The sequence below is a fragment of the Wyeomyia smithii genome, chromosome 1 (genome assembly GCF_029784165.1).
Source record: "Wyeomyia smithii strain HCP4-BCI-WySm-NY-G18 chromosome 1, ASM2978416v1, whole genome shotgun sequence".
In the NCBI taxonomy this organism is placed as follows: Eukaryota; Metazoa; Arthropoda; class Insecta; order Diptera; family Culicidae; genus Wyeomyia; species Wyeomyia smithii.
Window position 1 is genome coordinate 145,798,362 of NC_073694.1, and position 144,179 is coordinate 145,942,540.

At 40.0% G+C, this 144,179-nt stretch overlaps 1 protein-coding gene across 2 annotated transcripts; it reads right to left on the minus strand.

The window, feature by feature from the left end:
• Positions 1-12,057: 12,057 nt before the first annotated feature.
• On the minus strand, positions 12,058-79,872 carry LOC129719746 (protein obstructor-E). 2 transcript variants are annotated; one of them, XM_055671150.1, is made up of 5 exons: positions 79,431-79,872; positions 43,036-43,245; positions 32,935-33,123; positions 32,652-32,862; positions 12,058-12,192 (listed from the first exon to the last, which is right to left on the minus strand). In XM_055671150.1, the coding sequence occupies exons 1-5, from the start codon at positions 79,471-79,473 to the stop codon at positions 12,138-12,140; spliced, it is 708 nt and encodes a 235-aa protein (XP_055527125.1). In that variant the 5' UTR covers positions 79,474-79,872; the 3' UTR covers positions 12,058-12,137. The 2 variants fall into 2 exon arrangements, with proteins under 2 accessions (XP_055527125.1, XP_055527121.1); XM_055671146.1 differs by lacking the exon at positions 12,058-12,192 and adding an exon at positions 31,636-32,429.
• Positions 79,873-144,179: the final 64,307 nt, after the last annotated feature.

Genomic DNA, 144,179 nt, shown 5'->3' on the forward strand with positions numbered 1-144,179 from the left:
ATTTTAAAATGACCGGTTAGCGTGATTCAGTTGCGCTTTCCCTGGTTGAACCAGTAGTAAGGCGTAGTGGCAATTGATGTCGCGTGGAACGAAATAATAACACGTTTCAGGTACTAATTGCTTACCCGCTTGATACAAGCACATAATTATTGCTAGACATGAACTTGATTGCGATAAGCCCATGACTAGACGCTTCAAGAAACATCCACACTGGAAGGTTCGATCGCGCGAAGACAACTCATGGCGTGAAGCGCACGGGTGAGCATCAAAAATGAAACTTAGCATGAGAGGACATTCAGCAGTCCTCGCCAGATAGGTAGGAATACTGTTTGTATCACAACAAACAATTTCGTTGGACAAGGTTAGTGACAAAATGAGGTATGACTATAGTTTTTTTCGTGAGTTTCTGGTTTTGGTGGAAAATACGCTGAATCTAAATCAAAAATTTGCTACTTGAATGAAATTTCACAAACGAATTTGGCATAGTAAATTGAGAATTTTCCACTAGTGAAGAAAGTTTTTAGATACGAATGTTTTGGCTTCATTACTTTCATAGCATTGCATCTATGAACCTTTAGTTGTGAAAAAAAAGTTTGAGCTTCGCATCATAAGTTGAATTACTTAGAAAACATTTTGAACATTACGTTAATTTTGTAAAAATCAAATGTAAAAATTTAAAGTTATAATCTGAATTTTGTTAACCGTAGACCTTCGTTTGAGGTCGTTTTCAACCCAATTATTCCATGGGATTGATATTTCCAAAATTTATTAAAATATTTGGCTTAAATTTCTTTACTTTATTGCTTAAACGTTGTGGCATCGAAAAAATCACAGGAGGGTTGTGTGCAAAGCCACGACCGCAAGGTTGAAGTAGAATACTTTTAGACAGCTCTACTTACGGCTGTACATTAACCTACGGCCGGGCGAATCGGTTCGCGCCGCTTTTCGCGTTTAGCCTGGCAGAGGCCTAATGCGCACGGCCAACACAATAGAAAGGTGTTTTCACATTGAAAATTAGACACGGATTTACTGGAGTAAGTGTTAGCAAATGCATCTACCGCTAATACCGCCGCTATCGTACGAAAGCGCGTCATTTCATGTGGGGAATAATATCAACAACGAAAAATGACGCGCATCTAAGCACACCCGAAATGTTTCGCCGTGCCGCTTCCATTTACTTCCTTATAACATCGGCCTCAGAGAAGTACCGGCTGCACCTACCGCTGAGGCTGTTACAATACTGCTACTGGTACCCAAAGCTATTAACTTTTCAAATTAAGTGTTTTATTTGTCCTCAAAAGAACAATTGCTCAATTCCATATCGGATATAATGCAATCGCATCTCTGTAATTTAACCGACAGTTATATTCTTCTGAGCAAAATGATCCAACTTTTCCATTAGAGGAAGTGCCGGCTGATGTACGACAAAAATCTGACCCGATCGCTCGCGTTGGCGTTCAGCCTTGCACCACAGGGCAAGTGATTTGTTTAATTTGAAGGCAGCCACAGGCGCAACCCGCTGCTATCCTCTGTTACTGGTGAGTGCTGATATCTGCTGCTACTGCTGTCAACGTTGTGGGCGGTCCATCCAGCTCACGTTCCGACTAATGAATGTAGCTAGTTTTCCCAGAAACACTCTTTTATAGCCGAAGGGTGCTACGAAATAGGCCACGCCTTTATGTTCAGTTTTACCATTTTCTAATATTCTTTAGACGAATTATTCCACAATTCGCATTTGATTTTCGTATCCAGCTAGTAAACACCGATAGTGCTCTCACACACGCAACGATTTTACCCCTAACCGTATTGCGGTTTGTAACATCAAGCGATTTCGTTTGCTCGCTGTTGCGTGTTGCATCATGTTGCAACTTGGCAGCTGGAAGACGACGAAATTATGTTCATGCTGATTGATTGAGTCGACTTCATATTAGCTCTGCATAGTCAAACTAACTACTTCGGTTATGCTGATCGCAGCCTTTGCGCTGCCCCTACAGTGTGGGGTTTACTAAATAAAGTGAAAATTAGACAACTACAACAGAATTTGATTGCATCCCGCACAGAATGTCTGCTTGTGTTGATGCCAGAAAATTATTAACCCTCAATTATTTGTTTATTTGCCTTGAAAAAGGCATTTTGCGGTTCAAAATCGGTTGCTGATCACAACCTTTGAGCTGCCCTAACAGTGGGGGAATTAAGATACACGGGCAACATGCACTGTGGAAGCTTGTTCACATTCAGTAAATTAGACGGGTGCGACAGATTTAAATTGCTAGGATGCAACACAGAATGCTTGCTTGCGTTGTCAAAAATTATTAACTTTCAATGACTTGTTTATTTGACTTGAAAAAGGCATTTTGATGTTCAAAATTGGATTTCCTGATGGCAATCTTCATGCTACCCCAACACGGGGGGAAAGGGCAGTCTGGCGACACACGCTGAGAAGAACCGCGTTGCTCCCGAGACGTGCACACTTAAAATTTTTTGCCGGGTCTCGGTAATTTATTGCCGAGAACGGCACCACTGAGTGCTCGGTTAAGAAAAAAATGACAGCTGTCACATTTTTTCGTAAATCTCGGTTCAGCCTAACTGAAATCACGGAATTCGGATATTTTGTGCCGAAATTTCAGTTTGGTGAACCGAGATTTACGAAAAAATGTGACAGCTGTCATTATTTTTTAAACCGAGCACTCAGTGGTGCCGTTCTCGGCAATAAATTACCGAGACCCGGCAAAAAATTTTAAGTGTGTGGTGACCAACCACAGGGCTAGTGCTGCTGCTAAGGAAGGACGACTGCTGTTGTAGCTGTCTAGAATTATTATGAGCGGCTTCAGCTGAAACAGGCTCTTATATAGGCCAAATAGCATGTTTTCATTTGCAAGGTATATGATTCTGTCGACCGTGCTTGGGATCATATGGGGGGGATGGGGGGGGGGGGGGGGATCATATAACAATCATATAACGACCAATCAGAGGTCGAATTTTTCGTTTTGACAAGGCTTGACTATTTTCAATAGTACAATAGTGTGAATAATAAAACTACAATTATCTTCTTTTGGGAAGAATCTTAGAAGATTTTCCAATCTATTGCTGCAAGAACGAAGGGAATCCATCGAATACTAACCGATTTATTGGCATTTGAAATTGGACATATTTTTCACTTTTTTCGGTTTTAGATTTTCATTTCACATCCCTATGTAGCCGAACTTCCTGAGAGAAGTATTCTACTTCAAAAACTACCTTCAGATGTTTGCCGCCAGATTGCAGTAATATATATGCGATATATGATGTTGGGACCATAGTTTATTGCAATTTGTGTAGAATTATTTCTTAAACTATTTCGAAAAAAGATTTTTTTTCTTATTTCGTTGAAAAATCGAGTCGGCTGGAAAAAATGTCAAATGGAAAAATAAGTCGTTCATCAGTAAATATGTCCCCGAAGTTACAATAGAATATGAAGAATCTGTGAAGTTCCACAATGTGTTTCCCATATTGCATCAATTTCTCCATACTATAACGTCAAAAACGATCTGCCAATATAAGATTACTCGTTATAAATTTTGTGGAACTAGCTTCTATGATCAAGTCTGATTAATATTATGTAATTCTACTCACTTTTATGGTGACAGATCGTTCAGATCCTATGCCGAATCCAGAATACGTCCCCACAAAATTTCGGTCTTGGACTGCTCCTCTCCAATCTCCCCATTTATTGGATTTATACCCGCTGCTCAGGCGTCCTCGTCGACAGCACACATCCAGCGCGTGAGAGGTCTGCCTCGAAGTCGTCGTCTTCTATCGGGTTCTCTGCCTAATATTATTTTGACAATATCAGCGTTTGTATTTATACTTCATACAGCTGTGATTCATGCGCCTGCGCCACATCCCATGTTATAGTTCGCCACCGAGGTTCTACGCACGAAGATCCCAAACGCTCATTGACTGGCGTCCTTCCACGACCACAATTCATGTCCGTAGAGCGTCACCGGGGGATCAGAGTACTATAGACCGCAAATTTCGTACGGATCTGTAGGCTACGGGACCTAAGCTGGTTACGCAATCCATAATAAGCCCTATTCGCTGCCGCAATCCGTCTCTTCATCTCGCGAATCACCTCGTTGTCACATATCACGAGAATACCAAGATAAATAAATTCGTCGACCATTTCAAAAGTATCCCCATCCATCTCCACCGCAGCACCAACACCCGCAGAACTACCACTCTCTCTGCCAGCCACCAAGTACTTCGTTTTGGCAGTGTTTATGGTGAGTCGAATTCTCACAGCTTTCCTTTTGAGGTAAAGGCTTCTTCAACTGCTCTATGGGTGGTATCTGTGCCTGTGGTGAAGGTTATCACGACATAAAGCACGTTGTTTGGTCATGCCCTGTACACCGTGACGCCAGGATTAAATTAATAGCTTCACTCCGGGCCGAGGGTAGAGGATCAGCTGTTCCTGTTCGTGATGTCTTGGCTAGTCGTGACCTACCCTAAATGTTCCTTATACACATTTTCCTGAAATCCATCCATGCAGTCTAGTCCCATTACTTTTCACCCACATTCAACAAAACGGCGAGTACACGTCGTAGACCTTGATTATGGAATCAGTAACTGAGCCCCACACGAATCCGCCAGGACCTGAAAACCCGAGGCCGTCCGTGATATCTTGGCTCAGCGGCACACACCATATGGCCACTTGAACTACAGCGAACAACAAAAACGAACCACTGATTAAAAGACCATGCTAGTTTCAACTTTAGATTTAATTTTAGCTAACACCAATTATATCAATGTCGTACGCGATGCCTAGAAGCATGTAGAATTCCGTGATGATGGTGCCGCTTCTCTGTACACCTGCCCTTCATATTGCACCTTCTAAAGCTATGTTGAATAGCAAGTTCGAGAGCCCACAGCTTGCTTCAGACCATTAACCGTCACAAACGTGTCCAAAAACTCGCCCAGTTCAATTAGTTTAAAAGAAAAACTATATTCAATGCTTTATTTGCCACAGCTCGTTGCGTTTCACTGTATCGTACACCGCCCTAAAGTCAATAAACAGATGATGTGTCTACAAGTTGTGTTCTCGAAACTTGTGGAGGATCTGTCTCAAGGTAAACATCTGATCCGTTGTAGATCGTTCCAGTCGAAAACCGCATTGGTATTCTCCAGTAAAGGCTTCCTGCAGCTGAATTCAGGAGGGTTATGCCTCGATAATTACTACAGTCGAATCTATGTACCTTCTTGTAGATAGTGACATTCCAACGCCTGGCCACCTGCGTTTTATTGGTAATCAGGTTCCCCTCCCTGTCATTACACATGGCAGGTACTGGCATGGTCCGGTTCCTGATTCCGTTAATTGTTCTATAGAAGCTACTCGTGTCGCACCTGATGAAGCAATTCTCCTCCTCCGCGAGGACGCAATCGTAGTGATCACGTTTTTTACGGCGGTGAAGCCTATTTTCGGCGAACCATGTCTCCCGGTATTTCTCCCGCATCTGACGCATCACACGATTAGCTACTACTAACGTGTTGGCGTAGGTTTGGTTCTTCTCTTTGGTCACCTTTGGACACTCAGCATCGAACCACCCACTACGCGTAAATTCCATTGTCATACCTATCACCTTTCGCGCTACTTCGCTGGCCGCATCATAGATGTACTTCTACTGCTCGTACAGCTCCACTTCAGCTGGTTCACCGATCCGTCTATCAACTTTCCGAGTATACTCTGCAGCAACTCCTTCCGCTGTTAACCTCTGCATGTCCAGACGTGTCTGCCTCGCCGATATCAATATAAACCGGGTGCCTTCCACGAGGTAGTGACCGGAGTCGATGTTTGGCCCTCGAAAGGACCACCAATCTATGACGTCTGAAAAGAGCCAGCCGTCGATCAGGGTCATCTTCAGGTGTGCTTCCGAATGTTCAGACATGCAAAATGGGTATTACAGATGGCCATTCTCCTAGCCGCGGCGTAGTTCACTAACCTCAAACCGTTGTCGTTGGTGGTAGAGGAAGGCTTTCACTATCAATAAAAAAAAGCTTTGATGCTACATTCCGATTTGGAACTTGACCTTCTGTTTACTATACACAGACTTCGCAGCCAACCGTTTAATGTACAGGACAATTGCGGGGCTAGCGCTACGATCCTACTGACACTAACAGTCTCTCCCGAGTCAAGACTCGAAACTACGACGACTGGCTTGTAAGGCTGGCATCGTACCTCGAGACCAGCTGTGGAGGCACTTTCACTATCAATAACAGGACGAAATAACTCCTCTCGACCGACTTGTGCGTTCGTATCTCCGATGACGATCTTTATGTCGTGTTGTGGGCTCTCCCTGGTCAAGATGCCCGCGTTGGCCGGTCCAAGCAGAGGCCTAGACTGTCCAAGACTGGTCTTATTGCCGAAGGCTGGGAAACCGCCAGGGGACCCATCGGCATATAGGCCTATCTGCCTGCTGGACACCGCGGGCAAGGTGCTTGAGAGAATAATCTTCAACAGACTGGTGAGGTACACGGAGGGTGTACACGGTCTGGCAAGTAACCAGTTCGGCTTCCGGAAGGGCAGGTCCACGCTGGATGCAATCTGGTCCGTCATCATGACGGCGGAGGTAGCAATCCAGCGCAAGAGAAGGGAAATACGCTTCTGCGCAATCGTCACGCTCGACGTGAAGAATGCGTTCCATAGTGCCAGTTGGGACTCCATAGCGCTCGCGCTCAGGAGCATCCATGTACCGGTGTCGCTGTACAAGATTCTTGAAAATTATTTCCAGAATGGAGTACTTGTTTACGACACGGAGGAGGGTCAGAATTGCGTCCCAATTACCGCAGGAGTTCCGCAAGGTTCTATCCTGTGCCCGGTGTTGTGGAATGTCATGTATGACGGATTGATGAATCTCAAGTTCCCTGTAGGGGTTGTGATCGACGTCTTTGCAGACGACATAACTCTGGAGGTTTACGGTGAGTCTATCGAGGAGGTCGAGTTGACGGCCGCGCACTGTATACGCAAGGTCGAGGACTGGATGCGCTCCAGGAAATTGGAGCTCGCGCATCATAAGACGGAGGTCACGGTTGTGAACAACCGTAAATCGGAGCAACAGGCGGTGCTCAGAGTCGGAGACTGCACCATCACCCCAAAGCGATCCCTGAAGCTCTTGAGGGTTATGGTGAACGACAAGCTCACGTTCGGGAGTCACGTCGACTATGCCTGTAAGAGGGCCTCATCGGCTATTGCAGCACTATCTCGTATGATGTCCAATAGCTCAGCGGTTTATGGCAGCAAACGAAGACTTCTTTCCAGCGTGGTTTCGTCCATACTTAGGTATGGTGGGCCAGTGTGGTCCAGAGCGCTAGATACTAACAGTTACCGTGGTGAACTGGAAAGTACCTACAGGCTCATAGGTCATACGATGCAATCTGTGTCTTGTCCGGCATACGAGGTACCAGAAGGTCATTCTCGATGCTCCACTGGCAGCGGGAATGGTCCAACTCCACAAAGGGCAGATGGACGCACCGACTCATACCGGAGACATCCGGCTGGGTAGGGAGACAACATGGTGAAGTGAACTTCCACCTGACACAAATCCTGTCAGGCCAAGGTTGTTTCAGGCAATATCTGCACAGGTCCATCTGCATCTGCACGCGGGGGTCCCTCATGTGTCCCGAGTGCGTGGAGGAGGAGGAGACTGCTGAGCATGTCTTCTTCGTATGCCCCCGTTTCGTAAGAGCGAGGAGCGACATGATGGCTGTGAGCGGGCCTGGCACTACTCCGGACAATCTAGTCCGGAGGATGTGCGACGAACCGGACATCTGGAACGTGGTCTGTGCGGCCGCCTCTCAGATTGTCCTGGAGCTGCAACGTGTGTGGCGGGTCAACCACCAACACGCCAGTGGTAGCTAATTACCAGTCTCCAGGTAGTTAGCTAGGAGGTTATGAGAGTAAAGAGGGTGCATCACGCACAAAAGCCACTCCCCGACGTAATACTTAACCGTCGTTCCGGGAAGACCAGGGCTGGAGACTGGAGGGGTTTTAGCGAGTCGGAACAGGGATCAGTAGGTGCCTGGGCGAGTGTAACTACCCCAGCATCTCTCCCCTAGTCTTATCCCCACACCCTGAGTTCTCTTCTCAGGTGTCTCTTTGCAGATTGTAGGAGCCGTCAGCTCCGGATCAGTCGCTGTTTGAGCCGCCCTTAATCTGAAGAACAGACGCTCAGGCAAGCTTTCCCATTCTCTGTCAGCATGCGACAAAGTTCCCACCGGTTCACCGATCTTTCCTCGTATCCAAGTCGGTACCACGTGGAGGTAGGGGCATTATGCTATGGACCACACTGTGGTCTATTTTATACCAACTAATATGGGTGTACTGCTGGTACGTACTGCCCAGCCGTTCATAAACCAATTACAGCATTGTTTCTTTTTACACGGTTTCATTTTACACGTTTTATACATCGTTTTTTTTTTTTCGAATAACGTAAAGATACTGTACTGCAATGAATCTCGGTACACGTCACTCGTCGGTGGTAGAAAAGTATGCACGCCGTCAGACTCATTCACCGGATCTGCATTGACAAGTCACGTCTCGATCCACCGGGTTCGTCTACCCGTATGCTCTGTGTAATGAATTGCTCAAATTGCAAGCAGTCGAGTCACACAGCACTATAGGATTTCAGGTGAACAAAAAGGGAACAGTAACTGTCAACGATCTTTATTTCTCTATTTTTATTTAAAAGCAGATACATGACCTGAGTAAAGTTTGAAATTTCAGGACTTTAGCAGATACTATGCCTGTAATATTGAGATATTAAAATGAAAATCGGCATAAAATGCGTTTATTTTTTCGGGGAAAAGAAAAATCTAAAAAAAAATTAACATGATTGTCAAGTGGGTTTATGGGTGGAAAAATAAGACAAAGCATAAAAATAGAATTGAGAAAAAAATCATTATTTTAAAATTTGTTGGTCGACACCTTTTCACTCCCAGGAGCTCACAGACTGGGTTCTTGTTTTTTCCCAAGTTTCAGGTGTTTACTCATAATAGAATATAGCTGCGATCACCCGCGACCAAACGTTTAAAACCGTTTTGAAAGTTTCTGGTTTTCATTGGAAATAAACAAAATCTATTTTTTTATCATGATAACAGAACCACAGACAAACAGACGTACCACTTCATACAAAATTCTAAGGAAATTGTGGTTTCGACTAACTTGTGCGACACCTACTGGACATATTCCGCAAAAGATAAATAAAAGAAAAGCTTTTCTGCTGGCTTTGGCAGCACGGTGCTCGAATACTGTCAACTGAGTTCAAAAGAGAAGGCACATCAACGCCACCACTGCTGCGGCGGGATTATTCCGCATAACTGAAACTCATTTGAAATGACCGTTATTTTGATCCACGGAAATAAATCTCGTGGTACGTCTGTTGGTCTGTGACAGAACTATTGAGGAAATTATATTTATAAAAACGTTATTGACTAACCTTTCTGAAAATTGTGTGGTTATGTGGCTTTATAGGTTGACATATAAAAATCAAGCATAAGAAAAAAACAGAAAAGGAGAAAATGGTATCATTTTTAACTTTGTTGGATGGCAACCCATGGCTGGGGTCCAGTTTTTATTAGGTTTAGGTTCTGAAGAGTTTAACTGTGATCACCTGCTACAACCTGCGACTCTAATAGGTAATTAAAAAAGTACAATCACAAATGATCTTGAGGGAGACCCTACTCTGGAGAGTTGAAAAACAATAATTTTTCGGAAGCTTTGGGTAAGGCTAAGCGTTTGGATGTTTTGTGTATTGATTGAGATATACTTGAAGACACATTGAAAAAATTGCACGTCCTGGGTTCAAATATAGTGAGTATTGCACTGTTAGCAGCGTTTTTCTCGAAACAGGGGTTTTTTCAAGGTCTCAGCATCTACTGGATCGATTTGACTGAATTGTTTCTCCGATTGAACATTATAATTTCGAAGTGGACACCTTAAGCATTCCAGTGTCGAGTATTAGACCGGTACTAATATGTTTGTAATATGTTATTCCAACAGTGACACCGTGAGTATATTATATAACTAATTTGGTTTATAATATATTTTACTTGAAGAGCTTGTCATCGATTTGACGACTACAGTTGTAAATTATTGTTGTGCTGTTCAAAACCTTTGACTGAGTAGTGAATAAAGTTACTTAAACAGTCAATAAAATTACATAAAATTAAAATTTAATGCCACCGGGATCATGAGACGTTCTTTATTTTCTGTCAATTTTAACAAATAATGAATTTCAAGTGTTAGGTCAATGCGTGTTTTTGTTCAAAAATTATCTATCGAAAGATTTTTTTGTTTATGGTTCATTCACTGTCAAAGCACTGCAAAATCATTTTAAAATATTTGCTACACCAATATGTCTTGATGAAGTTTATGGATTTCTTTTCTAAGGCACCCAACTATCATAGGTTTTCAATATGGTTGTACTCATTCTCATGAATTTTCAAGTTTCCCACCTGCTAACGGCTTGTTAACCATAAACTACATAGTTTTAAGGTTATTCTTATTACTATTTTTCACCACCATGGTACGGAGAACTTTGAAATTCCCAACGTCTTAAGGAAAAATGCCACATTCAATGATTATGTAAAAAAAATCAGTATATATTAGAGGCACAGAGAACAGACATTCATGTTCATATAAAGAAATTTGAAAATCGTGTGTAAAAATTTGAATCCAAATACATTATTACACTAACGACATCTGCCTTGTGGTGCCCCAGTTGCACTGCATAAATATCGCTGTATCGATATTTTAGCGATATCTGTGCTTGGTTTTTAAGCGACACGAGCGCCACATAGCGGGAGCATTACCACTTACTGTTAAATGACGGTTGCAAGTTTTTACACATCCTTTGAAAATAAGATGAACGTCTGTTCTCTGTGTTGGAGGTATCAAATAACAATAAATATATAGAAGATTTGTATTGCAATGGTTGCATTCCGCCATTAACAATGAAAAAATTCTGTCAGAACTAACATTATTATCAATTCGTTTCAATGGTTGTTATCATGAAATTCAGCAATTATAACTTCAATGTCCTCGACGTCTACATATACTAAATTGATTTTGCTCCTGCTAAATTATGACCCAACTCTCTCATTGAAAGCCTCTGAAACTTTCATATATCGCTCTCACCTTTTCTCCACCGTACGTACGGCTATCTTTCACGCTTTGGACAAAGACGAATAAAATGTTTTTCGTGCCAAGAAACATAATGAGAAGGAAGTATTTGAAGCTCATGAAAGGTCAAGCCCTGTTAATCTAACACAACCATGAAACACTAAGTGATTCTCTGGAAGCAAAATCTGTGTAGCCAGTGATGTCAGAATACTGATCAGATGCTGAGCGTGAATCGAAAACACAAATGCGCCATTCGTTATGCAACATGGTGCAACTCGCAAATGAAACAAGAGGAACAGTCAGCAACACTAGTCGTGTAACATATTCAACAATGTTTCACTGCTCTTCATCAAAGTGCCAATAAAAATCGGCTTCTTAATTAGGAAAATAGGGCTCAACAGGGTCGACTTCTCGAAAAGAGTACTCATAAAAAATGGCGGCTAAACCATACCTCAGGAACACGTGCCTCAAAGGGATGAAAGTTTTAACCGAGGAAAAATATGCACTATGCATGAAATTGTCGATAACGAATGTTTTGGGGCCAAATGTAGAGATCTGATGTTACAAATTCGTGAAACGTCGAGATTGCTTTGAAAAGAGATCAACTTTCTGGGACAGCTCTCTGGGATTTTTTCTTATTTTGAAATAGCACCAGATGTCGACGTTCTATGCATTGCTAAGACATTTGGCAATAAAAACAAATTTTTGATATCGACACTCTCCGAAGTTCGATTGAGCAGAAATGTTGTATAAGAAATTTTCTCGAGAAGACAAAACCTTTAAGCCCTACCGCTAAACGAAAGTCGAAGATCAATTCTTTCTTTGCATCCCTACTCTCTACGGGTTTACTCGTATCATTGTGTTATGAATATACAGTTTTTCTATCAGAAGTCCAAACACATAAATAATTTTTAGTCTTTATTTTTTGTGTAAAAACCTAAGAAAATAACTTAAAATAATATTAACTAATGTCTAATGACTTGAACTAAAATCCCTTTTTCTGAAGCGCTTTGATATCCTGATCACCGTAGTAGTCCTCGCTGCAAAGAAAGTAAAAGAAGAATAAAAATTAATCAATAAATAAAACTTGTTTGCACTGTTATTTGAAGTGATATTTTTCTTTCGACTGTACTCTTTAATTTCCCTAATGATTATCCGCAGCATCTAGAGTTGTGCAATCAATACTGTTAAAAGAACGAAGCTTGCACATAACTCCGGAAATGGCTAACTAACAAGCAGTAATATCTTTAAGCTATTAACGATAACAAATTGGCTATGCTGGAATTGCTATTTTGTTACACATAATTCGAGTGGGTCGGTAAATGGTATACCTTTTCGTTAGCGTTTGAACAATTACAATAAATAATTCATATGCAGAACGGTAATTTAATAATTGGTCTATACAATCAGGTTACCTTCCGCTTCTAGGTAATAAACTGGTTTATTAAACCCTTCGGTATCGTATTAATGTACCCTGTTCCCTTTTCATGTGAACCTCTCACCACTTTTGGCAGGTCTGCGAACAATGCAATTCAGTGATGGTTTTAATACAACTAATCAATGGGCAGTTGTAGTCATCACAGGCAGCCCACCCTGTCCACCCGCCCAGCCTGGCCGTTGTTGTTTGGAAACTCTGCATGGAAAGATGTATATTCCAGCGGAGTACTGCAAACACGTTTGTGCGCTAATCGAATTTCGGCACGTTTCTCAAACAACACCGAGCAGTCGTAAATTAATTAATTAGATTACCAACAGACTGAATGCATCAAAAATCAAATCATCACATCAGAGGGGTCATAGATCGGTGGCGTGGGTTTTCGAGTTTGAGTGAGTCGACTGTGCGTCATTTCCGTATTCACAGCTGTCGAAATTCAGTCACCATGTTGGTTAGAAGTATATTCGTATTGGTTAAGACAACGCTGATGTAATAAAAACTGCTAAGTTAAAAGGGAATACGCTTCCATTGATGCTATTTGTGTGCTTACTTAAAATAAAATCACATGCACCCCTTTTCCGTCAAACAAATTTAATTTTAACACCTATATCTGGTTCTGAATTTTTAATGAAGGGTAAGAAGCGGTAGCGCTTATGAAAATCTGTATCACATGAAAGATCAGCTAGTCCTCTCTTATGCATCTGTTTTCAAGTTATTTGAAATTTGAGTTGAAAAAAAATTACAAACGCTAAACTATATATTACACCGAAACGAGTTAAATTTGTTCCTTCAATTTGTATATTTGTTTAAACTTGACATTACTCCATAACGATAGGAGTAATGTAAGACAAATTTTTGCTTTAAAGCAAAGTGTTACATGTTTTTTTAAATTTTATTTATTTTGAGAATAACGCAGTGCAACAATGTTTTTTGCCTTGGCATATATATATATATATATATATATATATATATATATATATATATATATATATATATATATATATATATATATATATATATATATATATATATATATATATATATATATATATATATATATATATATATATATATATATATATATATATATATATATATATATATATATATATATATATATATATATATATATATATGAGCTTTCGATATATTTTGATGCAACATCAATTTTCCCCGAGTTTAGACCAATTTCAACTCAAGGGACATATATAGACATAGAATTAACGTATTTTAAATATGTTGAATTCATTTTAAAAAACCTAAATTAATCCACCTAGCGGTCAGACCCAGCCTTTCTCATTCAATTTTTTATTTGTAAAAATAGATTTACATGAACGCTTCAATCCAATAAATGTATATTCACTCTTTAGGTTCTAAAATATTGATGTTGTAATCTTTACATATAAAGATGCAGTCAAGTCTGTCTGTCTGTCTGATCCATATAGGCCCGAAAACTACCGAACCGATCGACGTGAAAATTTTTATGTAGGGTTTTTGGTGCCGATAAAGGTTCCTATGATAGTTTGAGACCCCTCCCTCTTCTGGAAGGGAGGGGTCCCATACAAATGAAACATAAATTTCTGCACAACTCAAGAACAAACCAAGCAAATAAAACCGAATTTGGCATGTGGATGTTTTAAGGGGTAACTAATATGTCCATAATAGTTGGATGAAACACAAATTTGTGCACATCTCGAGAACTCATCATCCAAATGGAACAAAGTTTGGCAGGTAAATGTTTTTAGTGGTAACAAATATGTACATAATGGTTTGAAACCCGACTCCCTCTTCTATAAGGGAGGGATCCCATGAAAACGAAACACAAATTTCGCGCAGCTCAAGAACCAAACAAGAAAATACAACCAAATTTGGTATGTGAATGTTTTTAAAGGTAACAAATATGTCCATAATGGTTTGACGCCCCTCCCTCATCTGGAAGTACATGTTTCTTCACAAATGTTTGCACATCTGGCGAACTAATCAACTAATAGGAACCATATTGGCAGGTGAATGTTTTTAGTGGTAACATATATGTTCCATAATCGACCTCAGACAACATTTTGGATTGTAAGATGGCAACTTCCGGTTTCTGGAAAACAGCCGAAAATGGCCGATTTCCCCTCAATATAATAATATCCGGATCTAGAATAATACACAGGAGCTAAAATCGACCACAGATAGCATTTTAAAATTTTAAGATGGCGACTTCCGGTTTCTGAAAACAGCAGAAAATGACCAAATACCACCCAATATGAGTTTTTCTTTAGCCAGTATGCCGTTCAAAATCCAGAAATATTCTCCAAATGCCATTATGAAATCCAAAATGGCGACTTCCGGTGTCGGAGTAACAGCGGCAAATGACCGAATACCACCCAATATGGGTATTTCCGGAACCGTAATGATGCACTGGAGCCACAAATCGACTTCAGACAACATTTTGAATTGTAAGATGGCAATTTCCGGTTTCTGGAAAACAGCCTGAAATGGACGATTCCCATTAAATATTAGTATTTCTGGAACCAGAAAGATGCACAGAAGCTAAAAATTGATCACAGACACAATCTTGGATTTTAAGATGGTGACTTCCGGTGTCTGGCAAACAGCCGGAAATGACCAAATACCATTCAATATGAATGTTTTCGGAACCAGAATTACGCCCAGATGACAGAAATTGATTTCACAGGCAATTTTAAAGTCCAAAATGACGACTTTCGGCTTCTGAAAAACAGTCCAAAGTGACCAAATATCACACAATATGAGTTTTACTTTAACCAGTATCCTAAATACAATTTTGAAATCCAAGATGGCGACTACCGGTTTGTGAAAAACAGCCTAAACTAAACAAATACTATCCAATATGAGTATCTCTGGAACCAGAATGATGCAATGAGCTAACAATTGACCTCAGACACCATTTTAAATTGCTAAATGGCAACTTATAGGCAACAGTCGGAAATGATCGAATAATACTCAATATGGATATTTCCGTAAACGTGATGATGCATAGAAACCAAACATTGACCCTGGACACTATTTTGAATTTGAAGACGACCACTTTTAGTTTCTGGAAATCAACCAAAAATACCTCCCAATATGGGTATTTCCGGTGTCAGATTAATGCCAGAAAGTCTGCTGATAATGACAGAATACCACCCAATATGTATATACTCAGAATTAAGGCGATGTACAGAAGCCAAAAGACGAGGATGTTGTCATTTCGATAAAACCAATCATTTCAAACGATTTGTTATTTGACTTTGATCATATCCTATGGCCGATTCGTCGTGCATTTGCAGACTTCAAACAAACCGCAAGGAATCAATGAACTTGGAACGTTCAAATAGTACGACACCACATTTAAATTATGTTGAGGTCACATATATCGATCAAAGCAGGTATAGTTTTAAATAGTCATGGGCGCAACTACGGGGGGGCTAGGGGGGTCTTCAGCCCCCTCTAGAAAGTGTTTAGCCCCCCCTAGAATTTTCCAGAGAATGATTGTATTCAATATTAATACATTCCATACTACTTATCAGAGCATCAAAATCAACACAAATTGAGATGTCGTCATTCATTAGCTAAGAACTAGTTCTGCACCCAGGATCGTTTCTCAAGCCTAGCTCTCTTACTCATCTTACCAGTCAGATAAGAGCTGTAGTAACTCGTGCTGTATCAAGAAGTTGTCGCCATTTTACTCGGTTTTGGGCTGTGTTTCCTGCGCCCCTTACTCTTTGGTGCCGGTAGGGTTTGCTGAAGAGAAGTGATTTCACAGGGTTGTCGTTCGGCATCCTTACATCGTGACCGGCCCACCGCAACCTATTGTCTTTCGCCAGGTGCGCAATTGGGTTCTCTCCAAGCAGCGCTTGTAGCTAATGGTTCATGCGCTGTCGCCGTTATCCGTCGTCCGTTTGTACTCCACCGTAGATAGTCCACAGCACCTTCCGTTCGAAAACACCAAGAAGACTTCCGTAGAGGACTATCGGTTATATCAGGGTTTTGTAGTTTTTTGTATTGAAGTAGTCATGTCCGATCAGCACTGTGATTGGTGCGTACGTATGTAATGTCTGTGAAGAACGGGCCGTCGATGAGAACGTGGTCAATTGTTTTACTGCACGTTGGTCGAGGAAAGAAAGGGACTTTGGACTGCCAGCCCGTGGGAAGCTGCGAAGTTGGTGCATAGCTGGCCGTTGTCGTTCGTCATGGTGGACAGGCTGTGCGGGCCGATCACCGGCTTATATAAGTCTTTCCTTCCGTTCATGTCCCCAATGACGATCTTGATGTCTCTTCGCGAGCAGCTATCGTAAAGTTTCTCCAGCTGTGCGTAGAACGTTTCTTTTTCTGCATCAGGTCTTCCTTCGTGAGGGCAGTGCACATTGCGAACAGTGTAGTTGAAGGACCAGCCTTTTACTCTCAACAAACACAACCTGTCGCTGATTGCCTGCCACTTCATCACACGACTCTGCATCCTGCACAGCACTATAAAACCGCTACCAAGCTAATTGGTTGTGCCACCGCTTTGGTGGTACTGTGCCTTGCGGTCACAAATCCACCGTACCTTCTCTCTTTTCAGGCAAAGCTCCTGGAGTGCAACGATGTCGAAGTGGCGGGATTCTAGCTGATCCAGTGGAATCCAGTCGACATCCGGGGCGTTGAGCGATCTACTGTTACATGTACCGAGCTTCTAATCGTCGTCCTTATCTCGTCGGCTGGGTCATTGCCTATTGTTCCGGTTCGTTTCGAATTCTTGATTCTTCGTAGTATGTTTATTTTAGTATGCTGCCTTACTAGGGCTGCGATGCCTAGTCTCGCGACGGGGCTGCCGCCATAGGTGTAGCTGGCGAGACACCGCATTTCATAGTTCAGCCGTTCGGTCCGGATCAGTCGCTGTTTGAGCCGCCCCTAGCCTGTGGGGTTCAGACAAGCTGCTCTCTAAGGAGAACAACTACCCCTTTCCTGTCAGCATACGACCAAGTTCCCACCGGTTCACCGGTTTTCCCTTGGTTGCTCGTATCAGTATTGTATCAGTCGGTAACACGTGGAGGTAGGAATAGGGCATTATGCCTTGAACTACACTGGGGTCTATTTTATTCAGCTAGTAGGGGTGTGCTGTTAAAAAGCACTGCCCAGCCATTTATCAAACCTGGCTCTCCTCAATATATAATCAGTGTTGCTGAAAGAGGTTGGCGTTGACGCTGTGTTCAAGATATTCAGTACATCTTCGGAGATTCTATCCCGCAGTGATTTTTCCTGCTGTTACGACACAATTTTAAGTGTTATTAAATAAGCATATTAACTCCTTTTTCCGTCTTTTTTAAATAACATACATGAAAACTAGCCCCCCCTAGAAATTTTCTTTAGTTGCGCCCATGTAAATAGTCTTTGAATTTCTCTTCTTTCCATAACTTTTGAGCCACATATCAAATTGTTATGAAGTATGTTATTTGTAAGTTTAAAAGATGACACGTTCGTATGACACTAGTTTTGTTCAAATAAGTCATGTAATCTTTGAGATAATAGACTTTCGTTGTTTTATTAACAATTTAATACATAACGGTTGCTTAAGTTCGATTATAATCAAATGAAATGGGAACGTGTAGGGCAGCCAAACTTTTAAACCACGATTCAATCATAATTCATCAGTTAACCCTTAACTAGCCCGCTCATCTGATAATAATAATCAAATCGGTTGTGTAGTTTCTGAGATAATGAAGTTTCGTGATTTTCACAAGTCAGCACATTACAAATGAAGTTACAGTTAGATTACAGTAAAATTCAATAGGGTCTTCTGAGGTAGATAGACCATTCATTTGACACTAATTTTGTGGAAATCGGGTCAGCCATCTCTGAGAAAAGTGAGTGAGTCCAAGTAGTCTTCGGAATATAATCCTTTGCATAGCTGGATTTCACATTTTTAAACATAACATGAAAAGTAATAGTCCGACTGCAAAACAAATCAATAGGGTCTTATGGGGCAATTAGACCTTCCATTTGACACTGATTTTATGAAAATCGGTACAGCCATCTCTGAGAAACATGAGTGAGATTAAACAGTCTTCAGAACACGTTTCTTTTCATAACTTTTGAACCACAAGTTCAATCTTTATGAAATTCAAAACTTAAGGGTTTTATAGGTAGCCCGTTCTTTTGAGACCAATTCAAATCGGTTGTGTAGTGTCTGAGATATTGATGTTTCATGATTTTCACATTTTCAAACATAACCTCTAAACTAAAAATCCGATTACAATGAAGTTCAATACGGTCTTATGGGGCAACAAGACCTTTCATTTGCAATTAATTTCATGAAAATCGGTCCAGCCATCTCTGAGAAAAGTGAGTGAGAGTAAAAATCTGCACATACACACACACATACAGAAAATGCTCAGGTCGTCGAGCTGAGTCGAGTGATATATGCCATTCGGCCCTTTGGAGCACTTTTATACTTTCGATTTTGCAAGTGATTGCTATACCTTTCTAGGAGAAAGGCAAAAAGTAAGTCACACTCAACGATACAATAACAACAAATCAACATGATCCTCCCCCTTTTGCGGTAACGGGTCGCATTCTTGGACAGGATCGATAAAAAAAGAGATTTTGAAGTAGAATACTTCTCTCAGGAAGTTCGGCTACATAGGGATGTGAAATGAAAATCTAAAACCGAAAAAAGTGAAAAATATGTCCAATTTCAAATGCTAATAAATCGGTTAGTATTCGATGGATTTCCTTCGTGCTTGCAGCAATAGATTGGAAAATCTTCTAAGATTCTTCCCAAAAGAAGATAATTGTAATTATATTATTCACACTATTGTACTATTGAAAATAGTCAAGCCTTGTCAAAACGAAAAATTCGGCCTCTGATTGGTCGTTATATGATTGCTTCCCAAGCACGGTCGACAGAATCATATACCTTGCAATTCAAAACATGCTATTTGGCCTATATAAGAGCCTGTTTCAGCCGAAGCCGCTCATTATAGTTCTAGACAGCGACAACAGCAGTCGTCCTCCCTTAGCAACAGCACCAACAGTGCAGTGGATACCAGCGATGGCGGAAAGCGGCCACAGCTGTGGCGTAGCAATGAATAGCGCACTAGTTGCACCGGATTCCAGCAACGATAGCAGCTGGGCCAGCTGATGCAGGGACAGTGGATACCAATGGCAGCGTATAGCGGCCATAACTTGGCATGGCTATGGATAGCGAACTAGTTGCAGCGGATCTCAGCATCGATAGCGGCTGTTATCACTGACAGTGTGTTCTAATAAGAAGCGTTGCTTCAATATAAAGAGGCTGTCAGTGGTCAATGCAATTATAGCACTGCAAAGTTAGCTCTCGCGCTATGAAAATAATAAAATTTGTCACAACGTGGGGTACATAGCGGCTAGAAATAAAGAGACGGTCTCTTTCCCATCGAAACGCGAAACGGTTCGGAGCTTCAATAAACGTTGATCTCCTCAGTAGTTAGTTTAATTCAAATCTTGTGTGGTGCTTAACGAGAGCAAAGCCGAAAACCCCGATTCTGCTTTGAACAGATACTAAAATGAACAACAAATTGTCCTTTTCAGAATGAAATGAAAACTTGAGTTAAAATTTTCTAATGAGTTAATTCACATTTTGTAATTTATAAACATTATAATTTTACTTTAACGTACTGAATTATCTTTTCGTTCAGTCATGAACACGACAGCCGAAACTTTCATTATCTGCATAAAAATCAATTTTTCGCATAATCAAAATTTAAAAACAAGCCCCAATAACAAGCAACTTCCTATATTATTGAAAATGGCCAATCCTTGTTGAAGCGCGAAATTCGATTGATCTGGTTGGTCGTTAACATTATTGCTTCCCAAGCACAGTCGACAGAAACATAGACCAATTTAAAATGTGCTCTTTGTCAGTATAAGGGAAAGGATGTGAAATATCGGCTGATATGGCTATCGATAGTTTTCGATGATTTCTTACTAATATCGATAACAATCGATAAGTTTAGCATCTCTCCCTTAGCATCTCTTCTCCCTTAGCAGCAGCACTAGCAGTGCAGTGGATACCAGCGATGGCGGAAAATGGCCACAGCTGTGGCGTAGCAATGCATAGCACACTAGTTGCAGCGGATCTCAGCAACGATAGCGGCTGATGCAGTGAGGCACTTTAGTGAAATGCAGTCTCTGTGCGATAGTGGTCACTAGTGAATGCATTCAATGAAAAGTTGACTTATTTTGACAACACGTGAGCCGTCTAGTTTTGAGTGTTAAATCAGCATTTCACTGTTTACTTCATCACAACGAATACTTTGTTCGCACTGTCAGTGATAACGCAAAGGTGTAATCGGCATCTTATCCGATACTAAATTGAACAACAAATTGTCCTCTCCAGGATGAAATTAAAACCTGATGAATAAATTTCATCTCAAAATTAAAAAATTGTCAAGCCCCAACCATAACAAGTAACTTACTATATTATTGAAAATAGTCAATCCTTGTTGAAGCGCAAAATTCGATTGATCTGATTAGTCAACGTTTATTGACTGACTAGAAAAAATGACTGACAGCCGGGTTATCTTTCTTGAAAAAGTATTCTACCTCATCCTTGCGGTCGTGGCTTTGCACACAACCCTCCTGTTTTTTATTCTTTGATTTTCAGGTTTTCAATCCAAATGTGACATTCTTAATCCCGCCAGAAAAAAAACCGTAGGTCACGCCAGTGTTATTCGAATATTATCAAACTAATTTCTAATGAACTAGATTAGCGAGGTTATGTCTTTTTTCCGTATGCAGACAACTGCCTGTACTTCCTGAACCGTCCAAGAAATACTTGATTCACATGTCGGTAATACGTGAAAGGTACAAGAGAATTTTTTGAAAGTGAAATATATCTAGAAAACCTGAATGGATCCACCTAGCGGTGAGACCCACCTTTCTCATTCGAACTTATTATTTGTTAAAATAGATTTGCACGAAAACTAAATAAATTTTTGTTAGCCAACAGCACAACTATTCCGAACATTTAAAACTTAACATTCACACACATTTGAGCATACAATAACACATACACATGCAAATAACATGAAAAAGATATGTTTCAAATACATCACGCTAAAAATCCAGATGACTACTTCTGGTTGCCGGAAAACATCCTAAAATAGCCAATTGTTGCCTAATTATGCGGCAACTAGTACTTTCATTTGTGACAAATTTTGTGAAAATCAGGCCAACCATTTCTGAAAAAAAAATGAAGTAGGGGAACTGTTCCATTATTCTTCTCATTAAGCCGATATTCACGAAAAATGCACGGATTAAACACCAAATTTTCACGAAACCATTGAACAAATAAACTTAATATGCTTACGTGCTCTTATAGAATCGTTCAGCATTGTATATTTAGTAAAATTAGCTAGATATATCCTGAGTTTTGTAAAACGAACTATTTTTTTTACAACGCTTCCATCTCAAAACTTGAATCACTGCTCAATTATTCATCTCACGCCGCCCCCATATTAACACACTGTTAATCATGAATGAATCACATTATCATGAATGAACGTAGCCGTAGCCCATCGTAGTAAGTTACCTAGATATCCGCTGCAGTTGTCTACATGCAAAATTGATAACCTAGGTAACCACTACAGTGCTGTAGATTTATGTCAATTATGTCGGAATAATTCAACATTTTCAGTATGATTTTTTCGTATTAACTGAAACTGATTTAGCAACTTTTGATTTTCTTCGACGCAGTGAAAACAGATGAAAATACATACAGTTGAAATTTAGGAATTATATAAATTCATCTCATATATTTCTGCTAATTCAAGCTTATTTCAGGAAATTTGAGGTGAACATTTCAAAGATTAAAGTATCCATAGCGTAGTAAGTGGTTTTGTTTAGTAATCACTGGTGGGATCCGCTAACCGAATTCAAATCGTTATTTCAAAGGAAGTGACTTACATTGACATCAATACCAAAAATCGACGTAAAATAACACTTTCTTATAGTTTCCTAACAATGCTGCATTAAATTTGTGCATTTATGGCTAAAATATGCGCTTTTCTTCTAACCCTTTTCAAATGAGCCTTAAATCATTCTGACAACGAGATTCGCCCACCTCTATTTCGCCTTAAAGCATTCTGACAACAAGATACGCCCATTTTTCTTTCGCCTTGTTTTTATTTTTTCTTCAGTTGCGCCCCTTTAAATGCGCCTTTATTTTGAAAACAAAAGTTGATCCGCCCTTTACTGTCGCCTGTTTACGAAATATTTCGCAAATAAGCCCGTTGTTTCAAAACAATGTAAAGGGCCTAGTTCCAAAGTATCTTTTGTTTTGGGTAAACTGTTTTGTCACCCTTTACTAAAAACTTAATTTAAATAATTTAATCGATTTATACAAAAGAAAGGATTCTTGCCATGAATTGTGTGAGTCTTTTCGGAACCAGTGGTGTAATAAAACGATTTGTTTACATTTTGTTAGTTGCGCCCTAAAGGCTAATCACTCTGGAAATAGTCATATCGCTATATTTATTGCTCGTGTTTTGTAAGATTTGGACCACTTTGATCTGTTTTGGTTAAACAAACGAAAACAATTACTTACAAGAATAAAAAAAGTTATTTAGCTTGCATTGAAAATAGATACTCTTAGGAATGTATTCATAAAAATTCAATCTAGACCTTGTGCTTGTTCTTCAAAATGCTCCTGTGGCTTGTACGATAACTGGAACCCCATTCTAGAGTAAAAAAACTGACAAAAGTAACTTTCGCACTAAAGTATGTTCATCTTTCGAAGCAATTTACGTACGCCATCAGCAATTCACAGTTTTTCTAAATATTTCTATTGTCGCTTCTCTACAAAATTTAGCGAATTGGCGATTAGCGTTTCGAAGGCCAAAATTTTAGCGACGCTAACAGTTTCGCTAACCAGCTCAAAAATTAGCAGTATCGCTAAATCGCTAACTGAATTTTAGCGTAGCTAATTAGCGAATTAGCGGAAAGGTGCTCACCACTGGTAGTAATTAAAATAAGAAGTGGTCCGCTAGTGATGAAAAAAACTTTGGTTGGCTGCTGAACGAGTTCCGTTGTAGCCGTATAGAGCAATGCGCGGATTTTTGTTTTCTGAGGTGGGTGATTGAATTAAATGAGTTTTCGAGTGCTGATGCCCGACTGTAATATCAAATATAGTGCTTTTAAGTAAATTTTTGAGGATTTTACTTTATGAGGAATCTAAAAGGAAATAAGAAAAATCCATTCCATGGATTAGCAGATTAGTTTAAGAAGAAAAAATGCGTTTTTTTCCGTTTCCAATTGTGTTTTCATGTTGTATGAGATGAATATATGGGCTGAGATGAATAATGAAGCAGTTCCCCTATGTTTCTTTTCAAAACGTGATTTTACTTTTTATGCATAACGGACAAAAGGAGCGTCTATGGGAAACCCTCTTTCACCTTCGTTTAAGGGAACATACTTCAGAACTCTGGTAAGCTAAGAGAAACTCGGAACATATTTTTCAGGAACATCACTCTATTAGCGAATATCTTTATTCCATAAGACATAAACTACCAGGTTACAGAATGAGAATGAGAAAGTGAGAGAGAACGAGAGTGAGAGGAAGTGTAAGAGAATGTGAGAGATATTAAAAAAAGGGAGAGAGGATAAGAGAAAGTAAGAGAGAGTCAGAAAAAGTGTGAGAGAGTAAAAGAAAGGGAGAAAAAGAATGATAGAGAGAGTGGGAGAGAGAGTAAAAGAGAGTGAGTGACAAAGAGAGAGAGAGAGAGAGAGAGAGAGAGAGAGAGAGTGACGGAGAGATCGTTACAGAGAGAGATAGAGTGGCAGAGTGAGGGGGACAGAGAGAGTGGCAGAGAGAACGTTACAGAGAGAGAGTGACAGAGGGAGAGAGAGATACATAGACATGGAGAGTAGGAGAGAGGGGGCAGATTCGGACACTTTTTCTATCTTGATTTTTAATATTTTTGTGTTAACTTTTAAAAATTCTGAATTCATCCTGGCTGTTACTTGAACATCGGAGTATCATATAAGCGTGCTAGTTGTGTGCGTTGATGCGATGTCGATTGATTTATTTGAATTTTTCAAAATTGCTTTTTTGTCCGAATGTGCCCCGTGTGTGGGGTAGTTTAGGACAGTCCTGGGGCACATTCAGAGAGTGTTGAAAAACTTTTCTAGATTAATGTTTTTAAAAACTTAGCAAACTGGCTATGAGAAGGGAAGGATACAAGAACTATGCCATTTTCTCGGCAATGTTTGATTGGGTCAAAGTGTAATGGCATTCGTGATTGTCAAACAACAGCAAATTGGTCCACTGACGCTGCTTTCTGGAACCTTATTCAAGTGTTCCAGAACTTTGAGAAACAATTTTTCAATCGCCTTGGTATACGGTACGTCAATCCATAATTCATGTGAAAATTTTCGATCAAATATTTCTCTAGAAATGTTTCTTCCACGTTCGTAAATACTTGTTGATCTGAGTTTTTAGACGAGAAGCTCTCTGATTTTTCCATTTTTAGTTTCTTTGATTTTTCAGACGACAGACCAAGATACTTTTTTTAATTCCGCAGGTATCAAAAGCGTGTCTCGAAGACATTGTTCCGTTAGAAACTCTACACAGCTCATCTTCGTTGATGCTTGCTCTATCGGTTTTCCTTCCCTAGTAACAATATTGGTTTTATAAAAGTTTTATAGCATTTAATGCAGCCAAAACAGCGCTATAAAACTTTGATAAAACCAGTTTTGATACTTGGGTTCTGTAGTTCCGAACCATTTTTAGGACTGAGAATCAGTCTAAATCGATTTTTGGAACTAAACAACAAACAAATACAAATTTGGTTAGTGTCCGAATATGCCCCATGAACGAGGTCCGAATGTGCCCCACCACCATTCGAAGACAAATCTTAATTTTATCTAATAAATAAGATAAAGGGGAACTGCTCCATTATTCATCTCATTAAGCCGATATTCACGAAGAATGCACGGATTAAACACCAAATTTTCCCGAAATCATTGAACAAATTAACTAAATATGCTTACGTACTCTTATGGAATTGTTTAGCATTGTATATTTAGTAAGATTAGCTAGATTTATCCTAAATTTTGTAAAACAAAACCATTTCTCACAACGGTTCCATATCCATCTCAAAACTTGAATCACTGCTCAATTATTCATCTCACGACGCCCCCATATTCATCACACTGTTAATCATAATTGAATCACATTATCATGAATGAACGTAACCGCAGCCCGTCGTAGTAGGTTACCTAGATATCCGCTGTAGTTGTTTACGTGCAAAATTGGTAACCTAGGTAACCACTACAGTGATGATTTTTTCGTGTTAACAGGAACTGATTTGGCAACTCTTGATTTTCTTCAATGCAGTGAAAACAGATGAAAATACATACAGTTGAAATTTAGGAATTGTAGAAATTCATCTCATATATTTCTGCTAATTCAAGCTTGTTTTAAGAAATGCAAGGTGATCATTTCATAGATTGAAGTTTTCTTAGTTTAGTGAGTGATTTTGTTTAGTGATTGAAATAAAAAGTGGTCCGCTAGTGATGAAAAAAACTTTGGTTGGCTGCTGAACGAGTCCCGTTGTAGCCGTATAGAGCAATGCGCGGATTTTGTTTTCTGAGGTAGTTGATTGAATTAAATTTGTTTTCGAGTGCAGATGCCCGACTATAATATCAAATTAAGTGCTTTTAAGTGAGTTTTTGGGGATTATACTTTACTTGAATTTCTAAATCTCTCACTCAGAAATTCTCCTTCCAACTTCAAGCTCAAACAGTTGAAAACATGCATGAAAAATGGCACTGTGTTGTTTTCGTGAGTAATAAACAACCAAGAGCTGTCAAACTTTATGGTAGCTGTTGGTGGAAGAGCTGCCAACTTACTTATATTTTTTGTTTGGTTGAAAATTGCACCATTTGGGTTGTTTAAGCTCTGTCCGAAACTGCCCCCCTTTCCCCTACCATAGTGACAGAAAGAGAGAGAGTAACAGTGTGAATGAGTGTGAGAGAAAGATAGAAAACGAGAGAAAGAGATCAAGAGAGGAAGAGAGAATAAGACACATGGAGAGAGAGAGAGAGAGAAAGCGAGAAAGGAATAGAATGTGTGAGAGGGAGAGATAACAAGAGTGATATAGGAAAAAAACAGAGAGAGGAAGAAAGAAAATGATAAGGTATCATGAAAACAGACAAAAAGTTAAAAAGAATGTAACAGAATGTAGACAAAGAATAAGTGAGTGAGGTAAATATAAAGTGAGAGGTAAGGATAGTATGAAATAGATAAAGAGAGGTACAATATGAAAGAAGAAAACAGTGCACAATGGTACAGAAACCGAATTTGGGAAGCAATTTGGATGTTGAGCTCGATGGAAATATTTCAGAGAAAAACTATATTCTAGAAAGTTTTGAATATAATACAGCGCTTATTAAAAAACATCAAAAATTAGCGTGACCCAAATTTCTGATGAAATCAAGTATCTAATTTATTTGAACTAATTTTTATTTTTAACAGCGGCTTTTACCCGTTAACACTCAAGTTCATTAAGGCATACAATGTGTGCAGCAGGGGAAGCGAAAAATAAGCGAACTGAAAATATGATACAGATTTGGAAAAATATACCGCATCCAGACGGGACTTGAACCCGCAATCTCCCTGTCTCCGGCATGGTGTTTAGACCAATTAAACTGCTGGAACGGTGGTGCTTTGCAAGCGTCATTTATACGGCTGAAAGGAATGTCAGCAATGTGTGTAGTTAGGGATGAGCAATAGAATAAGTCGGCAGTGGAATGTGATACGCATATAGATTGTGGAACGGTACCACCGTCCCAATAGTTTAATTGGTCTAAACACCATTCCGAAGACAGGTAGATTGCGGGTTCAAGTCCCGTCTGGATGCGGTATATTTTTCCAAATCTGTATCATATTTTTAGTTCGCTTATTTTTCGCTTCCCCTGCTGTACACATTGTCTGCCTTAATGAAATCAAGTATCTAACCTTTTTATCTTTGTAGATAGAAGTAAAAGTTGTCCTACAAAATTGAAGCTCTGTTAGTTTTAAGCAACTTTATTCTCTTTGGATGGTTGATTTTTCTCGGTGAGAGAGAAAGAGAATAAAATTATACAGTGACAAAAACCCAAATATTTAAGCAACTTTGTATGATTTTTTTTCTCTATCTAAAAGCAGTCAGTTTTTTACGCGGTGGATAGATACCTCGTAAAATACCACGTAAAAAAACCGCGGTAATTCGAAAATCCGCATAAAAACGCGGTAATTTAAAAATCCTCATAAAAAATTGCGCTAATTGAAAAATCCGCGTGGAAAAACTGCGGTAATTCAAAAATCTACGTGAAGTAAACCACCAAGAAAGACTTTAGAAAAAAACCCGAGATGCTCTGCGACCAGTATTCAAAATTGTTCTCTTTGTCGGTCATTTCGGATCTTTCGAAAGGGCGGAGGATTTTTTTTTGACTAAGTCTTTTACTAAATAAAAAATTACACGTCGTTGGTTCCCGACCCGCGTTCATTCGAGAACCCCCTGAAAGTTTGTTTGAATTAGCACGGAATCGCGTTAAAAAACCGCGTAATTCAAAAATTATCGTAAAGTACCGCGTTAATTCAAAAATCCACGTCAAAAAACTCGTAGAAAGCGTGGCTGTAACTAATTTTGATTAAAAAAAATAACACTTTTTGCGCTCTAACTTTCTTATTTTTATTTTCACATCAACACTGTTTTTGAACGAGTTTTGAAATTTTTTAAGAAAAACAAATTGCAATTCTAACCTCGTGAATATTTCAATTCCACTCAAAGTTATCAATGATTTTTATAGGAAAATGTCTATTCCATTTGTTTGTAATTTTTTTTTTGGGCAAGCATAAACTGTTGGTTTCAATTTGAATGGCATATTAAACTCTATATATATATATATATATATATATATATATATATATATATATATATATATATATATATATATATATATATATATATATATATATATATATATATATATATATATATATATATATATATATATATATATATATATATATATATATATATATATATATATATATATAATTTAGTAATTTTCATTCAAAAACATGAAAAAAATCACAATAATTTTATATTTTATGCATTTAAAAGCGCACAGATTTGTTTTCTTGGTATATTTTCTTGCAACTATAAATAATTAGGTATCTTTAATTTGATCCAGAAAGATTAAAAATATTATTAGTTATGAATTTTTGAAAGTTCAATTCATTGTTTTTCATGGTCACCCTATCTCGAAACTGGATACTCATGGATCTTTCGTCTCTAGGACGACCAGCTCTGAAATAGGATGACCATAAATAAGAGTTTAATTTGATGTATTTTTCTTTCATTCATCGCTTCATCATATGTAACAACCTTGAAGAAGGAAGTTTTTTTTTCTAAAATATTATTATAGAGCTCTAGACCCAAACCCTAGAGTTAGACAGAAATAAAAAGACAATGCAAGAAATAAAAAGAGAGACATAGAATGAGCAAAAGAGAGAAAAAGAACGACAGAGAAAACACAGAGGAAAGAGAGAAAGAGTGAGAAAGGCAGGGCCGGATTAAGATGCTGGGGGCCCGGGGCAGATTTGTTTGTGAGGCCCTCTTTTCTTAAAACATTTAGAGGTATCGTTCTGGAATGTGACGAGCAAAAAAAAAGGTCGACCTAGGACTTGGGGGACTCCTTCAATCAGGAGGCCCGGGGCATTTGCCCCCTTTGCCCCTCCTCAAATCCGAGCCTAGACAAAGGTTTTGCTTCCCGGTTGGGAGGTTTCAGCTGAATCTTCCATTTCAAAAATATTGTCTGATCAATGTCTAATCAAATTTCATTTAGCTTCGGCAGCTTCGAATCATCTTTATAATCTTTGCTTGTTTTTGCTATAATTGTATGCATAAACTACAGATAGGTAATTTTAGATTTAAAGTTCCATATTTCGTTACTTACTTTAACATCCGATAGTTTCAATATATTTTTTTACCTGGTTCCCTGAACCACGAGGCATAAATACTGTTTCAATAAATTATTGAACGACACAAGCTGTTCTGGTTGACGCCCGTAAAACTTAAAACTTCATTTAAATTCAACCTATGAGCCTCCGCGGATATTTACCATATCCAAGTCCGTTTGTATTGATTGATACTATTACTCTAGAGAATTCGACTCTAGAGATCTCGTGTCTGAAAATTTGAAATATGAAACTTTCGAAGAATACCTAATTTGTTCATGAACCACCAACAGACAACGGGTTTTACTAACATATCTTAAGATTTAAACTCCAGGAAGGTTATGATTATCTATGAACCTCGAAATATTATTTTCGTTTCTAGAAAGTACAGTTCTAGGAGTTCATGGACAGGAGTGCCCGGGAGTCTGTATTGAGCAGAATAACTTACAACAATTCTCTGGTATAACTTGCAGTTGTTTCCTTTTATACGCGTCAATGAGCCTCAATACAATAATCAAACCATAGATTAACAGACACAACACTTCGAACAAATTTTCAATAAAATGGTCGTTTGGATGATACCAGTACTTTAGAAGAGTTACACTAGCACCACAGACTAACAGACGTAACACTGGAACCTAGCTCCATCGCCACAAAAAACGTTCATTTCAAATTTTCATTCGAATAACAGTCATCACGCGAAAATGTCGTCTGGGGCGCTGTCATGCAATCTCATACATATTTTGTAGTTCCTCATATGACACATACAATAACGCTGGCGCTGATGTCGAAATACATGACGCAGCGCGAACACGACAGCAGATGGTGCTAGTGTTACTAACGTAAAGTACTGGAATCATGCAAACTACGATTTTATTGAAAATTTGTTCGACGTGTTATGTCTCTTAGTCTGTTCTAGCACCCTCTGCCGCCGTGTTCGTGCTGCGTTATGTTTTTTGACATCAGCGCTAGCGTACGTACATGTGTCACATTGGGAACCACAAAATATGTATGAGATTTCATGACAGCGCCCCAGAATTCGTTGTCGCTCTATGACCGTTATTAGTTTAGAAATTCGCAATGATTGTTTTTTTTTTGAGGCGATGGAGCAAGGTTCCAGTGTTGCGTCTGTTAGTCTGTGATTGAACTATACCCACCGTCAAAAACATGTACACAGGACATGTTGGCAGATCTCACGATCTTTTTGTAAGAGAAACAGAACATTCTCAGAAATTTCTTATAAACTTCATACTCTGAGATAACCTTACTAATTGATCGATACCTCGTGAAAAATTGACGAAAACTGTAGATGAAATAAATTTCACATCTTGTGTAACATGCGTTATTCTGATAACAAATAGGTACTTATTGTACCCTTAAATATGAGTTAAATAATACAATTCTGTGCTACAATCCTTCAAATGTGATTGTGGGTAAACGAGTGCGAGAGGTTGTGCGTGAGCATTTCGTCTTAGGACATGTGCACAAAACCAACGGCCTACATCACTGTGATCAATTGCATGTCATGTAATCAATTGCACAGCACTATTTTATTTTTATACAAACGTCGTACTCCTCAACAATGAAGTAATACCGCTTACGTCTTTGTCGAAGGGCAAAGTTCACGGACCTAAGATCAACAGTTGGTACCAACCGACATAAACGTCAGCATAATTTATCATAACCCCTCCCCATCAGCATTTACCAACCACACAAATATTATTGTTAACCTATAGAAATGCATTCTCGCGCATGCAGACATGACACATAAGCACCTAAGCGAACTGCAGCCCGGCTGCTTATCAGTACGAGAGATGTTAGAGTACAAAATAATGCAAAATTAAACATAGCTTCCACTCGATTAGCATCGGGTTAAAACAAAAGTACAATGGCAGGTCTCGTTCCAAGAGTGGCCACAAGGTAGACTGTCAATCGTAGACAGAAACGACTAAACGAAGTGAGAGGGGGGACAGAGAGAGAGCGCGATAAATAGAAAGAGGGCAGTTGGACAGTGGTGATGGGCTTGTGACATAATGGAAGTACTTGTTTAGACTATGCATGAACGGACACCAGTAGTACGTGATTTTTTTCTAGTTTTTTTATTTTTCAATTGTTTTTTTTTCTCTTAGGTTTCCCTCGGTATAAGGCTTTGAATTTTCCAATTTTTACATACAAATGAAATCTCTTTTCTACAGAAAAGTTTTTATCTTGATCTGCTTCAGGGAATGCGCCCCCAGTCGGGGTAATCGTACAATAGAGTTGTCAGTGTGGCAGAATGCGGTACAAAGTGTTTCTCTAGACTATCTCAAGAATACCGTTTCAAAGGGTTGGTGCATTTACGTCATCTTAACTAAGAGGAACGAAAATAAATAATTAAAAACTGTGTTCACTGATCTAGCAAAGCTTCAATTTCCTAGGGGGTTTAAAATCGACGAACTGTAGTAAAATGGCTGCTTAGATATTTCGAAGTTTTCTTAGAAATTTTTAGCAAATTTGAGTATTCCTCGCTGACTATCACTTATCTAAATTCTTTACTTTAATAACAGTCTCTTATCCTCCGGCGGTCAGGATGTTCATCGGAGGATCTTCCAGAATGAAAACGCTACTTCTTAGAAACTAGCTCCGCTGCAGTCCCTAGCGTCTTGGTGTCTAGGTCTCAAGGTCTTCCAGAAGTACATTCGCGATTATTTTTTTTTTTATAGTTTGGATTCTGGTTTGTTTTCTGTGTTACTAGCTAGATTTAGTTCTCCTTTGCGGCTGGACGATTTGATTTAACGTTAGCTTTCGCACCAGAGTTTGTCTGGACTAGACCGGCGAGGAGTTCACTCTTACGGATGCTTTTCAAGTCCAAATCACCGTAGTAGTCTTCACTGTAGGGGGTGTAAATGAGAGATGTGAAGTTAAATGCGATGTTGTGAGGTGAAAGTCGACGGTTAAAAATGTGTTTTGCATTAGCGACAACTTCATTGAGTTGAGAGAAGGTGGAAAACATAAACTGGTGTGTGTTAGAGAATTTTGGAAAAAATAACTAGTGTCCAACTAGTGAGTGCGTGTCGGTTAGAATGCACAGGAAATAATCAATTGTTTCTTACCATCCGGGAACGTCTTCTGGGTCTTCGCAGTTTCCGGTACCCTCAGCATCTCCGATTTTGAACACTGTTCCGATCGGGCAGCCGTATTCACGGGCCACTCCTTCCAGACAGATGTAGTATTTTCGGCAATCCTCTGGGTGTGCGTGTCGCGAAAACGATCCTGCGTTGGAGATTTCGCCGGCAGCCGGACAATTGAATCCGTTAGCCACCTCTGGAAACGAATTGAAAAGTACCGATCAATAAGATGGTGTCGAAGACAACCTAAAGGGCATTCTGTACATACCTTCGTTTCTGCACTCAGGTACCTGATCGGCCCACATACAGACACGAGCTTCCCGGTCGTACGCCAAACCAGGAGCGCACTGGTAGCGGGAGGCTTCACCATTCCAGCAGTTCCAGAACACGGCACAATTGCCTGGATCAGCGAAGATACCGTACAAGCGCTCGCAATGGGGAGTTGAGACTGGTGGTTCTAAAAGAGGTTTTAATATGTTAATATACAAATATACAACAGAAAACCGTAGACTTGAAAACAACCACAAACTATGTTCACATTTTAATTTGTTAAGATCAGACAGAAAATTATTTGATTCAAATTCAAATAGAAATATTTCTTTAGACTAGCTAGTAACATTGCATTAAAAACCCTCCCACCACTGTTTCACGTGAACGTAGAATTAATCATCGCTCGGGATAACCGAAATAAAAAATGCCGATTAACACCGCAAGCCACATCAGAAAGCCGGGTGTGCCACGGGACAAAACCAGTTGTAATCCCCATCGCAAATCAGTTGCTAGTTGGCTCATACCCTGGCAGCACCAGCGCTATTGTGGGATTGTTGTAAAGTTCATAATATCATCCGGATGCAAAAATTAGGTTTTCCTTTAGGATCACTGTAGAGTGGGTCTGAAGTGCGCACGGTAAAGCTCGAATAGGACCATGTATCTATGTAGGTGTGTGTGTTTGGCTGAGTGGCGGTATAAATACTTGCAATATTCATTACCGCACTATAAACTGACGCTTGCAGGTGAGAAGAGTCGTCTGTGCTGAACTGACAGCGAAATGAGTACGGCAGTATAATAGTCCTGTGCCTAGCGTGTATGCTCAAAGGCTCCATTGGGGCGAGGAAAGTATTGCGGAACGGCTACACCTAGCACAAAGGGACGAATTTGATATAATTTATGAAATTTAATTTATTGCATCCATCTCTTCGAATGAATGAGCTTGGCATGCAGATTAGCAGCAGAATTTGCTCATATGTCTATGGTTGGTGAATTGTACGTATATTCGTATTAAAGCACACCAGATGTCGCTGACGGTCTCGCTTAGTTACTGAGCTGTATCGTTTTTTTTTTTTTCAGTGTTATTCAGTACTGGTACTAATTTTTGCGTAATACTTTCAACAGTCGAAAATGAGCGAAATAATCCCGCTAAACCAGCCGAATCAAGAGCAACCTGTGTGGCTCGTGTGCAGCTTTGTATAGTTCTTCGGATTGCGGTTAATTTCCTGACTGTTTAAAATTTTGTATGCAATTGCTGATAGCCACACCGGTTCAACAATGACGCAGTAGCAATGTGTGACTGTTGTCATTGAAGTGAACTGATTTGCACTGTGGTTTATACCGAGTTTTCGTTGTTTAGTCGAAATACAGGCCGAAAAACCTTTTAGGTGGCATTGAGGTACGATGCAGGTCTAACAAGCTAAACGTGTTGTGTTCGAGTTCTGGTTGGAAGAAACTGTTAGAGTCAGTAGGACTGGCTTAGCAGTTATCTTGTGAACTGCCAAACAGAAGAAATGTAGGTAGGCATCACCTTGGCATTGCTGGCTTCACTTCACCAATCGAATCCAAGCAGCCGCATAAAGCCTGTTAAACTGTTTCGGTGCACTCTTGTTGAACTAATTCGCAATGACTTTGTTCTGCTAAACTGATTGCCGAAAAGTCAGCACGGTATAATTAGCTCAATTTCCACACCACTGCTCAAATCCAAATACGACTATAATAAATGAATATGCCTGGTTGCTGAAGTAGAGTACGATTTTCGCAATATGAACCGGTCATAGCTTGTATTGGGTGAACCCTAGGTCGAAAAATACACTCTCAGACTCTAAGTTTCTTTAAAAGTTAGCTAACTTTAGTTGATGGCATATAACACATTCTATTATTAATATTAAATAGTGAACTGTTAGGTTACGAAATCTTTCTAAATGAGACCAACAGCGTTTACAATAGTTTGGACGTATCCTAGAAACAGACTTCTGTTAGCCGCAAATGAAATAGATAGTAAGAGCAAAAGAAACGCAAAGATACACGCAAAATCATTACTTGTTACCTCAAAAGAAATAACAAAAAGTTCTCCGTTTTGTAACAAATTTGTTATTTAAGAAGGGATAATATCCATATCCATACTTTTAATGCATCCGATGGATCTGATGTACGCGTATTAGTTTGTTCGTCGTACGCATACGGAGTAGAGGAAAAAAAAATAGTAAAAGGACCTACTTGGTACATTTTTTCTTCTTAAAACAGTGAACATGAATTCAAAGCCTTCATGTGCGTCTTAAAAGCACATCACGATTTTTAAACTACAACGCGAATATTTGTTTCTTGTTAGCGGAAGCAGCCATGTTGAAAACACAGACACATCGCTTTATGGTAAAGAAACGGATTCGAAGATCCGCAAATACAATAATTATTATTCCTTCTCTGGATTAGATCAAAGATGACTAGTACAAGATACCTGACTCTTGCAGTTTCCGGCGGACATTAATGTCGCTGCGCGTGAACGAAAGTCAAATGAATTTGTATACTGGTAATATGATGATTTATTCACTTCTGTTCGAGTGTCTTGATAGAATATTTTCACTACACATTACACTTTTCATCCACTTTCACTATTTAATTCTATCACTTTTAAAGTGATAGAATATAAAAGTGATAGAATTGAATAGTGAAAGTGAATAAAAAGTGTAATGTGTAATATGATGATGACGGCAAGGTGGTGAAAGGAGACGTAATTGCTTTAAAATATCCCTGTATGATCCTGCCATCTAATTTTCAATATCCTTGCATGGGGCGGCCATCTAATTTTAAATATCCTTATACGGTGCTGTCTTCTAGTTATCATTTTCAGCTACTGGATGATGCACGATAAATCGATTTTCTTAAGATTTAATAACCACAGTTTTATGCGCATTTGAGTCATCAGATGGCAGCATTAACCATTGTAAAGGTGTAATGGACTAAATGTATGAACAAACTGGAAGTCAGTTATTTTGTTCTAATCAACATTGATTGAATTCTTTTTAGACTTCATCATGTTAACCGCGAAAAATTATTAATAGAATAAAAAATAATTGATAATACAAAACTCGTGCAATAAAACATCAAAATCTTCTCCAATTCTTCCTGCCACAGAGAGTTTAAATAAAAGGTAGGATAAAAAGTGAAAGTGAGAAACAGAGTGAGAGAAATAAAAAAAAGAATAAAAAATAAAAAAAAAAGAAGAGAGAAACACAAGTCAGATTAAATCAGTAGATCAGAGAGCGAAAGAGTAAGAGTGAAATAAGTAGAACGGAAAAATAGGTTTAGGGAGAAAATGACACAGAAGCAGAAAGAAAAAACCTAAATTAATCCACCTAGCGGTCAGACCGAGCCTTTCTCATTCAAACTTTTATTTGTTTCAATAAATTTAGATGAACGCTTCAATCCAATAAATGTATATTCACTCTTAAGGTTCCAAAATATTGATGTTGTAATCTATACATATAAAAATGCAGTCCGGTCTGTCTGTCTGTCTGTCTGATCCATATAGGCTCGGAAACTACCGAACCGATCGACGTGAAAATTTGTATGTAGGGGTTTTTGGTGCCGATAAAAGTTCCTATGATAGTTTGAAACCCCTGCTTCTTCTGGAAGGGAGGGGTCCCATACAAATGAAACATAAATTTCTGCCCAACTCAAGAACAAACCAAGCAATTGAAACCGAATTTGGCATGTGGATGTTTTAAGGGGTTTCAAAAATGTCCATAATGGTTCGACACCCCTTCCTTTTCTAGAAGGGAGGGGTTCCATACAAATGAAACACAAATTTCTGCACATCTCGAGAGCTAACCAACTAAATGGAACCAAATTTGGCAGGAGAATGTTTTTAGTGGAAACAAATTTGTTCTATAATCGACCTCAGGCCTAAAATAAACAATATCAGTATCTCTGGAACCAGAATGATGCATGTAACTAACAATTGACCTCAGGCACCATTTTGAATTGCTAAATGGCAACTTCTAGGAAACAGTCGAAAATGACCGAATAATACTCAATATTGATATTTCCGTAATCGAAATAATGCATAGAAACCAAACATTGACCCTGGACACCATTTTGAATATAAAGACGACCACTTTTAGTTTCTGGAAAACAACCAAAATAACTAAATACCTCCCAATATGGATATTTCCGGTGTTAGATTAATGCCAGAAAATCTGCTGGAAATGACCGAATACCACCCAATATGAATATATTCAGAATCGAAGATGTTGTTATTTCGATAAAACCAATCATTTCAAACGATTTGTTATTTGACTTTGATCATATCTTATGGCCGATTCGTCGTGCATTTGCAGATTTTTAATACATCGCAAGCAATCAATGAATTTGAATCGTTCAAATAGTACGATACCATATTTTAATTATGTAGAGGCCACATATATCGATCAAAGCAGGTGTATTTATAAATAGTCTTTGAATTTCTTTTCTTTCCATAACTTTTGAGCCACATATTAAATTGTTATGAAGTTTGTTATTTGTAAGTTTGAGAGATGACTCGTTCGTATGACACGAGTTATGTTCAAATGAGTCATGTAATCTTTGAGATAATAGACTTTCGTTGTTTTATTAACAATATAATACATAACTGTTGCTTAAGTTCGATTATAATCAAATAAAATGGGAACGTATAGGGCAGCCAAAATTTGCAACCACGTGTTCAATCATAATTCATCAGTAAACCCTTAACTGGCCCGCTCATCTGACAATAATATTGATCATATCGATTTTCTAGTTTCTGAGATAATGAAGTTTTGTGATTTTCACATTTCGGTACATTACAGACGAAGTTACAGTCCGATTACAGTAAAATTCAATAGGGTGTTATGAGGCTGCTAGATTTTTTATTTGACACTAATTTTGTGGAAATCGGGTCAGCCATCTCTGAGAAAAGTGAGTGAGTCCAAAGAGTCTTCGGAATATGTTCCTTTTCATAGCTGGATTTCACATTTTTGAACATAACAGGAAAAGTAATAGTGCGATTGCAAAACAAATCAATAGGGTCTTATAGGGCAACTAGACCTTCCATTTGACACTGATTTTATGAAAAGCGGTACAGCCATCTCTGAGAAACATGAGTGAGAATAAACAGTCTTCAGAACACGTTTCTTTTCATAACTTTTGAACCCTAAGTTCAATCTTTATAAAATTCAAAAGTTAAGGGTTTTTCGCGAAACCCGTTTATTTGAAATCAATTTTGTTCAAATCGGTTGTGTGGTTTGTGAGATAATGATATTTTATGATTTTCACATTTTTAAACATAACCTCTAAAATAAGAGTCCGATTACAATGAAATTTAATAGGGTCTTAAGGGACAACAAGACCTTTCATTTGCAATTAACTTCATGAAAATCGGTCCAGCCATCTCTAAGAAAAGTGAGTGAGAATAAAAATCTGCACATACACACACATACACACTCACATACAGAAAATGCTCAGCTCGTGCTATACCTTTCTAGGAGAAAGGCAAAAAGAAGGGGACAAACACGGAGAGTAAAAAGAGAGAGAAAATGTATGTGAGAATGAGGAAGAAAATGTATGTGGAAGAGAAAGTATGTGTGAAAGACAAAGAGAGAGAAAAAGAGAGAAAAATAGAATGATTAAAAAGCGAGAGCTAGAGAAAAAGAAAAGGGAAGACGAAAAGAAAAGAAAAGAAAAGAGAGAGAAGAAGAGGGAAAAGGATAAGAACAGGAGGAGAAAAAGAAATATAAGGAGAAAGAGAAAGAGAATAAAAAGGGAGAGAAAGAGATATATAAAGAGAAAGAAAAAAAGAAAGAGAACGAGAAAGGTGAAGAGAGTGAAAAAGAGAAACTCAGAGAGAAAGAGAAAAAGAAAAAGGAACAAAAAATATGATGAATGGGAAGAGGAAGCAAAGGATCAAAAGGAAATTGAAGAGGAAAAGGAAGATTGAGATGAAGGGAAAGAGGAAAAGGAAGATGAAAAGGAGAATGAAGATAAAGAAAAAGGGAAAGGAGGAGAAAGAGACATAAAGGGAGAAAATTAAAGAGAAACAGAAGGAGAAAGAGAAGGAGAAAGAAAAGGAGAAAGAGACATATAGCAAGAAAGTGAAGGAGAAAACGAAGTAGAAATAGAAAAAGAAAGAGATAAAAAAGAGGAAAGAAATAGAAACAGAAAGAAAAATTGAGAGAAAAAAAAAGCGAAAGAGAGAGAGAAACAGAACGGGAAAAAGAAAGAGAAAAATGAAGAGAAAGAAATAAAGGAAGAGGTAGAAAAACAGAACGCGAAAGAAAAAGAGACAGAAAAAGAAAAAGTAACAAAATGAAAGAGGAAAAATGAGATGAAGAGAAAAATGAAGATGAAAGAAAAGAAGAAAATGCAAAATAAGGAGGAAAAGGAAAATAAAGAGGAAAACAGAAAAGAAAAAAATAAGAGTACAGAAAGATTAAGAGAAAGAGAAAAACGAAAAGGAAGATGTAGATGAAGATGAAGAGGAAGAGAAAGATGAGGAGAAAGAAGAAAAGAAGAAAAAGAGAAAGGAAAAGAGCAAGAATAAGAAAAAGAAAAAGAAACAAAATTAGAAAGAAGAAAAATAAGATGAAAAAGGAAAAGAAAAATGGAGATGAAAAGAAAAATGAAGAGGAAAAGAAAGATTAAGATAAAGAGGAAAAGGAAAAGGAAAAGGAAGATTACAAGAGGGTGAAACTGAAGAGAAAGAGAAAGAGAAGGAAAAAAAGAAATATAGGGAGACGGTGAAGGAGAAATAGAAGTAGAAAGAGAAATATACGAAGAAAGTGGAGGAGAAAGAGAAGTTGAAATAAAAAAGGAAAATAGAATAAAGAGGAAGCGAAAGAAAAACAGAAGGAAAAAGAGAAAGAGAAAAGTAAAGCGCAAAAGGAAGAAGGAGAACGAGAAAGAAAACGAGAAAGAGAAAGAATAAAAGGGAGAGGAAGAGAAAGAAAAGGAGAAAGAGAAAGAGAAAAAGAAAAAGGAATAAAATGAGAGAGAAAAACAAAAGGAAGAGGAAAAGGAAGATAGAGATGAAAAGGAAAATGAAGAGGAAATAGAAAATGGAGAGCAAAGGAAAATGAAGAGGTAAGGAAAATGAAGAGGAAAAAGAAAAGGAAAATAAGAAGTAAAAGAAAGATTAAGATGAAGAGGAAAATAAAAAGGAAGATGACGATGAAGGTGAACAGGAAGAGAAAGATAAGAAGGAAGAGGAAAGAAAAAAAAAGAGAAAAGAGGAAGAGGAAGAAGAAAAGGAAGAGATAAAGAAAAAGAGAGATAAAGGAAGATTAAGAGGAAAAGAAAGGTGAAGAGGAAAAGTGAAAGAAAGATTAAGAGAAAGAGGAAGAGAAAAAGGAAAAGTAAAATGAAATAAGAAGAGCATGAGAAAGAGGAAGAGGAAGATGAAGAGTAAGGGAAAGAGAAAAAGGAAAAGGTAGAAGAAGATTAAGAGAAAGAGGAAAATCAAGAAGAAAAAGAAGAAGAAGAGGAAGAGGAATAGAAAGAAGAAGAGGAAGAAGATGTAGTAGAGAAAAAAAACAAAAAAGAAGAGAAAAACTGAAGTAGAGTGAGAAAGTCACAGAGACAAAAGTTGCAAAAGAAGAGAAATACAATAGAAGAAGAGAAAGAAAGAAAAAGTTTACTAACGGGAAAAGAAAGGTTTTTTAAGGGCTTCTCCTTCATATTCGGAGTGGTTAATTTGCATTTTGAAAGCAATTGATCACTGTCCAAGTACAAACGGAACTCTAAACAGACTCAACGGCCCATCGGAAACACAAAGACCGTAACATCAAAGTCGTGGCGGTGTATAAGCTCTGTAATGCAGAACAAAGTACCATGGAGAAGCGACTTTCAACGATCACTTTTCACCAAAGCTGTGGCACAAGAAATGACTGGAAAATAGGTTTGTAAAACGAACTATTCTCAACTAACGCATAGGGAAACTGGAGTGAAAATTCCCACGTCAAAAAGAATCTAGTATTTTATAATTATCAACGCAGAATTCAAATCAATAGATAACATCAGATCTAAACGTTTCCTGTATTTCTAAGACATTCGGCATAAAAAAATGTTTCGATATAGACAATTTCATGATCAACCTGTGCAATATTTTTATCGGTCAAAAAGTTGAATTTTTGACCACCTTGAGGCACGGATCGAATTCTAATACGTTTTCTTACTGAAAAACGAGTCCAGTATTTATCATTAGATCACAAATCAATCCAATTTTGACTTATCTCATTCCCGTGAAATCATTTCACTTTTCAAATGATCGTGAAATAATTCCATGCGAAACGTCGCTTATTCCGTTTTCACTTTAGTGATATGACACTCATAATAACCCAGATTTCACGGCAGATGTCACTTTGCGACGTTTTTCTCACTTACGTGAGTCCCGTAATAGGACTTTATTCACATCACATCATTTTTGTCAAAAGGTACAGTTTGGTGCAGATTTTGTAAAGGGTCCATTAATTAAACTGCTATTATTTCTTCGGTGGTCCCCGTGGCTCTGTGGTTAGCGATGTCGGTCGGCTAGCTCTCCCACACGGTTGTGATATCGGGTTCGATTCCCGATCGAGTCGAGGATCTTTTCGAGCTGGAAATTTTCTCGACTCAGCACTGGGGCACGGTGTATCGTTGTACTTATCCTACACATGCAAAATGTGCCAAAAACAATATCGATAACGAATTCTCTCAACTAATCTAGTTGATCGAGACCGCTTTTAGCCCCCAGGCTAAGCGTGCGATATTGTTTTTTTAGTATTTTCTCGGTGCACTTAAAACCACTTGAGGTGCATCACTTGGAAAACAAATCGAAACCAAACATTTCTGTAAAGCTCAATGCGAAAGGTCAATCCGTGTTTTGATGCAAACGTTGCTGTTGTCCCGCTTCCTTTCTCGAAACACTTGAAAACAAATTCCAAATTCAATAAAAATATGTATTACCATCATCAACCGAACGAATAATTTACAACTTTTGCAACTTTCTCAAGGTTAACAAAAATGGACCTTTTATGCAACACTAATTTTACAAGTACCGATTTTGGTACAGATTTTCAGAAGAGAAAGTACAGATGAAAAAGATTTTTGCCCTTCCAGTACAGATGAATATGTTGCAACACTGAGTCCAAGTTGTTTCAAATATCAAAGGAACAGTTTAGAAAGCCTAGTTTCTTTTTTCCGTCAACCAATAAGTGCTTTAGTATAGGACATTATGTTCAAAAACGATAACAAAAACTATGTTCAACTGAAATTATTAAAGATAGGAAGCTTCAATGGTCAGCTTCTGATTTTAACCAATTAGGGTATTTCCAACAATTTGCCGGCAGGACGTTGAGAGGAAAAATAACTCATTATTGGGTTGACACAAAAAACCCGGGTTGATATTTTTCAGTGCTTTTGCATGAAAGTGAAAAATAGCCGCCCTAAACGTTGGTGTTATCAATTAATCGTTCACGGTTACGCTATGAAGGTTGATGAAAATCCAATCAAATAATTTCTACCATTTTTTTGGTAAAGCGAAAATACAATTAATTATCAAGCTTTGTCAAATGAAACGACGAAATGTCTGATTTCTTTCGGAATAGTATTGTTAATTTCCATCACTAGTGACGTAATGCCACTGTACAAAATTGCAGTTCACACAGCAGAACTCAGTGCAATAAATTTTCAGAAAATTTGAACGGTGAAAATCAAATGAACACGTTTTCACTGCTGCTGACGGATGACTTATGCGACTTCACGTTCGTTTTTAACGAATAATGAATAAACGAAGATGGAAAGAACGAGCATTGCATGAAAGTGAAATTTTCCTTGTCATGATAACACCAACATTTAATGCGGCTGTGTTTCACGCGTGAAATATTTCATCAAAGTATGATAGCTTGTTACACAAATGAAAATCTACTGAATCTCAAAGCGTTCTGCAGTTATTGGACGCGAAAACTTTCCAAACAAAACAGAGTATTTGAACATGAACATTTTCTTCTCAATTTCTCAAAAAGTGAGTCGTCCTGATCTGTGGCTGAAGCCAAACCGAGCGCAAGATATTTGTTTCAAGGATTACGAATGTGATCTATGTATGTTAAATTACCTAGCTGTGTGCGGTCACCACAGTCCACGTTATGCAAATAATCACAGTTCTCTGCCAGGTATTTGGAATCTGTTGCATCGAAGCCCAAACCATTTCCGCAGGTTTTCAGCTCGGCCACGTTATCGTCACATTTCCAGTATTTGTCGCAGGATGTGTGATGTGGGTAGAAGCCGATATCGTCCGGGCATTTGAAGCTTTCCTGGGCCAGCGCTAAACGAAAAAAAAGCAAAAAGTACGCAAAATATTAGGTCCAATATCGAAATCGGGTCGCAAAAAAACAATGTGCTGAAAAATGAAACCCACGAGAGGATATAAAACTTTTGATTGTCAGCTTTTATCTCAACAATTTTATCGGGTTTTCATTCCCTTCGTCATCACGCAACTTTTGCCGTTGGTGCGAAATGCCCTCCCGGATTAGATGGACTTTCGCGAAGATTCACCTCCCGCGGGATAACGGAGGAGGCATCACCGAAGAAACCACTGACGTGCCACTGTGGTGTGCATGAAAACCATCCGGTGAAGCTTTCATAATTTTCTGATGAAGCTGTTGATCGACGATAAGGAAGTGGTAAACGAAGCGTGGAATTATTGCTCAAGTGTGCCTGATAACGTCCGCAACAGCCCATTCCCACCGCGACAAAGGATTTTACGCTCCGCAGTTCCACCCCATGGCAAACTTGGTAGCTTGGTTAAGCCCGCGTTAAATTGAACACAATGCCCGTGAAATGTCAGCTAGGGCACGGCGCGGATGGCGGAAATGATTGATTCCCGTCGGGGTTATTTGGTGAACTCTCTTGTTATCTCTGCTCTGCCAAGAGGACGGAGACGGATGGCGTGGTAGCAACTGTAATTTGCGAAAGTCTAAAATTAATCTTTTGTTTTATGTTTCAACTCTTTGGCCTCATTGTGCCAAATTATGGTGAAGATAACTGGTAATTAGCAACGAAGGTGTAGTTTTCAAATCACGGTAATCGAAGCTAACAAACCGGAGCTGGTGCGAGACTGGTAAAACTTCGGCATTTCGGCTCAAATCGAGGCGACGTTTCAATCTACTGTGTCATATGCTTTTGCAGATAATGACTCACCGCCTGTTGCCACCAGCCATGAAGTAATTGTTTCTTCTAGGTGTGTTGGAAACTTGCCCGTTCTTCGTTTCGGAACAGAACTCTGAAAATTTCATCAAGCCCCGGTATGGCAGCTGCAATGCCGCCACGCCTTATGCAGTGTGCAAGCCCAGTTTTTTTTTCTCGCGAGAGGAAGCGGGGAGGCGTTTGAGGAGTTGGAGCTCCGGGAAAAACAGGCTAAAAGGCAGGTTTCTCGTGCTGCCAACGCGAGCAACGTGAAGGAAAGCTAATAATAAAATCAAATTTATAATGCACCAAATCCCTTCCAGACATAACACACCCGGTGAGAAGTCTGTTCCTCTGACTGCTGAGGTGAAAAGGGTGGAGCGGAACGGTGGTGGTAACGGGAACGATAAATTGAACTCCTCTAGTTGATACCGTCCCGTACAGTGTTGCGGCGTTCAAAAGAGTAGCTTTTCCCAGATAGTTTGTTCACTGGAAGTAGGGTGAACAACAATTGAAGTGATCCGAATCACTTAATAGAAGGAAGAAACCGCAAACACTGGGTGGTACTGCCAGTGGTTCCGAAATATTCGACTGGCATAAAGGCTAAGAATTTAGTGCGACATCTGATTGAAACTGTACCGTTTAGTTTTGAATTAATTTGCAAATAAGCACGATTATCCCACCCTATCATCCTAAAGCCTACTGCAAGTGCTGGCAAAAACTATCGAATGCCGAACCTGCTTTGTGTAAAAAGTGACTTCGATCATGCTCTAGTTTTCAACAGTATTGTGGAGTGTATCGAAAAGTTGATTCCAAACAGGAGGGAAACGTTCGCTCCAAACCTATCTACAACGTCCTGCTGCTGTTGCAAAAGGAACCCCCAGACGATTTCAACCACCCGAGTATCAGAGGGCCACCGCGTGGTACGGTTAATGTTTGCCATTCCCTCAGTGAACGTAAAGTATCCGTAACCTTAGAGCACGATTCATTCCACGACACATATACAGACCGGGTATGGCTGTGTAGTTGCAGCCCATAGACGAGAGACAGAATCACTGAAAGTTGATATAATATAGCATTCACCTTTTGGCAACGCTGGTTCACAAAAGAAAAGCAGCTTTTGTGTGCCACTTTGTAGGTAGGCGAAAGTGGATAGGATAGCTGCTTTGAATTTGATGGTTGGGGTTAAGATAATGCACGATATTACAAATAAGCAGTAGCAGAGATAATCTCCGGTATGGTACAAAGGAAACTTCCTGCTTGCCGAGTCATTCCAGGGAAGGGTTCGTTTGTTCTGACATTCTCCTGACCTTTTATACGTGAGACGGGAGAAGCAGCGAGCTGAAATTTTCACGAATAAATACTATTATCTTCAAAGCGTTAATCTTCCAACGATTATGATCATTCGATGCCTAACGAGGCTAACCAGTGGGTGGTAGAGAACAGCAGAAAATAGTGTGGCCTCGAAAATTTTTCATCTCCGCTCTCGTCGCACAGCGACTATTTAGCTGTTTAAAAACGATCAAATGGAAAACAATGAAATTTTACACCCTGCTCTAATTTCCCTACGGGTGTGCACTTAAGTTTTATCTGTGTTCACGGTTGAACCCCCTCTCGCTCGTATGACATCGGCCATCGATGATCGAATGAAATGTCAATCAGCAAGAGCAGAAAAAAAAACACGGAAACTCGCAACCGGTCGCTGTCTGTCATCGATTGTATTTGCTCTACAAGAGCGGGTGAGGGACGATTTATTTCAGTCCGGTGGTGGTATTAGCAGGATATCGATTATGAGAGGAAAATCAACAGTTGGTAAACATGAAGCCGAACGGTAATTGGTTGACTGATTTCCAATAAATTGACGTGTTAATGGTAATTAGCAGCGGAAGCTCGGTGTAATCCCGAAGCTTATTTCAGTAATTAATTGGCAACTTTCTTCGAGCTGGCGGGGGTCAAACAAAAATCAACCAGCTGCAGTTGCCGATTGTGAACGTGGCTGAATGTGAACGGCGTTCGTTTGTTAATCTTCTCGGTGTTGCTCGGAAATCCGAAAGAAAACACATCTCAGGATTTTTTCATTAGAATGAGCAAAGGTCGTTTCCGCTCTCGTCAATAGTCAGCTGGTTTCCGTTGCCACCGAACTTCGATGGCTCGGAACCGATTCAAGGTGCCCACATCGCACCTGATGCCGGTAGCCCTTTATTGGCGCATCTCATTTTACTATTTACGGGGGTTCCGTGGAAGAGGCTCACAATTTGCATTACAAAACCAACTTTACTTTTGCGGAAACCTGACGATGTTCCACAATCCGCGCACCCATCCGAATACATCAATGAACCTCAAACAATGGGAGCGTTGAGGCATGTAATCAAAATGGTGAGCATAGGAATGTGTGCTCCCGCTGCCATCGTCCGTTCGTTCGTTGCTGCACTAGTGCTGCAGCACACAACGGTGAGACGAAGGACATAGTGAGGAAATTGTGGATGCTGGTGACGATGTGGAACGACCTATAATGTAAAATTCGTTTCCTTCTCGAGAAGAGAGCAAAAGCTTCATAATAGTGTGCATATATTTGCCCCCCACCCAACAACGCCGCTGCCAACGTCGCGTCATCACCAACGCTGCCGTCGTCCGGGAAACAGGCACTCTCGCACTGGATAGCTGCTGTATGTATAGCGCTTCAGTAGCGGCAAGAAAGGAGCGGAAATTCGCCTCTAAATTGCATCCGTGGAGACGCATGGTGTGAAGTGCTCGAGAACGATCTTGTGTAGAAAACTTGCCAGTTTTTGCAGCAGAAAGCACATACACTCATCGTCTCTGCCCGGAGCCGGGCCCTGCCGGTTCCAATGTTTGTACTCCGACAACAGCAACAATCTTGTCTAAGACTATAAACACGAAAGCCAATCTGCTGCATGTCTAATTGTCGCGCACCACTTGCACTCCACCTTTGTTGACGCCCAATCGACGCCTACATCCTGTTCACAGTGTTTCACCGCTTACAAGTGCAGCAGCAGTTAGCACGCAGGGAACGGTACGGACGAATCATGGCTCAAACTAAATTTTAAGGCACGCTTGATAACACTCAGAGTGTTTTTATTGGTTTTGGAAACATTCGCAGCACACAACATGGTTAATTTCTCTTATCAGAAACAAATGTGCATCATATTTTTCCGTGCAAACGCCAATTGCTAGTACCTACTAGGTACGATGCATCTTGTTTAAGGTTGGGTTGGTTCACAAAATTCCTACAACCAAACGGATGCAGTCTCAGCTCATTAAGCAGCCTGCGGAATGATCGGCATTAGATGAGCAAGCTCGAATTTGCTTATTATTTTCCTGACACTCAAGCATCACTGAAGAGGACTTCATTTATTTTTTATATTATTGTTCTCACAGTAGAAAACGTCACCTCGAAAATCACCACCCCACTTTTTATTCTCCTGAAATATTCAATTAGTTTTATCAATCGAAGAACATCTCCTTTCCGCAATCATTAATGAAATGATTTCAAAACGATACATTTTCAATGCTAACAACATTTTATATAAACAAACAAAAAAAAAACGAAAACGATGCCGATAGTTTATGGATTTTTAATGAGCTTCCCCAGCCCCGAGTATGCATGCAGGAATGCAACAGCCGTTGGGGCGCGGACGGCCGTCAGTAGTTATCAGATAATTATGAAATGCACTCCACCCTGGCGCCTATTTCGCCGCGTCGCCCGCTGCCCACACCTTTAGACTCGGTTTTTTTTTGCACCGCAACGCGACTGGCAAAAAGTGCAAAATTCTTTCGTTTATTAGAGCAAATCGATTGACGCTTGTTTTTGTGCCGCAATTTGCTGTTTGTTAACACATGTTATTGATTGTTTGCCGGACTTTGCTGGCCGATTGCGGGGCGCCCGTGGAGGCAAAAAAATAACTGGTACGAAATTGTTCAATTTAGCCGCCTGAAAGAGGGGCGGAAATTGCAAACATACCAGCGCCCCAGTGTGTAGGCGGTCGCCGATGGATGGATTTTGGTCGATTTATTAAAATTGAAAAAGAGAAAAGGTTCTTGTGCAACAGCAACAGCAGCATCATCATCATCATCGCCATCAACACCAACAATAACAATAGTGAAAATAGTTCGTTCAAACGATTGCTTAACGACTCACTGCAGCAGTGGTGGTGGGGGTTAAAATTCCCGGTTGCTTGAAAACGTTGTGTTTCGCATTCTAGTATTCACGGTTTTTTTATTGGTCTTTTCTGTTTGAAATATCAATTATAGCTCTTTGTTGTCAGCAATTTGCTTGAAATTGATCAATTTCGCCACGCCATAAATTCGATGTTTTATGTCTTTTTTGACAAATAATTGGAACGAGTGATAGATAGCGGATATTTACTGCTGTTGGCCTAGTTGGCTGTCACTGTAACCGTTTTTGCTCATTTCTGGGTTATTGACTGTGGACTCACACTACCCGCCACGAGTTTGGAATTGCTTCTTTCAGTTTTTGCAGCTCTATTTATCTCGTGCTTCCGACAAGCAAAGTTTTGGTCATCAAAGTTGTTTGGCGGACAGTATAGTTAAACCGCAACGCGACGCTACAGAAAGCGTCATAATTTTTTCAACAAAAATGCAAAGTTGTTGGGCCCAGAAAACGACTAACAATCGAAACTGGACTTTTATGCAAGACGATGCCCCGGCTCACCAAAGAAGACCGTTCAAGACTGATGCATGTCCAACTTTTCCTCTGTCATCACCATGGATTAGTGGCCTTCAAACTCGCCAGATCTCAACGTGATGGGCTTCTCGATTTGGGGGATGTTAGAAGCAAAGGCCGGCTCACGAAAACACACGAGTTTGGTCGAGTTGAAGAAGTCTTTGCTCAATTTGCTGGAAGGAAATTCCTCAAATTGACATTCGGTCTGCCATCGAGTCTCATCCTAAGCGTCTCCGAGCTGTCGTCAGGACTAACGGAAGACACATTGAATGAATTCTGTTTTTTTTTTCTTTTTCAAAATTGTCTTTACTCAATAAACTATTTTTATTCCAAAAGTTTTCTCTTACTTGCCAAAAACATAGTCTTCTATTTCTTGCTGCAACAATCATGGCGCACCCTGTAGAGTGCATGTAGTTTTGAGTGCTTAATTTTAAACGTAAATCAGACCATATAGAAAGTTACTCAAAATCGGTTTTTCGACTACATATAACTTCTTCTGTGATTTCCGAAACTATAAATTTAACTCAAGTCTTGAGAAAAGTTTAGCTGAATTAAATCAAATATTGTCGTGTCCTGCGTAGACATAGGACATCCCAATATTCAGCAATTGTTTTTCTTTCGAATTTTCCACAACTTTCTAAAGGATGCAATCTGGTATATTGAAAATTAGAAAACTTAGTATTATTATTATAACTGTTAGGCGGATTGATCGAGAAACCGAGAGCCGCCTTGTTCTATGGAACAATTTTACTGAAACCATTGAGTACATGAAATCAATTTTTCACAGTCAAATCTAAAACGATCATGATTTTTCGAGTTTAGACCACTGTGCACTGTGGGATTTTCAAATAAATCTTTCCACCAACTGTAAATATCTTGAAATATAATACTTGGAATGTGTAGAAAATATTTTGGAAGTTATGACATGAAACAGTGGTTGAAAAACGTGCCTTACAAGAAATATTTCGTCGTTTTTATACCACTTTTTTGTACTTTACGACCCTCACAAGGGCATTACTCAAAAATGTACCGTACGACGATTCTCAAATTTTGACCAGAGATTCAGGACGTAATAATGAATCGAATGGTGTACTCAGATTTTTTGGTATATTTTAATTTATTATAACCCCCGGCACCGGCACCGTGTGCCGTCTCCAGTGAAGTTATTCAAAAGATTCAAGGGTAATATTTGGTGAAAATTTTGAATTGGAATCAGTCCGCAACGCAGTGCTAGTGTGCATGTAGTTTTGAGCATTTTGAACTTAATTTGTTGCCATCTTCAGCAAAGTTTTTCCGGAGGTTAATGACTTTTAGTTGGTGAAATTTTGATTCGAAATGTGGCGCTTGTGAATACAGTTTTGAGTATTTAGAACGTAATATATATTTCGTGAATCCAAACAGTTAAAAAGTAACGAATCCCGGCTAAAGTTGTTCAGGAGATACGGTCTTCAAGAAACTTATTCAGAAGATCATGGGCTTTTGTTTTTGTATTTTTTGTATTCATTCGAAAGAAGACCTTCCAATTAAGCAAATTCAACATCTAGTATGGGACTGTATTAATGTTTTGGTGGATTTGAATTGACTCATAGATTTTGTAGCCATGTGGATAGCAGTAATAGCCATCGTTCAAAAGTACCCAAGAATTTTCAATATTCTATAGTTGGCATTACCACCGTTGGGTTTATAGAAAGCAAGAATAGCGGGATTTGTTAACTGCCGTAATCTCGCAGACTGATGTAAGCGCCATTTTTTTTAAATATGGGGTTTTTATGCCAATTTGTTCATTATTCGAAGACCCATCTTTTGGTAGCTTTCTTTTAGTTGTAACTTATTCGCGGGTTGCATAAAATCAAGAAAACGAAATGACGTATGCACCATTTCAATACAAAAGTGACAAGTAACCCGCTTGTTTTAAGCCGTATTGAAAAACTGATCAAATGGATGTACGTCATAATATTATATCACGGCAGAATTGCATGCCCACGGCCCTTCTGAACAACTTTGCTGAAGACCGCAATTTTCTGGGAGGTTGGAATCGTGAGATAAGTTGAGGTTAGTTGAGGACGTTAAAAGAATGGTGCAACATAGTGATGGAATTTCGTATTCAACTGTCCACCATTCAAAAGTCATTGTCTTTCTGAACAAGTTTGCTGAAGACCATAACTTTGTAGGTCATCGGAAACACGCGACATCACCCAGCTTATATTAAGACTTTTATGTTAAGCAGTGAAGAAAAATTGTACGAAAAGACGAGGTCACCCAAAATAGAATGACTACTGAAGGTTCATTAAGCAGACAATGTGTGCAGTAGAGAAAGCGAAAAATAAGCAAACTGGAAATATGATTCAGATTTGGAAAAATATACCGCATCCCGACGAGATTCCTAGTTCGCTTATTTTTCGCTTTCTCTATTGCACACATTGTCTGCTTAAAACGGGTAAAAGCCGTTGTTAAAAATAGAAATTTAGTTAAAAAAAAGACTACTGATGGAATGCACTTTGGATGTTATACTAATCGAAAAGCACCTCGAAAATAAACTGTTGATCATCCTCGTCAGCAGTGACATTTTGGCGTAGTTGTACGCTCAAATAAAACAGGTAATGGGTGTACAGAATCAAATTGCATTATTTTCAAACGGCTGTAACTTTTTATCCATTGGGTATTTTCTATAGAAAATTTGAGTGAAATTTGTTCAGTGTGTATTGTTGACACTGTGTAAGTTGCTCCCAGCTGCTAGTGCAATCGTTGCGAAAATGGAGTCGGGAAAACAGAAGAGGCGTTAAGGAACTTTGCGCACATACCACATACCTTGCGCACTAAATCCAAATCTTTCTCATCATGCAGGGAGCTCAAATCGGTATAACGAGCATTTGACCATCGGACGGAAAGAAAAAAGTAGCCAAAATAAATCTCCGTACAGTGTAATGGATCACAAGCTTTTAAAAGGAATCCGAACAGTTCAGCTAGAGACGTGGCTAAAAAACTGCATTTGAGTAAAACTTTCGTTCAAGACGCGAAAAAACGTGAAGGATTACACACGTACAAAGTTAAGAAGGCGCCGAATCGCAATGAACGTCAGAATACGGTGGCGAAAACACATGCACGGAAGCTCTACATCCAGATGTTGACGAAACCACATTGCCTCGTTATGTATGACGAGACATATGTGAAGCGGACCTTCGGTAGCTTCCGGAGCTCCAGTACTTCATCTCTCATCATAAATTCGAAGCTCCTGAGGACGTTAGAAAGCAGAAGATGGCAAAGTTTGCCAAAAAATACATGGTTTGGCAAGCAATTTGCTCAACCGGGACGGTCAATGGGCAGGTATACTTCAAGGAATGCCTCCAAAAGCGTTTACTTCCACTTCTAAGGTCACACAAAGGTCCTGTAACTTTCTGGCCGGATTTAGCCCCGTGTGAAATGTTCTGGAGTGGTATGAGACTAAAGAAGTCAATTCCATACCCAAGCATCTCAATCCCCCGAACGCACCTGAACTACGGCCAATTGAGAAGTACTTGTCCATCAAGAAGCAAGCATTTTGAAAACATCCTAAGGAAGTAAAATCGGAGGAGGATATGAAGAGAAAATGGATTTTCACACAAAAAACCATGGGTCCAAACGTTGCACAACACCTTATGAGCAGTGTTAAGAAGAAAGTTCGTGCATTTGGGGGATGAAATTGAATAAAACGAACAGTGAAAAAACTAAATAACATGTTTGATTTTACTACTTGGAAGTTAGAAAGCGATTGGTGGGATGAGTGAAGTTTACCAAATTTTTTTTTGTGATGCAATTTGATTCCGTACGCCCTTTATCTAGCGCGGCGTAGGCGATGCGCGTTACCTATTTGCGCTGCTTTAGTGATATTTTTTGTAACTACAAGCCTCTCTTCTCAGAGCGAAAGAGTAAATCTTTAATTGATTTTTGTATAGGTTCAAAAACGAATCGTTCATAGGGTAGGGAACATATTCTAAGCAGCTTTAGGAACCGCCTGTGTATTGAGACGAAATACTCGAAATGTGTTGAGTGAAACTCAAACAGTAGTATATCAATCTGTTCTCTATCGTTTTCTCTGTCAGAACTTGTTTTCAGATTGTAAAACTAAGTTAGCAAACTTTAACAAACATCAATCAAAGTTAACAATCGAGGGACACTATTCCAATCACACCGAACCTTTTTTAAGCAGTTTCCATCTGTTTTGCAGGCGTTTTTTTTTCAGCATCCGAAGTGGCTCCTGAATGGCTGCAATATAGGTCGATTTGTTTCAATTGCAACTGTTCACAGATTTCTTTGTGATTAACGGTATTTCTTTCATTCGTAAGGCAGCTATACAATCAAAGCATTCGTTCCCATCATTGAAATTGTCGATATTGATCAAAATGCAGGAGTTTGAGGCCTATTTTCTTCGACTGATTAAAATAGGCGCTACTGCTTAAGCCGTTCCCTACCCTATATGCTCTGTAATGAAGGAATGCTGATATTATTCACATTATCCACTATTAAAAATAACGAATATCTAAAAACTTACTGTTTTTCTGATTGAAACCCAATCGTAGAAGAAGCTCTGATCGAATAAAGCAAATATTTTCTGAATTCCGTGACAATTAATAAAGATATGAACACTTGAAATCGAACCAATTTTCCGCTGATTGCATTTTTGGATTTTTATTATTGTAAGATGAAGTTCTACGCCAAAAATATCCATTGCAAGGAACCCCGAACGACTCAAAAGTAAGCGATTGGAAACTTAGAGCATGGGACGTCACAAATTCTTTGAGAAGACACAGGTTGCCTGACTTAGTCGAGGACTGCAGAGCAACTAGGAATCTAAATCCCTGCGATTCGGGCTTGCTGACTAAATTCTGGAGATCTTTCAGATTCAAGTTCCACATTCATGGTAACAATATAAATTTATGCCAATGACAACGGTTGTTTCGAGAGGCTACGCGCAAGCGCCGATACAAACCCATTAGCCATGGCTGTTGGTGCCTGTGGAGCGATCACCAGCGATACTGGAGCGTATCATTCAGTGAATCTTTCCGCGCCACATGTCTAGTCCGATAGTCGAGTCTCACGTCCGGCATTCTAGTATCTTAGACAAAAACAGGGATGGTCGGCCAAACTGCCGGACACCCAATTTGTGACCGACGGTAGTCGTGCCTAAGTTGTGGAGGAGCAAGGGTCACAAATGAGGTACTCATCGTGATCGCCAACTCCTCAAAATTAAGCAAAGTATCGAGTGGTTTAAATGACAGCAACAGAAACTGAACTGGAACAGAAACTGGTCCTATTACCGAAAATGCTAAACCGCCAAGAAGACCATCGGAATATGAACCTATCTGCCTGCGGGACACTGTCGGTAAGGTGCTTGAGAGGATTATCCTTAACTGATTGGTGAAGTACTCCGAGAGTGTGAATAACCTGGCAAGTAAGCAGTTTAGCTTCCGGAAAGGTATTCGATATTGTGCAATCATCACACTTCGAATGCAGAATGCGTTCAATATCGCCAGCTGGGACTCTATTGCACTCGCTCTTAGACGCATCCACGTACCGGTGTAGTTGTACAAGTTTTTGGAAAATTGCTCCCAGAATCGAGTAGTAGTTTACAACGCGGAGAAGGGTCAGAAGTGCATCTCAATCACCACAAGAGTACCACAAGGTTCCACACTAGGCCTGGTGTTGTGGAATGTCATGGTTGACGGAATGTTGGAGCCAAAGCTCCCAGCAGGTGTTGTGATCATCGGCTTCACGGACATCATAACGCTAGAGGTTTACGGTGAGTCGATCGGAGAGCTTAAGTTGACGGCCGCGCACTGCATACACAAGGTCAAGGACTGAATGCACTCCAGGAAGCTAGAATTAGCGCAGTGCAGGACGGAGGTCGCAGTTGTGTACAACCATAAATCAGAACACCAGGCGATAGACAGAGTCGGATACTGCGCAATTACCTCAAAGTGATCTTCGAAGCTCTTGAGGGTTATGGTTGACAATGAGCTCACATTTAGGAGTCATGTCAACTGTATCTGTAATAGGGTCTCAAAGGCTGTTGCAGCACTGACTCGAGTGATGCCGAATAGCTCAGCGGTGTACGGCAGTAAGCGTAAACTTCTTGTCTTCTTGTGATCCATAGCGCTAGGTACTGACAGTTATCGTGGTAAACTACAAAGCACCTACAGACACATGTACTGAGAGTTGCGAGTACGATACGCACTCTGCGTCTTGTCTGGCATGATGCCTATCAGAATCGCCATTAAGGAGAATGTAGAGTCTTTCGACCTTTGCACTTCGTAAGACGTTGCGATCCAATCGAATGCGTCGCCGTACGAAACTGAAGCTGTACAAAACACTAGAAGCCCTCTATGGGCTAGAGATGACAACACTGTTCTCAGAGGACCTCAGCGCCCTTGGAGTTTTCGAACGGAAGGTGCTGCGAACCATCAACGGTGTCGTACAGACTGAAGACGGGGAATGGCGTAGACGCATGAGCCATGAGCTGCACGCGCTGCTAGGAGTGACCCCCATTGCACATCTGGTTGAAGTTAACAGATTGCGATGGGCCGGACACGTCACAAGGATTCCGGACGACAACCAGGTTAAAGCGATTCTTTTCAGTAACACCTCCGGCATCAGAAAAGGGGAGCACAGCGTGAACGATGGCTTGAACATATTGAAAGTGACCTACGAGTGAAAAGACGCCTGGGAGCATGGCGCCATACAGCCCAGAACCGAGTGGAATGGAGACGCCTTCTTGATACAGCACGAGCCACCTCGAGTCCAGCCTGCTAGGTAAGGTAAGGTAAGAGGCTTCGAACAACGTGGCACAACGGGCATACAAGGTACCAAAAGATCATCCTCGATGACCACATAGCAGCGGGAATGGTACAATTACGCGTAGAGTGGATGGACGCACTCTACGCGGAATTGGACCATTCCCGCATTTCGGTGGTATCCGGAAGGAGTCTGGAGGCGCTGTGGGGAAGTAAACTTTCATCTGACACAGATGAAAAGCGGTTTGTGTTGCCGCCTCTCAGCTTGTTCAGTTGTCAAAGTGTAGTGGATCAACCACCAACACGCCAGTGGTAGCTAACTACCAGTCTCCAGGTAGTTAGCTAAGTGTCGGAGACTCGAGGGGTTTTAAGTGAACTAAAAAAGTGCTTTGAAAAACTGCAACACCACTCCAGATACCTTCAACCTAACTTCCTGAGTTGCTTTTCTCTGGTGTATGGAGCGAATTTCTCCGCCACCTTGAAGTTTTGAGAAGAGTATGAGAAGCTTCTCATAGAGTAGACGAAAGGTTACGAAGTCCGCTTTGAGGAGCTTCGAATACTTCCTCCTTCCAAAAATAGATAGAAATTGAGCAGAGGAATATTTAGTTGTGACTTCGCAGAAGGAACAAAACTCAGAGCAGTAAACCGAAACCAATAGCAGAATGAATTCCAGAAGTTCAACCTAAAAAGCTTTCGTCTTTGTTTTAAATGTCCCGTATGATTCAGTCATGCAAAATAAGGTATGGTAGATATTGCTCACGAAAGCTTTTCCGATGAAGCCGGTTGTTCTAATTCGAATGACACGGTCAGGGGTTTAAAACATGCAAACAAACAAGTGACTGTCACCAGTCAGTGTTGTGTCGTTGAAGTATGGAAACGGGCTTTCAAACTTATGATTACCGATTATTTTTAAAGGTGCAGTAGAATAAGTTAACGTAGTTCTGCAGTTGACATTGATATCATCGTTCTACGGAAGTGATTCTAAGGTCTCCTAACGAAAGAAGCGACGAGGTTAGATCTCATTTTCAACCTAGTTTTGTTTATAAAGCAAGATAGCAGTTAAAGGTGCCATCAATAAATATACTTTACTTGATCTGTATCATCAAATCTCTGGATTCAAATAATTCAGACGAAAATAAAAACGAAGCTTCTTTTGAGCTAACAAGCAGAATCTTAGGAATTGCGCAGAATCGATATTTTATCAAATAGAAGACTTGTTCTGCCTTTGAAGCAACACTAAAGCGCCTAACATGGCAAAATCATCCGCTGAAACTTTTCTTTCAAGCGCGCAGGTATTGCGCTATCTATTTGGCTCAAGCAGGAACAATTTTGCTGCCAGAAAACCGGACAAATAATGAACTGTTTATTTTCAATCGAATAAAAGTACACTTTTTCTAGTCACTCCCCTGTAACGAGAGAAAATAAGATGTACATAATCAAACAGGAAAACCAGTATACGTTCGCTGCTGAGTTGCCTTTACATACCGATCACGAAAAGAGGATACACACAAAACCAACTTTGATCTACCTGTAGCTATGCATGTAACTTTTTTTATGAGAACGTTTCCCATACAAACGAAATTGAATAAATAATGTTGCTCAATGAGAAACATGAATAAACTTCTGGAACCTTCTAGTCCATTTTCATGAAGACAAAACTGTCAGCGTGTAGCAGCAAAACAATATTTTAACCACCCGCTTTTCCCCGCCTTTTAGCGCCTCATTCATATTCGATTTGATGAAAAGAAAATCATAATCTCCGAAGGTCGAATCCCGCCACACATTGTCGCCAAGTGCCTAGCAGCGTGTACTAACGGCACTCCTTACGCCTACCTCCAACCAACGAAGTTAGCGGATAACTGCGCTGTTCGCTGTGGCAGGTAGAGGCGTGAATATTATGCAAGGCCTTTATAGTACAGCCCCGTTAAATCGGTTCCAACTCGACGTTTACCGCTGAAATCCCATTTGTGCAGATGTTCGGCAATGCATTCCCTGGTGCGAATTAAGAAACCAACGGATGGAAACAAATCGGATCCACTGAGTGACTTTGTTCCGTACGCATAATAACCCGCCCAGCGACGAAAATTCCACGGATTATGTCAGTTTATTATTAACTTTATTATGCGATGACATCCAACAAGCCGGCATCACCGCCGCACAGGTATGGTGAGAAAACGGCATGGATTATGTAATACGAGCGAGCAGAGACCACCTCACATCTAGCGAGGGACGATCAACATTCTTGCCTGCAATACCTGCGACGTCGTCGTGCCGTCGGGATTGACGCTGGTTTCTTTTGGTGCCGTTGCGATGCTGTGTTCCGTTGCACAATCTTCCTTGCCGAGGCCTAGATTGAAGCAAGTTTGTTTTCTTTTTTTCGCGTTCGCTTTCGCCGTGAATGTCTTTACGGAATAAAGTGTCACTCCGAGAGCAGGAATGTGGATCTGATTTCGGCTCTCCGACTCCCGGCTTGCGTCACACTGATGGGGAGCACCAAGGGGCGAATTTCACTTTCATTTGAAGGCTGTTTTTTTTTTTTGTTTTCAATCTTTCTTTTTGGGGTAATTATTTCGGATGATCAAGCAAACTACTCCGAGTAGGGTAATCCAGTTGGGCGGGTGCACAACATGTAAACAGCCGAGCGAACACACGCATCGGGTGGCTCCCAACGGTGAGTAGTGACCAAACAAGTTTCTGTCCATATCGTCATGGTCAATCGCCAGCGGTCGGTTAGTAGGCCAAATGCGTGCATTGGCCCGCGCGCGTTGATAAATAAATGACGGACCGCAAAATAGCGGCAGTCTGTGCGTCTGCGGCCCGGCTTTGTCTAACACGCCCATTTGGATAGAAAGACTTCAACCACGTTTGACAGATATTTGTGTTACTTTCAGTCGCCATCTGTTTACCGGTGACTCAATCGTTCGTGGCTGCAGCGCTAATATGGTAGCGAAGTTGCCCAACGATGTTAATTAGTGTAAGTAGCTGGTTGAGTACACCGCCCGCTGCCTGCCGGTGCAGAATGCACTTATGTTGGGTAACACGGTCGGCGGCGGTGTGCAACGAAACGGCACCGGAGTGCAGTGCTCAATCATTATGCTGACGGTGAACCACAACGGCGTAAAATTTGGTCCCGGCAATGCGATCCACCTGCCATCGAGTGATTGTTTGTTCCGATGAAAGCCAGCCTTCGGAACACCACAGCAATAATATTGGAGCGCTTTCCGGCAGATTATTCGATTGATATTTTGTGGGCTGCCACATATGCATACTTAGATGATGATTATAGAACTATAACGTTTTTTTTTTTCGTTCTGTGTTTAATTTCAATCGGTGGAGAGTAAAACCAAATAAGATTGGAATAGAAGTTGCCAGTAAACAAAACAGGATTAGGCATGTTTCTTACGAAATTTCTCAGCTTGAACTCGAAAAAAGTATTGTTAAAATTGAGCTTTTTATTTGCAAAAAAAACCTTAAAATTGGAGCAATTTCAGTTAAAGATATTTTTGTGAATTATACAAATTTTGTACTGAAGAATTTACGTACTTTCGAGTTTGCTAGAGGCACCAAAATTCACAGGAGTAGTTAAATAGCAGTTTGTTGAGTTCTAGGACAATTTTTTTTTGATTTGTCGACCAGTGATATAAACCGGCGTTGGTATTGTCAGGATGATTTGTACTGATATTAGTAATGTTTTTCAAAAGGCTGCTACCGTTGAAGCAGTGTTGGGGATAGGCAAGCCGCACTTATGAGCCGATTCACGAAAATAAGCGATAATTTTTTGAGGCCCCCTAAACTGATTGTTCATCCGAAGCCGAAGCTTACTGAAACATCACGATTTTTGTTTATATGACATTTATTCCTATTTCAATCATTTTCTATGCATGCATTGTACAATGTTGCGCTATAAATATAACACATTCATTATGCGCAATGAGGGGACGCTTTGATTCTTTAAAACTTAAAATTTTGCGTATAAATAAAATCTCAATTTTAGGGAAAAAGTGTAAAGAATACACACAAAAGTCAAAGCCCTATTCAACCAATATATCGTCTCAAACAAAATTCGTGGGAATGGTTTCAGCTCTTTCAGAAAAGATTCAGATTTGTCGTTCTCGTTAACTTACAAACAGAAAGGCTCTGGCAGCACGGCTATCGTCAGCACGTGTGAATTCTCTGCTTAGTAAAAATTTACATTTCAAATATTTTTTCCATCAGTTTTTTGCTGAAACTAGAGTGTTTGGTGTGAGTGGTTACTGCAGGTTGCAGAGGCTCTCAAATATTCAATGGATTCAGTAAGATAAGTACAAATTATTGTTTCGATTTTGTTATGTGTTAATGTTCGAGCTCATACCCAATACAAAATTTTCGACGCCCCATTTTACGCCGCACAGAAGAATAACTCGAGTGAAAACCTGGCCAAAATTATTTTCGCTGCTAATTAGTAATACTTTGGGTAATATTTAAGTGAGAAGCGAACATAAATTTAATTTCATTCAATCATGAAACTCTGTTTGGAGCATGAAGCAGGGACCCATTAGGTATTTTATTTTTTTTCTATTTCCCATGTAACGCAGCATTTAACGCATTTAGCATTTAACGTCAAAATTTGCTAAAAACAACATTTTCCAAACAGGTCGCAAATGTCAATCCGAATGAAATTACCGGATGAAATATCAACAGGGATGTGTGATGATATGGACTTCCATTCCCCCGAAGATTATATGATCGGATTCCGCGGAATGTGATAAATTTTTCAATATTAGAAACGCTCGAAAATACATAAAAATCGCTAATTTTGAGAAGTTCTCTAGAGTAGTTATAAGTTTCAATTTCGGAATTCCTATCAACCGGTTTACTAGAATTGAACATAAAAAACTCATTTGCTGCAAAATATTGATCAATTGTCATTTTTTTAATGCCTGGCACAAGTTGTTAGTTTAAATGACTCGATTCCCAGAAAAAAGCTTGAAAACTTGTCAATATTTACAGCACTCTCAACATATGTATATACCGTTAAAGTTAATCGAGTGATGGCATTTCGTAAAGCATTTATTCAAGCTGCAGAAAAAAAATATAGCGGCACCAAAAAGCTTGAAAAAACTTTTTTCTTATTTTGGCCAGCTTTTTGTTCTAGGTACTCCTCTATGCACCGCACTGAAAGTGCAGATAAATTTCTCGTGGGAGAATTGCAAAGTCGGTCTTTTTTCTCGATGTTTTTTTCGATCTTCATTATGCATTAGGCGGCATTTATTAATGACGTAACGCTCATGGGGAGTATTCTTGAGCGTTACGATTTGTTTTTGGAGGGGGGAGGTAAGATCAGCGTTACGTAACAACAAATCTCTGAACAGACTCTCCAAAGCGAGCATTTTTATCAAACAAATTTTGCTGCGGCGTTACGTAATTTTTGGGGGGGTAGGTGTTGGCTATACGTTTCGTTACATATGGAGGCTGGGGGGTCTAAAAATTTAGTTTTTTGCGTTACGTAATTTATGAATGTCGCTTTATGCGTTTCCTTATGGAGATAAGTGTCATTTTCCGTACATACACTGGCAAACGTGTTCAACTATTTTACGAACTGGCTGGGTTCCTACACGGTATTTGCTGTTCCATGTTTTCTGTTAAAATTTTATTCGTGAATTGTCATCTCGGTGCTTCGATTTTTTTATTTTTTGTGTGAACGTGTGGATTTGTTTGGACGTTTTTTTGCGGTGAATGGTTGTAGAAAAGAGCGAACTTTTTTCAAATCATGCTTTCAACCGCAGGAAGGAGCGCAACTATCGATATGGCTTGAATTAGTCTCAAAAAAGTACATCTTGTTTTTTTGGAAACACTATATAACGGAAACTTTCCGTAGGTTTTTCAAAGCCGTTTTTATAAGTTTTTCGCGTTTTTTATGCCAAGAACTTGAAAATTTCTGCAATGAAATTTCGTGCGTTTTCCGCGTTAAAAATTTGAATATTTCAGCTATGGAAGGCAGCCAACCGAGATCTCCTTAACATACCCTAACACTTCTTATTGTATTTTAAAATTCATTTTTATTAATATCACGTAATATGTCATGGTCATATCTACATTGTTACATTAATCCAATTAAATCATGATCATACCAATTATCAAAGTGAATCCTGATCAAAAACCCACCTCACCAACAAAAACTCCCTTCCGTGGTCTTTGTAAGGATGCAGAGGAATACTCGGTCTCTAACAAAATAAAAACTATATTCTAACATTCCTTCCTTATTGTAGGTTTCGCGCGGCACTAGCGCAACTCGAAATTCATAGTTCCAAGAGATACGGGATTGAAAAATTATTGTTCAAAATTACGTTTATCATATCCACAAATACTATGAACAAGTTAAAATCTCTTTATTACCATCTTAGGGGCATGTTTTTGATTTAAATTTCGAAGACATATCAGCTCCTAACTTAGGTTTTTTTGTGAATTTTTTAATAAATCTTTGTGAATAAAACTTAACCGTATTTGACATTCTTAGGCATAGTTTGACAACAAAATTTCAAAATGGACAAATTTTAGGTAGTGCCGGTGTTGCACAAAACAACCGGCGATATCCTCACCTGACTTTAAGAATGTAACCGGCACTATTATTGGGCCATAAAAAATAGGGTCATTGAATTATCATTCCCAGTCGTTTTTTCAGTTGATTCATTGTGCATCTTGAAGGGCTTGGCCCATCATGGAGTAGCAACTATTGATCTGTAGAATCAGAACTAAGCTAGGCTAAGCTAATATTTCTCGTTAACTTACAAACAATCTGTCTATAATGAGGATATTATATTTACTGTGCAAAACCTTTCAAACTTTGCCATTGTTACTGCTATTTTGATATTTTCGTCAAGTCTAAAGTTAGTTCGAGGAATGGACAAACATTTTACCTCACTAATGTTCTACTTCAGTTGTTTAAACTTGATCAGCTTCACTGAATAATGGAAAACAGGGTTCAAAAGTGCTACAACAGTAGGCGGATGCATGAAATTCTCCCCATGTCATTCGTAGTAAATAATGATTGAAATGGGACCCAAAATACTGCCTTGCGGTACATCAAGTGCATTGGCATCGAAATTTGATTTCTTTAAACGAATCCACCAGTGATTATTTAGGTAATGGTGTAAACGCACATATTTTTACATGAATTTTTCTTCCAATGCACAGTGGTTAGGTGTCAATAACAATAAATCTCATTTTAATTGTTTTTAGAACCACCCGAATGAAATTCGAGTTTGAGACACCTAATGGACATTAAAATAATTTACATCTGGTTTGTAATGAGCTGTGAGTCATTTTAGAAGCCCGTTTTGAAATAATCAATATTACACCTTCGGTTGTTCAGAAGTCCCAGAAGGCCGATTTTCGATCAAAAAAAAAATTTTTTTTTTTCGAAATCTCGACTACTTTGTGATAAGTTCGTATTTCTAAACGTAAACAAAACGAGTGAGAGTTATATCCCTTGTACTTCACAAGCACAAATCATCTCTCACTCGTTTTGTTTACGTTTAGGCATACGACCTTATCACAAAGTAGTCGACCTTATCACAAAGTACTCCAGAAATAACACAAGATCTTGACGTTTTATGCATTTCTGAGACATTCGGCATCGAAAAAAAATTTAGATTTTCTCAATTTCCTGTACAGCCCCCTTGGTAGTTTTTCGAAGGTCGAAAAATCACAACTTTGTGCGTTTTGAGGCACCCCTAAATCATGTCCAATTGAGCTGAAATTTTGCACAGATCTGTTTTTTGGCCCAATGATCAAAATGTACATGATCGGTTTTAGAAATTTTACATGACCCTTTTCGCTGCCACCCTAACAATGACCATTAAGACAAAAATTGGAACTTAAGTCCATAGCACCGTTCACCTTCTTCCTAGCTTAATAGTGTCTTCGGAACAATCGTTTATACACGCAAAACTTTTCCTTATTACTTTAAAAGCAATAGCGCAAAATTACCTTTAAGGTAACAAATCCATTACTTAAAAAGCAATAAAATTCTTCCCCAGTTAAATAACAACACATACTGTCATATATTTAGCACGTGTTATGAGAGTACGACTATCTAATAATGGTCGTTTCAACCACATGCAACGTTTTTTCTGTCGAAAAATGCTCCCTTTCCACCTCAAGTCAAAAAAAATCACACACCGTCGCATTAGTTGCACATGTTACAAGTTTTTTCAATCTCCAATTCATCCGGTGGGCGTGTATTAGTTCACTCGTTGTATGCATACGGAGTAGCGAAAAAATATGACAAGAGCTGCCAAGCAACATTTTCCCCGTCATAGAGTATGCAAACGTTGATGATTTCAAAGACTTGAAATGCGCCTTAAAATGACATCACGATCTGTAAACTGCGTTAGAGAAAAATAAAAACATTCGCTTTCTTGCAAGCTATTTACAGCACATAATCATTGATTCATGGAAACTCATTTGGACCTGTTTGAATATACAAAACTCGTGCCCTTCCAGAACAATATTCGCAACTTCGGCAACTCTGGTCAGACAGTATTACATATTTCCATTTCAAGTAAACACTGGGGGACGAAACGAAAGAGTTTCTAATTGGACATTTGAGGTTGACGGTTGAGATTCTGATTATGTGTGGATGAAGGGAGACAAAAATGAACCAGATCGTTGCATCAATACAAATGCAGCGAGTGAAGTCTTGCCAACACATGCATTGCGGTGCTTGGCTGTATGTTCTCCTGCAGAAACACATACAAGCGTGTGGCCGTCATAATTTTTATTACTTTTTGTTTGTTACTCTTTGTGTATAATGCGCAGTCATAAGACACAAAAAGTAACGAAAAATTGCCCAAAAGTAATAAAATATTCCCCGTTTTGCGCTATTGCTTCTAAAGTAATAAGAAAAAGTTTTGCGTGTACTTGTGCCAAAGACCATATATTTTCAGAACTTTTCCGTGCTATGCTGTATCATATTTTAGCTTATAGGTAAGAAGGGGCAAGTGGAATCATGATGTTAATACTTTTCCTTGAAGTTAAGCTGAAGTAATAAACTCAGTAGGTTCTATTTGTCCCAATCCACCCATATCAGAGTACGGCGAGCAAATGTTACAGTTGGTTTTCATATATTGAATATATAAACTTGTATTGAAAGATAGAAGAATAGTTTATTCGGCACAATTTTATAACGTGCGAAAATTTGAAACCTAGCTGAAAAAACAAATTTTCTATCGTCATTGAGTACAGAGCTACAGAATAGGATAGTTTTTTGTTTGGTCAGCAAAGTTTCATGATTTTGCACGTTCTAAAACCTACTGTCACATATGCTCGCCGTACTCTAATATGGGTGAATTGAGACAGATAGAACCTACAAAAGTTTATAGTACTTCAGCTTAACTTAAAAAAAAAGTATTGACATCATGATTCCACTTGCCCCGTTTCACCTATAAGCTAAAATATTATATAACTTTGTGAGGAAAAGTCCTGGAGATATAAGGTCTTTGGCAAAAATGTGTGTTTTGTGTGCCCTAACAATGCTTTTGAACAACACCTTCGTGTAAAATGCAATTAATAAAAGTTAAGTACAAAATCCTAATTTTGAGTAAGTTCCATATAATATACTTTTTAACTTTGTACCCAATGAAAATAGGATTTTTACGACTTTCCTTAATAAACCACAAAAAAGTTAGTTCTTATATTTTTAGTATAGTAAACTTTTCATGCGATTATGCGGGTCATTCATACAAACAATTATTCCGAAGACACTATTGAGTTAGTTTGAAGGTGAAAAGCGCTATGAAATTAAGTTCCTCTTTTTGCCTTATTGTACCACTTTGCAACGGTCACGTAACACTCTTCACCAAAATTTAGGATAAACATTCTGAAACCGTTGATTGAGTGGTAAAAGAACTCATTTGTTTGTGTCTGTTGAACGCAAGTACCGCAAAACAGGAAGCCTCACAGAGCTCAGATACTCAGAGCTATTCGATTACACAAATTGTTCTGTAAAACTTTTCGAATGTTCGGATGAGACGGATGAGATGATTTTTAATACACATCATATCAACAGTTACATTTTATATTCATGTGGAAGGTTAAAGTCAAGGTTTAATAACAGAAAACAGTTGTTCGACAAGACGAATCGTATCCCCAACTGAGCACATACGAAGCTAGCCAGCACAGAAAATGCACACACCCATTTATTCGCACCATTCAACAACATCCGGAAGGGCGTCCGCTCTGCCAGGCTAGGTGCAAGGTAATATCCTAATTAGGAATAAATTTCCATCTCGCAAAGCACCTCTGCAGCTCGCGAATGTCTGCGTTGAATGGCGTAGCATTCTGGCTGCATAATGCTGCCATCTGGTGAAATGATGAAAATGTAGCACAGTTCAGTGCTTCCACTCATCGCCGCTCTGAAACAGTCCAGAGCCATAGCAGCAGAGTCTGTCAGATGTGCCGTTTCCCCCCCGGCTAGGGGCACCGGCAGCAGGATGCTGGATCCTGTAGTTGAAGCAATAAATAAGTATGTACCCAACCGTTGACTCCTTGGACTCACATAAACCATGCAGTTCTTCCCGGGTGAGAACAGCAACTTTAACCCGTAACATATTTTATTCTGCGCGACACTACTGCTTACGTGCGAAAGAAAATGTCTCAATGCTACTTGTGTTTCTTCCCATTTAATATGAATGCACATTTCCACATTAGTTTGCATGACAATAAAAAGATACATGATACGGAAAGTCACAACCGGATTCTCTGGAACATTTCAGATTGCAGTTGAGTTAAATTTTACTGATTATAACTGTTTCGCAAACAGTTAAAGACTAAACTTGATGGTTGCTCTATTTAATTACGCATTACAAATGTAGTTAATAGCAAACCTCTAGGAAGTCTTGAATGTGCCAATTTGCTAAGGATGACGTATCGAAGTAACGGCACTGAGATCAAATGGTCCTGAACAACAAGATTGTAAAGTAAACCGAACCAGCTCCGATAGGTAATGAGCAACTGTGTACGGGACTGCGTGTTTTAATTTCATCGTTGATCTTGCCACGAACTTGGCCTGTCAGTCGTCGACACGGCGCATGTGTTCGAGAGTGTTCGACGCCATGTCTCATTAGCCTTCAACTTGAAGCCCGCTGGAGGCACTTCAACTCGTCTCTTTGACACTTTCCAGCGTACGCAGTACTGCTGTTGTTGCTGCTGCTTGCCAATCAGGTTCGTTTCAAAGGCGTATTTTGAAAGTAGATCAACCTGGCTATCTAGCGAAGGCGATCTAGTAATGCGCAGCCGAATAAAACGAATTGATCATTTTCATTCCCCTTCGCAGATCGCAGCAGATCGCGTAACCGTTTTGTTGGGTGACATGATCGGTGTGGCATTATGTCATTTTGGTATTCATCTAGAAGCTGCTTTTTCCAGAAAAAGTATACATTGAAACAGCAAAAGCCTAAACCAAATGAATCCCCTTCGATCATGCAAGAAGCGGGCTCGTTGCGTCATCAAAACGCCATAACGACAGCAAGTCTCCTTGCCATATTCCACGCTCGGCCTGCGTGTCACACTATTCGGACAAATATGCATGCAGCCGCGGAGTTCGTTTTTTTTTCGCAATCCACCAGCGTGGAACGAGAGCAGAAACCCTCCCTTCACGATCGCGAACTTTGTGTTCATGTTGAATGCGCCGAGTTGCGCACGATGATGATGACGGTGTTGTTCGGTAATGAAAAACTACCACACAACACGACCGGTGAGGGTGCTGGCGGCGGCGAGACCACAGGAAGCGCCATCGTTTGTGGTTTCCAGGTGCTTTCTGTAATAGAAAATTTAATATGCCAATAATAACTAACGAGTAACGGGGCTTTCACTTTCCAGGCCCTGCTGGCAACTACTTGGAAATCACGAATCCACTGCGGGTTCGGCTATGATCGGCCCGTAATGGCGACGATATGTCTATTGACCGGTAGGCCTTCTGGCCAATCTTGTGGCGAACATCGTTCCGTTCTCTGCGATTCTATCTGATGTATTACGCTATCCGACCCAGTGGCATTATCATTCGTCGCGTGCACTTTGTCCCTTTGAAAGGCCAACAATGCCTCTATAAACCTGACATTTGACAGAATCACCAGAGTCCTAGGATCAACGGCATCTCTCTCCACTGCAATTGAGAAGATGGTGCATAAATTATATAAATTAAGTTGCATTCAATTCAATTCAAGTGTTCTCCCGGCCGCACAGCCTCCTTCACATAAGCAACTCTCTCACTCTGTCTCTTCTTCTCCGCTAATGGAGACAGCGAAACAGCAATTCCAGAGGCAGTTGCATTAGATTAAAAGCTTTCACCTCCTCGCAGCCGGGGTGGAGATTTATTTATGAACTTTCCTCCGACGCATAGCTCACTGCAAACGGTAAACACGGTGATTCAGTGATTTTCCACGCACCTTGCCCGTCTCCTCTGCAGTGTAGAATGCACTCGGGAAGAATCAGTGCGGTACAGCCTGTGTTTATTTATGTGTTAATTAAATTCTATTATCCATTAATACACACACGAGGCTCGCCAATACTGCCAAGCAGGCAGCAGTAATTACAGGCATTCTCTCCCGTTGTGCCGCAATCCAAATCAAGTGGTCAGGTACAAACCCTGCTGCACGCGTAGAAACAGACACCTTTCGTAGCCGGTATCGAGTACCAGGTTTGCATCCTGAGGCCGCTTGCCGCTTTTATATCTCCCATAAATATGCTGACTGGCCGTTCGGAATGATACCGAGCAGCCGGTTAGTGTTAGCAACTTAAAAGTAGGTTTTCTCTACCACAATAATTTTGTACAAAGTGAAAAATACTGTCAGAAACAACTGTAGACTAGTTGTGCAGTTTTGCATGGAACTCGAACTTCTTCACTGCACGACTAAAGGTAGGTAAAATACCAATCTAATCTATTAGTAATAGCGTATACGGAGGAAATTCCACCATGCCTCGATGGATTTCCGACACAATTGGAACTATTGCGGATGCAACATTTCACTATGCAACTGTGCAGCAGAATCCATCAATCTCATCGACTCGGCTTTGCATTTACTTTCGCTGTGTACAACATTCTCAACAGCAAAGACAACCCAGCCCAGCCTTCGCACTCAGTCAGAACACACAGAAGGGTTCCTTTCACTATGGTAACCCCACGGTAGCGAGCGTCGTTTGTTAGTGAAAGGCGGAATTAATCATTCACAGATTCTGCCACTTCTTACATGTCTCTGCTGATGCACATCCCGCCCGATTTCCGCCATTCGCAGCGTCATACTCTGAGTATTGATTTTTGATATTGTCTGATAAATAGTTCTTGCCCGTGCGTACCTAAACCAACTGATGGATCAATTCGCTGGGGACATATTTAATTACAATAATCGAGCATTTGACGGATTTGTGTAATTTGCACCCGCCGGCGGGCTGCGGCATGAACCCTTCCCGGCGGTCATCTACATAAATGATGAGATAGTATTAATTAGCAGCACCTAGAATCTTCTTGGAAGTGCGGCTCGGTGTGCCGCTAGCTCTCCGCCGAGTTGAGATTGATACGGCTGATTAATTTAATTACCCCAAAACTAATTCGTCCATCAAGGATTTACTAGGAAACCAGGACAATCGGTCGCTGATAGGCGACCGGTATGGTACTAAGATATCGTTAATTAATCATTTTATCGCGATTATCAGGCACCTCTGCGTTCCAGCGCGAAGCTCGCCGACCACACTTGAGCTCTCCCAGAAGGGTTGAAGGGCATAGCGGCTGGCAAAGAAGGTGTTGATAGATGGCTGCAGCCAATGAACCGACGATATGATGTCAGGGTGCTTCCCAGTAACTAACGTTACGCAGTCTGTTTTGTTGCGCGTGTAGATGGGGGCTGCCGCGGCAACTGCATGGACCTGCATAGTGAGCCAATTGAGGATTAGGGTCAACCGTAAAGTTTATATGTGTGTGTCGGTGGAGGAGGTAAACCGAGGTGATGTATTGGCTTGCTGCAGTGATGTACGTTGGGAGCTTTCGGATTGTTAACGTTGACGGGGTGTAACATTGGGCGCGAGCGTAAAGTTTTTCTTTAATTGTATGCAAATTCGTTTATCAGCAATTTTCATTGCAACTATTTGCGACTACACAAGGAATAACTCGGGGGCGCGCTGGTGGGATGGAATAAATCTGATGGCAGACAATAAAAATGGGCAACTGCAAGGTTTAGACAGATTGCTGACTGTAATCGATGTGTAATTTACTAAGGCTTGTGCAACTAATGACAAACTGTCTATCAGAATCGTACTATCCTACTCTGCCTAGCCTGTCAGATATTGAAATGTTCTATGATGCAGACGTTTTGTTAACATATCTAAGATTCACAATAAAATTTCGGAGCATATATCTCGATGATCTACTAACTCAACATCGTAACATATTTCGATTGTATTTCGGCCTTTTGTGGTTTGAATTGATTTGAATGATCATAATCAAAAATGTCGGCAGCTGCTCGAAAAAAAAACGGAAAAAATCCTTGAAATTCGAATTCGTGATTCGAGAAATTGTGTTCACGCAAGTAAAAGTCTGCAAAAATCTGCCCACATATGAGAAAGTCTGCACAAACATAAGGAGACTCTGAATAAAATCTGCAGAAACTATGAAAAAACTGCTAATATCTGTGAAACAAAGTCTCTTTATATTTGCGCATACGTCCACAAAACGTGTGCACATTTTTACAGACTTTTACCTACGCGAGCGCATTTTTTTTTCGAATCACCGATAGATTTTTTCAAGTTTCAAGCAGCTTTTTTCGGGTTTTCGAATAGTTACAAACACTTTTCAAACACATATGTTATCCCTGATAATAACGCAGCTAACCTTCGCTTTCAATTGAAAAACATTTGTCTCATTTTCATGCACTTTGTGAGTCACATGAAAACTGCTCGAATACTTTTGTTTTGTTTTGTGCGGATATTGAAGGAGAGAAAAGGGTTGCAATACATCATTAAACGATGACGTCACAAAAATAAGGAGAAAAGAGAGATTTGACAGTTTAGGAAGGCTTGTTTACATATACTTAAAAAAATTTCGGATAGAATTTTGCATTTTTTAGTATATTGTATTTTACTGTCCGGTCAACGGAGTGTTTTCCGATCTATTTCAATTTTGTATTCATATTAATTGTTTTTACTCCCAGTATCAAAAGCTCACCAAACAATAAACCGAAATAAGTTTACACGCAATTTTTTCCTTACTACTTTAAAAGTAATAACGCAAAATGGCCCATTGGGTAACAAATCCGTTACTCGAAAAGTAATAAAGTTCTTCTCCAGTCAAGTAACAACACATACTGTCACATATTTGAACATGTTAAGGGGGTACGAGTATCGTTTCCACCACATGCAAAATTTTCACTTGCCGAAAAATGCACGCTTTCCATCTGCAGTTAAAAAACAACACACACTGTCGCATATGTTGCACATGTTACTTGTTTCTTCTATCTCCAATTCATCCGGTGTGTGTATTAGTTTGTTCATTGTACGCATACGGAATAAAAAAAAATGATAATAGCTACCAGCTATCATCTTTTTTACTCCGTCATACAGTTTGCAAACGTTGATGATTTCAAAAACTTCATATGCGCCTTGGAATCACATCACAATCTGTAAACTGCATTAGAGAAAAACACATTTGCTTTCTTGCAAGCGGATGCAAAAAACGTAGAAAAACACACACTCATCACTTCACGAAACTCATTTGGACATTTTTGAAGAAACAAAACTCGTGCCCATCTAGAACAACATTCGTAACACTGGCAACTCTGGTTACACAATTTTTATTTCAAGTAAACACTGGGAAACACAACAGAGGTGTTTCTAATCAGACATTTGAGGACACAAAAATGAACATAATCGTTGCATAAATACATATGCAACGAGTGAAGTCTCGATTACACATGTATCTCGGTTCTTGGTCGTATGTTCTCCTGCAGAAACACATACAAGCAAGTATCCGTGTGTGAATAAAGGACACAACAATGAACATAATCGTTGCATAAATACATATGCAACGAGTGAAGTCTCGATTACACATGCATCTCGGTTCTTGGTTGTATGTTCTCCTGCAGAAACACATACAAGCAAGTAGCCGTCATATATTTTGTTACCTTTTGGCTATAACTTTTTGTGTTTAATGGGCAGTCATAAGACACAAAAAATAATAAAATGTTGTTCAAAAGCAACAAAATCTTCCTGTTTGTGTTGGGTGTAATACCTTAGATACAAACCTCGCTGAACTGTCAAAAAATGAGGTTATACGTTGTGTGCTTGTGTGCAATGATCTATTGAAAGCGGAGATTAACAGCGAGTGTCAATTGTAAATGACTTTTGGCGCTGACGGAGACAGAAAGCTTTCCTATAAAACTTCACGCATTTAGAAGGAAGAGAAAGTTAGGAAAATAAATATTCTTTATTAACAGTTCAGAATTTTTGTTAATGATAGGATAGAAACATCGTAAATTAGTCCCAAGTACCCAAGTGAAAACTTCAGATCCATATGGCAAAACATGGACCCATGGTCATATCTTTGATAAATACGGCATTAGTTGATATGCTTTTCACCACCGCCAAGTTATTCCAAAAACAGTTACTTTATCCGCACATTATCAGATAGCATGTGCCTTTTCTGCAATTTGCAAATTGTTGACCTAATTGCGGTTAATATCAATTAAATAATTCACAAGGAAATTTCAGTTCGCTGACTGATTTTACCTCGCGATTTTTGTTTCAACAGGTTTTTGGGTAAGAGCTTTGCAAACGATTCTGTCAAAGTAATTTTGATCCCATCTACGGTTTGATCGTTGACGTTTTTGGTGCCGTAAGTAAAAAATTTTCAGTTAAGTACTGAATTATACTTAACCATCAGAAACAAACGTTGAAAGTTCCCTTTGAAAAATATTAAATTGCAATAGTTACTGCCATAGGTGGAACTTTGTCTTTTCAAATCAATTTTAATTTGATTTTTTTGTAAGATTTTTACCACTACGACCATTATTGTGACCTTTCGATTATTATTTTGATCTTTTGTGTTTTAGTTTCAATAGTTTTATTATCACTTATTTCAATTTCGCAGGCTTCTTGCTCAGGTAGAATATCAAATAAATTTCCACTGCAAACACACAAGACAGAAAGAGCTATTTTCACAGTTCCTTCTCTAGGTTTCTTATTTCGCCTTGACATTCTATGCAATACGAATAAAATTGAAAAATAATCTCAAATTTTGAATAGGTAATCTTGAGAAATATAAATGCAAACGAATCTTTAGCATTCGCAGTTTGTGGTTTATGACAGAGCGTCTTCACAAGCAACCGAAAACACGCCCGAACTGTCAGACAGCTTAAGCCGTACTTATTTTCATGATGCATGTTTCCAATCATCTGATCCGGCCATCCAGAATTAAGAAATTCGGCTCACTAAGCCTTAATTTCAATCTTCCGCGGATGTAATCCTTGTGTGTTTCTTCAAGTTGATTATTACAGGATGTTAGGGAGCTTCGATGAGAAAATTCTCCTACGTATATGGCCGAAATTCAACTACTGCAGAGTTATTCCCTTTTTCTAGTTATAGGTAATGTTTGCCTTTTACGAGGTCTACACAAGAAGTGTGATAGCTAGCTCAGTTTTGGTGGTTTCGTTGTAAATCTGTCTAAAAAACGTCGAATTAGAGAGCCCTTAGTTTTTTGAGAGCTAGACTTTTCTCTCTGAAATATGTGATAAACATAAAATCCAAGTTTATCACACATTTCAGAGAGAAAATTGCAGTTTAGTTCCTAAAAACATTTGATTTAACATTTGTTCCTCTCTAAGTGCTTCTTATTCTCTCTAGTCCGACGTTTTTAACATACTATTTAGTATGAAATGTTTTCAGCTTTCCAACGAAACCAACAGCTATCATCACTTCTTGTGCTAGACCTCGTTATAGGCAAACATAACCTAAAACTGGAAAAGGGGAATAGCTCTGCAGTAGTTAAATTTTAACAATACGTGTAGAAGGATTTTTTCATCGAATAGGGTCACCCCCTGAAGGATTTTAAATGAGCCCTCTAACACCCTGTATAACGAGTTCAATATTTGCCTTTTTTTATTTTGAGTTAACAGAACAATATTTGATAGATAAAATTATTGTTATTTAGTTTTCAAACAAATGATAATTGGTAACACAAATCATCTGACACAAAGTTCGACTACCGCTCAGCCATCAGAGGATATTTGTTAGATCGCAGATGAAAGAGCACCAAAAGAAGCAGAGTTTTCTTTATATCTACTCGCATTTTTCATTCAATACAGTTAGCAAAAGTATAAATTTTGTATGAGTATCGGTGATGAAACTCGAAACTGAAATCACTGAATCTGTCTCATACTCGAACGCCGTAATATCCTGCAGTAACTTCTTATACAAAACACACTAGTTTCAACAACAAACATTCAACATAAAAACATTCTAAATGCAGCCCTGAATTGAGTAGACGCACAACCATCAGTTTTGAGTGTCCTAAAATCAGGACGAGCTCAAAAGTATTATCGGTTAGAGTTTTGTAATATTCAGAGCGTGAATGTTGTGTACCTTCGAAGGTTCAATAAATACGAATGCCCAAACTTTCGTCTGTACCAACAAGATCAGTTTATGGTTACAATCAAGTGGACACACAGCACGGGAGAAAGAAACTTTCTCCAGGAATGCTTCAGCGTAGCTTCGTGGAAAGCGTCAAAGCATCCTACGCTAAGCATGCTACGTAGGCGAACTTCAATCGAGCAGCTGGCAGGTATAATTATGGCCACTTTCGACCTACCGGAAGTCCACCGTAGCTCGCGCCGGGGAGTAATTGGAAATAAAACGATGATGTTTATTGCCTCGATGGTAATGGTGGTTGTTCGCTCGCTTGTTTGATGTGTGTGGATTCGGTCAACGGAGTGAGTAATTGGTTTTCGCCGTTATTTGGATGCTAACCGGAGCCAATTACGGCTTCGGACAGCACAATTATACTGCCAATTGATACGCCGTTGGTCCTGGACCCAGCCAACCTAGCGACTGCGAAAATTTTAAAGCTCCCCACGCTCGATGACAGATATCTATTTTAGATTCGCTACAATTTGCATACCTATCTAGGTAAAATCTAGCGAACCCGTGGACCGGTAACCGGAAGCGCTGGAAGTGGCAAGAAGCCGCTATTCAATTGCTCGAATATCCGGTTCAGCTTCAGCCGAAAAAGCGGCTGCTGTTGCCGCTGCTTCAGCTCAATTGCGCTTTGAAATCACCACAAATCGACAAGTGCAATCGAAATTTTCCAACGACCGACGAACCCCGGTAACGGGCCAGTCGCAGCACTAACAGCTGCACACTAATTTAATCATGCTTCCGTTCACTTTTTGGGGTGCACGCGAAAACAACAAACATCGACAAAACACTTCGACACTGGAGTGAAACTCGAGCCTCCTCGAGTGAAGTTAGCAGTAATTGAATGAAACACTGCTTGCAAGAATAATGACGATGGGAAAATGAAACTCGCCTTTCGCAGCATCCGATACATTCCGGAGGAACATTCACGTTCACGGTTGTTTTCTTAAACTTGTATTTTCTGCTAATAGCGAAAACGTTTGCAAGATGCTCCGCGTTCAATCGGGCTTACTCTGCTTGATTGGTGAAATTCCGATGTCAAACCTTAGCGAAACAAGACTCTCCGGCGTGTAGACAGAGGGAAAAACATACCACACACATAACAGTAAATCTCACGTTTTAGAGCTACAGCGAAAAAAAAGACCGATAGTTAATTGGCGGAAAATTGCACCGATTTTCATTTAAGTGATTATCTGCTGCAGCAGCTTTCTTCGAATCGCTAAGCTGGAGCTGAGCTGAACGAACGTTTTGGAGCCGATACCGACAACTTTGGCAGCGGCCTTCGTGGGATGCTCGAGCCGGTCTCCGAACGAAACAACAACTATAACTACATCTTGATGAAATAATCTCCGATCGAGTGGAGTCTGCTGGCGGCCGACCGGGGTGAAATCCACCAGGCAGGGGAAGCAAAGTCTCGAGTGACCTAAGCGATTCTCTGCTCTAAAGCCAACAGAGTGGCAGAATAAGGACAGAAGGCGTAAGTGATACAGTAATGAAAAAGCACTTTATCGTTTGTTGTCTGCCTTGACAGCAGGAAACGGAGAGAGAAAAAGGTTTCGTTTCCGGAGGTGGTGCGCGTTGGACACAGAGAAAAATGTGCTTCCATAATTGTCACGGTATCGCGATGAAGTGGTAAGCTTGAGCAAAGTTATGAATTGCATAAGGCCATTATCCGGCAAGCTCTAAACGCTAGAGTTGGAGTGGAAATTTACGTCCACAGGTGTAGCATGATATGATAACCAAACATTAGCGGGCGAATGAAACGGACTCGAACGAAATTGAACTATTCGTTTTACAATATCAGGAATCTTTTTTTGTGTGTCCATCCGAAGGTACAAGTAAACGATAAGATTCCATGAGCGGTTAGTTTTTGCGGGCCCCGGTATTTCCACTCATGTTTGATGAACAAAGCCTTATTAAGACGAGTAACTCGGCAGTGTCGACAAAGTTGCACCGCCTAAACAGGTGCAGTAGGGGTAGCGGGTGGTGGTGCACTTTGCTGGATTATCGGTGCTCTATTACGTCAGGTTTCGTCCGGTGGATCGAAACGAGAACAGATTGTCGGCTTTCCTGCTGGTTGCTGTGCATACCACAAAACGAGATAGAGCGTTGTACCTTAAGACCTAGGGCCAAGATTTCAATCAAGCAAATCAACTAATTCGATCACGCAACGGTTGATGAGGAATAAGCATGCCAGCCAGCCGCAACTGGTCACGGCGATTGTCAACGAACTGCACGGATTCATGGACCGCCGACACGGGCGTAACCGCAAAATGGGAATGGATTTGGTGGCCGTATAATGCACTATGAATAATCCAAAACGTGCAAGGAATGCCAACTATGGTTCATTTATTCGCTGCTGCAGCTTCATGCGTAGCCTAATAACAAAAAAAAATCGAGTGAACGAGTGCCAGGTGAGTGAGAGCGGGAATTTACTTGATAGGCTCCTACTCTGTGATACCACTTGAACCGGTATCTGGTGACAGTACGGGCGCATACTAATTTAGCTGTTACTCAACAAATTATTGCTGACCAGCTTTCCTGGACGATTGACACATACATGCGAAATCACAAATTAAATCTGACCGATTTTTTCCGAAGTTGTCCAAACAGCCCCGAGCACGTTCGATAGTAATCTGTTTATCGAAACAAAGCGCCAAATATAAAAGCAACCAAAAAAAAAACCGGTTGGTTGAAAATATGTCACAGCGTTACTGTTATGTAATCTTCTTGCTTGCCTTGCGGGGTTTTTAAGTAATAACTTGTTTTTCGTTATCCACCCAAGGTCATCCCGATTCGAAAAGCTCTCTTTCCACTATTCATGCCCGCAGCTTTCATTGCAGAGTTGTGCTGCCAATTTCGGGCCGCTTCAAATTCCGCTACACGGTACCAAGCCGGACAGGTGGCCTGCGGCGAGGAAGATTATAGCCTGTGGACAACGACGTCGAAGCGGTCGCACCAATTCCAGTTCAGCACTGTCACAGGGTGTGACGAACGAACATTAAAAAACCGGATGGCCTTGAGCAATCGCGAGTTTTGATTTGGAATGTAACAATCAAAAACCATCGGATACAGACTGCCTAGTGTGGGGACTCGTACACGAGGGTGCATGCTAATGGTGTCGAGAATCTGGGCACAAAAGTTCATCTGCTAACCGAAGGTTATCGCTTCTTTAGGGGCCATCCACATACCACGTGGACAGCTTGGGGGGGGGGGGTTGGCTAATGTCCACGGTCCATACAATTTTTTCATAATTTATATGGGCAGTTGTCCACGGATGGGGAGGGGGGGGGGGGTCAAAATCGTTAAAAATCTGTCCACGTGGTATGTGGATGGCCCCTTATGCATATCTGTTAGCATATATCTCATCGCGTCAGCTATGACAAATTGGGCATAATGATTCTCGTGAACCATCTAGAAATTTTTTGACCATTCGTGTGCTGATGCCGGAACATTGGCATTAATATTTTTAACGGTTGTATACATTATTCATGTCGATTTGGTTAGTGATGAGCAGAAACATCATAATTAAAACTGATATTATAATAATAAGGTCTATATCGATCTAATAATGTTGGGATGTTGATAGCTAAATGAATTAATTAGTTTTGCAATAACTAGTGGGCAAATTTTTATTTTTTTAGTAAACACAGCATGAACAACATCCGTGTAAAAAAAATTTTACTAAACACAGAAAGACTACGCAATAGTGAGCTGTTTCTGGCATTTCTGGATCGTAAAAAATGTTCGTTTAATTATATCGTTTTGGTTTTCCAAAAGCCATTTCAATTACCTTTCGATAGTGAAATCATTCATAAAATTTGGATACTGCACTCAAATTGAATGTTTGCCTCAGGAAAGTAAGCTATGAAACAAACGTAAATTTATAACCGCCTTCAAGTACACTAAACCTATGTTACACAGTAGTTATAGTATTGTTCAATGTTCTTGTAGCTGGGAGAGAAAAATCCGACCAAATTTTGCTACTACCGCCCAAATAAATCATCAAGGTTATAGTAAGGTAATAATACCAGAACTTCTCTTCCAGTACAGTGTATAGTGAACGATGTTTGAATGATAAAACTAAAACTAATTCAGAATAGTCGAACGGTTCTGGAAATATAACCTGGTGCTGGTGACTGTTTTAATTGACGCCCAATTGAAGTCAATCTTGATATATCATTGATGACCGATTATCCACGTTGTGCTATAAATGAAACTCATTTATAGCAAAAAGTATATAAGAGACAAAAAGATTGAACATTGAACCTCCACCAAAATATAATTACCAAATAAAAGTTGAATTTAAATTAAATTAATAATTTTTTTTAGATTGATGTCTTTTACAAATCAAAAAGGTGTATAAAACATTTCCTTCCAAAGATTACAAAATGCATACTAGTGACTGCCTGTAGTACTTCACTTCCCATAGCTGTCAGTATGAAAGTGGAAAAGATCAACACACTGCTTCACTGTGATGTTTGGAAAAGCAAACACGGAACATTTCTGTATGAAATAAAAAAAATAAAACTCCACAACTACTCGGGCCTCACGTAACAAAGCATTGACAAACGGCGACTTGACTTGCAACGGGCCAAACTGCACCACAAGCGACGAAATCTCTTCGCACACCGTCCCCCGCACACTTCCCAGCGACTGCGGCGTTTGCCTTAATTGGGTCCATTCCACATTATCTCGTAAAAATAATCAATATCAGCTCAACCGCGAAATGCGGACTACTGATTCCTAGCAGAGTCATGCAACGACGGCACAGATCGCAATCAATGGTAATCATACTTCGCACCGTTCCTTCCTTGGAAACAATTGTGCTCCACTACTGGCGGAATCGAACATGTTCCTTTCACTCGTCACCCAGTTAACGTTCGTTTTATTACGTCTTGCAAATATCACTTAGTCCTATACAGATCGCCGACAAATAGCTGAGTAAAGGTGACTTTAAAACATGACCAAAGCTGTGGTTTTCCTCGTCCTTTCTCACTCTAGCAACAGCAACAACAGCAGCATTGGTATGCAAAATGCTCTATCGAATCCTTACGACTTATAGAGGATAAGGCTTCGCTACATTGCACTACAATCCCACACTTTTGATAGCAGCAGAAAAAAAACATCCTCGCGTGAGTTCACCTTTCAGCACATTTCAAACAGTTTTTAATCATTCATTAAAAAAATTATGCTACATACCGGCTCCAAACAAAGCGAACACGAAAACTATACTATACTTCATCTTCACACAATTTCTCTTCGCTTCCGCTATCAAACCACAACGTCCTTTTTGCAGTGATTGTTAAACAGTTCGAAACAACACACTAATCGGTGTTCACCAGACAACACTCTGCGCACTTGCTAATTAATAACAGGCAACGGATAGATATCCTTTGCACACTCAACTTCTAAGGATACTTCACCGAAATGTGCACGCCACGAAACCTCTAAGAAAACTGTATTAAAAGGTAAGTTTACAATCGGTTTTATACCCCAGTAGGTGGAAAAAGCATTTTTTTTTTTCGTTTACCACCACACTAACACCAGCGCGAGATAGTGAAAAGGTGGCCGCGCGAGAATCGCCGCGACACTTCGCCAGCGATCGGCAAAAACATCCCGTCCAAGTTGCGTTTGCGTCTCTTTCGTTTGCGCATTCGGTTCAGGTTCAGGTCTATGCTTTATACATTTACCCTGAGCGAGCTGTGCTGTTTTGGCTCTACTCCCAAACTCTACCGATCGATGCTCCGGCGCTCACTTCTCGGCGCGATCGTTCAATCTCAGGGTGAGTCTCTGTAGCTAGCTCGCTTGCTCTCTTGACTGGCGTGGCCGCCACCATTAGCACTGAGCCCCGCGGGCAGCGGAATACCGAGCGGGAGGAGACGTTAGTAATGTTAATCCGACCGCCTAGTCATAGAGGCGAGCGGCTTTGACAGCGAACAGTTTTATGCTACAAGAAAGAAGGCTCGATCTGAAAGCAATTCTAGCGGCATTCAAGGTGCTGAATATTTTGGTACTAGGAATAAATTACCCAAAATGAGAACCAGTAATTTGCAATTCCAAAATAACAGGCTGATATTGAAATCAATAGGTCAGCATGCACACGTTCAAGGATTGTTTTACAAGAGCGGTCCTATTTTCTATGCGTGTATTGACGATAGTTTGATTTTATTGTCTCTAACACCAATAGAGCTGCAAACAAATTCGTACGGTTTTGTCAACAGTGACGAAACCACCGCACAAATATGTTTTAGTCAAGGTTTCCGAAAATTAATTGGCTACTGGCTAGGATCTCTAATGCACTCCCAAAACCATTTCTTCAAGAATTTTTAAAATTAAAATAAAGTGTTATTTTCTGTGAGAGATTATTATAAGTTTATAACCAGTTGTCTTGAATTTATCGCTTAGTTTGCACACTATCATGTTTACATAACCTAGAAAATCTAAAGAAGAGAGAAATATTCTTATGTCAGGGATATCAACATAGTTTCAACATAGAAGTTTGATGGCGGCATTAGTGAAAGAAATTGCGTGAAGAAATTGCATGAAAAAATCGAGCATATCGAAATAATAAAAAAAACAGATCAATCATTCTACAGAATAACTTCACTTCATTACTGCAGCCAGGCATAATTTTAGTTGTGCTGTTATGCGGGAGCAACAGAAGGCGTTGTACTAAAAATATACTATCAGCTACCGATAACTGATAGGGTAACGGGGGTATTTTGGCCAGCTTTGGGAAGTGTTCGCACAGTTAATTAAAAACAAATACAATTTTTCAACATAAATACCTACTCTATTATACCATTGTTAAAAGCTATGTGTCTATTTTAATATACACCGTTCAACAATGTAATATATTGAAAAATATCCTAGAAATATCAAAATTTCTACGAAGTACTAAAAACATATTTTGGTCCACCAAATTTTTTACTTTGGCCCTCCTTTATATCTACAGACATATATGGAAATAATTCGGACTAATTATATTTAAGATAATCATCGGTATTTTCAGAGCAAAAATAGTGGGTTTGAGGAGAACATCCTTCTGCTGTGAATTTTTGTAAATTTTAGGAATCTGAAAATGAAATGATTTGGCTTATAGCGGTTTGACAGGCATTCTCATCAAATTTCATTCGTTAAATGTGATAAATTAAGAAGTAATTACCTGTAAATTGTCACAAGCTGCTTCTTTGTTCACGTGCAACGGCCGAACGGTAATCAAGGGAGATGTCAAAACTTGGCATGGCCAAAATGCTCATGCCTCAGAAAGAGGCAAACATATTTCGGCCATGCGTTTAACCACATTTTCAACTTTTTCCAGCATGTTAGAGTATACAAACTGTTTTTATGACATTTTATTGATGTTACTACAACAACGAATTGTTTCAAAAGCATACATGTTTGTTACAATAGCTTCCGGACGTTGGCTTGTATATTACCACTTCCTCTTGACTTTGGATTGACTCAGCCATGACTATGAATATGTATGAACTAATTCCAAAATAACACTACCTAGAGCCAGTTTTTCGCCGAAAATTATAGTGTAGTATGATTCTTAGGTGTGTTATTCAATGTTGCTGCATAGTTTTCTAATATTCATTGAATTTATTAGATAAAATGCGTAACATGTTACCGGGTGGGCCAAAATATGCATGTGGGCCAAAATACCACTGTTACCCTAAGTGTTGAATACGTTCTAAATGATATATCTGCTCCTAATGACTTGTCACACGTTTATAAACGTCTTACGTGAACGAAACCAATACTAAGGCCATCCATTGATTACGTAACTATCAGATCTTCATATACTTGAAATATTACTAAGCTGATCGGCGTAAAAGTAATTGTGTAGAAGTTTTAGGGCTTGGGATAGCTCCCATACAAATAAAACACAAATTTTTGCATAACGGGTGAATCATAAGTAGCTGGATAAAATTTATGTTGCGTTTTCTGTCACCCGAGCAAGAGAGAAACAAACAGCTATATGTGATATCACTTCCTCATTCGTTGTTTTGCTTTCGTCTCGATTAGACGCAAATTGTTTATCTCCGTTTGAGTTCGCAAAATAACAATACACGAGTTATCGTACGGGTGTTTTTTTTTGTCGATTAGTTCTTGTGCTGCGCGATAACAATAGCCTGTTGAATATCGGCAGAAACATCTGCACACTGGTAGGGGTAGGCTACCCCGCCAGTGATTCGATACGCAGCTGATATATCAGCAAGAATAATTCTCCCGCACCGCTGTTACCCCGCTAGCAGCACGGACCACCATACGATCGAGCGAGTGGAAGTCAACTACAAGTAGCATCTACAAGGTCGCGTGTAAGATACGGCCACTGTGTCACAACACGAAGCTGGATCGTCATTGTTTGCTCTGCGGAGACACTCTTCCAGATTGATCCTACTAGCAGCCGTGAGGTCGTGACTTAGACGTTCGGTGAAGTATTACCTTCAGAATTTTTACTATTATTATCAATATTATTACTATGTTATAATATTATTATTGATATTATTATTATTGTTATTATTATTATTAATACTATAATTATTATTATTATTTTTATTATTATTATTACTATTGTTATTAGTATTAGTATTACTGTCTTTTTTTATTTGATCCCTTGTAGTTTGAAAAATTGTTTTTAAAATTTTATATCAACTACTTCGACTCGAATATTTATCGTTTGTGTGCGGTAGAGCGTAACGCTCCCGAAAAATGGACGACATGCAGGTGCAACTTTTCCTGGATGTGGAAACAAACGGGGAAGAGATTGAAATTTCTCCCATCAGCTCACCTCAACCTTACCCTGTGCCCTCCCCTCTGCCGAATCCTGTACCAAGAGTACCGGAAGTACGGGTAAAAGCTTACCCAGATGCCGCTGGCGGTCCCTACGTTATTTTTTTCCGGCCCATAAAGAAGCCATTGAATATTATTCAAATTGTCAAAGACCTGGCAAAACATTTTTCGGCCGTAACCGAGATTACGAAGGTGAGGCCGAACAAACTGCGAGTTGTCGTGAGTAGCTTGAAGCAAGCAAACGCAATTGCTGGCTACGAGCTCTTCACGAGAGAGTATCGCGTGTACATCCCTGCCAAGGATGTAGAAATCGACGGTGTGGTTACCGAGGGGAATCTCACTGTCGATGACATTTTGCGTCATGGAGTTGGCTGTTTTAAAAACCCCTTGTTGCAAAGTGTAAAGATACTGGATTGCAAGCAATTGCATTCAGTATCCATCGAAGAAGGGAAGAAAAAAATTCCTCCCTTCGGATTCCTTCCGAGTAACATTCGCCGGATCCGCGCTGCCGAACTACGTCCGCTTGGACAGGGTTCGTCTACCTGTACGCCTGTTCGTACCGCGGGTCATGCATTGCCAAAACTGTAAGCAGTTAGGTCACACAGGAACCTTCTGCTGCAACAAGGCCCGCTGTAGCAAGTGCGGAGGCAATCATGCCGAGAACGCTTGCAGTGGGGATACTGAAAAGTGTCTTTATTGCGAGGGAACTCGGCATGACCTTCCGGCATGTCCCGCGTACAAACAGCGCGAGGAAAAAATTAAGCGTTCCCTTGAGGAACGATCAAAGCGCTCTTTTGCAGAAATGCTTAAGAGGGCTGAGCCACCCTCGACAGGAGAAATCTTTTGCTTCTTGCCAACTGATGAGGGTACATCTAACGATCCCGTCGAAGGGTGTTCCTATGCCTTGCCAGAGGGATCTAGGAAGAGGAGAATGCTCAACTCTCCTAATCTTTCCCCCAAAGGTCGTAAGATAACCCCTAGCGGAATGACCAATAAGACAACACAAAAAGGAAGCGGTGAAGAAAAACCGAAGCAAGTACTCCCCGGTTTCAATTTCAAATCAAACCAGGAGTACCCACCGCTTCCTGGGGCACCAAAAACCTCTCGTGCACCCATTTCTCGATCAGAAGATAAAAAAGAAACAGGGTTCATAAAATTATCTGATATTGTGGACTGGATATTTAAAACATTCAACATACCAGATCCCCTTCAAAACATTCTTCTTGCCCTTCTCCCTACAGTGAAAACCTTTTTGAAGCAACTCACAGCAACTTGGCCCCTCATTTCAGCTATCGTATCTATCGATGACTAATACGTCGAAAAAGGTTAGGAATTTTGTCACTGTGTTACAGTGGAACTACAGAAGTATCATTCCCAAATTTGATTTATTTTCACATTTGATAAACACATACAATTGTGATGCGTTCGCGCTCTGTGAAACTTTTCTCAATTCAAATGACCAACTTAATTTCCACGATTTTAACATCATTCGTCGAGATCGAGACTCACACGGTGGAGGGGTACTTTTAGGGATCAAAAAGTGCTATTCTTTTTTTTCAGAATCGACCTCCCCTCGATCTCGAATATTGAAGTTGTTGCCATTCAAACGAATATGAATGGAAAAGACCTTTGCCTTTTGTTTCGTTATATATTCCCCCATCCGCGCGGATTGAACAGAAGCAACTCCTTGATATAGCAGAATTGCTTCCCGCACCTTTTTTGATTTTGGGAGATTTTAACTCTCACTGTTCGCTATGGGGGTCGCTGTACGACGACAACCGATCTTCTTCAATTTGTAATTTGATCGACGACTTCAATATGACAGTTTTGAATACTGGGGAAGCGACACGTGTACCTAATCCTCCAGCACGTGAAAGCGTGCTTGACCTATCCCTCTGATCGACATCACTAGCGTTAGATTGCCAGTGGAAAGTAATCAACGATCCCCACGGTAGTGATCATCTTCCAATCGTTATATCAATTGCTAATGGTTCAACTCCCCCGAACCCAATCAATATTTCCTACGACCTTACACGTAATATTGATTGGAAGCGATATGAGTCTATTATAGCGGAATCTATCGAGACTCACGATGAACTTCCTCCGGAGGAAGAATACGCGTTCTTAGCTGGCTTGATAATCGACGCCGCGACTCAAGCTCAGACGAAACCGATACCCGGAGTGACGATTAGACAGCGCCCTCCCAACAAATGGTGGGACAAAGAGTGCTCTGAGCTGTACGCGCGAAGGTCCGCGGCGTATAAGGACTACCGGGAGTACGGCACTGTCAACCTACTTCGAAAGTACGAGGCACTGGGCAGGCAGATGAAGAGCTTAGTAAAAGCGAAAAAACGCGGGTACTGGCGGCGGTTCGTAAACGTGTTGTCGAGGGAAACAGCGATGAGCACTCTTTGGGATACCGCCAGGCGCATGCGGAACCGTGACGTTTCGAATGAGAGTGAGGAGTATTCAGATCGCTGGATACTCGATTTTGCCAAAAAGGTCTGTCCGGACTCTGTACCGGAACAGAAAACCTTTCGCGACGCGTTTTTAGTAACTACGGAAGAGCCTCCATTTTCGATGTTGGAATTTTCAATGGCTCTCCTGTCGTGCAACAATAAGGCTCCAGGGTTAGATAGAATAAAATTCAACCTGTTGAAGAATCTACCCGACTCTGCAAAAAGACGCTTGTTGAATTTGTTCAACAAGTTTCTTGAGCTAAATATTGTTCCGCATGACTGGAGGGAGGTAAAAGACATTGCTATTCGGAAACCCGGGAAACCTGCCTCTGATCACAATTCATATAGGCCGATTGCGATGCTCTCTTGCCTCCGGAAATTAATGGAGAAAATGATCCTCTTACGGTTAGACAAATGGGTCGAAACAAACGGTTTACTTTCAGATACTCAATTTGGCTTTCGCCGGGGCGAAGGGACGAACGATTGCCTAGCGTTGCTTTCTACTGAAGTTCAACTCGCATTTGCTCGAAAAGAGCAAATGGCTTCTGCGTTCTTGGATATTAAGGGGGCTTTTGACTCTGTCTCTGTAGAAGTTTTAAGCGCGAAACTTCATTCGCAGGGACTTTCACCAAATTTGAACAACTTTTGCTCAAATTGTTGTCAGAAAAGCATATGTATTTCTCACATGGCGATTCGACAACTTCCCGAATTAGTTACATGGGCCTTCCCCAGGGCTCATGTTTAAGTCCTCTCTTATATAATTTTTACGTCAATGACATCGATGAATGTCTCGCAAATTCATGCACGCTAAGGCAACTTGCAGACGATAGCGTTGTATCCATTATGTATCCAAAATATGGTAGCGAGGCTAGCGATCTGCAAGGACCATTGCAAGATACCTTAGACAATTTGTCTGAATGGGCTCTTAAGCTGGGTATCGAATTCTCTCCGGAGAAAACTGAGTTGGTCGTTTTTTCTAGGAAGCATAACCCAGCTCAGCTGCAGCTCCAGGTAAAACGATCTCTCAGGTTTCAGTTGCTAAATATCTCGGGGTCTGGTTCGACTCTAAATGCACCTGGGCTTGTCACATTAGGTATCTGGCACGAAAATGACAACAGAGGATTAATTTTCTTCGTACGATTACCGGAACCTGGTGAGGAGCCCACCCAGGAGACCTTCTAAGGCTTTACCAAACAACGATATTGTCAGTTCTTGAGTACGGCTGTTTCTGCTTTCGCTCCGCCGAACACGCACATTATAAAATTAGAGAGAATACAATATCGTTGTTTGCGTATTGCCTTGGGTTGCATGCAGTCGACCCATACGATGAGTCTTGAAGTGTTAGCGGGTATTCTTCCGTTGAAACATCGTTTTTGGAATCTCTCTTACCGGTTGCTAATTCGATGCACAGTTATGAACCCATTAGTAATTGAAAATTTCGAGAGGTTGGTCGACCTTCAATCTCAATCCAGATTTATGACTTTATATTTTGACTATATGGCTCAAGATATTAATCCTTCTTCATACGATTCCTCCAATGTCGCACTTTTAGCTACTTCTAATAATGCTATATTCTTCGACACCACCATGAAACAAGACATTTCCGGTATCCCGGATCAATTGCGACCCCAAGAGATCCCTAAGATTTTTTCCAATAAGTTTAAACATGTTAGTTATGATAAAAGGTTTTACACTTACGGATCTAACCTAGATGAGTCCACTGGCTTCGGTGTTTTCCACGAAAATTTTACCGCCTCCTACAAACTCGATGCTCCTGCTTCCGTATACGTCGCAGAACTTGCTGCTATTCAGTACTCTCTTGGAATCATCGAAACCCTACCCATAGACCACTACTTCATCTTCACAGATAGTCTCAGTGCCATTGAGGCTCTGCGATCGATGAAGCCTGTGAAGCACACCCCGTATTTCCTGGGGAGAATACGGCGGTTTTTAAGTGCTTTAACAGATAAAAATTACCGGGTTACCTTAGCGTGGGTCCCTTCTCATTGCTCGATTCCGGGCAATGAAAAGGCTGACTCTTTAGCTAAGGTGGGTGCTATTGATGGCGATATTTATGTAAGACCAATTGCTTATGATGAATTTTATAGCATTTTGCGTCAGAGAACACTCAACAGTTGGCAATCCTCATGGAACTCAGATGAACTGGGACGGTGGCTACATTCCATTTTTCCTAAGGTATCGACGAAAGCATGGTTCAAGGGGTTGGATGTCGGTCGGGACTTCATTCGCGTGATGTCCAGACTTATGTCCAATCACTACACGTTAAACACGCATCTCTTTCGTATAGGGCTTGTAGACAGTAATCACTGCGTTTGTGGCGATGGCTACTAGAGATGGTCGGGTACGGTTATTTTTACCCGGTTTCGGGTAACGTAAAAAAATATTTTACGGGTTCGGGTCGGGTACGGGTAATTTAAAAACCAAGGCTTCGGGTTCGGGTCGGGTACGGGTTTGAAAAATTCTCAATTGGTAGGGTACAGGTCGGGTACGGGTAATTTGATTTTCGTGCATTATGAGAAATTAATTTTTAACATTTCAAACCTGGGTGTTTACTTAGTGTCGATAATCGGAGAGATCGAACAGGAAGTTGCCCATTCTCACTCAACGAGAGATCGGCCAATACCTATTCTGACAGTTGTCGGCAGTGTTTGCACCAAGGGAATGACATCATGCTATCTCTTTCTAATGTGAAAGTCAATAGTTCTTCCTGCAACCGTTTTGAGTTAAATGGAATTTTTGCCAGGCTGTTTTTCATATCTGTGAGGAAAACCGCGGAGCATTGCACAGTAAGACAACTAAATACAAAGGCTGGTTAAGTAAAAAAAGTGTGGATAAATGCGACAAAAATATGGTATTTACTTAATTTTGGGGTGCTGAACACCAATCTCCATTCCATTTTTTATTTCTGGCCGTCCATAAAGCAGGTGACCTAATTATTAATGATTTTGGCACTTTTCCCCTTAGCCACAGGGCGTTCTCCTCACAGAAACAAATTACGTAGCTTTTGCACCACACCTCAAATCAACCAAATTTTATTACATACAAACTAACTACGAATCAACTTTTTCTTTGACACCAAAAAAATCCAAGCTATCATTGAAGCTGTTTCAGAGTAATGAATTTTTTTTTTTAACACATGTCAAAAAACGTCAGTATGCCAAACTTCGAAAAGTTATAAAAAAACAGATCTCATGATATTGCATCCACATTTTGGATTTAGGTACTTGAATGTTATAGCAATAAAGGAAAAATATTATGAAACAGCTGACGTAAAAAAAATTCAGGCGGATAGCCATCGATCCTCTACTGTGCATTGAGATGTTTGGTACGAAGCAAATATGTATAAGAGATTTGACAGCGATAGCATAGTCTTTGTTTGCACTGTGACCAGGGATGTACAGAAATATCTGTGTTATACCGATTTTTAGATTGAATCGATGACACCGAATCTGTACTAAAAAATTACAGGTTTTTGGCAAATGCAAATGAATTATTAAATTTTTCTAATGTTATAAACAATATTAACTTTGACTTCATTATAATATTAAGATTTCAGGTTGCTGCGATGTTCACATAAAACTCGTCGTTTTTTTAACTTTACCAGACATGCACTTTTCATAGTGTACCTCTTTCTTATAGTGGACCATCCGCCTGGAACTCTGGGTTCATTAACATGCGTTCACATTTACACTCGGTTTTTGTCTAACTCCGGCCATCATCTCGAGAAACCACATATGACAATTAGTGCATATAACGTGCGAGGTACCCAGGTATTTTGAAAAAAAATCAGGAGGTTTTATCCCAGATACGACCGCGTAACTGACGTAAAATTACGCAGTTTGTATTAACAATGCAGCTACAAATCATTAATCATAAGGTCTACTATTGTTTGTTTAAATCAAGTCACTCTTCTTGTAAAAGCGTGGTGGCTCTGAAAAGAACCGTTTTTGGAATTGTTGATAAACGGTAATGGTAAAGTTGACTTTCTACGCTATGATCGGTGATGATGGTTACGCACTTTGGAATAAAAGAAATATGTATCACATTAAATATAACGTTGTCAATCTTACATAACTCAGAGTTTAGATTATGGAGTCATCGCCAATGACAACTGGTCACAGAGTTAAACTTCTGTTTACGTAATATGGCAAAAAGTAGAAGGTTATATCTGACACACAACCGCATTTTTGACAGGACTACATCGAGTAATCGTTCAGTGGCACAGTTAGCAAGAGGATAGAAAACTAGAATTACCACATCTTTGATTTTTACATGCTCAAGTCATTGATTTCAATTTCTTCACCGCTCTATTTTCATTAGGTTTCATTGCAACGACATTTCCAGCACAAAGCTTCTCCCTACTTTCACCCAGCGAATGACAATACTGGCTCGTTCTTGTCGCGTTGAAAAAAAATATAACTCTCCATTGAAAATGGTGGTGGCGCTGAAAAGGGCCGTTTAAATTTATAATGTGGCTTTGAAAAGGGCCATTTAAGTTTTCCATGTAGCTGAAAGAAAGGGGTCCAGTAGGGTCGTTTTTGATTGTTTTCTTCCTCCAAACGATTATGGTTATGCACTACGAATAGAAAAGAGAATTGGTTTCTTTAAATATAAAATTGCAATTCTTACATGTTACCCAGAATTATTATTTGTTGTCACCGCTAGTGGTTTCAAGTGAAGCGAAACAGTACTCTAAGAGTTGCTCGGAGAATCGTTGAACACGAATCACACGACTGAGAATGAAGACTATAATATCAGCACCCCGATTTCTTGAAGCCTTCAAATTAGTCAGTGCTGTACACTCCGAAAAGATTTAATGCGTACCGGTTGGTTATTTACAGAACAATTAAGAAGAATAGCTATATCAAATGCAGAAGTACTACCTGTTCAGCTCTCAAAACCGAAAGTATTGGCCTGTGGTATGAAAAATACGCACAGTATCTCCTGCACTCAACATTAATGTTACGGAAAAACGTCAAGTCTAGACATGAACCGCCAAGAGTGGTTGCTTGAGTGGGATCAGTTGCAAGGTGTAACCGAAGGTACCTCTCCATAAAGTCGATGAAATCTTTGTTTTCAGGTTTGGATACATCGACATTGAAGTCTCCAGTGACAACTAATGGAGAAGTCTGCCTAGCGTAAGCCATCAATATACGCACTATAAAAAATTTCTTCTGCTTTAGAGTAGTACCTGTTGAGAAAAATAATAATGAACAGTTGTTTAACATAGATGATACACTTACCAGGCGTTATGTACACCGATACCAGTATTGTTGAAATGCCCATGATAAATATTTCAGCAGCACAGGCATCGCCGTAACTATCAGCCAATTCAAGTTCTTCATCATAACGCTCACTGAGTTTCTCAATGGTACGGGCAACTGCCATAGTAGATGCGCTGATTCGTTCGTAGATTGCAACACCACCCGCTCTAATGTTAGGCCGTTTAAATTGTACAATACAAGTATAACCAGCGCTTCCGACAGACGATTCGTTTTCTTGCCACGTTTCACTCATTGCTAAAATATCTGCTTTCGTCAACACGTGGTCACAGGAAATATCTAATGAGTGTGCCTGGATACTTGCACATTTATACTTATTAGAGTGCAGGCAGGTCCACTCGCATCGATTGCATCCATGAGTTGATCACCAAGCGTTTGATGTCGATGGTTTGCTAAACGCTGTAACTCGCTACGCAGCTCTAACATTTTTGGCGGTTTGCTACCTTTTGCGTGATAAAATTTAAACGCATTACCGGAATTTGTAAGGTAGAGGCCATCGAGAGATGAAACACGGGACAGGCCAACGTATACAAGTTGCTGATCTTGACTCTTATCATATTCGTATACTATTTCGCTGAACGTTCCTCCTTGCGACTTATGAATCGTAAGCGCACTTGCACTGACCACAGGGAACTGAATCCGTTTGTACTTGATGCTGCCGCTAAGTTTAACATTGGCAGACCGTCTAGAAATGGGAATCCAATCTGATCGCAATATTCCAGGCTTGGAAATCACAGCTGGTCTTGATTTGATTTTCAGTGTCGCCCCAATTGCACTGCTATCAAAATTTAACCAAAGCCTGACAGCATGCTGATGGGGGTCGTCTTCATTGTATTCCACGTGTTTCAACGTTCCAATCGCACCATTCACGAGGCCATCATCAACATCGATATTAGTAGTGATCATGTATGGCATACCCACTACAAGGCGTATCATGTAAGGTAAGCATCCGGTTTCTGCCACACTCATTTTGTGTAGTTTGGTACGAGAACTCGTCAACTGCTCAGAATTGTTGTACCCTGTGAATGCATCTTCAGCTGTACAATCTATTCCACTAAGATCGTTGAGCGCATCGCAATTGTATCGTTCTACATCGGTATTTCGATGGAAGAGACAAACTGCACTCGGTACATTTAGCTTGCACCATTCAACTGTGCGGAAACGAGTTTCGATCAAATTAGACTCCTCTGTGCTGAGTTGTTCGCCGTTACCGATTTTGGTGAGAATGCTTGAAAACCGCACATCAGTTTGTCGCATGACTTCAACCAGTGGAAAGAAACCGAGAGACTGCCACAAAACCGCACCGTGCATGGAATTAGCACAAGGTTTGTATACTGGGCGTGCGTTGACAGGAGGTAGTTGACGTAAGTCTCCGCAGAAAATAATGCTCATTCCTCCGAAAGGGTCATCGTGATTTCCCGTAATGTTTTGTAGACGAGTGTGAATGGTATTAAGAACGTCCGCACCAACCATGCTTACCTCACGCGTTACGGTACAGCTGAAGTGCCTCGAAGCTGAGACCAGCATGATTTCTTCGGGCCATGGTGATCCGGAAAGCTGAATGTACGGTTGTTCCATTGATCGCCACAGATGCCTTCCCAGTTGATGCGCATGCAACGTACGCATTCCTCTGAGAGTTATACGCCTGACTAAAGCGATTGAGCGTCTCCATCAGAATGCGCAAAGTGAAGGTCTTTCCACAACCTGCTGGTCCGGTGAAGAAGATCTGGAGCGGTTTCTTGCCATCACCAAAACTTTGCAAACCGTCAATTACATCCAAAACCAAATTTCTTTGTTCAGCGTTAGTCACTCGCACCATAGCACAATAGTCTTGTTTGGACATAACGTTAGTTCGTTGCTTTACAACTGCGGATAAAGCACCAATGGGCAAATGTTCAATGTCGTCATCATTTGGATCCATGGCAATCGTACGAACAAACTCATCATGCTTGTCATTGGCGATGTTCTGCTGCTCGTGTTCATCTTCAGCACAGAGACGAAGATACTCCTCTACGGTATTTTCTAAGTTCAAATCGGTGGAGTATGCTTTGCATTTCCTCAGGATATCACTTTCATGACGGTCGTACAGATCGAGAAACTTGTTTCCATCAAGAACGTCACATAACTCGCTCCTGAAAGGTAAAAACAGCAGAACCATTTCACGTTTTTATTCAACCAGCTCGTTCATGCTGTAATGACGCCACCTTATTATGCGTGCTGAAGTACGAAGTTTGTATATATTGGATGTTCTGCTGGGTGTGTAATGAGCAACGAAATCCGCTAAACATACATCGTCTAAAGCTTCGCGAGCTTCGTACTTCTGAACAATGTTTAGTGTCGAAACATCTGTAGATTCATCATCGACGTTTTCCTCATCCATCTGCTTGTTTCGTTTACGAGATTTTATGCGCTCGTGAGGCCACATTGTCGGGATAAACTCAACCTGTAACACAAATTTATTGATTAGTCAAATCTTCTTCTTCTAGAAAGTCTGTTACCTTTCTGCTGGCCTCTGACATTGGCTGGCGAAGCAAATACCAGGCAGCTTCCTGCGCCGACATTTCTAATGAATTTAACATTTTGATGCTTACTTTCTTAAGAAGTGCCGTGTAGTCTTGGTCGGGATACTCGTCCTGTAGCTTTACAAGATCACGATGCAAGCTCCTCTGTTCGCTTTATTTACATATTCCACGACGTAAGCCGCACACGAAAACGCTTCTGGGATGCATTGGAGATCCATGTTCGAGTGAAGTATTTTGGCAATCCATGGATTGAATGGGTTTGTCCACAATTCTGTCATAGACCGTTTGAGCAAGATGGTAGGACGATTAATCGATGCACGAATAGTGCTTAAATAATATTCATAAGTGCAGTTATTATCACTGAGAAATTGCTCGAGCGTGTCGAACGTCTTCGTTTCTAATGCTTCTCGGAGTTTCTTGGAATATTTTCTCAGCTGATCGCGACGACCATCGTCTGCAGCAATCGGCAGCAATAATCTCGTTTTATCCATTGGCCAATACGGTATATTTAACCGACATTGCTTTTCATTGCGTTTGTAACAGGTAAACGTGTGTTTGTCAGGCAAACTACTGGCGCTTACGGAACACAGATCATCGATCAGCTGCATTGTTGCTGGCATATTCTCCGAAACGGTTTCGCAAGGGTCTTGAGCTAACCATAGAAGTATATGGGCGTGAGGACTGCCGCGGTGTTGGAATTCTATTCGCTTGAAAAAATCCACCACCCGATACTTCCCAAACGGACTGTTCCTTGGTGATGTGAGCAAATGCATTATCACATTAACAAGCTTGTTATAATAAACGCAGCAAGTTACTGGATCCTCATTCACAAGAGTAGCCCGCTGAAGTGCTGACAGTTGCTGCATAACATCTTGCAGTTCGTTTCCGTTACTCATGTTCGATAGATTGTACAGTGTTCGCAACAAATATGGCCATTTGGTTTCATTGGCGCTCAACGTTAAAAACATGGTCGGTTTACCGAGCTGGCGAATCATTGCGAATAGGTCGCGTTTACGCTGTTGCCAATATTGTACCGAGTTTGGTATTGACTTCAAAAAGGATAGATTTCGTTCCACACAGTTTTCCAAAAATTCCTTATTGCGCAACATGGCCCGTGTAATATTAGCCGTTGCCATGCATTTGAAAGTCAATTGGAGACCATCAGAAACACGCAGGCGCAGACTTTCATGGCCATGTACAACAAATGTTGGGGTTTAGCGCCTCGTCTGTCACGGCGTCTCAGCTCGCTTGTGGCCATCATGAATGGCGTTACATGCACATCAGCGCTGAAAACTCTAGGGTACCCCAAATTAATACTTGGGAATGACAGTTCTTCGGCGTTTTCGTCATAAATAATGGATAAAGGTACTTTATTCTGTCCAGGGGCTATCTCTAAGCACTTATCCTCATCCCACAAAAGTGTCTGTTGCTGCCCGATGAGTAGTTCGGTGTCTTGATCATGGCCTATGACTTCCAACTCTACTCCTACATTGTTGTGAAACGATGTGCTGGATTGAGGTTTAGAATTGATGGCATCTAGCCGACTCTCATTGAACTTTATGCCATATCGTATCGTCGGAGTATCAACTAAATATTGTAACAAAGCCTTCACGGTTGCTTTTTTCACAAACCCAGAGAGATAACTAGACTTATGAATAATGTGTTTTTTTATCGAAACGTTGAAAGCTTTATCATCTTCCAATTGCCGCGGTAACTCATTTAGCATCATATCAACATCCACTGGAATATTGATCATCTGACCAACGATTCCATAACTACCTGTAATTTTAAATTTTACAAACTACACACCTGCCGCATGACGTAATCGTCAAATTTGCATGAACGGCAATCGTGGTGAAATTAGCCGCTCAGTGATTGGATCCAATGGAGGAAGACATGGGTGCGACAGATAATCTGGGTAACTGAAACCATTGGCTACAGCAAGCGTAGGAATTTTGCCACGTTTTGAACTCATTCGACAGGTTTGACAAGCAGATAACCCTCTTATGTCAACATCAATATTGCACATAACTTCAGCTTCAGCCATAGTGATTAGTTTAAGATCGTTAGCGAACCATAATCTATTGCAAACGCCACATGCAAAACCAAACTGATTTGCCAAAAACTTTTTGTTGAACTCTCTTGTAGCTCCCTCCAAATTTGGATTGAAAATATCTACGGGTATGTAATCCTTGTCAGTGGATTGACTTAAGAGTATTTATTGGCACTATTTTGATGACTTACCTTGGTTTGAGTGCTGAACCAGAGCATCGTCTTGAACACTACTGGGTTCTGAACTGGATGGAACAATTTCTATCAAAATTTAAATAGCGATTGTTAGGTTCATTCATTCTGTTTATGAATATGTTATTGGAATTCTATCTTATAGACTTTGGAATTTTGCGTAACTTTTTTCATTTGGCACATACATTGACAGGTTTAACAAAACATTCTTGAATTAAATAAGTATCAATTAAACCGACCACCGTATAGTTCTAAGCTCCGACTGCGCAAATAAATATCTGCCTCGGTTCATAAGCATCGTACATCATCATACCTTCATTCCAGTAATGAAAATGAAATTTAATAACCAAGAATACCCACTATATCATATATTAAATATTAATTTATTGTATACTTTGTACGATATTTTTGATTAAATTTAATTCGTCTTCGTATTCAATGATAAGGATGTAGATTACGAATGACAAACTTTTATAAATCATCGCTAGCAGTTTCAAACTCTTCGTGGAATTCGCACGTGATTGGTTCATTGTAGAGGAAATTCGATCTTGAAAGTTTTCACTAATTTTCACTGCTGAACAATTAAGTAATAATGATCAGTGAAGTATCACAAAAATATCCATCATTTTATCAATCCAACGACATATTGATCATAGTAATCCATCATGTGGTTACACAAGTATTACCGTTTAAAATCTTTCATTCCAACGTTACACCTTGGTTTTTAGTTTTTTCAGAATGTATCTCAATATAGTGCGGTTAGACGTAGTCCTACGTCAAAAAAATTTTCCATATATTTTTCTAGATGTACAGCTATAAATGTATATTATACGACTTAAGTCTAAATCCCAAACCAAAGTATACTCTCCTATGGGTTATCGATAAACTCTGAAAATATTTTGCAAACTACGAAATTTCGGAAATGCGACGGAAACAACATACAAACAATTTCACAGGCGCTAGGTAGATTAGGTTATTGTAATAATTAGGTTTACACAGGTAAATGCATCAACATTATTAACATTAAGTTATATAATTATGTCAGTACAAATATCGTACGCGGTTTAACCATGATGCATTTATGCGATAACTAAATGAAACTTTGAATTGTATTATTCGGCCTTTCTCAAGGCTATTACATGTATTTGGAACAATTTAATGAATGGTTTTGGAACAATTTAATGAATGGAAACTGCAACTGTGGTTTGAGTCTTCTGCAAATGCGCAGTAGTGTGATGTTCAACACAATTCGATAATACTGTTCATATACCATTAGAAACTAATCCGATTTCAGACAGAAAAGCTCAGCACGTTCTGCTAACAATGCTGAATTCGTTTTAGAAAATTCACAACACTATTAAAAAGGATGTTACGTCTTAAAAGACAGCATGAGGGCTAGTGCCTATGACGCAAACCCAAACTGGACGGAGGATTACGAAAACTGTTATTCGTAACCGCGGATGATATATGATAATAAGAAATAGCAATTCATCATGCCACGAAACGATGCTAAGAGAATGGTTCAACAAATTAAAACTGTAATCATATTCCGCCACAGATGGCGCAATAGTAATGTTCGTCGCAATTCGATAATACTGTGCATAATAATTAAAGAAATTGGAGTTTAAAAACCGTTCAGTGGCAAATAGATTAAACGCATTTAAAATAATAACATAACATCTGTTATCACTGCAGTATGTGATGCGGTCTACCTGCTCGTCACAGCTACCTCAACGAAATAAGCGATTAAATTTAACCAGCCGAGAGCAAGCGAAGGAGAGGCGAGCTTATGATTGGTATACAATTTTCAACTCAATGTTAACAAGTTTAGTATTGAAAAAATATTCCAATTATCACAGCAAAGTCTTGGGCAATATTTCAACTGTTGGTATTCAAATATTGCTGTTTGAAATCCAGTCAGTGGTAGAGACACTGTAAGCCTTGGAAAATGATATCACATCTGTTACCGCTATAGTATTTCAAGAGGGCACGTTTTTGTTACACTTTCCACAGCATGCCACTCTACTAAAGTAAGTCCCACGCCAAAAATGTTTTATAAATCAAAAAACAAACCTAGCTCCAACCTACAGGTATAACCTATTTTACTTCGTTCTAAAAATTCAAGTTCATTGGATAGTAAATTAGTAATTACCTCCATGACTCTTTTCACAAAACTTTTTCCTTTAGTATTTTGAGCAAGGCCTACCTGGGGCTTCAAGCGACGAAGAACTCACTTCACGCGAAGGTCTGGCCACCTCGTCCGACGGACCGGCCAAAGGATCGACCACTTCATGTGCCGAAGTACCCTCTGCTTCCCTCTTCCTTTTGAGATGCAGTCTGGTACGCTCCGTTGCCGTCATGGCTGGTTTTTTCACGCCAGCTTCCGCTTCCGCTTGCTCGCGAACTCGCTTGCGATGATTCCGCAAGTATAATGATTGTAGCCTTTGAGACATTACACAAAAATCTTTTTCTAAACACGCTTGTATAGACGATATACTTGTCACCTCTACGGTTGAACTGTGAATGAATAAGGTACTCATAACACCATCTCTTAAATATCCCATATGAGTTCAAATTTGTGTAATTCGAAATTGCACTAATGCCAATTTCACAACAGTTCAACACACATCACGTAGCTGTCAATAGATTTTTTTGCGTTGATTTTTTTATTGATAGTAAACTTTCATGTACTATAGTAGCACAGAAATGTTGAAAATTCATTCACTGCTTCATTTGAAACATGTGGTCGCCCTTAAAAGGACGGGTTGGTTTTAATTTCAGCAAAGCTAGGATTTTATTCGTATTATGATGGCTACATTCCTGTTTTCTTCGAAAGCAGAACAGCTTGGTTATTCGTAAGAACATCTCCCTGGGAATGGTGACACCAGGCGGAAGTTTGTTCAACGCCTCATCGTTACGGATGGCCAATTGCAGATGACGCGGAAAAATTCTGGTCTTCTTATAGTCACGGGCAGCATTTCCTGCCAATTCCAATACTTCAGCAGCCACATATTCCACCACTGCTGCGGTAGTTCATGTACCGACGCCTTCGGCATAGTTTAATTTCGCAACAGATAGTGAATATGGTCTACCGGGATCTGAAGACCAGCACAGACGAACGGGACTTTGCCTTTCCCTTCACGTTGGCACCTCTACCGCGTCCAGATATGTTTTAAAAGAGCTTTAGTTAAAGTTGACTAATACTATCTCAACAAGAGTTAGTGTTATACTGATACCGAAAACAGGTTGAAATTTTCTTATATACCCTCACTGGATAAATAATGAAGAGAGGGTTGGGCTACGCAGATGACAGAATAAAGGAATGCGAAAAAAATTTCACGTAGGTTATAGAATGGGAGAGCTTAAAAGAAAGGCGTTACCCATTCGATTATGTCAGAGTTGATATTGTACGCGATCTGACCCTGACGCATGGTGGGGGAACATAGTGTTTTCATGTATAAAAGCAGTACAGACACGCGGCGCGCGTTCATTTCGAATCTAACTTCTGAAGCAGAAGCACCAGTCGCACAGCAGAGGATGGAGAGGAAGCGGACAAAGCGGCAGACTCGATCATTCGATGGCAGGCGGCAGGGCAGCGGATGGTGTCATTTTTGTTCGTCGATTCAATGTGCTGCAGAAGTAGCAGCAGAGGATAGTGCTATACAGCTCGCACACGGACGGTGTGCAGGTGGCTTGCTGTGGTGGCGTAAAAAGCAAACGGCAACCGGGTGCGGCAGGAAATGCCAGTGGATGCTGGCTTCGGTAATTGTTTGCTCTTTATTATTTTGGCATTGATTGCTTTATTATTGTCTTGTAACAGTGTGCCAATACTCGAGCTCTTACCACCGCATATGCAAGCACTTTTTTTCATGAGCTCATGAGCAGTGTCTATAATAGTATTTATATTATCTAGAAAAAAATTTCATTAACTTTCCAATTGCTTGTTAGTCCTGATAAGGACTGTTTAGATACTGTTAAAGCAATCAATGCCAAAACAATAAAGAGCAAACAAATACCGAAGCCAGCATCCACTTCCATTTCCTGCCGCACCCGGTTGCCGTTTGCTTTTTACGCCACCACAGCAAGCCACCTGCACACCGTCCGTGTGCGAGCTGTATAGCACTATCCTCTGCTGCTACTTCTGCAGCACATTGAATCGATCGACGAACAAAAATGACACCATCCGCTTCCCTGCCGCCTGCCATCGAATGACCGAGTCTGCCGCTTGCTGTTTCCTCTCCATCCTCTGCTGCTGCTGGTGCTTCTGCTTCAGAAAGTAGATTCGAAATGAACGCGCGCCGCGTGTCTGTACTGCTTTTATGCATGAAAACACGATGTGTTCTATCAAACGACACATCAATGGCTAAAATCCGTTCAGTGGTAACAAAGTTGTAAGCATTTGAAATCTTTCAATCTGCCGTTTCACTCTATTTTCGATTTTTCGGAATCGCACCCTACTAAAGTAAGATGTAATTTTACGTCAAAAAAAATCCAGGACGGGTCGGGTACGGGTCGGGCTCAGGCAATTTCGGCGTTGTTTTCTTTCGGGTACGGGTCGGGTACGGGTAGTTGGAATAGATATTTTTCGGGTTCGGGTCGGGTACGGGTATTTTAAACAAACCAGACTACGGGTTCGGGTCGGGTACGGGTTTGAAAATTTTCGATTAGTCGGGTACGGGTAACAAATTTCCCATACCCGACCATCTCTAATGGCTACCATGACATCGAGCATGTTGTTTGGTCGTGTACCGAATACTGTGGTGTTAGGTCCGAGCTTATAGATTCCCTTCGGGCCCGAGGAAAACAACCGAACGTACCCGTTAGAGACACTCTGGGAAGCGGTGATCTCTAGTACATGATACAGCTATACTGCTTTCTGAAAAACGCTGACATTAAAATTTGAAATTTTCTTTGTCTATTTGTCAGATTAAGGATACAAATATGCTATGCTGAAGACACGGAAACGAAGAGCCCGCATCTATGCTTACACAAATATTTTGAACCCACAACAAACAAGAATACAATTGCTTTACCAGTTGAAAAACAAAGTTCCAAAATAGTTTTAAGTCAAAATTGTATCTCCCCTCCTCTCACCTTAAATCCCCACTAGCTCGTAGTCGGCCGCGAGAATAAAAAAAGGCCTACCTCTTTTCCCTGCTAACGTAGAATTAATACGAATTGTACTTGGCTCAGTAAAACAGAAAATGTATCGTGCCGTGTCAAATAAACTAATTTTAAACCATATCACTTCCTCAAGATCGAGATTGACGCCGACATCACGAAGATAACCGAGAAGTTCGACACGTTGTAGGGCACGGTGATTAGAATCTTGGAAGCGGAGAGCGTGAACTGTTACAAGCGAGCATCCAAGACGAAATCACAGAGAGGCAACTGCAGAAAATCCCGGGGAATTTCCGAAACCTGCGCCGTACGTAAATGAGACAATGAATAAAAGCATGTTTAAAGAAGAAAATTCCTCAAACGTACGCCAAGCGTGACCAATCGGATCGTATTGGGTAATAAATACTATCCCAGTTGGTATACGAAATTGTTTGGGAAGCCACCACAACTCAACCGCTCGAACTTCCGTATCATTAGATAGGCCAAAAAAGTAGACCTCAAGGTGGTTAAGACCGTGATGGCGAGGGTCGCGGGTGTTTAGAGGAGGATCGGAGATGAAGGGCCACTATCTGTCGCACATTGTATAAACTTGTGAAAATGCAATTAAGAATTGTATTTGAAAAAACAAACTTTTTAACCAAACGTGTGCCAATTCAGCCCAATTAATTATGACCGACCCGTAACTCGACAACTAATCAAGCAAATCGAACCAAATTTGGCAAGTGAAGGATTTTGGAAGCAACAAATTTTCCTATGCTGGTTCGACACCACCCCGTTAAACGCACAGACGCTAGGCATAATGGATGGTAGGCATACGGGCAGGAGGCATAGGGAGCAAATATGTATTAAGCATCAAAACGCCGATTGAAAAGCAATACACTCGCGGCCTCCGGTCGACTCGCTCGAGCTACCACTCCACTCGTTCATACTTAACTAAAGGAAAGAAACTCTGTTGAGGTAGACCTAGCAAACCAGTCGTTTGTGTTCTAGAGGTCGCCGCTTCCGACGGTGAGTCGGCGGCCGGCTCGGCCTGCGGAAAAACACGATGGTTTTAGACCACCTCGGTTTCTTACCCTCGATTATACGCCTTCATCGCATGATTGAAAAAAAAAATGAACTGACATCACTTTTTTCTATGTTTATATGTGGTTTCATGATCATCTGAATCGCACGATAGCAGCCATCAAACTTTAAATTTGCATAAATGACCAAATCGGAAAAATTAATTATTTCGCGCTTTACCCTGTAGTGATATTTCAAATAAAAAGTTTATTAGTGGGAAATTTGATTAAAAATAATTATTAGTGGCTATTCAATTGCTTTATATTTCAGGTTTGTATGAGGTTTTGTTTATATTCAACTATAAAATACTAAAATATTAACAAAAAAGCGAAAACCGTTTAAAGGCGGTTTTGGGCACTGCCGACATGAAAAATTTTCGCTGATGTCAAAGCATGGTTTTTTGATCTGTTACTTGTTCAATCATGAAACGACGACAGGAATCGAAACTTTCATTGTTGTCTGACCGACAGATTACTGAGCTGATGATGCAGGAGTTTGACAGTGAACTGTGATATTTTGGATGATTTTGATAGTGACGATGATTACAAAGGACTTAATAATCTTATACATGAGAAGCGTATTTAGCCAATTGCCCCAAAAAACGTCGAAGTCAGGAGCATTCAGAGAAATCAATCACAAGAAAAAAGCTTGTACTACCAAAGTCTTCCATTTTTATAAAAACGAACCCTCAACTGAAAAATCCAAAGAGCTGGACACTCCATTTACTAATACTTCAACTAGGGGAACTGCTCCATTATTCATCTCATCAAGTGATATTCACGAAAAATGCACGGATTAAACACCGAATTTTCACTAAATCATTGAACAAATTAACAAAATACGCTTACGTGCTCTTATATAATCGCCTAGTATTGTATATTTAGTAAACATAGCTGGATTTATCCTGAATTTTTTAAAACAAACCTTTTTTCACAACGCTTCCATATCCATCTCAAAACTTGAATCACTGCTCAATTATTCATCTCACGACGCCCCCATATTCATCACACTGTTAATCATAATTGAATCACATTATCATAAATGAACGTAACGTAACCCGTCGTAGTAGGTTACCTAGATATCCGCTGTAGTTGTTTACGTGCAAAATGGGTAACCTAGGTAACCACTGCAGTGCTGTCGATTTATGTCAATTATGTCGGAATAATTTAACAGTTTCATTATGATTTTTTCGTACTAACAGAAACTGATTCGGCAACTTTGGATTTTCTTCAACGCAGTGAAAACAAATGAAAATACATACAGTTGAAGTGAAGGAATTGTAGAAATTCATCTCATATATTTCTGCTAATTCGAGCTTGTTTTTGGAAATTTGAGATGAACATTGCAAAGATTAAAGTAGTCTTAATGTGATTTTGTTTAGTGATTAAAATAAAAAGTGGTCCGCTAGTGATGAAAAAAACTTTGGTTGGCTGCTGAACGAGTTCCGTTGTAACCGTATAGAACAATGCGCAGTTCCGTATTTAGACGATTCTATACGCTTTCCAGAAAGATATTGGAACAACTTTGAACACTACACCGCAAAAAAATCGCAAATTTATAGGAATTTTGTATTCTATGTTCCTAGTATTCGTTAAAATTGGATTGAGTTTGCATTAGGAGCAATCCAAGAAACCATGCCGAAATATCGTTACGAGCAATATACTTTAATATCCACTTTTCTCGTGAAAGACCTTCTGGATACGATAAGCTATGAAAATTCGACCAATAATTAACTATTTCAACCAAACCTTGCTGTCAGTTCCAATGGAGCAGCACTATGCGTCGATTAGCAGTTGTGCTCTAGCCGGAATTAAAACCTTTTTGAAACAATTTATGTCGGACAAACCACATAAATGGGACATAAAATTGTTTATCCTGTGTGACGCACATGGCCATTTTTGTTTCACATCGTAAAAGGATTGAAATAATGTTACTTTGATTTTTTTGCGCCAGTGCCCAATGCCGCCTCTAGGCGGTCTTAATGTTCTTAAAAATAAGTAGGTATTTTTCAAAACAGGAGTTTTCTCATTATCAGACACGTGTTACGGATCACGAAACAAAGCGGCTAGAATTTTTTCAAGCGAAAAAAAATTGGGCATCAGAGGGTTAAGAAATATATTTACACTTGAATTACATACGCAGAGTAAAAGATATTTGAATATCTTAAGCATAATATAACTATTGTTGGATTATTTTAAAAAGGTTTAGTGTTTGTTTAACTTTAAGTTTTATCATTGGGGCCTGTTGATTAACAAGGAAATAAATAAAATGAGCAATTCATTGAATGATGCATATTGTTAATCATCGAACGTGCGACATTTTTTTCAATAGACGTTCTGATGCGATATGGATGTTGCATATCTGGGATGCATTGTCACCATAATTAGATTTTAGGCGATCAAACAACATCGTTATCGGCCTCGCGTCTATCTGGTATTGGGTTTACTCGGTCTAGCGTCCATTCAGCCTCGCGTCCATATGCCCCGTGGCAGTATGTCTCGTATCCATTGTGCCTCACATCCATCCTCTCTTCTTCTTTTTTTTTTGATGATTTGAACCACTGCGACCATTGTTTTGATATTTTGTGGTATCCTCTCTTCTTACAAATGGAACACTCATTTCTGCATACCTCAAAAAAAAAAAACCAAACAAAAACCAAACAAAAGAAATGGTTCATCTCCGTAATCTGGAAAGTAAAAGCGGTGCCAAGAAGCCGTCAACTGTCTTCAAGCGCCAGTTGAAATCCGAAATTACATTTTCTGGTTTTCGGAAAACAACCTAAAATGACAAAATAGCTTCCAATATGGGTATTTTCGTAATTTAGATGACGTGCAGAAGCCAAATAACACACAATTGACCGCGAAACTCATGTCCTAAACGGAAAACGCTACCTTTGTGAGTTAATGATAATTTGCATACAGAAAATTTTGTAAAACAAGGTTTAATAAACTATTTTTAGAATTCCTTTGAAAAAGGCCGACACTAACGACCGAAATGTCGGATATAAAGTAAATTGCTTTTCAGATTATTCACCGAGACTGCAAAGCCAATCAAACCAAATCTAAATTAGGCCACAGTCGCCACAAAAAAGCTATTTCTCAATATTGATTTTTCTATTGGTTAAAAATTTAAAGCTTTGACCGCTTGGGGTACGGCTTCCGAATGTTTGATGGCCAAAGGTAAGTTAATCTTCTAGTCCGTTGGACTTGGAATACACGAATCCCCATACGTGTGGAAAAATAACAACCGCCCCGGAATCCAGTCGTGTCACCAAGAAAGGAAAACTTGACAGTAATGTAGGACATACTAGTAATGAGATACATATGTAGTCTTTTTGTTTTTTTTTTAAGAAATATACTCTTTAATATGTTTAATATGGAATTTTGCCAGAACTCTGGAAAAGCTCATATTCAGTGCCAATTTTCAAATCTGGCGCTAAATCTGACATTCGTATTTATCATGGAATTGCCATTATTTCATGCATTCCAAAATTATTTGAATCAATAAATAATGGAAAAATCTTTCAGCAAGTAAAAAACCAAATTACAACACAACAACACGGCTTTCCTAAAGGCCAATCAACTACCACAAATCTGATGGAATTCATAACTTTCACTTTGACTGTAATGGACAACAGCAACCACGTAGAAGCTCTTTTTACGGACTTTAGCAAGGCATTTGACTGAATCGACATACCTTTATTGCTCTTCAAGCTCAAAAAATACGGAATTGAAACAAAATTTTTGGAATGGCTGCAGTCATACTTAACAAAACGAACACAAATAGTCCGCTTTCAAAATTCCATTTCAAACCCAATAGAAGTAACTTCCGGGGTTCCTCAAGGTTCTCACCTGGGCCCGCTTCTTTTTATATTATACATGAATGACATTTCCATTCTTCTCAAATCAATACATGTGCTTGTATATGCTGACGACATGAAGCTCTTTATAGAAATAATCAATGCAGAAGACTTCGAAACATTCCAGAATGAAATTAATGTATTCTACACTTGGTGCAACAAAAGTCTTTTGCAACTCAACATAAAAAAAATTAAATTAGCCTTCAGCAGAAAAACAGTAACACCGCCAACATACATTTTCTTAGGAAACCAACCAGTAGAAAATGCAAAATCGTAAGGGACCTAGGCATAGTCTTAGACTCCAAACTTACATTCATAGAACATTATAACACAATAATCAACAAAGCAAATAGTATGCTGGGCTTTATAAAACGCTTCGGCCATAATTTTCGAGACACATATACAATCAAACTATTATATATAACATACGTCCGACCAATTCGGGAATACTGTAGCATTGTATGGAATCCCTATATTATAACACATGAAGAACGCATTGAATCTGTCCAAAAACAATTTCTTTCTTATGTACGCGCTTCGTAAGCTAAATTGGACAGCATTTCCCTTACCATAATATGAAGCACGCTGCATGCTTATAGACATACAAGCACTTAAAGAAGGCCGCGAACTTTCAATGCTTTATTTTATCAATGACATTATTTCTCAACCCGTGAAATCATCTAAATTATTATCGCAACTAAATTTTCATGCACCCAGTCGTCAATTAAGAAATCGTAAAATATTTTCGGAAAACTCTCACAGAACTAACTACTCAAAAAATGGCCCAATAAATCGCATGATGCATCACTATAATCAGTACTGCGAAAATATCGACATCACTATGGGCAGAAACCTAATCAAAAAACGACTAACTTCTAGAAATAATGCATAGAATATAAGAAAACAATGTATTATTATAACTGTAGTCTACATTTACTAGACGAAATAAATAAATAAATAAATAAATAGAAAAGAACTTCGACCTGATCGGGAATCGAACCCGATATCACAACCGTGTGGGAGAGCTAGCCGATCGACATCGCTAACCACAGAGCCACGGGGACCATTGTTAATGAATATAAATGCGGTTTTTACGGTCTATACCTTTTTTTTATTAGTGTAACGTCTTCGGCAAAGTTGTGTATCATAATATTGTCTTTCTAAAAAAAAATAAACTGCATTTTTTCCTGGAGAAGAAGCACATTTTTCTAAATTCTTTTTTTTTATAAAAACTACAAACGATTAGTTAAACATTGATGGTACGTCATAACAAGTATATTTCGTAGAAAAAAAAAATCGGATCAATTATACGTGAATTTTTTGAGATTTTTGATATTTATTTATAATTTTGTATTTTTTACTAAAAAATCTCTTTGTCACACGGTGCGTTTTTTTTTTGAAGGATAAAATTACTGTTTAAAACTTTGCTGAAGACGTTATTTTTTTGTTGTTGTCCAACAGTGTGAATTTTTGTAATGGTTTGAGCTTCTTCAGATAGTTAACTTTTAGTTCTCACTTACCCTTTTTTACTCAAGAAAAATCTTTTTTCAAAGGTTTTTTTTTTTCAGAAAGACAAATTTATTATCTACAACAGCGGTTCTCAACCTTTTTTTGGCCGCGTATCCCTTGGCGACATTTTCCAAATCAATTGAACCCCTTGGCTTGGAATGTTCTCGTGAAGTGAGAGCAGGGCCGGCGGTTGATGTGGGTAGTGTGGGTAGTAGTACCCATACGAGAAATGTCTCTGTGGGTACTTACCCACACGGAATTATTCCCCTCTATTGCTAACTACCCACTCGGGAAAATAATGTGACGCCGGCCCTGAGTGAGAGAGAGAAGTGGTACATCATGTTGTGGTAGCCTAGCTCAGGTTTTAAATTGAACCTATGGCATATTTGTTTGATAAAATTATGTTTCAAGAGCATGGTTGAAAAACAAGTAGTAGTAGTAGTTGAAATTTCTTTATCCGACATGACTGATTTTTCTTTCGCGTACCCCTTCCGAAGGCTCGTTCAAAAGTAACGTAACAAATTTCGTCACAATCGATCGAGAAGTTTTCGAAAAAAAATTGAAACACAATTAATTTGTATGGTTCTCCACACAAGAGTGGGATGAAGGTTAAATGCTTGTATTGAAGTGATATTATAACCTCCCAGGAGAAAAAAGCAAGAGTTTCTTTTTCCGTTATGTGATGTTGGTTTTATTTCCCCCTCTCTCCTAGAGTTAGAGGGTACCCTCTCTTCCTCATAGGAGTGTTACGTAAATGGCATCCATAAATGCCGCCGATGCAATTCCTTCAGATATTTTGAATATTAATTTAGTGTGCATCGCTTCAGCGATAACAATCTCAGCTTGTTCCGGTTTATAAGCAACCACAATAAGACATTTTCTGAAGACAAATTACTGCACTATATAAAAGGCAAACAACACAGAATTAAAAATTGAGTTTTTGGGAAAAATAGTATAATTCAATCAAAAAAGACACTGTTTAGAACAATTGAGCAGTAGGACTACTGTGTGCTGTGTAGGGTGGAGATTGCTTCATAGAACGTCAGTGCCAAAATTGGTTTACCAAGTTTCGTTCCGGTAATTTAGATCTAAAAGACGTTAATTTTATGCAGCGACTCAAACGCAAAAAAAACCAATCCAAAGAAATAGAGAATGTTTCCCTCCTTGCACTATGTTCGGGGAGGCCATGTATAACCGGAGACGACAAAATGCACGATTATACGGCTCGAGAGATCGAAAAAATGATAGACATTTCTAAATCAACATTGAAAAAAATTGGCGTAAGGTGAAAAACGTTAGCAAGCCTAATGTAAGGGTTTTCAATAAACTGACAGAGATTCTTTTAATAGAGCGCATAAATGTCTGTGACAAGCTCTCGCAAAAGAAATAAAAGTGATCTATTTTTGAAAGAAATACACAGTTTACAACAACGTCATGCGAAAAAGATCATGGTATAACCCAGAAGAACAAATTGCAACCTTTTCGATAGCAAATATTCACAATTAAGTTTTGCCCTCAATTTTATGAAACTAAAAAGCGTTTTGAATTTTAGGCTACTAGCACCAAACCATTAGAACGACTCTGTACTGTTAACAATTAAACAAATTTTATGGAGCCATCGACAAGAAGCTACCGGAATGGGTTAATCGTAAGGGTATTGTGTTTCACCAAGACAATGCCTGTTGACCCGCCAAAAATTGCTAAAGCTAGGATGGGATTTAATGGATCATTCACCATACTCACCAGACCGTACACCCTGCGACTACTATCTGTTTTGATATTTGCAAAATTCCTTGAATGGTAAACAATTCGATACAGACGATGGTTTAAAACAAAACTTGCTTAAGTTTGTTACTGATAAAGGCCACAATTTTTTTAATGTGACATCATCATACTGCCTGAAAGATGGCGAAGTGTTATCAAAGAAAATGGTCAATTTATAACTGAATAAATTTTTACCATTTATAAAAAGTAGTATCAGCGTAATGACTTATGACTTAGAAGCGTTTTTACGGTTGCTCGAACGCGTAAACCTACATAGGATAAACCCGCAGAGCGATCACCAGCGATGCTGGAGCGTATCATCGGGGAACTCTTTCCACGCCACGAGCCTAGTCCTTGGCCTCCGGCAGTCGAGTCTCACGTCCGACGTTCCAGTATCTCAGACACATACCAGGGATGGTCGGCCAACCTGCCGAACATCCAATCCGTGAGCGACGACAGCCGTGTCGAGATCGAGGGAGAGGTAAGGGTTACGAACGAGGAACTCATTGTGATCGCCAACTCCCTAAAGGTGAGCAAGGCACCGGGACCGGATGGAATCCCCAACCTGGCAATCAGGCTGGCGATTAAAACGGCCCCCGGACTGTTTCGGGCAGTCATGCAGAAGTGCCTGGATGACTGCCTCTTCCTGGATAGGTGGAAGCGGCAGAGTTTGGTCTTACTGCCGAAAGCTGGGAAACCGCCAGGGGACCCATCGGCATACAGGCCTATCTGCCTGCTGGACACTGCGGGCAAGGTGCTTGAGAGGATTATCCTCAACAGACTGGTGAGGTACACGGAGGGTTTAAACGGTCTGGCAAGTAACCAGCTCGGTTTCCGGAAGGGCAGGTCCACGCTGGATGCTATCCTCTCCGTCACCAAGACGGCGGAGGTAGCACTCCAGCGCAAGAGAAGGGGCATACGCTATTGCGCAATCGCCACGCTTGACGTGAAGAATGCGTTCAATAGCGCCAGTTGGGACTCCATAGCGCTTGCGCTCAGGAGCATCCATGTACCGGTGTCGCTGTACAAGATTCTGGAAAATTACTACTTGTTTACAACACGGAGGAGGGTCAGAAGTGCGTCCCAATTACCGCAGGAGCTCCGCAAGGTTCTATCCTGGGACCGGTGTTGTGGAATGTCATGTATGACGGGGTGTTGAAACTTAAGTTCCCTGTAGGAGTTGTGATCGTCGGCTTTGCAGACGCCATAACGCTAGAGGTCTACGGCGAGTCGATCGAGGAGGTCGAGTTGACGGCCGCGCACTGTATACGCAAGGTCGAAGACTGGATGCACTCCAGGAAACTGGAGCTACCGCACCATAAGACGGAGGTAACGGTTGTGAATAACCGCAAAACAGAGCAACAGGCGGTGGTCAGAGTCGGAGACTGCACCATCACCTCAAAGCGATCTTTGAAGCTCTTGGGGGTTATGGTTGACGATAAGCTCACATATAAGAGCCACGTCAACTATGCTTGCAAGAGGGCTTCAACTGCTACTGCAGCACTATCTCGAATGATGTCGAACAGCTCAGCGGTGAATGGCAGCAAGCGTAAACTTCTTGCCAGCGTGGTTTCGTTCATACTTAGGTATGTTGGGCCAGTGTGGTCCAAAGCGCTAGGTACTAACAGTTATCGTGGCAAACTAGAAAGTACCTACAGGCTCATGTGCCTGAGGGTCGCGAGTGCGTTTCGTACAGTGTCATACGACGCAATTTGTGTCCTGTCCGGCATGATGCCTATCAGCATAGCCATTAGGGAGGACGTAGAATGCTTCGACCAACGTGACACAAGGGGCATACGAGGTACCAGAAGATCACTATCGATGATCAGATGGCAGCAGGATTGGTCCAACTCCACAAAAGGTAGATGGACGCACCGACTTATTCCGGTGGTATCCGGGTGGGTCGGTAGACGCCATGGAGAGGTCAACTTCCACCTGACACAGATTCTGTCGGGTCATGGTTGCTTCAGGCAGTACCTATACAGGTTCGGGCATGCGGAGTCCCCCATGTGCCCCGAGTGCCTGGATGCGGAAGAGACTGCTGAGCATGTCTTCTTCGTATGTCCTCGTTTTGCGCGTGCGCGGAGCGACATGATGGTTATGAGCGGGCCAGACACTACTCCGGACAACCTAGGTCATAGAATGTGTGAAGACTCGAACATCTAGAGCGCGGTTTGTGCAGCCGTCTCTCAAATAGTCCTAGAGTTGCAAAGCAGGCGACAGGTTGACCACCAACACGCCAGTGTTAGCTAACGGCCAGTCTCCAGGTTAGTTAGCTAATTAGCTAAGAGACTTATAGAGACAGGAGGTTACTCAAAGCATAAAAGCCGCTCCCCGGAGCAATACTTAGTGGTCGTCCCGGGGAGTATTATGGGCTGGAGACAGGAGGGGTTTTAGTGGGTCCGGTCACTGATTCAAACCAACCCCACACTCCCTGAGGTTGGTCACCTCAGGGGTTTGGTTGCAAATTTCCCCTCCACCTGAAATAAAAAAAAAATAGGATAAAACCAGGTACAATTGCCGATTATTCGAGAATTAAATTTGTTATTGCTGTATAAGGTTTAATTTGTGTTTTACAAAATCATGTTATTCATAATCTTGTGTGTAATAAAAATGATAAAAAGAATAATTAAAAAGCGTAAAAATTTGGCATGAGTTAGAGATGAACTCATTTATGAGTAGGGTAAAAGTACCAGTTTTGGCCATAGTATGTTATGTATGAGAAATATTTATCCTTTTTCCTTCGAAAAATATGTAAGTGAATCAGTTCAACGGGGAAATCGGATGAATTGTAGAATATTGGCGAATTCATCAGATTTCCCCGTTGAACTGATTCAATTACATATTTTTCGAAGGAAAAAGGACAAATATCTCTAACACTATCATTGAGATTAAATAATTAAATTATGTTATTTTGTTGACATATTTTCCAACCAAAACACTTCTCCAGGCTCCTGTTATGATCATAGTACATACACACACTTTCGGTAGGAACATCTATATTCAACAAATTCAGCCACATTGAGGCGAGTTGCACATAATGTTCGGTTCGTTGGGTCTCGTTTTGTTCTTTTGTTCTTACAGCGATTTCCCCTCCTTACTGAAGAAGAAAGACTAATAAATAGTTCCAAGAACCTAAAATACCGAGTTCAATTGAATGCAATGTACCTCATTAGTAGAGCATTAAGTGTCGATGTCACAAATTTCGAATGTGAAATATTATTTGAAATATATCGTAACATAAACTGCGAGTCACACAATGGCACATGGTTCCAAATATGAAATCCGAAAACTCAATAAATGTCTCAAATATACTATCGGCTTAGGAATTCGTGCATGTTTTTGGCTGTTCGAATAGAGGTCATTCCGGTACAGAAACGGCCCACGATCTATCTTTCGGTCCGTTGTAATCATTGTTACAATGACTGCTATTGTCCGCACCACATAAATTACGTCTGCAAGAAATATTTGCTACCGAAGAAACTTTCTGGTGGCGTAACAGGATGTGATGCCGTTAAAATAATCATTATTTCCAGTACTCCAGGGAACACTTCAAACGGGCATCGAACGTCGTAACAATAAAAATGCAACGGCAAAGTATTCTCATTCTGTCGCCATGTTTCACCGCGGGGACTGTGCAAGTACCTAGAGCCAGTGTACACACTTTTATGCAAACCACGTAGCAGTACAGCAACCGTTGTTGGTTGTTGCCGCCGGTTGGCATTTCAGTTTTCGGAGGGATTACCGCACAGGGTGCGGCGGTGGAACGAGTTTGCGGGCACATACGCCGCACGTACTATCCGTCGATGCGAGAGAGTCAAAACGTCTCATCAAATGCACAAATTCCCCGCCTGCGTGTTCCTACGGCACATCCCTCACGCAAACTCGACGAGGCCCGCCAGAAACTTCCAGCTCAATGTTTACCACCCTCCGTTTATAGCCAAGCCCGCAATGACGATTGCAAGCCCACAATGTCGACTCGGCGACGCGTCCAATTGAGAATTCAAATCATTGTAAGCTGGTCGCCCGTGTACGCTGACTGACTTATCTGATCACATTTCACTCAAAATAAAAGTTATACTAGGCGCTTTTATGTCTCATTTTTTGCCGAATTGGAAGCACAACATGGAAGGGCCTACTTGGGGGTGGTGGCTGGACGGGGAGAAAAGAAAAAAGTGACGTTCTCGTAAAAGAGAACGCCTGTGAAATACCAATTCCTGCTGAGCGACGTGTCAGATCATTCCCGCGGGCGGCTTGCCGGAAAACGACGAGATGCCAGCCGATGACCATAAATCATCGCAATATTTATGCACTAACAGACGTCATAATCGATTAACTTGTACTTGTTCTGTTCGCAAACCGGGCAGCATCATGTTTTTCAGCATCTTTAAAATCCTTGACAGCTAAGATGAAGATATTTCATGCAATTCAGCGAGTGATGCAGGGACACAATGAAATGTGTTTATTTTCCTGGGATTTTAATAAATGGTTAACATTTAATATTCTACAAAAAAATATGGAAAATACTTTTTTATATCACTCTGAATTATGAATTGTTGATGTGCGCGCTAGAAATATAAAATAAGAGAGATATACTGGACTTGTGCCGAAAGACAACAAAAGTTTGTGAATAAAAATTGTTAAGAAGTTATTAGTTGGTTTTTAGGTTTGCTAAAAACTATTTGGTGCAATTTGAAAGCATCATCGCAGGTTTGACGTAGGACTACGAATGGCAAAGCGCTGATTGCTCAGAATTGAGGCAATTAATGTTGACGCTAGCAGCGCTCCCAGTAATCGGATCTGCAAACTTTTGGAACCTTTTTGATGTTTACAAAAAAAAATCTATACGGTTTTTTTTTTTTTCCGCAGCATAAAACGTACGTGGTGGCGAAACAATTTACATGGAGAAAAATGAATGCACAGTCACCTCCGGAATCCATCATGGTCAACTGCTGTCGAAGATCATACAGAACATCGAGGCTAACCCCGGTGTTATTCCGGTTCCTAGAAAACAACCCAAAGTGACCGGTTAACATCCAATATGAGTTCTTCCGGAACTTGAAAACATCATTAAGTGGCCAAATAATAATTTGGGTATTTTGGGAATCACAATAAGTCCCAAAGTTCGAATATCGACCCCAGACACCATTTTCACATTCGAGATGATGATATCTGGTTTCTGAATAACAACCCGAATACCACCTAATATGGATATTTCCTGAATCGAGAATCTCCCAGTTTCCCAATACGGGAACTTCCGGGGTCCCATATATCCGGACATCATATGTCCAGAGACCTGAAGTCTGATGCATTTCTTGGTTTTAAGAAATCAGCATAAAATGGCCGGATACCATCTAATATGTATATTTTCGGAACCGGGATGATATCCAGAGGCCATAAATCAACTCCAGATGCCATATTCAAAATATTTTCGAGCCGCAGGGTACCAGCTACCTCGCTAGTGACGGTGACGACTGCTTCAGTCTTCCGTTAGAGCATTGTCATTTTACTAAGTCGATTTCTTGATCGCAACCGGTAATCCTCCTTCAAGGTCACAGAGCAATGTGCCGTATATACACCGCTACTTGTTGTTATCGTATATTGAAGACAACAAAACAAACCATCACCACTTACTATCGCACGTATTTTTTTTTTTTGTTTCCTACAATATTGGTGATTGGTACTCTGCGTGTGTAGCTTACCGTCCAGCAAAATGATGACGTGTACGAGCCCCGCTCGTTCCCGAGTCTGATCCTCTTGGATACAAAGCACCGAGAGTCCCTAAGGCGGCGCACCCAGAAGCCGAGCCCGTGGGTTGTATTCTTTCGGCCCAAAGCGGAGGTATTAGAGAGTCTTCCACTTCAAATTGCATCATGGGAAAAACACTGAGAAAAATTACCCATTATGTAGTATGTCTTTAAAATTTGGGTAGATTTAGTTACGAGTGTATTGTTTAAATCGCTGTCAGTTTTTCGAAAATTGTAAAATATGCCGTAACACGAAAAGTAACGTCGTGAATTGATTTTGACCTAGAAAATAGCTAACGCTTTACTGGGGGCATCGGAAAACAACTCGTAATCGTGCAATCAACGGTGAGGCGTGTTATTAAGCATTACTTCGAAACTCTGAGCATCGAACTGTCCGAATGAATTATTTATCAATGAAAGGATGTGGCAAAAAGTTGAATCTGTCCGAGTCTATCGTTCAAAGAACCAAGGTCCGGAAGGGATTGTAAGGTACAAGGTGCAGAACGCTCCGAATCGTGCCGAACGGCAGAATACGGTTGAAAAGTCACGGGCCTGAAAACTGTACACCCAAATGCTGACGAACCATCAATGTATCATCATGGACAATGAGATTTACGTCAAGGCGAAATTCCGGCAGCTGCCGGGTCTGCCGGCACAAGTTTGATGTTCCGGAGGAAGTAAGGAAGCAAAAGCTGTCAAAGTTTGCCAATAATGTTGAAGATCACAGCAATCGTGGGTAATCCGAGGGTTTTGATTACAGAAATTTTAAAATAAATGTTCATTCCACTGTTAACCGTTACTTAAGACAGACGTGTTTTATTTGTACTCTACAAGTGGTTATGGGCCCAGCGTAATAAAGGCCCAGAAACGCAAACTAGAACGGAAGATATTGAATTTCAAATTGAAGCAAAAATGTTCACGGGCGGAAATTCAAATCTCGCGCAACCGACTGGAGGTGGAGATGTCAACGGAAGAGGCACTGAAGCTGGAAGTATTCGAGTGAGCAAAAGTTCCGTGGCACTGCCGGCAATTGAGAAGCTGAAAGGAAGGGAGAATTATTCGACGTGGTCTTTTGCGATGCGGATGATTTTAATCCGCGAGGGAAGTTGGTCGGCAGTTGACGGTGATGACGAAGGCGTTCCCGAGGGTGTAAAGTTACAGGCTCTGGCCACGATTTGCTTAAGTCTGGAGAGCTACAACTACAGTCTAGTGTAAGATGCAGCAAACGCTAATGAAGCTTGGAAGAAGCTGGCATCTTTTTTCCAGGACAGCGGATTGACCAGGAAAATCGGATTGCTTCGGAAGTTCGCGTCGGTTCGGCTGATCAACTGTACTAGTGTTGAGGCGTATGTAGACGAACTTATGACCACGAGCCACAAGCTCGCATCTGTTGGGTTCAAGGTGGATGACTCCTGGCTTGCGGCAATTTTGCTGATGGGCCTTCCTGAACAGTATGAGCCCATGATCATGGGTCTCGAAGCTTCTGGAACGGTCTTGACGGCGGATGCGATAAAGGCAAAAATTCTACAGGATGTAAAATTTGATCGGGGTCCGGTCTGCAGCAGCACAGAAGGTGCTTTGTACAGCAAGGTAAGCCGCAAGAAGCTTATTGAACAAAAGAACGGCGGAAAAAGTGAGAAACTGTGCTACAATTGTGAGAAACCGGGGCATTTTGCAGCCAAGTGTCCCAATGCCAAGAAAACAACGATGTAGGCTAGTAAGTCGAAAGGGATTTGCAGTATCTTTGCTATAGGAAACGTAAGGACCGACGAGTGGTATCTCGATTCCGGCGCCACTATTCACCTGGCGCGGGCAGATCAAAATTTTATTAATACGGTAGAAGAAGGAGGTCTATATCGTGTCAACCGGCCAGAAAAATCGTTTCTGGTCAGCAACATGGATTTATGGCACAGACGCCATTTGAATATTGAAAGCTTAAAAAAGCTCAAGGAAGTAGCAAACTGAATCGACTTCAAGAATGAAGCCCTCGCTAATTGCGAGTCGTGTCTTATCGGTAAGCAGACACGATTTCCATTTCCTTCCAGTGATTCAAGGGCAAAGGAACTGCTTGAGCTAGTGCACTCCGATCTGTGCGGCCCTGTAGAGGTGCCATCGCTTGGAGGAAGTCGTTACTTCGTTACGTTCATGGATGATGCCAGCAAGAAGGTAGACGTGTACTTCCTCGAGCGGAAAAACCAGGCCCTGGAAGCATTCCGAAAGTTCAAAGCTAAAGCTGAAAGACAAAGCGGAAAGAAATTGAAGATTTTACGTACTGATAACGGGACAGAGTACGTCAACAGAGGTTTCGACGAGCTACTAGAATTTGAAGGTATCCGGCATCAAACCACGTGTTCGTATACACCTGAGCAAAACGGTGTTGCGGAACGTATGAACCGAACATTGGTGGAGAAAGCACGGTGCATGCTCAACGACGCGAGGCTTGGTAAGCAATTTTTGGCGGAAGCAATTTCGACTGCTGCCTATCTGGTCAATCGCAGTCCGACACGATGGTTGGGAAACAAAACGCCAGAGGAAGCATGGTCGGAAAACAAACCAAATTTGCAGCATCTCAAAATATTTGGATCACAGGTAATGAAGCACGTGCCGACAATAAAGAGGAAGAAGTTTGACTCTAAGGCAAGAAAGGCTATCTTTGTCGGCTATTGTGGGAATACCAAAGGGTACCGTCTCTGTGATCCAGAGAGAGGTGAGTTTGAAACCAGTCGAGATGTAGTCGTCCTTGCTGAAGGTGCAATGAATGCAAAAACAATGTGTGACCAAAATGTACAACCGGTGGAGTTCATGGAGCTTCAGTTAGAAGAATTGCTAGTACCAAGCATTGCGGATATGATCAATGAAAATCAGCAAAATACAGCTGTTGACGTAATCTCAGATGATGAAAATCAGAGCGCAGACGACACTCTATGTAACGACGATGAAGTTGCAGATGCAGTCGACAATGCGCTCCCCCGCAATTCGAAAGGTCAGTTGATTTGCAACAAGAACCAAGGCGTAGCGGTCGGGAGCGCTGTTATCCAGGCAAGTAGTAAGATTTTATCGGCTATGGGGCATATTCTGGTGATAGTTTTTCCCCCCAGATATCTCCTGGTCCAACCAACGGAGATCTTGCGATGGACGATCCAAAAACTTACGAAGAAGTTCTGCAAAGAACTGATAAGAATTATTGGATTCAAGCAATGAACGATGAGTTGGTGTCACTGAGCGAGAACAACACGTGGGTGCTGACAGATCTACCAGAAGGAAGAAAAGCTATTCGGAACAAATGGGTGTTCAAAACGAAGTGGGGTCCTGATGGGACCATTCAACGATACAAAGCTCGTCTTGTCGTGAAAGGATGCTCGCAGAGGCCAGGTCTCGATTACGATGAGGTGTACTCTCCTGTGGTGCGATATGCAACGGTTCGTTACCTCATGGCACTGGCAGTCCAATACGATCTGAAAATCGACCAGATGGATGCCATAACGGCATTTCTACAAGGAGAGCTGAAAGATGAGGAGATCTACATGCTGCAGCCGCAGGGTATCAACCAACGAAATGGGAAGGTGTGCCGATTGAAGAAAGCGCTCTATGGCTTGAAGCAGTCAAGCAGAGTATGGAATGCGCAGTTGGATAGTGTTCTCCAGAAGTTTGGTCTGGTTCGTTCATCAGCAGATCGTTGCTTGTACTGGATGATTAATGAAAGTAAATTGATGTTCGTCACGATTTACGTTGATGATTTTTTGATTTTTACCAATGATCAAGACTTGAAACAAAAATTGAAGATGTACTTAAGCCAGCAGTTTAAAATGAAGGATCTCGGTAAAGCCGAATTTTGTTTGGGTATCCGGATTACAAGAGATCGGACAGAAGGAAAGCTCTGGCTAGATCAACAAGCTTACATCGAAGAAATTATTGAACGTTTTGGTATGACCAAAGCACACCCTGTATCAACGCCCGCAGAACCAAATGTACGGTTAGATAAATCGATGGGACCAAAGGATCAGAAAGAAATCGAGGAAATGAAAAAAAAATCCTTTCAAAGAGGCCGTTGGATGTCTGTCTTTTGTGGCTCAGGTGACTCGTCCGGACATTGCATTTGCAGTAAATGCTGTTAGTCAGTTCAGTTCCAGTCCAGGTCGCCAACATTGGGAAACCATCAAGAAAATAATTCGCTATTTGAAGGGAACATCGACAAAGAAGTTGGGGTACTCCAAACAAGGATCCACTGAGCTAGTTGGCTACAGCGATGTCGATTGGGGAGGAGATCCAGATACTCGGAAATCAACGACGGGATACGTTTTCTCGCTACAAGGAGGAGCCATATCGTGGAATGTTGAAAAGCAGCCAACAGTCGCGTTATCCTCCTGTGAAGCCGAATATATGGCCCTGTCCCGTACGATTCAAGAAGCTATGTGGTGGAACAACTTGCGGTCGCAGATATTCCAGGAACATCGTCCTGTACCTCTCAACTGTGACAACCAATCTGCAATCAGTATCGCGACGAATTGATCATACAATCCTCGCACAAAGCATGTGAGTATTCGCTACCATTTTGTGCATGATAGCCTACAGCAAGAAGTGGTGCAGTTGTTTTACGTACCAACTACCGAGCAGCCGGCTGATGGTTTTACAAAGCCCTTAGCCGTCCAGAAGCAACATCGCTTTTGCGAGTTAGTAGGTGTCTCGGATTAGGGAGGAGTGTTGAAGATCACAGCAATCGTGGGTAATCCAAGGGTTTTGATTACAGAAATTTTAAAATAAATGTTTATTCCACTGTTAACCGTTACTTAAGACAGACGTGTTTTATTTGTACTCTACAAGTAATAAGTACCTGATTTGGCAAGCGATCTGCTCATATGGCGTAAGGTGCGAGCGTACAGATGATGCATTGAAGTTGAATGAAATAAATATGCCAGAAGCTTCACGATCAGTACAAAACAAACATGTAACAGCGACTGTTAGTTTGTTATGAAAAAACCTTTCAGGTTGTGTTTTCAATTTGATCCCGTTTTGAAATTGTAACAAAAATGTGTCTACTTGTATCAAACCCATATCAAACTCTGTTGTCTCGTCAATCCCGATTCTCTGTTGTCTCGTTAAAACGCTCGAACTTTTAATTCATGATAAATTCTACCCATAAAAAAGTCTTTGTTAAAAATCCCTCTACTATCACGAACGAAATGGCATACGCTAGCGTCCCCAACTCTAGTTTGGAAAAACTCTCTCAAGTGGATAGTGTCTACGTGGATTTTGCCGAAGCTTTTGATAAGGTACCTCACAGCCAGGTATTGACATCGAAGCAAGCTGGTGTATTTCGAGCGGAATGGAGATGAATGTGACCAAGTGCAAAGTAACATATTTTACAAGAACACAAACACAGTTGCGCTACAAGTATAAAGCGAATGGCTTAAGTTTGAAAGGTTTTTTTTTTTCAATAAAAAACTTAGGGACCCCTTACCAAGAAACCCAGATTGTTCGAATAGAGAGATGTAGTAAATAAAATAAAATAAGTTCCTGAAAGCTTGAAAAGGATCGATCAACTAGGTAATTTTCTACAGCCTTTTCCCGTGATGAAATTTGATGTGGGACACTCTTTAAGTACAATGCGAATATCGAGGGATCTGATAAAATAGTTTTCAATCTTGACCGAGATCATCAAAGTCCGCCCGGATCAGCTGCGGCTCTTTGTGTCAAGTCTCAAGCAAGCAACCGAGATAGCTATTTCTTAGCTATTCACGCGGGAGTACCTCGTGTACGTTCCAGCTAACGTAGTAGATATCGACGACGTGGATACCGACTCGAGTTTGACCGTCGAGGATTTGCTGAAGGCTGGAAGCGGCCGTTTTTAGGATTCTAGCCTTCAACTGGGAAAGATACTAGATTGCAAGCAGTATTGCTCGACAAGGGTGTAAACAATTACATTCAATCAGACTCAATCCGAGTGACTTTCGCCGGGTCTGCCCTGCCAAGCTATGTTGCTGTGAACAAGGTGCACCTACCCGTGCGCTTACTTGTGTCGCGGCTGATGAGTTACACCAAATGCAAGCAGCTGGGACCAAAAGCTACAACGAGGCCAGATACGGTAAATGCGGATGACGCCTTCGATAAAGACACTGAAAAATGCCTTTATCGCAGGTGTATAGGGATACAAAAGATCCCCATCTGAAATGATAGATACTTCGACGCAAATAGTAAACTCCTCCGAAGTAAACTCCTCCGGGATAAAAATAAATAAATATTCCTCTGGGATTGCTCAAACTGAATTCTCGCAAGCAGTTACCAGCACTAGGATCTCCAAAAAAAAAACCAACTGATCCTCCTTTTCCGTCCAAGGTTAAGTCAAAATCTGGACTGTTTTTAAATATTATGGACTGCGCCCACTTCCGGTGGTATAAATTTCACGGTGTTTCGTGCAGTGAGTCAGAAGTTATTCCAGATGTAAGTCGACAGGAGAGAAAAAGTTCTGCAAACACCCACGTTTATTATCCTACGTGGTACGCTATAAAAATCGCAAAAACGTTGAAAATCGCCAAATCAACCAGGGAGCGAAGGAGCGTGAATCGAGTGCCTCTACTTAAGCGTTGTAATAGAACATAAGGAATGTTCATTTTATAAAACGGACATTTTGAATAGACGATAGAAACTAAACGTTAACCCCAAATTTGGTGAATCTTCCTTTATCGTGTAGTTGAGTTTGTTGACATTGTGCCGGTGTTGTGGTTTTGGTGTCAGAACGGTTAAGTTTCGAAAAATGGCACGAATCGATCAAGATACTCGTTTTTTGATTATTCAAAAGTACTGTTCCGAGGGACTATCCTGTAGAAATATTGCAAAACTTGTGAAAAGGTCTAAGTCTGCTGTGTACCAGATCATCAGAAAGTTTGGAGAACACCATACTCTTGAAGATTTGCCAAGATCCAGAACCAGAAAAGGTGCGGCTAATCCACAAATCGAGCAGAAATGTGTGAAGCTTTTACTGTCCGATAAATGTGACTCTGTGCGAAAAATTGCTCAAAAACTCAGAGTTAGCATAGGAACGGTTCAAAATATCAAACGGAGGAATAACATCAGAACCTACAAAAAACAGAAGACACCGAAACGGACTAAGGAACAGCATGAACGGGCAAAGGAACGATGTCAGAGGTTGGATAGGATACTGAAAAAGCAAAGAAACTGTTGCATTTTAATGGATGACGAAACTTACTGTAAACTGGACACAACAACACTTCCGGGGCCACAATTTTTCAATTCTATTGTAGGCAGGGAAGTACCAGATGTAAAACGGTCGATTAGAATGGACAAGTTTGGCAAGAAAGTGCTGGTATGGCAAGCTATTTGTTCTTGCGGAAAAAAAAGTTTGCCCTATTTCACAATAGGAACCATAAACGCTGAGAATTATCGGAAGGAGTGCATTCAAAAACGTCTTGTTGCGTTGTATCGTCAACACAAGACCCCACCAATGTTCTGGCCAGACCTTGCATCCGCCCACTACGCTGCTGCCACTCTTGAAATGCTAAAGAAATATACGATTAAATTCGTCGAAAAGGAGAATAATCCACCAAACTGTCCAGAGCTACGTCCGGTTGGACGCTATTGGGCAATTATCAAGCGGTATCTTCGAAAGGATGGTAGAGAAGCACAGTCAATTGATGAGTTCAAGAAAATGTGGTCATCTGCAAGCCGAAAAGTTAAGCCAGAAACTGTAAAGAGGCTTATGAGTGGAGTTCGAGGAAAAGTTCACCAGTTTTATAGTTAGATGAACTTAGTTAGGTTTTACATTTTATACTTTTTGTTGAGAAATAAACCGTCATTTTGCAAAAAAACCGTCTAGAAATTGCTTGAAAAATAATAAAGATATCACCAAAACAAAGTGTCCGTTTGATAAAATGAACAGTCCTTATAACCGCAAGCTTAACCAGAAGGTGTTAAAACCGTCAAAGCAAACCCTGGACTATCAGATAATAAAATCGCACAAAAATACGCTGCTGCTCGCAATACTAAATTCGTTTGCGAGCAGGATCTCGTTCTTATCGAACCAGCAAGCCACCAAATAGAAGCTCCGTCACCAAAACTCGAGTTTCTTCGCCAAAGCTTGAGCTCGGGAATTGTACCAGCAGGTTTTGATGAAGTACCAAGTAAATCCACCGAACAGTTCCGGCCCATGGTGAGATTTTGGCCAGTAATGAAGCGAAAGCTTAAGAAAAGTGTAAAAACGGCTCGAGATGCGACTCAGATGACCAAAGTGCGAAACAAATGTGCCAAAAAAGGTGACTCCGGAGGTGTGCAGCGTTTGATGGGAGGAATAATGCAAAACATACAACAATTTTCATGAGAAACGAAGAGAAATGGTTTGTATTGATATTCTTTCCTTGTATTACAATGAATTACCTTTGTTTGGTGTATTAACCTTATTTGTACGCCAATCCGTTACCGAGATATAAATGATTTTTTTATTCCGGATTCTTAATGGACATAGCTTTACACATTTTTTGGGCAACAGCTACTCCTGAGCCGGGGGACCTAGCGTAGTTGGTAACGGGTGTTAAAAAATAATGAGAATTTTTTCAATACCTTTCAGTACCTCAAATACAGAGCGTAAAATTTTCTTTCTCCAAGAAAATTGCTCTTTGGACTCCCTAGAAACAATAGGCGTGTTTGGTTTTGCTAGTTTGAATTTAGTCAAAGCAAAGATGGCGTCGAAACAGCACGTGCTCCACGAACGCATTGTACGGTTCTACGAAACGCATTTCCAGCAAGGAAAAAAGTTCACGGTGACACATTTTAAGGAAGAAAATGTACCTGTCAGTACGGTATATCGAATCCTGGGTTCCCTGAACGTAGAGCGGAAGGTCGGAAGTGGTCGTCCGGTGACGATAATGACGAAGCAGAGGAAGACATCGTTAAAGAAGCTGTTTGACAACAAGGACGCAACCAGCCTGCGTGACGCCAGTCGGAAATATGGCTGCTCCCACGTATTGATCCATCGGACCCTCAAGATGGAAGGAATCGTCTGCAGGAAGAAGACGAGGTCGCCGGAGTACACGGAGGAGCAGATTGAGACGGTTAAAACACAGTGTCGGTGGATGACCAAAAAATACCGCGGGACGTCTTTCGTTCTGGACGACGAAAGCTATTTTCCGCTGTTCAAAACGCATATTCCAGGAAATGATAATTACTACTCCAGCGACAAGTCATCCACACCGCCTGAAGTGAAATACAAGTTCAAGCACAAGTTTGAAAAAAAGGGTTATGTTGTACATCGCCATTTCCGACCGGGGCATTTCAAAGCCTTGGTTTAAGCCGAGCGGTCTGGCAATCAACCAACAAATCTATCAAGAAAAGTGCCTCGATAAAATCCTGCTGCCGTTCCTGAACGAGCATCACGCGGATGGGAAGTACGTCTTCTGGCCAGACAAGGCGTCATTCCATTACGCCAAGAAGACACTGGCGTATCTTGAGAAGAAAAAGATACCGTTCGTGCCGAAAGATCGTAACCCAACAAACTTGCCCCAGTGCCGCCCAATAGAGGATTTTTTTGGCTCACTCAGTGCCCTAGTATATAAAAACAATTGGAGGGCCAAGGATACGAAGCAACTGACTACAAGAATCCGGAACTGTATCCGGAAAATGAACGTAAGTGCCGTACAACGTTCTTGTGAGAGCATCGCAACAAAGTTGCGTCGAACAGCAGACCACGGCCCTTACTCACATTCACTGATATTTTTTTGGAGAAAATACATTATGTTATTAATAAAATCGATGAAAAAAAAAAATTTTTTTTTTATGTGATTGAAGAAATTCTTATTTTTTATATAACTCCCGTCAACGTCTCCGCCAACATAGATGTCGATCCACTCATAACCAACCCAACTGGTCTTAATTTAATCCTAGCCGACACCGGAAGTTTTTCTGGGGTGAAAAATCTCTGAGATTACGCCTTCCTTCGGATGAGGAAATCCGTTAATCAACGGGTCGTAAATTAAAATCTGGGTGGAACCGCCTCCCCAATCGGTGATTGGCACAGTAGGAGTTCCATCGTACCAAGCTGCTTCTTGATACGACGAAACTTCTCCTCTCGCTACAGCCAATTTCCGGACTTTCATGGCGTTGGCTATCTCTCAAATGATGATCGTCCGCTTTAATCTGCGAGTCATTTTTGCGAAGACATCGACCTGACAGTTCTAAACAATGGACATATGAAACGTGTTCCTAAGCCTCCTGCGCATCCAAGCACTCCAGATTTATCCTTATGTTTGACATCGCTACCTTCGGATTGCACGTTAAACGTAAAAGCCCAAACGAAGCGATATCCTAGCGTAAATTTTAAGAGACAACCTCCCACACCGTAGTGGAACAAAGAGTGCTTTGATGTCTACACGAAAACATCCGACGCGTTTAACACCTTTCGAGAGGAAAGTAAACCCGACGACTTCGAACGGTACTCGGAGCTTGAGAGCAAGTTTAAGAGATTGATTCAAACAAAATGGCAGTTATTGGCGTCGGTTCGTAAACAAAACCATGAGAAAATCATTGATGAACACTCTTTGGGGCACAGCTCGAATAATGCGAAATCGTAACGTAGTCAACGAAGCGAAGAGTCATCAAGTCGATATATATTTGATTTGGCCAGGATAGTATATCCGGACTCTGTTCTTGTGCAAAACATTGTTCGCTATGCATCTCCGAATAGAATCACCTTTCTTGGTGGTAGGTATTTCATTGAACTTGTTGTAAAACCTACCAGGAACTGCCAAGAAACGCTTATTGAACTGCTTGAAAGTGTTGTGGAAGTGATCGATTTAAAAACCTTTTCTGTAATCTGACTACTCATAGTCTCATGAAATATGGGGTTTGGAACGTCTTGGTAATTGAAAATTTCGATAGGCTTGTTGAACTTCATTCTCAAACCCGTGTATTTCAATCACCATGTCCAAAAGTATAAACCCTTTCTCATACATCTCCTATCCCGTCAACTTGTTACTTGTTACTTGATACATCCATGATAGGATAAACTCGTGAAATTCCGGATCATTAACATTTTTACCCTAAAATATTTTTCAATGAATATAAAACCATCAACTGAGAGAATGCCTTTTATACTTACGGATCACTTCTCAACGGGTCCACTGGCTTCGGTGCTTCCAATAACCATTTTACCATCTCATACATGCTCGATAATCCTGCTTCTGTTTACGTCACAGAATTAGCCGCCATGCAGGATACCCTAGGGATTACCTAAAAAAGGCCAACGGACCATTATTTCATGTTTCATCTCAGTTCTATTGAGACTCTCTGATCAGAGAAAAATGCTATGCACTCTCCGTATTCTATGCGGAAAATACGAAAACATTTGAGTGTTTTATTCGAAAATCATGTCTTAGTGTGGATCCCTTCTCATTGTTCCATTCCGGACAATGAGAAAGCGGACACTTTGGCTGAGGTAGGCATGCTTGTCTTTTCTTCTCAGAAAACCTCTAGAGCGCAGGAGAACATCTTGCACTGCGAAAACAAATGCTCTCACATTAAAAAGAGCAAATCAACGCTGATGCTAGAAGAGAGCGACAAACGATTTTTCTCTGCTGAGCTTCCTAAAAGCACTGCGGTGAAATCTGAAATCTCTCTCTTGCGAGACAGTAAATGATGGTGTACTTTCTCACACGTGTGGACATCACGCACAATAATTACACTGCAGAGCTATCTGCGGTGCATTTCACAGTTGGTTTCTTGAGCATGGAAGAAGAGGAAAAGAGATTGGGAGAAAAAAATGGACTTCGTTGCTAGTGCCGGCCGAATTCACTCTGGTGGAATTCTTTTTCGCAGTGTAGCTACACGAGGACTACACTTTTGCCCGGTAGATTTTTTTTCTCCTTCCGGACTACTAGCCAGTGGACACTGTTGTGTACTTCTGCGTGATTCACCCCTCTTGTTTCTATCAGATGTGGGGTGAGCTGGAATTGTGTTTGTCTCCCTGTAAGTTGGTTGGGGCGGTTGAGATACTTTGGAGTGGAGAAAGAAGCAGTGTGGTGAAAGCATTTGCTACACGCAGGCACATACTGGAAGGGAAGTGCGCGGTGAATTTTTTCTCCTCTCCTTTCACATACTGAGGAGAATGACAAGCATGGAGGTAGGTGCAACAAACGGAGACATTCACGATATACCAATTGGGTTTTTGCAATTTTCACGTCAGAGTGTGGTTTTTCAACTAACAGACCTCATGACAAGGGAGTGTTGGTGGCTACACAGCATCATCCCCAAGGTATCTACCAGATATTGGTGTCCGGGATAGGATGTAAAACGAGACTTCATTCGCGCAATGTCCCGGATTATGTCAAACCATTCTGGGTAAGATACAAATCTACTGTATTGGACTCACGAGCAGTTAATGTTGTATTTGAATTGGGGTATGAATTGGAATATCAAGATATCGAGTACGTAATGGCCAAATGAAAACATCCAGTGAAATTTGGAAACTGTCAGTCCCTATGAGATGAACTGTTAACAAATTATAACACAAGCTGGTTGAGCCTAAACAGAAAAAAATGCCAATGTTTCTGTGTAGGCTTAAAAGCATTTTTTCAGATAAGGCGATCAAATCGCTTCACTTTCCTGTAGTGATGGCTGTGACATTTTCAGACATAATGGTTTATTAGTCTAGATGTGGATATGCATGTTTGGATAATGTAAGGAAATCAGCATCTTAAGAGATTGAGCTGGTTGCAATACAGTCAAACCTGTTTTTGTGCGACTCTTTTTTGTGCGAAATTTATTTTGTGCGACTTTTTTTTATGTGCGAATTTTTTTTGTGCGGTATATAAAAAAGGACCACTTCCGACAACATTTTCAGCCATTTAATTTTTCCGATTCTTGGAATGAATTCCAACGCATTACAGAAGTGTTGCGTTCATAATAACTATTCGAGCCAGTTTTACGTAGGAAAAGTCACGAATTGCTTGCCTACGAAGGAATGCGGTTGAAAGAATTAGAATGTTTGAAAAAGTTTCCTTCATCAATCCGATGTTTTAAAATTGTTCTCATAGATATTCTAAATCAGAATCAACAACTTTCGAGTTATTTTTAACTAAAATTTTTTTTTATCCGGTCCCTATCCACCGCATAAAAAAGTTTTTATTTTTTTCAATAACGCTGTAGAAACATTGTTTTGTAGCTGCACGTGAAGTTACAAATGATTTTTTTAATGCGATTTTTTTTGCGGTCCCTATCCCTCGCACAAAAACAGGTTTGACTGTATATTTCTTTGAGAGTTGCTCCAGCATGAAGGAACAGAAAATGGGTGAAACAATCAGGCATCGTAACGAATGCCATAGACAGTTAACCTGCTGTCCTTGCACACATAGCGTTATCCGTGATATCTTAGCTCGAGTGATCTGACTGACAAAACTGCCATGGTTGACGAGTGCGTTACTAGAAATTTTGAACATAAAATGGGATTCAAAACCTACATTGCCTACAGATATACTGATGAACAAGATCGTGCTTAAGCACTTAGAAATCTGTCTAGAAGTTTTAAAATCAAACGGAGCTTTACTGATAATGAAGTATATTGGTTATACCGAGCAAGCGTCAATTGCATATTGGCCTTATTTGGTGCTTCTTACTACGAGACGACTGCTTCGCAGCCCGATCGACATATCAATTTCGATACCACAATTGAGGCATCAATTCGAAAAAAAAACCGCTCTGAGCTCTGCACGAGACGTACACACATGCAGCGGATAGTCTATTTCACCCGGGCGGTTACTATCACCGAGTGTCTGGTGCCGATTTTCACATGTGGGTTTATTCAACAGAATAACAACCGGCTAAATTAACAAGCCGCTCCAAATAAACAAAATTATGCACTTGCGGCATGCCGGGTGCATTATTCAACAATGAGCGAAAAAAATGCATTGGGCATTTCGCGCTGCATTCGAGCCACACCGCACTAATTAAGTTCTTTTACTTTCAGGACTCGTTAAATGAAGTTGAACGGTTTTTGATTTGTGAGGTTTGTTCGACAGTAACGAACGAGTCCAATCAGTGTTAATATATTGCTTGCCCAAACGTGTAATTTATTGGCGATACGATGACGTTTAGCCGAACTATATGTTACGAAAATTGACCTATAGTTTAGCTATCTCGTGAAAATTCTTCAAACTTCAAAGCCATTACAATGCAGATCTTTTGAAGAAAGCGATTTAGGAATGGTAGTTTGATATTTGTTGTTACTAAAGACCTAGGAATGATCCACCTACATCGTCCACATCTTGTGGACCACAAGTATTATGGAAAGAAGTTTGTGTTGGTGCCACAGTACTAATCAGAATCCACTAAGATTTTTGGTGCGATTTGACTATACGGATTCGCATGGCATGGAGGTAAAAACGAATGTTTCATTTTTATTTTTTTTCTATTCACACAACACTTATTTGACACGGCACAATACAAATTTATGTTTTACGGAGCCAACTATATCTAATACCCAATTGTCTGAAGTATCTTATAAGCTGTAGGCAATTTTTTTATGCTCGCTGCCGATTATGAGCTTAAACGAATGTTACTTACATATTTATTGAAATTAGTAAATTGACTTATTATGCCCGACCAAGAAGTTAATACTTCGGGCATAAATTTGCAGCTAACCAACTGTATGCACTGGTAAACACAGGTTTTGCTGTAGAGCTCAAACTATATAAAAATGAAATATTATAGCTTTTTAACCAATACTACGATTTTTGGTGCCTCAAGTCAAGATTACTTTTTCAATGACTTGAGTTTTCCCGTAAGTCAACCTTCAAGAGACGAACCCGGCTAGCAATTAATGTGCGGCCTTTGACGCATTTCTGCATACGCAAGGAGCACCAACATTCACAGGAACGGTTGAAAAGAAGCAACTTTTCTGACATACATTTATACGACGACATTTTTGTTGTGCACTAAGAATATATAATTCAAATAATCCATTATCGTTATGAACAATTCTATCCGACTATCTTAGTGATATTTTTGTTAAGTTTTGATTGTTTTGATCCATGAGTTATAAAACCACAAACATTTTCCAAACGATTTATTCCGTTCCAATTGCACCGAAAAGCATTTTCTCATACGTGACGTGTTTTGTTGCGGTTGTTTGACATCTTTCGTAGCAGTGATGCCAAAAATACTAGAATAGTAAAATCGTTTACTTTTAGCAACGCATATTTTGCGATTACACTTAATTTATTTTCGAAAACATGATACAAATAATGACTGCTGAAAAAACTGAAAGCTAGACTAGAAAGCATACTATCTAGAGCACCTTAGGCAACACCATAATGATTCCGTTGATATGTTTCCATTGCTATTAGCTTTTATTGTGTTTTGAGCTATTTCGTTGGGTTTTTTCACCAACTTAGTAAAGGTTCCAGCAAAGAGATGATTTATTTACCGCATACTACGAAACTGCATCTGGTACGAGCGGAGAAATTCGGCTCGTGTTCTACTTTTTCAGCTCCCATAACAATAAACGACCTTACAGCCTATACGTAACAACACATCTTGCTCGAAAACAAAATACTCAGCAAACGGGTAAACTGCCTGTTTTGGGGTTCAAAAACCAGTTCTGTCAGCACCCTAAGGATCACTTCGATTGACTCATTGAGTATCGCATGCACCCTTACCGCATAACGAGCGTATAGCCGCCCGATGATTATCTAACCCGGCAGCAGCAGCGATTAATAGCCGACTGAATGCCGCCAAGGTGACCGACTGAACCACGCGGTTCGTTTTTGCTGAATGAATGCGTTAAGCTTTTTTTTTCTTTAACTATTCCATTATGTTGATTTTCTCACACGTTGGGCAGTGCCCCAACCAACCTTCGGTAATAATAACAATGCACATCCATCGTGAAAGTACGATTTTGATTACTTTAATATATATGGTATACCGGTTATGTTCTGCTGAACGGCGCGCCGCGGCGCTGGTACATAGCCAAGTAGCAAGGTTTCAGTCCCAGTCCAAATCTCCGGGCTTCTGAGTGAATGGCCCGACAAGGTTACTTTTAATTTCACTTCTTGTTCTACCGGTTTATTATCTCTGTAACTAAAACGATGTTTAATCTGTTGCCGGAACTGTCAACGGAAAACGGAAAGGATCAATCTCGAGCTGGCAGCGATTCGAATATGTTTACCTTTGTGATTAATTTGCTCCTATATTTAGTTTTTATTTCTCGGGAAAATAAGAATGACCATCGCTGTTCGAATAAAGAAATTAACCGAATCTGTCTAAATAGCCAAATAACCCACAAATGTATTTTGTCCTGTTTTTGGGATGTGTCAAATTAATAAAAAACAACATCAAAAGTAATTGAAAATAATCAATAGTAACGTATTCGAAGATCTTCGAGAGTAATATTTATGAAAAGTAGCTCTAAAAAGGACTACAACCGTATTTAAAAAACATAATTTGCAAAGAAAACACACTCATCCTGTGGTACTCATCAAGCCGCCATAACTTACTCTTCCAAATTATTGGCATGTTGATTTGACAGATAAGTGTAACGTCTGCAGGTGCAATAAATAATAATCATGGAATAGCTTTCAATAATTTGAAGTATTTAACTTTTCCGTAATGGAACCATGCTTCGTGATTCCACGATCTGTTTTCGCCACTTTTAAGCGTGCTTAATAACATAAACATGTGCAACAACTCTCAATATCTAAATGAAAATAACTTGTTTTGGAGTTTCGCCAGGATGTTTTTTTTTTCTCTTAATTAAAGTCCATGTACGACAACAGCCTACCCGCTAGAATTCTTTAGAATACACGAATATTTTTTTTCTTAGTTTGCTGGCTTCGAGGCCAACGAGTTTGCAGACCTGGTGCACACTTTATTACCTACTAACGACCTTTGAAGTCATAATCTCAAAAACACGCCCTTCCAACTAGAACGAAAAGCATTTTAGCACATAATTCACTTGTTTTCGTCAACATGTTTGGATATAGTTTTCGAGATGTTGCTTTATATGAAGTTATTCTTTCTATACATCATTGAATCGTAGATCGAAAATATTTTGAATATAAACTTAAAAATAATCTCGAGATGTATTGTCGAGAAAAGTAATGTAACAGAAATCGTTGCCCCATTTGAATTTATTTGTCTTCTTTCATAGTCGCACACAGGGCTCTACATTTTCGAAACAAAACAATGAAACTGCTATATTCGCACTGTCATTTCGTTTCGAACAGTTTCATTTTCACTTGATTTCTTTCGGCTACTGTCAACGAGTCACTTCTTTCTCTCTTTCCCGTCTGTTGTTCGTCGGATCGTTTCAAATGAAACTAATGACTATTTCAATCGACGGAGAGAGTAAGGGAGAGAGAGACTCTCTCCTTTCCTTTAGCGTCTCAATTGAAATTAGCACCGCATCGCGTCGTTTGATAGGAGTTTCCTAATATATAATAGTTTTCTAATACCGCAAGCCGTAGCTAGAACGGCAATGGCATCCAGTAAATACGTTACACAAGTTCCGATCAATATTTCCTCCCTATATATGCGTGAAGTACTCTGGAAGCTGTTCACAATTAAAAACAAGGCCGATTATTTAAGCATCCCTAAGATGTGATCCACAGTAGCGATCATTTCCCCTTATCATTCAATACGAGATCGGTAATCAAAAATTGTATTTGTGTAGGCATGACACGATCACACGACGATCGTGATCCCTATTATATTCACCACTGACCCATCATATTGCGTTCAATACGAGGGCAGTGGTAGTTCGGTTATAATAGCAAGAGATAACGCATGTCGTTCAAACCTACTAGCAATAAAGTGATAGAAACTGGCTGAACCTAATCGCTAAAATACAATTTATTCTTCGGAACTAGTTGCGTATTACTTTGAAGTCACCCGCGGTCCTAGTCACATTCATAAACAGAAGCTTTCTGTCTCCGTCATCGCTCATTGTCATTTTCTATTGAGAATCGTCATGTGAGAGTGATGGTGATAATCTTCGCTTTCAATTGAAAAGCGTTTGTATCAATTTCAAGTCCTTCAGTTGTCAGAATCACAGCAAGAGCTTTCGACTGGGTGTGAGTCACGAAGTGCTCGAAAATGATACAAAAGCTTTCCAATTGAAAGCGACGGATCGAAGCGTCATACTTGTCAATCGAAAATGACTTTTTCAGGCTCTGGTCGCAACACCATAAAACGTGTTACTTCGTTACGTGACTTAGAGCTCCATCGGACCTGCTCCACTGTTAGCCAACACGAAATAAGAGGTTCATGTTTCGTATATTCATATTTCGTACGTCTTTGCGTCTTGGCTGGTTGAAGAATGACATAACTTAAAAATCAGGCGGAGCCACTTACAACTTGAGTTCAGAATAAACATCGCGAACAGAAATCAAACATACTTGTGATTGGTTAGCCGGCGCTTCATTTCTTTCACTTAACCGCGTTAATTCAAAAGAAAAAACCGCCAAAAAACCGCGGTAATTCAAATACCTGCGTAATGTTAACCACCAAGCAAGGGTTTAGAAAAAAACCCGAGAAAAAAAATTTGGCAATTTTTATCAGTCGAACTCTACCCGTGCTGGCTAATACCTAAGCTACTCCGTTAAAAAGTGTGCGCGTTCAAAGAACAGTACCCTGCCGCGACGAAAACGGAAATTGTGCGGCAATTTGTGGACGCCGGATACGCCCGTTTCGGCATCCACAATCAGAGCATCGAAAGAAAGCCCGGCTCCAGACGGCCGACGACCCTGAACGACAAGAAGCTCCAAAGAATGCTGAAGAGGAAAACCAAAAGAAAAGTGGCTACATCGTTGCGTGCGCTTGGCCTGGAGGTCGGAGAGAAACCGGCCAAACAGTGAAAAAGTGCCTCGAGAACACGGGCATACATGTCAGAAAGCGGCAGTCCGTCCACTGGTCAGGAGTTGCTGACAATGACGAAGTGGCAGTGGCTGAATAAGATAGTCAAGTCGATTTTTCCGTTGAATCACACATGGCGGTGATGATGGACTACGAGACCTATCTCGCCCTGGATGGTAATGGCTGGCAGGGCACTTTCCCCTCAAAGGAAGTGAACTACCAGGAGAAATTCATTTCACACACCAAGTTTCCCAAGAAGGTGAATGAACGGGTAAATTTATGGTACGAGGTACCATATACCGGAAGTTGCGTCGTTCATCAAGAAATACCATAAGGGCAAAGACGCGGTGTTCTAGCCGCATCTGGCGTCGACCCACTAGTCGAAGCGATCGTTGGAGGTGATGGGCTGAATATCGATGTGGTACCTAAATCAGCGAAGCCGCCCAACGTCCCCCTGCTGCGTCTCATCGAGGATTTCGGAACAAACCTGAAGCGTAACATCTACTCCAACAATTTTGACGCGAAAACTTTGGAAAACTCGATAAATAAAACAAATAAAGAACTCAAAATCATACCTACACGCATATTTTATCTTCCTGGCTTATTTTCAAAAACGTTTGCGGGACCCGTTTCCCGCAGAGAGTCCAAAGGTCAAATGTGAAACGACAGTAAATTAAAAAAAAAAAACATATGCCTTTGCAGGATGATTGGTTCCTTGTTAGGAGTTTTAAAGGATCTCATAGAAATGATAAATAAAACTCTGCTTCGCATATGCCTCAACGTTAATCTTCTCGGAGTTATTCAACTTTTTAGTTTCTTGGATACTTTCCATAAAGTGGCTCTAACTTTAAGTGTGTGCAACTTAGAGCAACTCTATTTATTTCATTTGAAAGCTGAGAAAATTTTCTGCAGCTTTTTTATTTCTAAATGAATGTGAAAAATAACATTCTGTAAGCAAAAACGTTCAATACTGTTATACAGTTTAAGTTATAGGCACCTAATGGAAGAGTGCCCAAGAGACTTGAAGACTTGAAAGTTGAATAACTCCGAGTAGGTTAAAATTAATATATACGTGTAGAAAAGCTTTTATCATCAAATGTGGCCGTCTATTAATCACTAACATTACTATTATTATTATTATTATTATTTATTGGTTATTTCATCCGACTTAAGTCTAAATGAATAAAAATATAACATATATAACATACTCCCAACAAGGAACCAATTACCCTATATACAGGGTGACAAAAAAGTCCGGTCACACAGGAAAATTTCAATATTTCAAAGAATAAGAAGAAAATCTGAATCTGGCTTTCATAGCTTTTTTCAGTAACTCATAAAGATACTTCACAGACGATATCTCGGAACTACACCACCTTTCTCTGATCGAACCAGCTTCAGACGTCTCGGAAAGTCGTCACAAGCGGCGCGCACGTGCTCCATCGGCATCTCGTCCCAGATTTTCGTGATAACTCGCTTGAATTGCTCCAAATTTGTTATTTTATAGTCGTTCAGCTTCGACATCATGTATCCCTACACGAAATAATCCAGTGGATTCAGATCCGGAGACGACGGAGGCCATTCATTCTCCGAAATGAAATCGGTCAAGTTTTCCTCACACCACGCCTGAACAACCTTTGCGCTGTGGGATAAGGCGCCATCTTGGTGGAACCGCTTCGTAATCGTTTTCATACAATAGTTCAGCTTGAGGCAGAACATTTTTATTCAAAACCGTGTCCAGGTAGTACGCTGCGTTGATTTTGACCCCTTTATCGATAAAAATAAGAGGCAGTTTACCTCTCTTGCAAATGGCTCCCCAAACCATCACTGACGTCTTATTTTGGAACCGGGAAATGTCAGCTTGTCCGCAGAAGCACACTCCAAACTCGATCATTTTGACGATTGACTGTTTGCTCCAAAACGAATAGCTTCTAGTCCGTCATCTGCGCGCCAACCGAGCAACTCCCGCGACCGTTGGTACCTCTTGTTCTTTGTAGCTTTGGTAACCCCATGAACCACCTGTTTTTTGTACAGTGTAAGTTTTAAATCCTTGTGCAGAAGCAGGTGGATTGATTCTCGGTTCGTTTTAAGGTTCCTGGCCAGTTTCCGTGCAGATTGGGCGGGATTCCGGCGAATCCGGTCTCGTATAATCTTTTTCAGCCTTGGAGTTCTCACAGACCTTGGTCGTCCAGATCGTGCCTTGCCCTCGGTGCCTCCGGTCTCTAAGTACCGATTTATGGTTCGGTACACGAATTTCCGGTTGATTCCGAGCGGTTTTAGGTGTTTGAATATGTGTCCGGGTTTGTACCCTTTCACATATTCAGCTATAACAGCTGCTCTTAACTCTGCCATGGCTCACAACTCAATGTAAACAAACTGCACAGAAACGAATCTCTGCCACTTTGGGCAGCAAAGTTAACCCTTTCATTTGACATATAGTTGGCACCAGAGAGATGCAACGTGTAGGCTATAGGAAGCCCCTGGTAGTGGACACTTACTAAAATTAACATTAAAATTGCAGAGAAACTATAGTGTGATATCCCATTGGAACTTTGTTCCTTTGGAGGTATTCACAGTAAAAAAAAATGTAATCTTATATAAAAGATGATAACATTTGTTTTTGAAATTCAACAATCTATTTTACACTTTTAATTAACTACAACGAAAAACGTCCAAAGAATATAATCATTTACTTTTCTAATTATGTACTTCTTTAGCTTGCTTTTTAAAAGAACATTGTTTGTTACTGTTTTCAGATCATCAGGAAACAAATTGAATTTTAAAGGACCGTAGTTTGATTTTTGATCCATTTGTGCGAAATTTTGTTTTTAGATCAAATTAACCGTTTTTGAGATATTCGCAGTTTCAATTTACTCCCTTGCACTCCTAAATATGTGATTAAAAAAGATGATAGATATCGGAGAGATAACGAGCAAGAAAGCGAGTATTCAACAATTGTGATTTGTTTTAATCAGAAAGCTTTATATATGACAGTTGATTTTAAAAGCCGATATCGAAATACCATTGTAATATTTATACAGCCTGAATGCTCTATGTATGGAATAAAAGCAATTTTAAAAGAAAACATGGATAGCAAAGCCTTTTCCGATCTAAGTATAACTATTCCGTATGCAATTTAAGCTTTCACAGAAGAAAATTTCAGGAATGTTTAACATTTGGCACCTAAAATGGATCTGCTGTTGATTTTATGGATCCATGAAACCAAAACTAATAATTCGATAACAAAAGCAATATCGCACGCTAGCCTGGAGGGCTGATAGCGGTCTCGATCGTCTAGATTAGTTGAGTGAATTCTATATCGATATTTGTTTTTGACACACTTTTTGCATGTTGTAGGAAACACCGTGCCCCAGTGCTGAGTTGAGAAAATGTCTAGCTCGAAAAGATCCTCTACCTGATCGGGAATCGAACCCGACATCGCAAACCACAGAACCATGGGGACCACATTAATTAATTTGATAATTATTAATTCGATAATAAAAATAATAAAGGTATGTCGATCTGTCTATACCGCAATTTTGGCAAAGAACATCTCAATTTTTATTTGACAAACTCGACGTAAAAAGCAGCTTTCTTAGTGAACTGGTATTTGCTTGAATTATAGATAAAGACTCCATTTCTGTTAAAACTATCATAAGAAACCTGCAGGTTGTGAACGACCTTACTGAAAGAGCTATCGGGCTGATTTAGGATTTCAACGGAATCATAAGACAGGGATGAACATTTTCAAAACCACACAGTTGTTAATAAATATGCAACATATTAATAAACCTAAGTACAGTTTAGTTCACTTAATTATCTCTCTCTCTATCTCTTTCTCTCTCTCCCTCTCTCTATCCCTCTCTCTCTACCTCTCTCTCTACATCTCTCTCTCTACATCTCTCTCTCTACTTCTCTCTCTCTACTTCTCTCTCTCTCTACCTCTCTCTCTCTCTCTCTCTCTCTCTCTTTCTCTTTCTCTCTCTCTCTCTCTAAGGAACTTAAGAAATATGACCCATGCTTGAAAGTTCCTCTGATATCTGACGGCCTGATTATACTTAGATTGGAAATCATGAGCATCCGCTAGAACCGATTCAACCTTAAGGCTACGCAATTTCTTACTTACGAAAAAGAGTACTTTTTTTCGAAAAACTCGCTTAAAGGACACTAAGTTGAAACACCACCAGAGCATTATAGTTGGTGATATTATTGGCAGCAGGAACGAAGCTTGATGCAAGAAACGTAAAAAGGAGAAATGATATGCATACACACAAGCACGGATAATAATATAAGCAAATCACTTACCCACGATAGTAATATTGCTGATTCTAGGAGTGCGGAATACTGCTGACTGATATTTATTAGTTGTGTTCTTGGATTTGTTGTTGAACTGGTTGATTGATTGATTGGTTGGTTGATGAGGTTGATTTCTTTTTATCTATAACGTAGTTGTGCTGCGATTATTATGAATTTTGCGAGGTGCTGTTTGAGCATTTATTTGTTACAATTTGTTTGTGCTAGAATATTGTGAAAAATTTGCGTAAAAAGCGTGTTTCGTTGACTTTATAGTGTATATCATTATTATTATCATCATTAAAAGTATTATAAACTACCTATTTTCTGTTTATTCGCTTGCATATTAACCCATTCCCGACGGAGAGAAATCAGATTTTACCACAAAAAATTACCTTTAAACTGTAGATACTCAGGAACTCCATGTTCAATTGACATAAACTGTGTTGCGTATTGTAGATCTATCTATTCTCTAACCTATTGAACAGTTTCATCGTTCAAAATATCAAGTGTAAATGTTAAGCTGTAATCCTACTTTAGATATCAGAAAATTCCATATGGCAAAGTAGGGCCCTTCTTTTGTAAGAAAAAGAGTCAACAGGGGTACTGTAGAATTCAGATTGAAGAGAGGGAATGTGATGGGGAGCCTGAAAATATACCCATGATAAATCTTTTGACAAATAAATGGCCTGCTTCTACTAAGATTCGAATCCACGACCATTCGCTTACCAAAGCGGACTCTGTAACCTTGCGGGTACTAAGCTCCTAAGCCTTAATCGATTCTGGAATAGTTGCTTTTCATCATTTTTTAAATTTAAATATTCTACGTGATTAATATGATAGGTTATTAATATGAGTAATGAAAGTATGAAGAAGTACAATTTAAGAGTATTATTTGATGTAATATCATGGGAAAAGATACAGTTTAACAAAATAAAATTGAGTTGAACAAAGAATAGTAAAGTATCATATTATATCAATTGAAAATATATTATCCTTGCAACAAATAATGTACAGAAGCTAATATTCTAGATGCAAGTAATAGCAAACAGTATACAGAAGTCTACGCCATAAATTTAACTCAGTTCACCAAACTTGCCTGCTGGTTGCGTACACAAAATTGATATAAGCCGTGAACCAGTTTTGAGCAAAAAAATTCTTGCTAGATAAATCAAATTAAAATATAAATCATTCTCTACCTCGTATCCCCCAAACTGGTAAATGACCAGTACGCTAAAACTACATACGTGACTGGTTTGTTGTGTATTAGTCCACCTCTGCATCTCCAAATTTTTTTGGCTCGCATGTATATCTATACGCCAATTGAAAAAAAAAAGTGTAATGAAGAGATTCTATAAATAGAAAAATAGAAATAGATTCTAAAAATTGGTTTAGTTGGCTACGAGCAAAAAATGTGGTGAGAAATTGTACACACAACTAAGAATATTTCATTCTTGCCACCAGATTTGCTTTTTGTTGAATATTCTAGGTTTCTTAGGTAGGTTTCTTATACATGATTATCCCAAAGTTATTTACCTAGAATATAATAATATGCTGTTGCGGTGGAATTCTATTATCCCGCATCTGGTATCTCGTTACACCTCGCGTATGTAACGCACCCAATAGTATTTCAGAGTGCCACCAATTCCCGATTCAACGTCTAGTCATAGGCGTAGCCAGAGGGGGGCAGGGGGGGTCGTTCCCCCCCCCTCAATGTTGACACTGGTGCAGAATTTTGTTTTCAAAAATTCTAACAGCACAAAACGACATCTTTAGCCCATAGAAACATCTGTGTAAAGTAACAGCCAGATCAAAAATAATTGATTGAAATGCTTGCGCTATGTTGCGTGGAATTGCACAGGTTTTTCAGTTGATCCACCAAGGATATCGCAGCGGCAAAAGTACCGGGCAAATCCGCCTGCATCAACTAGCTTGAAGTATTGGAACCGAACTGTGAAAATTCCTTACCTTGATTCTCTTGTAACCTCACTGGAAACACGGTTCGATGAAGATAGTGCACCTGCCTACGCGTTGTCCTTGCTCTATCCCGCTAACGTAATACGCATGTCATTGGAAGAGTAATTTCTTATGAAGTTGACAATTTTGTTGGAGAGGTGGAAGTTTTGTATTAACATTGCAGCAGTATGAGAGCAGATCGTAAGATCTTGGAAGAGTTGGATCTTATAGACCTGCTAGCTAAAGCCCGTTCTTTCTACCCTGCGACTGAGAAAGCAGTTAAAATTGCACTTGCTCTACCATGGAAACATGCACGATTGAACGCTCGTTCAGCACATTACGTCGGGTGAAAACCTGGCTGAGGTCAAGAATATTTGAACAGCGGTTGAGTGCTCTCTGCTTTATCGGCAGATGGTCAACAACAATCGTGAAAAGACAAATGAACCTCTTCCGGAACGTTTGACGTTTGATGTCCGAAGATTTGATTGAGAATATTGACTGTGTCTTCAATCTTCACGTCCTTAGGAAGCTTTGACAGGATGTAGTTGAGATAGCGGCTGTGCGAATGGGTGTCCAGCTTCCGGAGAAGTAAACGTACCTTCGCCGCATCATTCAGCTGGCCTGCATCGTTCTCGAAAAGGTTCTGGTAGCGGTTAAACAACAACGTCCGAACGTAACTCCGTTTTCTTCGTCGAAGACAAACTCGATGATGTTCGAAGAGAGGGACTCCAAAATCTGCTCCGGGGTTTGATACTGACGCTGCTGCTGCTGGACCGCTATCCGCTGTAAAATTTGGGCCATCTTGTGAATCATATCTTGAATTCCCGGTTGCGGCTTGGACAAAGAATAATCAAATTTTCCACTCTGGTGTCAAGGACAACTAAAGACTAGTATTTATTTCTATTTTTCAAAACACACTAAAGTCGCTTTTTACACGGGGGATACGTGTCGCGTAAAAAAAACGCGTAAATTCCGGAATCCACGTCAAAAAAGCCGCGTAAAAAACCCGCGTAAAAACAACCGCGTGAAAAGCGACCTTAGTGTACCATTTTTTTACTTCTAAAATTTTGAAGAGCTTGACCCCCCCCCCCCCTATTTGAAATTCTGGCTACGCCCATGCGTCTAGTAATTTTAAAAATTGTCTGTATAAATCCCAACAATAAGCAAACAAAAGTGGTTTCACACCCAGTACCCCAGATTTGTAAATATTTAGTAACGAGCATCAAGAATACAATTTAATTTACAAAATTCCATTCCACGAAAACAAACGTAGTCATTAGACGAACTTGTGCAAAGTTTTTTGATTTTCTATTACTTGGAATACGAGCACGTTTTTACCGATTTTTTCGATACAATATTTTTTTTTTTTTTTGGTTTGATTGATTTAATAATACTCAACATTCAGTCGATGATATAACATATATTGAAGATACAAAAATGTTTGTATAATACTTTGTATCAACCTTCGCTATGAAATCAAAGTTTGAATCAATGCAATCATAAGAAAATCTCGAAAGTGTTCTGTACAATAACATTTGACAGCAAAGTCTGCGTATAATGAATTGAACAGCACTAGCCGCCTTGGTTTTAGTTCTGGATGTGTAATAGCTAAGGTTACCATTCATAGAAAAGTTGTAGATATAAAGAAGTGAGCAAAAATCATACATAATAATTATATGATAGCATAATATAAACGAACCTAATCAACAAATCAACTTAACGTGCCCGTCGAAGACGTTCTCTAAATGTTGGTTATTGGAAAAATATTTTACAATCAACAGAATTATTGTTATGCTCAATTTGTATATTTATGAATTTTATTTTGTTATCGAAAGCAAGAGATAATCGCTTTGAACTATTGACAAACGTGTTACCAGAACGATTTTTCCGTTTTTTGAGCAATGTCGCTATCTCATCCGCTTACGCCTTACATTCCATTTTGGTAATGCAGCTGGAAGTGCAGTCTAGAATAATCGGAGTCACGAAGCGGTTAGTCATAAAATCATGTTGGCTGAAGGAAATGTAATGTAATTAAGCTGCATCCGAATAACCTGGAACATGAATTTTAGATCGGTTTTGTCAACATCGTGGAATTCTAGAAAACTTAACTCATTAAGCTCAACCAGATGACAATCGTCAACCACTATAAGAAAGAGATACAATACATTATTTTTAAAGAAAATTAGTGCAGTTGCACAAAAAACAGGCTACCAATTTAATGGACTATTTTTGATTTATCTGAAACTTTGCATAGGCGTTTCTATGAACAAAAGATGCCATTTTGTGCTATTGGTTCAAATTTTTGGAACACCACTCATCCAGTAAAATGTTATGTTGGGAAGCTATTGATGATTACAAATATTTCCAAAGCCAAAACGGTTTGTTCGACCGGTGTGACGTTTTCTGCAAAGTTGTAGATAACAATTTTATCATTCCGAAAAAAAATATACACTCTGAAAAACAATTTTGTTTTTTCGAAAACAAGTTAAAAGTACAATTAAATAATAATTATCTAAAAAAGCTCATTTTTTCTAAATCTATTTCTTATGAAAACTACAAACGATTACCTAAACATTGAGAACTGTTCGATGATGGAGAAATCAATTCAAAATTTATCACGTGGAATATATTTTTTTTTTCAGGGACAAAATTATTTTTCACAACTTTGCTACACTATGCCAATGAAAACTAACCGTTTCAGCTGTAAAAATATTTTTAATTACTAATAGAACACTCTATTGATTTTTTGCTTCACATATCAAGCACTCTATTGATGATTAAAGAGACTTTACAGCCAAAATCGCAATTTTAAGGGGACGTGTTGCAATATATGTAATTTTTGAATTAAACAAACTAATTTACGTTTTTCGGCAAAATAGTATATTTTATATCTTATTCTAAATTAGATAATTTCATTGCATTTCTTAAAAAAAAAATTCGAACAACATTCATCACTTAGCGGTGTTATGAACAAAACTCGAGTAACAGGGTGTCACCGTGAAAGTGATACACTTAATTTATGCCATAAAATCAAAACAAATTAAAATATTTTTCTGGTTCTTTTTTTATCAGAGTAGAGTAGTAAAGTTACAGTTGAATCAGTTTCATTCAAATCTTATGCCTTTGCATTAGAAAATGGCCTATAAACACTTCTCAAAATTATCACAAAACGCGAAGTAGGGCACTTCATTCCAGATTTTCACCTAACGCTTCTCAAAAGTGTCCAGGGTCATGTGGTTCTTTTCGCCCAGCTTTCCTTGCATGTATCCCTAAATGCTTCAATGGATTCTAATGGGGAAGTTAATAGGAACTGATAAAACACTACCGTGTTTTAATTTAGGAGGGCAGGACGGTATGGCAACTGATCTTGGTGCACGAGCAGAAGACAACAGGATACCAGCCCCAATTTCCTGGAGGTGGAAGAGGATATTGGCCGGTTGAAAAACAATCAAGCTACCTGAGTTGATTAACTTCCCAGCGAGCTGTTGAAATACGGCGGAAAAACACTGGTTAGAGCCGTGCATTGGGTTATTGTCAAGATTTGGGAGGAGGAACAAGTACCGGATAGATGGTATTGTGTGTCTTATCTACAAAAAGGGCGACAAGCTGGAGTGCTGCAATTACCGGGCAACCACTACGCTGAACACCGCTTACAAGGTACTCTCCCAAATACTCTGCCGTCGACTATCACCATTTGCGAAGCAGTTCGTGGGTAGGGTTTGCGATCCCGGGAACGATTTCCCGGGAATTGTCTTTTCCCGGGATTCCCGGATCCCGGGAACAGGAATATTGATTCCGGATCCCGGGAACAGGAATATTGATTCTTCGTCTAATGTCTTTTTTTGCTAGTTAGTTTACCACTAAGCGGATAGTTGCTTGATTTTTTCCTTGTTTATTGACAAAAATTTTGAAACCTGTAAACAGATAAAAAAATGGAAGCCCGTAAATCAATGCGACCAGAAATAAATAAATTAATAAAACTCAGTCAGTGTAACTTGGGTCGTGGCCACGATTTCACACTAATTACGAAGGCATTCAAATGCTCTAAAATCTGGCTGCCAAACACTCAGCTTTATCTTCAACAAACTAAAAGTATTGGACTGATCAGTTTCTAATGAAATGTAGCAAGAGCTGGAATCGGTGATTTAGAAGTATTTTAGAAATCAGACACCAGCGGTGATTCAGCGATCTTAAGCTAAGTTTTACAGAAGGGAACTACATTATTTGGGCCTAACGAAAAATTGTCAGCGGAACTGAGGTGATTGAATGTTCATGAATTTCTGGAGTTAACTTGAATAAATTTTGTTCTTCAATTGATAATTAAATTGTAAACGATTGTTTGAAACTTTTTATTAACAAACTTCATTTGAAATCTCATTTTTGCTAAGAATTTTTTCCTTTGCCGGTTCCCGGGAATTCCCGGGAAATAAGATTTTTCATTCCCGTTTCCCGGGAAATATA

Bases quoted from the DNA above. Each gene is read 5' to 3' on its own strand.
- LOC129719746 (XM_055671146.1), bottom strand. From the start codon at position 79,473: ATGAAGTATAGTATAGTTTTCGTGTTCGCTTTGTTTGGAGCCG. The intron at 33,124-43,035 runs GTAATTTAACAT...AACCTCTTTTAG, and splicing joins TGGTGACCGCACACAGCTAG to AACCACCAGTCTCAACTCCC. The intron at 32,863-32,934 runs GTATGTACAGAA...ATTCGTTTCCAG, and splicing joins ACCTGAGTGCAGAAACGAAG to AGGTGGCTAACGGATTCAAT.